The sequence below is a fragment of the Ambystoma mexicanum genome, chromosome 4p (genome assembly GCF_040938575.1).
Source record: "Ambystoma mexicanum isolate Mex_15411 chromosome 4p, UKY_AmexF1_1, whole genome shotgun sequence".
In the NCBI taxonomy this organism is placed as follows: Eukaryota; Metazoa; Chordata; class Amphibia; order Caudata; family Ambystomatidae; genus Ambystoma; species Ambystoma mexicanum.
This window is the reverse complement of record NC_090927.1, coordinates 821,621,961-821,766,139: the sequence shown is the minus strand read 5'-3', so window position 1 is coordinate 821,766,139 and position 144,179 is coordinate 821,621,961. Positions and strand designations below refer to the sequence as shown.

The following is a 144,179-nucleotide window of genomic DNA, read 5'->3' as shown; positions in this document are numbered from 1 at the left end:
TCCACGAGCTCATCAGCCCTGGGGAATGGGTGCGCGTCGGTTTTGGTGACGGCATTGACTCCTCGGTAGTCCACACAGAACCTCCAATCCTTGGTACCTGCCTGGGAACTTGCCTTGGGGACAAGGACCACGGGACTGGACCAGGGACTGGTTGAGGGTTCAATAACACCAGATCCAACATCTTGGCGACCTCAGCCTGGATGTGGTTCTTAACCGTATCTGACATTCGGTAGCTCCTGCTCTTGACAGGCAGCTGTCACCAGTGTCAATCTCGTGCTTACACCACGGTGTAAGGCCTGGCGTCAGCGAAAACAGAGAGGCATACAGCTGGAGCAAAGTCCTGCAGGCCCTCTGCTGCTCGGTTGTCAAATCTGGAGAGAGATGCACTCCCTCCACTGAGCCATCCTGAGGGTTGCTATGCAGCAAATCAGGAAGGGGCTCACTCTCATCCTCTTATTGCTCTGAAGCCAGCAAGAGACACGAGACTTCGGCTCGCCTGTGGAAAGGCTTGAGCCTATTAACATGGAATACCTGAGGGGCTACCCCTGGGATTCCCATGTCAACCAGATAATTGACCGTGCCCATCTTGGAGATTATCCTGAAGGGTCCAGTCCATTTATCTGCCAATGCCCGAGGCTTGGTAGGCTCCATCACGAGGACCTCCTGTCCCGGAGTCCAATCCACTTGCGATGCTCTAAGGTCATGCCAGTATTTGTTCAATTCCTGGCTGGCCTTGAGATTCGCTGTTGCTTGACCCATCATCTGTGTCATCCTCCGTCTGAGGCCTAATACATAGTCCCCCACTTGCTTGGCGGGACCGGGAGGGGTGGCTTCCAAACCTTCTCTGATCAAGGCAAGGGGCCCCCTCACGGGATGTCCAAAGAGTAACTCAAAGGGGCTGAAACCAACACCCTCTTGAGGTACCGCTCTGTAAGCAAACAGCAGGCATGGCAGGAGGAGATCCCATCCCCTCCTTAGGGGCTCTTCCAAAGCACCTAGCATGCCCTTAAGAGTTTTATTAAATCTCTCAACCAGACCATTGGTCTGGGGGTGGTAAGAGGTGGAGAACTTGTAGGTTACCCCGCACTCTTTCCACATGGTTTTCATGTAACTAGACATGAAGTTGGATCCTCTGTCAGAGACAACCTCCTTGGGGAATCCAACACGGGTGAAAATGCCCAGGAGAGCCCTGGCAACCACCTTGGCAGTAACAGTCCGAAGGGGTATAGCCTCAGGGTACCTAGTGGCATGATCTACCAAAACCAGGATGAACCGATGGCCACCTGACGTGGAAGGGTCAAGGGGACCGACAATGTCGATGCCCACCCTCTCAAATGGTGTGCCAACCACTGGCAATGGCTGCAGTGGGGCAATGACACTGCCTCCAGTCTTGCCAGACAACTGACATGTTGGCCAGGTCCTGCAGTGGGACTCCACTTCTACTTCCATCCGAGGCCAGTAGAAATGGGCAGAGAGCCTCTGCTTAGTCTTTTTGGTACCAAGATGACCAGCTAAGGGCACCTCATGCGCCAACTGCAGTAGGAAGGGCCTGTAAACCTGGGGTACCACCAACCTCTTGAGGGCACCAGGATCAGGCTTAGTGGGCTCACTAACAAGGAGCTCACCCTCCCAATAAATCCGGAATGTCCTAGGCACTTATCCTTGTGCCTAGGACAGGGCCTGCTTCCTCAGACCCTCGAGAGAGTGACACTCTCTCTGTCCTTTACAGAAGTCTGCCCGGGAGAGTCCCCCTTCAGCTAACAAGCATTGAAGGTCGGGATGATCCTCCGGGTTGAGAACCTCTCCCACAGGAGAGTCTTCTGGCTCTTCTCCCACAGGAGTTGAGACAGGGTTTACCACTGGACCCAGCCCGTCCGGAGCATGGATCCCAATGGGTGCTGTAGGAACAGCAGGAAGAGAAGGTGCTCCCTCCACAGAGGTGGCCTTCTTGCTCTTCCTTCGTCTTGCCTTCGGCTCGGGTACCTGACTCACAGCCAGACCCGGTGTCACCTGTGATCTAGTGACTGCAGCAGTAGTCAGGGGAAGACCATCCGCGATCAATCCCAACTCCACAAGATCATCACCTAACAGAATGTTAGCAGGGACATTGTCCTGAACCAGGACAGTGACTAGGGTTACAGGCGATAATTTGGGAGGCCCACCAACTAACCTGGTGGTTCTCAGAGGAGCACCTACATAGTCCTCTGGCTTGAGCAGGGTCCTGTCCACCACTGTCATGCTTGCCCCAGTGTCTCTCAAACCAGTAGAAGGCTGGCCGTTCAGGAGGACACTTCTCAAAAATCTACGGGTGTTCTGTGGGATAGTCGCCAGTACTTCTGCGTACTGGTCCCAGGCCCCAAGGGACACTAAGGAAATCTCTACAGGAACACCAAATGTGATTCCTGTAGAGGAGGGGAGGACAGTGGCCTCCACCTCAGACATGGGGTACAGGCTGTCAGCCTGACCTACCCTTACCCCAAGTGCCTTACTTTTACACTTGGAGTCACCCCTCTTGTGATCCAGAGCACCACAGTCCCAACAAGTGCCGGGGGTGCGGGGTACGGTACTGGAACAACCAGGAGCCTGCTTTGCAGCAGGTGTACCACTACTCTTATTCCCACCCACAGATGACTTATCCCCACTAGATTTTTGGGTCTTCGGAGAGGAGGGTTTAGGTTTACCTAACTGTGACTGCTTTTGGGACTCCTCAGCTTTCTGAGAGGCCCCCTTTTCTTTGTCCTTGTCCTTCCCACTGGAGTCCTTAGGGGACACCCGGTGGGAGACCCACTTGTCAGCCAGCCTAGCCAGCTTAAAGGGATCCAAAATGTTCTGGTCAGCCACATACTGACGCAGCTCCGGTGAACAGGCTTCAGAAAAATGCTCAAAAAACAACAGGTGGGACAATTCAACAAAAGTTTTCACCTTGTAACCATCAATCCACCCCATCATATTCATGTGCGCAGCACTCATCCTGTCAACCCAAGACACATTCTCTCTTTTCTTAAAATCCCTGAACCTTTTAAGGTATTGGGTAGGTGTCTTGCCAAACAAAGCAGATTTCATACACTCATACTGACCCCTTTCTTCCACACTCAGCTTCAGAATACAGTCATACCCAGTCTGAGGCACTCTGCTTAGCAAACACTTAGCTCAATCTCTTTTTGTCAACATCATGAATAGCACAAGCCATTTCAAACGCTTCAATCCATTGGAGGATATCTGAACCCTCCACAAACACACCAACCAAATCTTTCATGAATTTAGTTGCTGGGGACCTGACATTCTCACTGGGTTTCGCTGAAGTCTCCACTCTAGCTTTCTCTAGCTGGATTCTCTGACATTCAGTGTCCTTGTCTTTGAGTTCAAGATCCCTATTCTTGAGTTCAACTTGTTGAGCCAGCTCCTCCTTCTTAAGCTCAGCATCTATTTCCAACTTGCGATATTCAAAGTCTAATTTCATCCTTAATAACTCAAGCTCCAAGGAATTGCGGGGGCTCGGAATAGAGGCAGCAGGAATGGTGGCATTCCTAGAAAGATTCAGAAGAAACCCCAGGGGCAGAGTCCTCATTGGTTGCATTCCCCCCCCCCTCATCAAGAGTTTCACCATTGGTCTGGTAGTCCACCAGGGCAGCTATCAGCTCCGCCCTAGACTTAGCCACAAAGTCTAACTCCCTGGCTTCACAAGCACTCTGGAGAGCCTCTAAGCTCATCCGAGTCAATTTACCATTTGCAATAAACTCCATTGCTTGGAATGCAGTTATGTTGTACACAACCAAACCTTAATTTAATAAAGTGCAGATATTTTGTAAGTGGCACGGTTATACACTGATTCTTAAAACCATAAGCATCCCACCGCTGCCACCAGTGTAATGACTGGTAGGGGGTGTCTGTAATTCCGCTCTCTATATGGTAGAGGAGAGGCACAGATGACCTCAGCCAAGATTCTCTATTATTGGTAACGTAGTCGAGCAATCAAGGCCTAGCTTCTGAGGAGGTGATGCAGGCTGGTTCTTAAGTACAGTGTAGTCTCCGAACTCCCACAAAGGAATGTCCACACACTGTATTACTGAAAACACAGTCTTTATATAATTAATATTCAAAGGTATGTACACGGTCACAATAACGCACTTTGTACTCGGAAGTCAATAATGATAAACATGTACAATTCTAAAGTGGTACCACCAATGTTATCAAATCTCATTAAAGTGCATCAACTGTACGGTTAAAATGTCACACAGATCAATAACGAGGAAACCAGCAATAGAGATAGGCAGAAACGTAAGATGGTTGAAACAATAGGCAGAATACTGACCCCTACCAATAGGCACAGTTCTGTGTGGAGATCGCCCCACCTGGGTAACCTGTAAATAAAGATATATAGCACAAGCCCAGTCCATGTAATGTTCAATAGTCTTATTTCCTCCTACTAAGGTTTTACTCCCCGAATGTACCTGGTGGAGTAGAGTTCTCCGAAGATGCGTCGACCGATCCTTCTTGAGTGACTCCCTTTAAAGCAGGAGCCACGGATCGTCGAGAGGCGTCGTGGAACTCGGCGTTCGGTGTCAGGGAATCGACGGCCCTTCTTGAGTGCCCTCCCTTTAAAGCAGGAGTCAGGGGTCATCGAACGTTCAACGGTGAACAGGTGGAACTACGGCAGGGAAGTGGCAGCTTCGTTCCTAGCGGTGCTCATCGACGACAGAGCGTTGGTGTCCTGCAAGGAAGAGGCATGTGGGGCACCTCGGTGACGATAGTTCGGGACCGCAAAGAGATGATGAAGAACTGTGGCCCAGCAAGGGCGTCGAGTCGTCGGCGTCTGTGGTCCTTAGGTGGCGGGAAACCCACCGGCGGATGCTCCTCGGCACGTCGGCGGTCGGGCCTTCTCCAGCGGGATAAAGCGGGCGACGATGCAGACAAGAGCGTCCGATGATCAAATGAAGTTCTTAGGCAAACGGGAGCACGGCGGCTCCAGTCGGCGACGGCGGTCGTCGACAGTGGCGGACAACAGTCCGAGTGCTTCTCTTTGAGATTCCGCAGCAGTCCCCGTCTCGGGTCGGCAGCCTGTCGAAGGTCTGTCTACCAGGGAGCTTTGGCAAAGATCAGCTGTGCACGATGGTCCCCGTAGCTCGGGAAGAGGGCACCTTACCAGGTCCTCTCTGGGTCAGTCCTTGGAGACACAGCAGCTTTCAGATTGTGAAGGAGAGCAACAGCAATTTTTCTCGTCCAGCAGGGCTTCAAGGTCAAGCTTCAGTTACTCCAGTTACTCGTCGTAGTGGACGTCAGCTTCTGAACACGATTCCTAGCAGTGAGAGGTCCCCAGATATACTGTTGATCTCCCATTCATTCCGCTGGGTCACACTCAAGCATCCAATCACGACTAAGTGCATTCATGCAGGCAGGCAGCCAATCAGGCACACGAGGTATTCAGGCCATTCACTTCACTCCAGACACTCACAACAAGTTATGTGTATTGGGACAAGTACCGAGCCATTCAACACTCCAAGCTGCATTCATACCGGTTTCAGGCAGGGCTGTCTCAGTCATTGTGCCAAACACCAGATACTAGACATCCACAACACAGAATGCATATTCGTCACACACTCTATTCACCCAGGTCCCACCCACAGGAGGTACCCACAACATACATCACCGGGAAGGCTCCAGCTAGTCTGGCCGGGCCTTCACAACAACACCATATATGGCACTTCCATCCAACAGCCAGTCAGGGGGAAGAGACAGAGTCAGGGCTTCCCAGGACTTTGGGAAAACAAGGTAATGGGTAATAGAAAGCAAGAGGCCGCAGGGGCCATTTTGTTTTCCATCCGGAATCAACTGATCCCAATGGCAGGGCCGGGGTATCCCAAAATGGAGGATACTCCGCGCACCTGTCAAATTCAGCATGGAGCTGCCACCAGCCCATACCCTGCTCTGCGGGCCACCCACAGGTGCCCAACAACATACACTAGGGGCACAGGGTTGCACCCCCACCCATAGATGCCATAAGGGTATCCCATGGGTCCGTTCACCAAACCAAAAGAGAGAGAGCTGCACCGCCAGGAGTCCCACATGGACTCCTGCGCGGAAAACACGACAGAACACACGATAAAAAGCAGTAAAGGACAAGGATACGGAGGCCCTGTTCCTCTGATGCATTTCGAGCATCACACCCCCCTCCACTATCAACGGTAGTTCGCACCTGTGGATGTGCGCTGCCAATGGGGCTGGCAGGGATGGGAACTGCTGAGGAGTTGAACACCATGTACACTTCAAAGGTATCTTCTGCACAGTGGCCATTGTTCACATGGCCTCCCCAGACCCAGTGTCTCCAGGCTCCCCTGAAGCAGACCTCACCCCTGCAACCCACATAAGTGTGTCTCCCTTCAGCAATTTTCTGCACGCCTCTTGCCCATCCATCCCCCCTCCACTATCAACAGCAGTTCGCACCTGTGGATATGCGCTGCCAAGGGGGCTGGCAGGGATGGGAACGGACGAGGTGTTGAACACCATGTACACTTCAAAGGTATCTTCCGCACAGGGGCCATTGTTCGCATGGCCTACCCAGACCCACTGTCTCCAGGCTCCTCCAGAAACATGTCACACATTCACATACAGACCCACTTTTCTAATCCTTTATAAATCCCTTGATATTTATCCAGAGAACATCTCTGAGCACTGGAAGTCAACTCTTGATCGTGATACCTGTTCTCCTATTACTACCTCCCCTGCTTGCTGAATTTAATTGTTTGTTAGTCAAGGTAAGGGCAGATCACCTATTAACTTCACTATATTCATCTCTTTCTGATCTCAAAATGTCTATCTATTTCGACCGAATAGTAGTGTAATGTTCATTCATCTCAATGACTTTACCATTGTCTAATGTTTCAAGTGTTCTGATCCCGATATATAGCAAATTTCATCAGTGTCAATTGTAATAGAATCGCATCTTTCTCGGACCATGTCTATAAGCATGTTTCCTTTTGATGCATGAAAGTACATTCAACGGACGAGGAACACGTTATGATTTGCATCATACCAATCAATTCTGTATGTATGTCAGTTCTGTATGTATGTAGTATTTGACTACGCTACACAGTTTTTGCTTCTTTGACTAAAACAAACGTTGCATAGAAAGCAGTGATATAATTCCATCAATCTCATGCATTCAGTACAATTTTTTTGTAATTATTTATACTTTTTTATGCAGAACTTATCGATTTTTCAGGAATGCCTGCTTGTATGGTTTTGGGTTGCTGTTCTAGGAGCCATGTCAAAAGTCAGGGCACAATCCTGTCTACATTCCCGAAGGATATTGATTTAATAAGAAAATGGGTTCGACATTGTGGTTTTGCGGTGGACGAGATTGAAAGTAGAGTCCAGGCTGTCTTGGGAGACTCGAGGGCCAATCAATTCTGCATCTGCAGCCTGCACTTTACAGACGATATGTATGACTAATCAAAGAACACAAAAAAGGGTTGAGCCAGAATGTTTCGTAGATTGCTTCCAAATGCAATTCCAACTCTATTGATGCACACGCTGCCTCAGGTGAGTCCCGGATGATGAATTAGCTGTAGGCGGTGGGGTATTGAACAGGTGGATTGGTGCTTTCGTTGTAAATGTGTCTTACTAAAGTTTGCATATGTACCAGATTGTATTATATTTTAACTATACCATATTGTACTATACTTCTGTCCCTGGTTTACGGAGCCTCAAAGGAAGTAATTATGACCATGGAAAACAATGCCATAGTGCCCTTCACAAGAAGCATAATGTTTTCGTAATCGGTTGCTTGACATGTCCATTTTTTTAGGAAAGCATACTGACGGAAGCACCGACACGTCCAGTATACCAATGGTGAGCCCTACAGACTTGCAGAAGTTTATATTCTCGACAGTTGCATTTTCCAATATATGTAATGGAAATCTAATTTTCCCTTTTACCACTTCATGACAATTAACTGAAAATGAAGGAGCAAGAAACTTCAAGCGCCCATCATGTAATTTTATTTCACTTTTCAATTAGGAGAATGTATTATGCTTGCAATGTCAAATAATATGAAATAATTTATGTATCCTGTCGGTTGTTTACACTAGGTGTCATTTTTGGGTTTCTCTTTATAAGTACCGTTGTCTGCATCCCATTGTCTCTGTTGCGTTTCGCTGTTTTCATCCGTACTAAAACAGGTATTGTGTTACAGGGGGATGATGGTACTTCGACTACAATTACATCGTCCTTTGCAGCTGGTCAAGAGAATGAAGTATGTGTACTTGCAATTCCCTTGGATGAAATAACGTAAATCCTACACAGTATACTATTAGACAGTGACATTCATATAAACGTGAAGTGTTTCCAACTGTTCCGATTTCAGTTCTAACGTTACACTTCCTCCCTAATGCAGAATACATTGCAAAATGTTTGAGGGCAACATTACAAGCAGTATGTTTTGCACAGTGATCTCTGATCAAGTACACTTGCCATCAATCAGGTGAAATTCGAAATGTATATTTTGACTAAATGACGTATACTGTTTGCGAGGGTATGTGTGTAAGCGATGCGTGCGATTAAGGATTTTAATTTCCAATACAATTGACTTTCCTTTGTTTTAATGAATATTCTATTCAAGGAATGCACACAAGGTGTGGAATTAGAAGAGTAGGCACCTGGATCAGAGGTGGTGAATCAGCTTGCTGGTGAGGTCGTTACAGCGAAAACCACGGTTTCACAGAAAATCAAGAAAACAAGGGTAACTAACAAACAATTTCGTTTTCTAGAAGTGCTTTGGGCTGGTGTTTTCTTCATAACATGTTTTTGTACTTAAAGTGCTATCTACTGTATGTGTGCTATACATTAAACATGTTTTTACAGCCCATCTCCTAGAGGCCCAGAAGGAAAAGAAGTGTAAAGACACAGACAACAAATGAAACCAAAGGTGTTGCTTGCCAAACAGCTTTCACCACGGATCAACTACTATTTGAGGCGCAGCGTGGTCCAGTCAATAAGCAGACTTGTGATACTTATGCCCAATGGCCTGAAACTGAATGCAATGTGACCGGCGAAGCCAGAAAAGTGTTATTGGACCATTGCTACAATGTGATAAGTCGACAAGTTTGAAACTGAATGTATTGAAGACGCTTTGGAATTCGTTGCTGAACACTTGACACAATCTACACCCGCAAAAAAAGGTCCACCCAATAAACATTCGACGTTGATGGTTTCTCCAATTCGTGTGCGAATAAGACAAGCTGAACTAACAAAGACTGAAGCTTCAACGCAATTGACTGAGGAACTTGCCAAAGATCTCGACTACAGTTTGTCTAGTTTGTGCGATTTGTCCACCACAGTTGAGTCACAAACCACATGCATGCAGGAAGATTGGCTAATAAAGGAGCCTAAATACATTGTATTCGACAGCTGCCTGGTAGAGATTATACTGATGCTGAAATGTGTCTATCCAGTGAGGGGGAAATATGCAGGCAGCCATTGGTGAATGTGACTTGTGTATTACAAGGCACTAACCTGAAAATCCAAGCCACCAGTGTCCACCTCCATTTTTCCTTTTCATGGTCCGCTCAACCGATGCTGGCCAAAATGCCAGCTGGAAATCTACTGTGTTCAGCAGCTTTACTTTTCAGTGGCTCGACATTTAGTAAGTTGTCCAGTTTCTGTCAATTTGTGGGAGTTCAGTTCCTTGCTAAAACGCAGTACTACAAATATCAAAGATATTGAGATAAGATAATTCAAGCCTGGAAAATTGAACAAATGTCAATTGAAAGCACATTCTCTGGCAAACGGTTCAGGCTAGCTGGCGACGGACAGTGTGTCAGCCTCGGATTTTCAGCAAAGTACTGCACATATCACTTTCAAGACATGGAAACTAAACAAATTGTGAGTTCAGAAATCGTGCAGGTGCCCCAATGTAAAATCCTCTGTGGTCATGGAGAAACATGGTTTCATAAAATCCCTCGAACATCTGCAAATGAGGGGAATGCAAATAGACCTCATAGCCACTGTCAGGATCTGAGGTCCACGAGGATTAGTATACCTCCATCCCCAAGCACAAGTCAGAGAAATACAAATAACTCGCTGACCGGTTATTGAGGCCACAGGTGGCAGGAACAGAGAACACTGGATCCCGGGTGGCTGCAAGAAAAGCACTGGGTTAGGCAAGTAATATGCAGTGACTACTGACAATGTATGTTATGAAAGCCAAAGACACCTACCCGTGGTAAGACCGATGTTTGCTCTACACCTAGATGTTCCCCCTGTGTGTGTAAGGAGATGGGAATGCCTCTACCAGGGTCCACCTGAAGAGTACACTTCTTGGTTCGTGATTCTTGGATGCAGATGCAAAATAATAAAAGAAAACACAATCTGTAGAGTTGATCCTGAAGTTTGTAACAATCCAGGTACACAGTTCCAAGTTACCAAATCCGATGAGGGCAAAGCAATAGCAGTCCAAAGTACAAGGTCCAGAGGGTAATAGCCGTGTAAGTAAACAATCCTGGGTTACCAAATCCAACAAGGGCAGTCCAAAGCACTCCAACGTCAAAAAAGCAGGGTCCAGAATTCAAGAAAAGCAGGCAAGGTGCAAAAGTGGCCGTGTGCCGTTAAAACAGCTGAGAAGCGTTTGAATGAAACTGCAAGCTTCTTTTATGGCATACTTCCTGGTCACGTGACCTATCTTGGCTTGCCCCCGATTGCTGGGCTTAAGCCATGTGACAGGCTTGCATCACGTGACCAACGCGTGAACGCTGTTTGGACATACTACGTGCGTGGTCACGTGAGCGGCCGGGAGGAAGGGAGGTCCAACTGGACCACAAGCGCCATGGCGGCCCCCAACTGCAACAGCGCACGAACGCCGTAATGCCAGAGGGCCAGCACGGCGCTGAGCCGCCAAGGGCAACAGCGGCCTGCGGCCAGGCGCGGTGACCACTGAAGGCAGGTGCAACCCCCACCGATGTCGGGCCGGGACACCCATGCACCGCCGCAGCGAGGTGAGTGTGGAAGGGGCTGGAACGGTGTGCATGACAGCCACTGACAGACATGTTTCAATAGGCAAGGGAATGCAAGAGCAGTTTCCAAATATTCGTCATCAATTTGATGTATGGCACGTTGCCAAATCAGTCAATAAAACAAATTACAGCTGCTGGTAAAAAGAAGGGTTCAATAAATATTTTAATGGTCTCAGTCTTTCATCAACCATCTTTGGGGGAGCTCTAAAACTTGTCATGGGTCTGTGGAATTTCTACTTGAAAAATGGCGCTCATTGATGCACCACTGTTCCAACGGATCACTCATGGACAGAAAACCAACATTTTCACTGATGCGCACATGGACCTTTATCGGAGTAGCAGGAACACAAGAAAAATTGGTTGGTTCCATCTTCACCTCCACACAAAGCTCTTGAGAAGATTGTGTTTGATAAAACTCTTTCAAGAAACCTAAAGGGACTCACAAAATTCTGTCACACCAGAGATTTGGAGGTGTTCCACAATATGTGGTGAAAGTACAGGCCCAAGAGGTTGCATTTTGGCATAGACGGGATGCAAGCTCGAACATTACTAGCCATATAAGCGCATAACGAGAACCTTCATAGAGAACAATCGAGAACTGCAGGAAACTTTGGGATGCTTCGTTACACAATGACCTTTGCAAAACGAAGCAAAAAATGGGTGGCCAAGCCAATATACCAGGAAATGGAATTTGATTTTTTGAAAGATCTCACTTTGACGGTGTTGGCCATGCATACTCATGGAATCGATCCTGATTTTGTTCCTAGGACACATACATTGCCACAAAACATTGCAAACTAGCCCTGTCCACCAAAAGCAGATCTCATTGAACAGTTGACTTCCCGGTATAAATGATTTGCAGCAGTGTTCGTGTATGAAGAATGGAATGCAATTAAACTCGAATTTCAAAGCTATTAAAATTATGCACATTTAATCTGGTTTATGATTCATTAATTTATATCTCGAACTGTAACATGCATGTCTGTGGTTGCTTGGTGTCTGTAAAGCTGGAAATAGGTGGCCATAGTGTAACTCTGTGTTTTGCCCACTCCCGCTCTCGCCACGCTCTTGTGGGTCCTTGACTGATCAGGCCACGGGAGGGTCAGATGGATATCAGCATGAAAGGAACTCCAGGGTCTGAGCTGGTGTGCTCAGGCCTGGCGGAGTGTAGGTTGTTAGTGCATGGGAAGTTCAGTGGAGATGAATTGGCACTTGGATTTATGACTTGTCAGTGTCTCACGTTATCCGCAGAGCACATTCCTCTGCGAGAACAGGGTGTGCACAGACATGGCGAGAACATTGGTGGGCTGGCTGAGCTAGGCGCTGGGGATGGGAGAGTTGTATTTGTACAAAGAGAGATGGATTTTCGGGCCTTGTTGAAAGATGTAATTGGGCCTATTTGAAAATGGTTTCCTCGTCATCTGTTTTACTTACCCTAGCTGTAACTGTTTTCCAAAACTATTTTCCAAAACTATTGATGGCTAAAAACGTATTCACGATAGTGCAGCATTGGTGGATGCTAGCAAACTATTTGCTTATTTTTCAAACATATTTCAAATGCCACGTTGGTCGGTCTGCAGGCTAATCACTCCCATGGAGTGAAGGTCACTTTTTTTTTGATGTAGCTTGTGTGTAGTTCACACCAACGCATCTTGTACAGTATGTTTTTGATTTGTGGCTTTCCTTCACAAAAACAAAACTTACCATACGCGCTCTTTAGAAGGTTCAATTGTTGTTCGACCTTGGAAGAAAGGAAGGATTTGTTATGGATTGAAGGACAAAAGTTGTGGAACACCCGAAAAAATTATAAGGTTCACTATTTTAAAACTTGACATTGGAACATTTATTTTCATTCTATGAAAATCGTTGTTCTGAGCGGACACTCTGCGTTACACAGAGAGAATGGAAATACCAAATATCATGTAAGTTTGACTAAAGCCGGGTTTGTAGACAAACGAGTAAAGGTTTCATTTTCTGAACGGTATTGCTTGCTAACATTGTTATAGGTTGATGGTTGGGGCATATTGTGACGACACGCAAATACAACCTGTATGCAGGCTAGTGATAGCCAAACTACTTCGCCCCATGGCATATCAGTGTGTGGTATCAACATTATATCATTGGGTAGCAGGCGCCCCTCTCTAGAAAGAACAGGGCATGATAAACTGTTATTTTTTTTTTTACACTTTGAGTGTCCTCAGCCATCGCCTTTAGCCCAATGTACCTTTCACAGATGGGAAATACCCATTTGCATATTTATCTTTATCCTGAGCACATTGGGCAGTCCAGCACCGAAATGCTACGGCAATTCCCTTGTTACCCCTACAGCAACCCCATACACGTGCTTCAGCCTTGTTGTGCCTCATCAATGAGTTGGAGCTGTGCCTCTCTGAGCAAAGTGAGCATGGAGTCGAAGCCTGGGTTCCCCCAGGTTCCACCAACACCAAGTTTGTTGCTAATATTCAGTTATAATGCCATCTATGTGTTGTTCAACTTTTTCTGTCAGCTTCTGCATCCCATTGGGAGCAAAACATACTCCACAGCGCTAACCTCTCAAGCACATTGTAGACTTCAATTCCCCCCCAATGTTTTCTGTGTGTTTGCATTGTTTGTGGTTTGTGTTGGTTGTAAGGATTCACCTGGCGCAGAATTAAAGGGTAAATGGATAAATTTGAATAAAGAGCGGGTACTGAAATATATTTTTATTCTGTTTTCTACACAGCTACATTCTTCCTTTCTGCGAATGTCATCATTTCCAGATCCCGAGAGACGGTTTCTTCAACCAGCAGTGGCACATACGCCTAAATGGATGGATGTCCATTACGCTGATGTGGGACGATCGCCCGGGACCGATATGACCTTTGGCGGTACCAGTTACAAGGAGCAACCTGTCATTGTTTACAGTGGTCTAGCAAGAAGCTGAAGCCTTGCGAATCAAGGTGGGTTGAATGCGCATCTTTTCCCGAAATGAACACTGTGTGCCTCATGATAAAGTTTTGATGTTGTAACCCAAGGACATTCAAAAATTGCTGTTAAATGGAAATCTGCGTATGTTCTCGGAGCGTTGTTTGTGAAATAAAAGAACATTATAAATGGCAGAGTATTGCTGTTTCCTTTAAAAATAGTGTTTTCTATTCTGATTTGGGACGCGCTGTGCTGTGAGAGGATGTGATTGTTGAATTTCCGGTTCTGCGTCAACTGACGTTAGGAAGTAGGTGATGACTGGGTGCATTTGGCTACGCTGCCCAATAACGTCATTGAAGTAGGTGGAGAAGATCGCTAGAAATAGTGATGTCAGCTTCAGGGGCGGGTGATATGATTTAGTGCTGCAGGGGTACTCGAACTTAATCCAATCGATCAACTGATAAGATTATCACAAGATGACTGCGCCCGACTCCTTGATTTTGCATGTGTAAAAGTGCGGAAAACTAAGGTTAGATGCATAGGACATTTCTTTACACTTGATCAACGTATGCGTTTAACGACTTGCCCGAACGATCGGGACAATAACATTTTTGAGCGCACTATTCCTTTAATACCATCCAGTCAGGTACCACACGCTGCCAGGGAAGGGAGGGCGCTGGCTCCTTGCAAAACCACAAGGGGGGCACTTTGTGAAGTACATGCCAGTGAAATATGGCAAACTAGACTAATGAGGCTGGGTTTGTCGAAACTAGATGTAACACTGACTACGCAAGTGCAGACATAAGAGGCCATGATGAGAGCGGACAGAATGTGCACACTAGCCATTGCTTCAATTTTGAAAGAAGATATGATGGCTGGAAGGTTTTGAGTTAATCCTAACCTGAATGAAAGGGGGGGGAGCAGCAGACAGCTAATTCTCCTCACAGCAGTCCTTAAGTGTGTGGTGGGGAGAGTTAACTGCTTTTAACATTGAAGATTCACCAGAATAGTCTCATTAGAATGTTTTAAGAAGTTAGATGCCCACCACACAAGTACGTTTTCCCCTCCCCACAATCTCTGAAGTTATCCCCTCTCCTAACATTTGAAGGGTTAGCCTCCCGGGACATTTTAGTCGAGCTGCACCCCAGCTGAATGTAAACACAAACTAGTGATACCTTCCTCTGTGTGGGTGTCATGCCTTCGGGTCGTTCCTCCGGCCATGTCCTGTCACCCAGTCACATGACCACTCTCTCCCATTCACCTGTCTCCCGGGGCTCACGCAGGCAACCCAGTTTGGCTCGCGCACTGGCAAAACAATCGCCATATACCTTTCAGTCGCGCTTACGGCCGTTTCTCCATTGGCAGTTGCCATGGAGATTAGGCAGCCGCTCGAGCGGTAACACACGCGCTCGTACCGTTGTGGCCCGGTCACGTGACTTGTCTATACGGTCATGTGCCCCAGGTTCGCGGTCACGTGACTCCATTCAATGTCATATGACCAGGAAGTAAAACGGTATTTAAACTGTGCAGTGCCTGTACACCACGCTTCACAGCTGATTTCCTTGGAGACTCTGTCTGGCTGACTTACCCGTGTTACTTACCCGGCTTCCTTGAATCTCGCTCTTGTTTTTGGACTTCTTGTGGATCACGCTTGGCTACGGCGACATCGGCTCCTCTGTTCATCACGGCTTCTGACCCCGGACTGAATCACGGACTTCCTCTGGGTCTTGCTCTTTGTTCTTCCATTGATTCGGACGGCTCTTCCTGGCTTCAGACCTTTTTTTGCTCAACGGACCTCTCTTGGATCTCCCAGATCGCCTCACTGCACAGTTGGTCACACTTCCCAAGTGGTGGTTGTCATCTGACTAATTGGGACCCTTTCTCCAATACAACACTCTCCAGGTGGAGACTGGCGCCTTGCCTACGTGAGCCCCGGAACCATCCTCCCTTTCAGGTTCAACATCCTTTTCATCAAGTCCCCGGTAAGACTCTGATTGTTCTCTGTTTAAATACATGTAGTGCCCTGCCTGCTTGGTTTATAATCATTGCCTTCTTTCACAGCTGCCTTGGGGTTCCTAGTACTTCGGTTCCGGCTTCGGATCTTCTCCACCTGTGGCCTCAAGGGTTGCACAGGGAGTGATAAGTGATTCTCCCTGTGCGGCACTTGGGGACGGAGGTCTCCTATATCTTCACGACTCTCAACGCACAACAGACTGTGAAGCCTGTCGTGTAAGATATGGAGGGTGCCGCTGAAGACCCCCTGGCCGCTGTCATCCAAGCACTTACGGTACTACGGGCCGACATGGTGGCTGCTAATGCAGCGGTCCATCAGCGTCTCGACCTGTTACAGAGTGCCCAGCATCCCTTACCCGCAGATCCGGAGCTTGGTGACGCCACAGCATCTGTACCCCTTGCACACCCACTCCCGGCTCCCGTTCCAGTGGTCCTGCCCTCTCCCTTTCCTTTGGCTGCCCCAGAAAAGTTCCATGGGGACCCGAGGAAGTTTAGGACTTTCCTTAATCAGTGCAAGTTGCACTTTTTGTGTCGACCCCTTGCTTTTCCTGACCCCACCACCAAGGCGGCATTCACTCTCTCTCACCTAGCCGGCACGGCTGCTGCTTGGACAAACCCACTGTTAGAAACCGATCATCCTGCCCTCTATGATTTTGACCAGTTAGTATCAGAAATGTCCAGAGTGTTTGACACCAGATATAAAGCGCAATCCCATGATCTAGAATTGCTGGACCTGTCCCAGGGTAAGGGCTCCCTCATTGAGTACATTACACGATTCAATCAACTGGCAGCTGAGACCTCATGGCCCGAAAGCAAAAAATCGGTTGTTTTCTATAGAGGGCTAAGCAACCCTATGAAAGACGCTTTGGCCATGGTACCATCCCTACCTGTTCAGTTCCCGGCTCTGGTAGATTTGGCTCTCCAAGTGGACGCACGGCGCTCTGAACGCAGGGCTGAGGCCGGGTTTTCCCAGTCTGCCAGCTCTGCAGTCTCATCGTCTTACTCTGAGTCCACCAGCGAGCCTATGCAAATAGGGGGTGTTAGGAGTCCCATCACCTCAAGGGAGAGGGAGCGCAGAAGGGCTGAGAACGCCTGCTTTTACTGCGGCTTGGGGGGGCATTTAGTGAAGGAGTGTCCACGGAAACCCAAATCCAAGAAACCGGATTTTCGTCCAGCTCGATCCTAGATACGGGGGTAGGATCGAGTTCTCCATGCCCTTCCTCGAATCACACTCCATCGTTTGGTCGAATCAGGCCTATTCAAGTAGAAGCCACCATACAGCCTGCCCCTGGTATCATTCATCCCGTACAGATCACTATTGATTCCGGGGCCTCCGGGAACTATATTGACATCACTCTAGCCCAAACATTGAACCTACCTTTGATCAACAAACCCCGACCCGAACCGGTTCAAGCAGTCGACGGGACAGAGCTTGTTTCTGGCCCCATTAAGCAACAGACAGCTCCCCTCGTCCTGACCATCCAATCAGTCCATAAAGAAACCCTCCACTTTGATTTAATATCCATGCCCCAGTTTGGCATCATTGTAGGAATACCGTGGTTACGGGAACACAACCCGCATATCGATTGGGGAACGGGACACATTCATTTCGAATCCGAGCTCTGTCAGAACTTCTGCTTACCTGTGGACAGAGAGACAGACACCCCAGCATTAGCTCTTGGTGCGGTTGCCCAACTATCAATACTGGGCAACGACATTCCCCCTGCCTCACACATAGTGGGTTTAGTCACCAATCACATTCCTGTGGTTTATCGGGATTACAGCATGCTATTCGATCAGGGCTCCTCCGAAGTACTCCCTCCTCACCGCCCATATGATTGCCCGATTGACTTGGTTCCCGGGGCTGTGGTACCCTCGGGCCGCATCTATTCTTTGTCCCTGTCGGAGGATCTGACTCTTAAAGAGTACATCGATAAAGCGCTGCGCCTGGGTCACATACGACCGTCTAAATCATCTGCAGCTAGCCCCATATTCTTCGTGCCCAAAAAAGAGGGCGACCTTCGTCCCTGTGTTGATTATCGTCGGCTCAATGCCGTCACTGTTAAGAACCGTTACCCAATTCCACTCATCTCTCCTCTTCTAGACCGGTTAATCCATGCCTCCATATATACCAAGTTGGATTTGCGGGGGGCCTATAACCTCGTCCGCATCCGAAAGGGAGACGAGTGGAAGACCGCCTTCTGTACGCGGTATGGCCTTTATGAGTATACGGTCATGCCCTTCGGTCTATGCAACGCCCCGGCCACCTTTCAACATTTCATGAATTACATCTTCTCGGGCATCTTGGATATGTTTGTGGTGGTGTATCTTGATGATATACTCATTTTCTCTCACACTCTGAAAGAACATATTCAACATGTACGAGAAGTGTTGTCCCGGCTGCGAAACCACTCGTTGTTTGTGAAACCCGAAAAATGCTTGTTCCATGTATCTAACGTGGAGTTTTTAGGGTTTAACATTACACCTGGTGGTCTGGCCATGAATCACACCAAAGTACGGGCGGTCCTCGAATGGCCAACACCAAAAACCCTAAAAGCCTTGCAATCCTTCTTGGGTTTCGCTAATTTTTATCGGCGTTTTATCTCTGGGTTCTCTTCTCTTGTGTCTCCTCTCACATCCCTTACCAGTCCTCTTGTTCCGTTCAAGTGGAAGGAGATACACCAGCAGGCCTTCGACGCATTGAAGAACGCCTTCACCACTGCCCCTGTGCTCCAGCACCCCGACCCTGACCAGCCGTATGTTGTTGAGGCTGACGCCTCTTCCTTCGCATTGGGGGCAATCCTGTCACAAGCCTGTCCCACTACAGGACGGCTTCATCCTGTAGCCTTTCATTCACGCAAGTTCAACCCTGCAGAAACCCACTATACCGTAACCGAAAAAGAGCTACTGGCGGTAATGGACGCCTTTCGGACCTGGCGTCATCACCTGTTGGGGGCCAAACATAAGGTCACGGTATACACCGACCACAGAAACTTGCAAGACCTGGCAGCTCTGAAATGCGTAAACAGTAGACAGGTCAGATGGCACCTGTTCTTCGCCGCTTTTGACTTTCAGATTAAACATCGCTCTGGCTCTGAGCATAGCAAGGCCGACGCTTTGTCTCGCTCCCCTGGGGGGGTTTCGTTACCGGTGTTTCCTGACACACTCTTGCCCCGGGGGCATGTTGTTTGCACTTGTACACCTCCTCTAGCACTACTAGAGGAGATTCGTTCTTGGGTCAAAAAACACCCCGATCAATTGTCGGAATGGGATCCCACCTTTCACAACGGTCTGCCGTATGTACAGGACCGCCTAGTTCTCCCTACCACTGACACCAGAAACCTAGCCCTGGAGTGGTCCCATGACGCCCCGATCAATGGTCACCCAGGCCAGGCCCGTACCTTGGACCTCTTAAAACGCTGGTGTTGGTGGCCTTCCATGAGACGTGACGTGGGCTGTTACGTAGACTCATGCTCAGTTTGTGCTCAGGGCAAACATCGTAGGGGTCGTCCATTGGGACTTTTGCGCCCCTTACCCATGCCACCAAAGCCCTGGCACACCCTGAGCATGGACTTCGTGACCGATTTACCCAGGATCCAAGGTTATGACACCGTGTGGGTAGTGGTCGATGTCTTCACCAAGATGGCCCGTTTCGTCCCTTGTCATGGTATCCCTTCTGCCCCTGCCTTGGCCAAGCTTTTCTTTGATTCCATTTTTTGTCTATACGGCCTTCCATCTGTCCTGGTGTCCGATCGTGGCTCTCAGTTCACTTCCCGTTTCTCGCGTGCCTTGACCACTCTGCTAGGTATCGATGCACGGTTCTCCTCCGCTTACCACCCAGAAACCGATGGTCAGACGGAAAGAACAAATCAGTCCATGGAACAGTATCTGCGTTGTTTGATGCTGCAGCAGCAAACGACCTGGTTGCAGAACATCCGTTATGCTGAGTTTGCCTATAACAACGCTACACACTCTTCCACTGGTTTCTCTCCGTTCTATGCCATGTATGGTCAGCATCCCCGATTCCTCCCTGTCCCCGACATTTCACCCTCCGAGAACCCTGCCGCAGCAGCCTGCATTCGGGATATGACGACCCTCCATGCCCAGGTCCTCGTTCATCTGCAGGAGGCACAGGCTTCCATGAAGGCCTCCTCGGACGCTAGGCGTACCATGGCCCCTTTGTATCCCGTTGGTTCCCGGGTTTGGTTGTCCTCCCGCCATCTCCACTTGAAGGGCTGTCGCAAACTGTTGCCCCGTTTTGTGGGTCCTTATGTTGTTTCCCGGGTCATCAATCCGGTGGCCTATCGCCTGGTTCTCCCTTCCTCTTGGCGGGTTCATCCTGTGTTCCATACCTCCCTCCTCAAGCCCTGTCCCTCCTCGACACGTCTTCGCCCCTCTCCTGCCCCTGTTTCCCTGGAGGTACCTGATGTTTTCGAGGTCTCGGACGTTCTGGGGTCCCGTTTCCTTAGGGGTCGCCTGCAGTACCTGGTCGATTGGTTGGGTTATGGTCCGGAGGAGCGTTCCTGGGTCTCTGCCTCGGATGTCCAGGCCCCCCGGCTGGTTGCTCAGTTTCATCGAGAGCATCCTTCGTGCCCACGGGGTCGTGGGCCTTTGGGGGGGGGGCTCTGTCATGCCTTCGGGTCGTTCCTCCGGCCATGTCCCGTCACCCAGTCACGTGACCACTCTCTCCCATTCACCTGTCTCCCGGGGCTCACGCAGGCAACCCAGTTTGGCTCGCGCGCTGGCAAAACAATCGCCATACACCTTTCAGTCGCGCTTACGGCCGTTTCTCCATTGGCAGTTGCCATGGAGATTAGGCAGCCGCTCGAGCGGTAACACACGCACTCGTACCGTTGTGGCCCGGTCACGTGACTTGTCTATACGGTCATGTGCCCCAGGTTCGCGGTCACGTGACTCCATTCAATGTCATATGACCAGGAAGTAAAACGGTATTTAAACTGTGCAGTGCCTGTACACCACGCTTCACAGCTGATTTCCTTGGAGACTCTGTCTGGCTGACTTACCCGTGTTACTTACCCGGCTTCCTTGAATCTCGCTCTTGTTTTTGGACTTCTTGTGGATCACGCTTGGCTACGGCGACATCGGCTCCTCTGTTCATCACGGCTTCTGACCCCGGACTGAATCACGGACTTCCTCTGGGTCTTGCTCTTTGTTCTTCCATTGATTCGGACGGCTCTTCCTGGCTTCAGACCTTTTTTTGCTCAACGGACCTCTCTTGGATCTCCCAGATCGCCTCACTGCACAGTTGGTCACACTTCCCAAGTGGTGGTTGTCATCTGACTAATTGGGACCCTTTCTCCAATACAACACTCTCCAGGTGGAGACTGGCGCCTTGCCTACGTGAGTCCCGGAACCATCCTCCCTTTCAGGTTCAACATCCTTTTCATCAAGTCGCCGTTAAGACTCTGATTGTTCTCTGTTTAAATACATGTAGTGCCCTGCCTGCTTGGTTTATAATCATTGCCTTCTTTCACAGCTGTCTTGGGGTTCCTAGTACTTCGGTTCCGGCTTCGGATCTTCTCCACCTGTGGCCTCAAGGGTTGCACAGGGAGTGATAAGTGATTCTCCCTGTGCGGCACTTGGGGACGGAGGTCTCCTATATCTTCACGACTCTCAATGCACAACAGTGGGTAGCTTAGCTAGAGGCCATTAAATACTTGACAGAACAGTCACCTTCAGTGGCAAGGGCTGTTGACAAAAATGTGAAACGGATTAAGAGGCAGTGGTAAGGAAACGTCAAATGTACAACTTTTCCACTAGCTATGATGCCAAAAAGATGATACCGACTATAATTTGTTGTTGTGGAATACGAGAGGCTTTTTGCATCTGTTCAATAACTTTCCCTTCAACTTAGATGAAAACTTTGCAATTTGCCTACAAGAAACGTGGTTTAGGGAAGTTCCCATAAGAGATGGGTACACTATACTATTAAATCCTGCGCAGAAAAATAAAATGGGACGTCCGTTCTCGGGACTCTTAACAATGGTAAAAATCTCGAAAAACTGGTTAGTGACGAATACTTTCAATCCAAATTTATACAAGGTACGCTAATAGAATGGAGAACTTCCAAAAAAAACCATGCGCCGCAATTATTGCTGATAAACACCTACTGGAATTCAGCAATAATCAGTTCAAGAATGTACATAAACACTGTGACATCACTAATTGATGATTGTATGAGGGCCTCAAACAATCTGAAAATAATAATATGCAGAGATTTGAACTATTCGTGTTTCAAAAAAGAACAAAAGACTCAAACAAACATCCTTATTCCATTTATAAACCTGTCAAGTAAAGGTCAGAAATGGAAAGCTGCCCTGAAAAGTCGAAATTGTGAAATGGGCAATGGGAACGTCAAAGGTGATCCTCCTAAAGATACGTGGCATCAAAACCAGAGCCAAAATATTCTTGATTACATCTGGATTTCGCAAAATTTAAATGACAACATAGAAGAGTTGCGTGTGATGTTAACAACAATCAGTGACCACAATGCATTGAAAATGACATTGTCAACAAACAGTACTCTTTCGTTGCTAACCTATGACACACCATTGACTGTGAATCCAGGAGGAAGCAGATTAAGAATCAATGGGTTCCAGATAGACGATTTAAGAATAAAATTGCAAGTGGCATCTCTGGCTAAAGAAATAAATTATGCTCCGTTACTGAGGCAATTTATGGTCAAAATAAATTCTAAAGTTATAGTAGGCCATGCAAACAAACATATTTATAGTCATACTGTAAACCTTGAAAAAAGAGCCTTCACATAGAAATAAGAAAGTTAAAGAAAAATCAAGGCAGAGATACGGACGTAGCCATTAGGAAACGGCGACAACGATATCGAAACTGGGTAAAATCTTTTCAAATTATCTGTGATCAAGAACGTGTTGAAACAATCTTGGAACTGATAGCTAAACATAAAGCGCGAGAAATGTGGGCAATTTTAAACAATGGAACCACAAAGTGCAATCAAACTCAAATGAAGTACCAGCGGCTGTATGGGAAACATACTTTAATAACATGTTCAAAAGTACAACTGACCCAAAATCATCGAGCCATATTGACAACAAAAAACCTTGAAATGTGTGTGAGACACAGTTGGACATTGCAAACGCAACCTTACGCTTGAAGAACTCTAGAGTCGCCGGCTCAGACGGCATCACAAATGTGATGCTGAAAAAAAACAAAGAAAACTGGGCAAAGTTTATAGAGGCTCTATTTGTAAAGATTTCCATCTTAAAGATCATTCCTGTGTCTTGGCGGACTGCAGTGGTGGTTCCCATCCATAAAAAAGGGAATCGGGCTGATCCTTTTAATTACCGCCCGATTGCGTTATTAGACACAATTGGAAAGATCTTTGCCTCATTTCTGAAAAAATAATTAGCCGACTGGGCCCAAAAAGCTAACATTGGCAACTGTCGACAAACTGGTTTCACAAAAGGCGTAGGAACAGAGGTTAATCTAGTTCTTTTGAATCTCTTGAAGTTGGAAACCTTGAAGAAAAAAAGATGTTCCTTGCCTTTGTGGACATGTGACAAGCTTTTGATAGACCATTTCTGCAAAAGGAACTCACGGTTTAGGCTAACTGGCATTGTCCGTCAGAATTACTTAATCCTGTCAAAACGTTACATACTGAAACCACCCCTTTCGAGTCCGCCTAAATCAATCAAGTGAACTAACAAATGAGATTCTGACGTTAGAAGGAGTAAAACAAGGATGTCCTTTAGCAGCTCAACTGTTTAAGCTGTTTAAAATCTTTTCCCCCAAAAGTAAATGGACAGGCAATTAGCTGTGTTACATACCCCGACCATCAGGTTCTCAAAGATAGTAACCGCTGCAGCCCTATTTGAGTCCTAACTAAACTCCATCAATAACTATCGGAAAATGGACATGACATAAACACCACAAAAACGAAAATGATGAAAATAGGCATTCAAGAAGCAGAAAGAGACAGAAAATTTAAATGGACCTTAGGAGGCGAAAATATTGAAACAACAACAGCTATACTATATCTTGGAGTGTTGTTTAATATATCAATTCGAGAATGGCCGTGGCAACAAGACCTAATAAACAGAATGTCCACCTATGCCCTACAAGGTGCGAAATTTTCATTATGCCCGATATTGATGTTCAACACAAAAAAGGTAATTCCAGCAAACACTTTTGGAGCGGAAACAGCATAGAACTTAGATCACAAAATCTGGCAAATCCTTGAAGGCCAATTCTGGCGAAGGGTGCTTCACTTGCCGCAATATGTCTCAATGACAATCGTGCGCCATGAACTCGCACTAAACCCTTTATACAGCACAGTTTTATGGAAATCCTGCTCAGTTTTGAGGAAAATGCTGTTAAGTCCTTCTCCGCCAACCTATGACATTTTAGTGCTGAGAGTGGGTATTAAAAACAATGGCCTGTTGAAATGTTGGGTAAACAAACTAGATGAAATTTTGGGTTCAGCCGACATAAAAATAGAGTCTCTAGTAGCGCATCCACAATTGGTGAAAAAAAAGCTACAACACTGGTTCTGGATCAAAAACACAGAAAATCCAGCAAAATGACTTACTGCCTTAAAGCTTGGAACAGCTGAAAATGGTGTCGATGTACAACCAAAATATCTTCAACGATGCCCGTCTCGTCACCATAGAGACCAGTTCCTAAAACTATGACTTAACATTCGAAAAACAAAGGAGATCGGTGGTTAAGGCAAGACAAAGAAATAAAAGACAATCTATGTAGATACTGCAAATTAGAAATAGAAACATTAACACACTTGATAACGGAATGTGTGGCGATTTCAAACCAAAGAGCTTTTTTTCTTGGGTTCTCTGCCCCATTAAATGGAAACATGAAAGACTGGTGGACTCGGGTGTTGTCAGGATACAACACCAAACTAACATGTGCAGTCGTAGACTTTATGGATGCGATTCTAAGCAGGGAATAGTGGGAAGTGGACTTGAGTACATGTCTTATTTCGTCTTGTTGTTTGTGTGAGAAAGGTGTATGAAAAACATTTTTGTATTAGAAGTTTGTATAAACTAAATATTACAATTAAAAAAAATTGGAATTGAGCTGTCTTCTGGGATCTACACACTTCATAAGAACGTATAGATGCACTTGATTGGGCTCTCTCGTTATACAATCTCCAACTAGACAGGGTACAAAACTCTGTCAACTACCTCCCCCACAACCCTGAATTTTGACCTCATTCCGCCTGACCTCGCCTCTATCCGTTAGATATCAGCTGTCAAGCAAATTCAGGCGCACCATGCTTTTCATCAACAAGGCCCCCCTTTTCTCATCTGCTAATTGCAACTCTTGACAAGATCACTGTGTGCTTCCTCCTCCCTTATTCATGTCTTCTGGCTGTGCCTTCTGTGTTTTTGCAGCTCGTCTTTGGAACTTCCTACCTCAAGCCATTGGGACCCGTCTAGGGCAACCTGGACCTCTGCAGGGCTGCGAAGACTCCAGTTGGTCCCTTCACCTTATTATCTTAGCATCTGGAGACAACTGTGCTACTGTAAGATGCAATCTAAATATAAGAAAATAAATAACGCTCTTTCTGCAATGACCATCTGAGGTTTGCAGTCACCTATTGTGGTGTTAAATCAAGTGGAAATATATGCAGCTATCCTTTCTCAAGCCTGAATGCAAGTTAAGGGTTTCCCGTTTTTCCCATTTGACAATAGGTCATAGAACTGTATTTTATCACAAAAAATATGAAGTAAATCTAGTCAAAAAGCAGTTAGGCCGCCCCTCTGCAAGAAAGAACACAGCGTGATAACCTGTACTGCAGCCACATGTTTAAGCTCACTGTACCTTTCACAAAGCAGGAATAACCATTTGCATATTAGTCTTTGTCCCGCCCACTTGAGCATCCAGCACCGAAATGCTATGGCAATCCTCCTTTGAACAAGAGTACCAACAGCAACCTCAGACACGTGTTTTGGCCTAGTCAGGCCTCATCAGTGACCAACCCCAAGTTCCTTTTACATACAAAAAGAGTTCAGGGCGCCCCTCTGCAAGAAAGAACACGGCATGATAACCTGCTCTGTGGGAATGTGCACACTCAAAAGTCTGCAGCCACATGTTTTAGCTCACTGTACCTTTCACAAAGGAGGAATTCCATTTGCATATCAGTCTTTGTCCCGCCCACTTGAGGTTTCCAGCAGCAAAATGCTATTGCAATCCTCCTTTGAACAAGAGTACCATCAGCAACCCGAGACACGGGTTTCGGCCTAGTCGGGCCTCATCAGTGAGGTGGAGCTGTGCCTCTCTGAGCACAGTGAGCAAGGGGTCAACGTCTGGACATAGCTCTCAACTTACCCGCTTTTGGCGGGTGCACCCATCAAAAGCATCCAGACACCCTCCGACCCACTCATCTGTTTCACCCGCCTTGGAGCCACAGACTCTGGTGCATACCTCACACAGGCTCAGTCTTACTAATTGAGTCAGTGCAGCGGGCTGTGGGTACAGAAGAGAGCCAAACGGACATGTAGGGAACAGCCATGGAGACTCAAGTCTACCGAGTCAGCAGTGGTAAGTGTCCACTTTCTATGTTGTGTTTATTTAGCCTCATGTGAGACACTTATGTTTTAGTTTATAAATATAATACGAGATTAATTTGTAACAAAAACGTCACCCTCCTTACAATCAGCTGTCTCACTTGCCGAGGCCCCTATACGCCCATTCACTTCAATGGGCTCTCACCCCAACCCAAAAACAATCAGGTGTTTTCACCCACTTGGTGTCAAAAAAGGTTGAGAGCAATGTCTGGATAACCCTAGGTAACTTAGGGTGACCTACCCAGGTTCCTTTTACATACAAAAAGAGGTCAGGGCAGGTTATCATGCTGTGTTCTTTCTTGCAGAGGGGCGCCCTGACCTCTTTTTGTAAGTAAATTTATGGATCAGTGACCACAGTATGCCTTTAAAATCATAAATGGCTATTCAAAGTTAATTATGATTAGCACAACTCAATTACTCATCGGGTAGATACTTGAACTATTTGAAATCCTTGCAGCCTTTGTGTGTAAGCAGTGTAAATATGATATTAAGATTTCACTAGGTGAACTTGGCACATTGTCAAAGCCACAAAGGCCTTTCATTCCTCAACACCTTTACTGCGGATTTGCCTTCTCTTCCTTGAAGATTATTGCGTCTGATCATCCACGCAGCATGTTGCTGCGCAGGTTTAAAAGGCCTCAGACCGCACTGTTAAAGCCCATCAAACAAAGATCCACTTAGCCCAGTGTCTGATGTTCCACTCGGTGAATATTAAAAATGCGCAACTGTCAGTCTCATAGCATCACACGTTATCATAAGCGGCCACATATGCAGCCGCTTCATTTTTCCCATTATTCTCAGCTTTGAATGTCTGAAGCATTAGATCAGCCTGAGTGCTCTCCAAGCAGAGGCAGGGCGCTGCTAATTCGGGAATGTGGTCTCTCAATGCGATTTTGACACTGGGGAGTGAAGGGTGGTTCTCTCGCAGCTTGTACGGTGCTAGGACATTCCTCAGACGTGGCCTGACCAGGCGAGGTATTATGGCCCGGTATAAAAGCAACATCGGGTCGGAGGTTCAGAACTAAACACAGTTCACGGGAAACAAGAGGCTCAGGTTGAAGAGGGCAATAAACGAAATCTAGCCCGTCAGTATGAGCCGCAGCCCAGACAGAATGTCCTCCTACCGCCGGCACTTCGAGGACTTCAGCAGCTCGTCTGTGGTGCGGCTACGGGTCTGTAGTCCATCCCCGCCCCGCAGGCCGCGCTCAGCCAGCGCAGGCCGAAGCAGCAGAGTGCAGACTCTCATCTCCGCGCCCAGGGCGGGAAGGAGGAACACGGCGGCCAGTCGCAGGCCCTTCAGTACCAGGTAATGAGAGGCGCAGGAAAAACCATGGGTAAAAGGGGAGACTTTAAAAAAGGGCGCGCTAGAGAGAGTGAATCTACCACCCGCGCACTCTTCAGAGCTTAGAGGAAGATGATAGCAGAGATTTTTTCAGCCCGGGTTTCTGCTGGTCAGTCACTCACATTTCACACGTCCCACACGACATCACTTCGGAGACACTCCCTTGTCTCTGCACAAATAAATATGGCCCAGACCAACCAGAAAAAAATCGGCGCCTGACTGCTTGGCTGCTAGGAGCGTGTCTCACAGATGACTGAACGTCAATGCGCAGGTGCATTTCTGTTACTTGCTGGGGACCGTTTTAGGGCGGATGTGCCCTTTCTAAAGCGAAATGGCAGAAACGGCGCCATGGAGATTGAGCCATAAACCATGGGCCCTGTAAGGGAACTTTGCACCAGTGCCCGTGTAATGAGCTCTACGACTAAACTTGTCCTATTACCAAAAGCATAGGGTGGTATTACATAAATATTGCACTGGTTCAAGTATAATTAGCACTAGGGCAAAACATTCCCTAGTGCAAAAAAACTATATTCTTTCAATGTATTTGTACATTGAGACAACAGACTGGGGCAAGGGCCTACGCTGCCCTGATGCAAACATGCATTTATAGAATTGGCCTGATTCACAAAGCGGTTTTCAATGAGTGCATTCTAATGACAAACGCTTTGTGAATGTTTTTTTTTGCAGAAGGGAGAGTTCTACCCTAGTGCTATTGAACTTGCATCGGTGCAACATTTCTGGAATACTGCATATCTTTCTAGTCGCCTCAAAGTCAGAAATCCTTGCAAGCGCTGTTCTTGGCTCGTTGATCTGATTAAAATAATACAGCTCTCAACGAGGCGGTGCGTAGCATTACAGAAATATTGCAGCGGTGCAATCCAATTAAACTGTTCTTTCAATGCATTTGTGCACCAGGGAAATGTTTTCCCTAGTTCTAGTCCTTTGCTCTCTGGAAAACATGTTTCGAAAGGACATGTTTTTTGCACTACAACAATTCTTTTCCTAGTGCTAAATGCACTTACATCTGAGCAAATACTACCTCTAATCCGTTTACTAATGTCGGGCCCTAGTAATAGATTAATGTAGTGAGTAGAAGGATGGATGCTCACATTGTTAATTCACAGAAGCGTTTTTATAATAAAAGCCCACTGGAAAATAATCTGTGAATAAGGCCCTAGTGAACACTGAGAAATTCTTATATAGTTATATAATGAAATAGATCACATCTATTTACATGAGAATAATTAATGAGGGGCATTATCTAGTGGAATGCTGAAATAGCTTGGTTAATGTATTTTTGTGAAGTATGATTTCTATCAATTGACTAATCAAGTACTTTAGTTCTATTTTTGGTCGTATGAACTGCAGACACGATTATATATTTTCCTTTTTATAATTGGGGTTCTGATAAGGTAAATGTATGTCTGTTTTTTTTAAACTAAAAACGAGAAATAGAAAAATTGAATAAACCTTCGAAACATAATACTAACAATGCTGATGCTTTCTACATACGATTAAATGGTTTTCACATAAGGGTACCAATCTTCACAAATAAATGACAAGAGACCATTGAATAACATTTTATAAATATTTGGAGCCAGGACAATATTAAACAATTCTTTTTTTTCACTAATTTTGGCATTTATGACACAAAGGGCCTTATTCACAGAGTGTTTTCTAATGGGATTGTGCCATTATAAAATGCTTCTGTGAATCAAGCCCAAAAAGTGAAGTAAAAATCGTTCCTTTCTGTTTTTAAAGATGTAAATAATAGTACTGGAGCCTTTTCTACTGGTCTCATTTAGTAAGTGGCACACTTGGTAAAGAATAATTTTTCAATACTTGACCCAGAATAATGGGAGGGAATGTGGGAGGGTCGTAAACACATAGAATTCTCATTAAATGGATTTCTTGCCCTCCAATAAACTAAACAGTGTGGACAAGAGCCTGCAAAATAATGCACCGGATAAGACTGACCCAAACTGGTATTATATCTCAGGGAATTAAGTGCACACTTCAGAGGTGTATGTGCATCCTGTAGTCACATGGTCAAATCCTAGCAGAACTACTTAGGCCTTCCTCCATCCCAGGTCGATAAATTGAGTCCTGTTAAATTGGATCATAATAATGCCAATTATTAAAGTTCTTAGAAGTGGAATGAATCCAGCATAAAAAACTGTATAGAAATGTGTTATTGTGGACACAACCCTATGGCAATGATACATGTGAAATGAAGAAAAAACTACTTCAACCTAGTATTTAGCACATTAATATTTTTCGTTTATTTCTTTATTTAAAGATCGACTAAATGGTATGTGAAGACATACTTTGCTTGAACATTTTAATGCAAAAACAGAGTGACTAAAGCATTCAGACATTTGAATGCACTACTGGCGCATTACAAATCTCACATTACAAAACTCTTTGCATTCAGTACATCCAATAACCCTCCAGATAAGAAAGACAGTCCTTGAAGCATGGTGGAGAGTGTCCAGAAAAGCATTTCTGTAATGACAGACATCGCTGTATCATTTCATCAAAGAATTCGGTAAAAGGTTATGCCGGATATACATATATGCCAATATTTTCTAGCACCTGGGAGGGAGATTCTCTCAGAGATATCGAGAGAATTGTATTTCCCGATTCAATTGTATTAGGGTTAGAATTATTTTAGGTGGGAGTCAGTAAAAAATAGCAATGTTTTTATTAGCAAAGTCGTGAGTCTCCCGCCTGAATTGGGAGGGGCGACATGTATGGATATATCTTGACCATCATGGTAGATTATGTTATACCATCAGAACATTTACATCCTTGCATCATTTATGGATATCCCTTACAGAGTCTTCTAGGACTCACTTTTCTTGGTTACGCCAATCCTGTCTTCTACAATAGTGCTACATGCTGAATGGCTACGAACTATGGTGGAAAATGCAATAAGGAGCTTAAAACGACTGGCATTTACCCTTTGGTCTAACATGCCAGTGTTCCTCCTTTGTTTCTCTCTATTTTAATTCATACGTTCTAACATTAATGGTTTACATATTCTATTAGCATTAAGTCCCTCAGGGCCCATCCCCTGTGTACAGTGCCCGGTTGCTTATCAGCTAGGTGTGTGCTTTGTAAATCCCATAGACATACACAAGGCACTGCATTGGGGGCTTTGCTTGTCAGTATGTCCTTCAGTGGCAGAGCACGATAACATAGTAGACATTTAAGGCAAGATTTTCAGGTACGCCAACAATTTAAATGTTATGGTAAGTCAAAAGAATTATAATGTATGCTCCATTTTTTTCATGCAGTAAATAAGAAGAAACCTTGGTGAAACTAAACTCACCATCGCACACATAAGTCCATCAAGGGATTTTCTCTCAAAATTAATGCATGGGCAGAAGGGGAGATTATTCAGATTTAGGCTGATGACAAACAAGTACTTTCTTCACTATTGTACATGTCTCTGTGGATTCAGCGCCTGGGACAGATTTGAATGTAACCTGCTGGTCATAAATTTGAATCCTGGCAAAGCTGACCTAGCCCTTCATCCTTCTTGAGGATCATAATCCGAGGACCGCAGAGCTGGGCATTAAGTATTGTTAATATTTAAAGTGCCATGGGACATTTCATGTTATGATGTGCACTACGCAAAAGTCAATACGAGTTTATAATCCAAGACTGTACCACTTTAATCGTGCCAAAAATAGACACACATTAAACAAATGACATCTCGTTGGAGCTGGCACACACAGGGAGATGGGACCCTGGTTGTGTGATCCCCAGCAAGTTACTCAGTTTCCCTATGAGCCAGTTCCATTATCGAGCAGATGAATGTAATAAGTCTTATTTGGCATTCAGAGCCTGATTTACAAGATTTTTTTTCAATTATATTGTCCATTGTATAAAGCTTTTGTAAATCATCCCTCAATGTGCTAAATGTAAGAGCACTTTGAAGTGTAAGTGCCCTATACAACTTTCTGGATGTACCCCGAATCATGAGCCGATGATCATGGCTGAAACAGAACAATCAAGAATGTTTAGCAAGATGTGCTCTGCCGCTGGTCAGTGTACACATACACAATACACCATTAACACCTTCTTGTCTAGTTTCCTCACTCTGGACATTCCTATAATTATCTCCAAGCCTAGAATCTATTCCCGGTAACTTTATAGAAAGGTCGGTCTCGGTTTTATTCCTCGTCTGATTTCCAGTGCGGATTTTTTTCGTTAATCATACAAATGCTAAATAATAAATGGTTAAACCTTTATATACAGACAGTCGTACCATTATTGTTTTACAGTAAATGTTTAAAAACTACGATGGCACGATTTTCTTACCTTTCAATGCGTTCCTTTACATTAAATACCTCTCAACAAGCCATTTGTAAGAAACGTCGGTTTGACACAGTTGAAGGTCATTGTAAAGTGAATTTAAAAATCTGGAACAATACAACTGTTTTTGTGGTTATCAAAGACAACAGGCAAAGAGAAAATAATACAAGGATTCGACTATGAAATTGGTAACAGTTAAACTAATATCCCATTTCACTTAAAATGCATGATTTAAACAAAAAAATAAGACATTTACATCGCCCAAAAATTGTCATAAGTCGTGTAAATGACAAATAGGGCAAAGTCACTGCAGCAAAGACAATCTTCCGAGGAACGGGAAGTCGCAATCATTGCAGGCCGCTACCCCGGAAGCAAGCGCGTGCCTGTTTTAACTACACTAGAAAGGGATTTTAAACCTCATTAAGCAGATGCCACGGGCACATTTTAGCAGGCCAGTTTGTTTGTTTTCAGAATGTGAACGGGTGAAGGTGGTGCTTAGGGATGTAATTAATATATCTTGCCAAGGAGTTCACAGTTGGTTTGCTGCTCGGATTTATTTTCCAGAGGGGGGCACGGCCGTCACTCGCGGCTTTGTTTCTGGGAGGGAGCATTCTACTGCACACATTAGATTGGAGTGAGAGCAAAGGGCGCGCAGGGAAGTCGCGCCCAGGGGCATGGAGCAGCTCATGCCTAATGGAAAGAGTGCACGAGGCCCTGGGACTGGGTACCAACTAAAGTAGTGGGCGAAGGCCTAGCCCTTCTCCGGGCGAGAGGTGGTTGCAGGCTCATTGAACAGTTTTCTAAGGCGGAAAGCACGGAGTGATGAGCAAATTCCCATCAGTAATGCTTCACGGTGATTTAGTTAGTCTGCATTAATTCCATTGTTGCACCCACCCTTCAAAATAACCACTTGCCGACTAAAGTCACGTGTGTATAGATTGTGTGAACATGAGGGGATTCGTTTTTTTTGTTACTTTTTCGATGTATAGGAGCAGTTCCTGTTTGAAATATTTGTGTTATGGCCGCTCTATCCGGAAAATCTAATGCTTGCTTTGGTGCTTAATGCATTCGTTAGTTGACTCTTATGCATTAATGTTGGTTTACACTGATGGTTCAGCAATCAAACAAAACTCAATGTTGGTATTAACAGCATTACAAATCTGTGACACTGGCAGCGAGTGCTATGTAAAAGCAAATTATATAACCTTATAGATTGAGGGAGGGATCATTATCGCAGAATAATGACCCACCACCACCAAGTTATTGCCTGAGGGGAAGCTGAGGGTCATACATTGGAGATGGGTCACTATCCCAAGTGATTGTGATAATAACCCCTTCCTGCCCTCTTGCCACCTGCCCCCAGGGGTTTATTATTGTTAGTTATTATTAGTTGCTGGTTGTCTTAGGCATCTTACCAGGTAAACAAGTCTGAAAATAATGATGACTTTGGACTATTACTCGTTATAAACTTACATCACAATAAATGTCAAGTCATAGGCATGATCATTTGGGGTAAGGAGGGGCTTCGGGGAGCATGCGTTGCTACCCATGGATATCTTTTTTGGGGGGAGGGGAGGTTGCAGCAGGAGGGGTTGTGGTGATCTTGTGGAAGGGGCACCGACAAAGCAAGAATATTGGGGAATAGGGTCTTATCGGGTCAAGAAGTTGTTGGGTTTGGGTTGAACAGCAACAAAGTAATATGGTCTTTGTTGTATCTTTTGGGAGGTTTGTGTGTCTAAATTGGAATGTTGGGTGGGTGACAGTTAAGCGTGGCAAACACAGGTTAATAAAGAAGTTTATATTATTGGGGAACTGGGATTTCAAGGGATGCAAAGAATGTCATTTAACTGGGTAATGCTTACTAGGGCGAAGGGAAGGTGAATGGGTGGGTAAGAGCATTGTAGAGGAGTCTTAAAGGGAGGGTATAGTAGAGACAACGGAAGAGGTGGGCAGAAGACCACCCAGTGTTGCCATGAGGGTAGGAGAGGGGATGGGATAAAGGGGCTAGGTTGTGAAGGGGAGTTTTTGGTATGGTGGGGGAATTGGGATAAATATACAACAAAAAAAAAAGGAGCAAAAGGGTGTCCAACAGGGCAGCGTGTGGAAGAGGATATGCTAGCCCGTGGCAAAGAGGTGATAATGCAAGGAAGTGTTGTAAAGGGTATGATGGTGACACACAGGAAGGGGAAGGTAAGTTGGGGACACGTGGGGGTAGAGTCCCTCCCTACTCTATTTATAGGGTTGCCGGCGAAGGTTCAGGAACATTTGTCGGTTAACGCCATTCTGTGTTGCCTGCTCACCCACCCAGTTAACTTTGGCTTTAAGGTCGTCTTTATCTCGGCTGCTGTGCTAGGCACGGGCGGGGAGTAATAGGGAGAGACAGTGTTTTTTTGTGGCAGGTAAGGGCGACAAGGGGTACCGGGGTTTTGTACGGCAGTGTTTCTTTGTTGCTGATGTGGCAGGTCAGCCTGGCTTTCATTAAAGAGGGGAGTGGTGGTGAGTTGTGGGGTCTGAGGATATTGGGGAGAGTGAGGATATTGGAGTGATAGCCGGAGACAAGGTCGGTTAACTGATGGTTGGTTGAAGCTGAAAAATTATTATCGCGGTAAGGAGGGTGGTTAGTACTGTTTGGACGGACAGGCTAGCCCAGGGTTACACGAGAGGGCAAGAGGTAGGGAAGAAAGATAGGTAGTGGCTTGGGGATAGGACACGGATACGGTTTGGAAAGATGTTGGGGAGTTGAAGGGTGTCAGAATATTTGAAGGGAGGAAATGGGGCCGGAAGTGGGTTTACCTACATGTTTAATGTTTTGTTTAGTCTGTAAGGCCGAGGAGCCAGGGTAGCGTAGTTTGTAAGCCGTGGTCTGTCACATTAAAGCAACCTTTTCCACTAATTGCGAGTATGGGTATTTTGTGCAGTTTAGCCCAATGGCCTTGCTGATGTTCATTTTAAGCTTTTACTTAAATTTAAGAGTTCAGGCTTTTTATGATTTTAAACCTTTTACATCAAGCAATAATTGCCCTAAATTATATGATGGTTATACAAAATAAGAAAATGCACTCTCCTGTTTGAGTATAACTAAAAATCTGCCCATATATGGAAGAAAAGTCTCATAAATCATATGGTCAAAATGAGTACAAACCAATAAAGCACTAAGGTGTAGCGCGGAAGTAAGACACTGTACAGCAACACAGGCTCGAATCCTGGTCCCTCGCTTTTAGGGACTGGACTCCAGTATCAAGCGTATAACAAAAGATGAATTAATTGATTAATAGAATGAGTTATGCTACTCCGTTCTATGACAATTCAGTGCACAAATAGACAATTCTTAGTGGTAATAGTAAGGTTTGAGGAACCTGCATGCTTCCTTGTCATTTGTCATTGTTAATCCTTATATGCATTTAGTGGAATTGTGTTTTTCTGAGTTCTGTTTCCCCCAAATCATCAAGGAAAAATCATCAAACAGATTGCATTGCACACATTGTTTTGTCCAGGAGCATAGCTCAGTTACTTAAGCGCTTGCCCCTGTCTAAGAGGTCGATACATTGAGCGCCATTCATTTGGATAAAAACAACAATAAATACAACGCAGTGGAGGAACTTTGCTGAAACTGTTCAGGGGGCATGGTATCTAAATCAAATGGGCCAAATGAGGGGGACAAAATGGTGTGCCACAAACGTTGGGGGGACATACACCCCTGTCCCATTCTAAAATTACACCCATTATACACACCTAGAAGAGGGAGGAATCCGTTAGAAACTTGTATTTAAAACATGAATAGTATTAGTTTCTCTGCCAATTGGTAATATCATAAGAAATGAAAAAAACAAAATGATTAATTCCTTTTAAAAAAAAACATTTTGGTCTCTTAAGGCTGTACATTTTTCTAGCCTTCAGAACAAACAAGCTCACCCCAATTTTGGAAAAAAATGATTTACTATAGTATTCTGTCACACATTTAAAAAAATGGTTGCAGCTGCACAAAGGTGTGCATTGAAACGTTGAAGAGAAACGGGAAAGGGCTGTGACTACGAATGTTCCTGTTAAATATGTGTACTCTGGGATTAATACATTGTACGAGTACAAAGACCTCGGTTGCCTACACACTACTGCCCCAGAGTGAAAAAGGGGGATGCCAATGCTGCGTCTGGGCTTAGCTTTCAGCTACTGATTCCTCTGGGGTTTGGAAGGAGGGATGTATCAATGGCGAGGTGAGCTATCATGGGGTTAAGAGCATCATTTCAAGATAGCATTTCTTTCCAAACTGTTTCGCCCTATCTGTGTGACTGATAGATAGGCGACTGTGTAATCTTTAGAATACACCGACCCGCAATACACACAAAGAAAGCTCTGCCTGTCTGGCCCTCTCCACAGGCATCATACATTAAACACAAAAAAAGAAGGGCAATGTAACTAGGTAGAGAGGAGCATCCAGCCCCCAGAGCGTGTGCCAGCTTAATCAGAGGAAACAGACAAACAGTATTAGTTCAGATGCATTATACCCAAGGCAGGGCGAGGGGCTACATTTGTTCGTTATGAAGAGAAACTGTTGTTTCATCAAAGTAAATTACATCGTGGTAATTTACTTTACCGAAATTACCACGTGATGGTAAACAAATAGTATGTATATGTTTAGGGGTAGGTGACATGAGGGGATTGGAAGGGTGGAGGTGGGGTGGTTCGGGGATGGTTAAGGGAGGTGGTTAAAGAAAAAACAACAGCCAAACAATGCCACAGGGTAATTTCAGCTAATTAAATTACCACAATGTAATTTACTTCAATGAATCAACCTAGAACCGAGTAAGAGGGACACCGTGGTAATTGCTATCCATGTCAGACATGTTATTTCATTGAAATCATAAAAAATGTCATCCCGGGCAATATCACCCACACAATCCTGCTTCATAAGTATTTCGCCAATATTCTTCATTAGTAACTGTAAGGGATGTTAATGCTTAACACGAAAAAACATAGCACCTGATAAACAAAACATTTTTAAATGGGATTTTCTCAATGAAAAACGCTCTTGTGAATTAGGCTCATAAATGTGTCTAACTCACAAAAAATGACAGACCACACGTGTGATTTACACTACCGGTGGTGACTGTTTTCTGTAAGCTATCATGCAGACCTCACGTGTGATTTACAGTACCGGTGGTGACTGTTTTCTGTAAGCTATCATGCAGACCTCACGTGTGATTTACACTACCGGTGGTGCCTGTTTTCTGTAAGCTATCATGCAGACCTCACGTGTGATTTACACTACCGGTGGTGACTGTTTTCTGTAAGCTATCATGCAGACCTCACGTGTGATTTACAGTACCGGTGGTGACTGTTTTCTGTAAGCTATCATGCAGACCTCACGTGTGATTTACACTACCGGTGGTGACTGTTTTCTGTAAGCTATCATGCAATACATTTTGGTGTTTTTCGAAAGCACAGATGCACATCACCATGGCCATATAATTGTGTCCAGCTCAAGCCACATCTTTGATGATAAAAACATACAAAAGTGTCTCACCTTGGCTTAAAATGAGGCTTGGGCAAATCATGCCTTCAAGGACATGTTATTTACGATTACAGCATACAGAGAGCACACCAGCACCAATGACACGAGGAGCCTCCAAGACATTTGCATCTAAAATATGTGCACCCTCTTTACCCAACCTACCCAATGGTGGCTCTTTGCTATTATTGACATTATCTGCTGATGCAGCTCATACTGTTTATTTGGAAAGCAACACATTGTAGGAGTTTCCATTTCTACTATGGAATTGTCTAGATTGCAGAGGTCCTCCAATTGCATGTTCTTACCCTCAATCTATGCACCGAGCTTTATTAGAATGCTATATTGCACAGACTCCCGGGCGCAGTCAGACACTTGATGCCAAGCTTCACGACTGACAGCCTTGGAAAGACATTCACATTCAATTACATTCAACAAGATAAGAACTCACAGAACAAGGCCAATGATGAAAAACAGGCTTTCCCCGCGCATTAAATGAATGCATGACATTATGGTGAAGTAAATACAATGCAGCAGAACAGCCCAGAAGGGAGAACAGTGTCTGGGGAAAACTAGGAGTCTCAAGAGTGACAAAGGTGTGCTTCAATCACAATGACAAAATAACATAGCTGTAGATCATATAACCATAAATACACGTATGAAGCACTGTGTAGATTGGATTAATGTCACCAGAACTACCCTAATGAGAATTCCTTGTAAGATGCCAACGGTGGTCGGTCAAAAGACCGAAAAAAAAATCTCGAAATACAATAATCTCGAATCCAAAATCCCGAAAAAAAAAAAGTCGAATTTTTTATTTATTTAATTATATGCTTTTTTGGGGTCAGGTAAGTAAAAAAAATGGGTTAAAATAAAAAAAAAATAGAAAAAAGGGGGGTTGGGGGGGGAACCCCCCCATTTCGAACAAAAAACGTCATTAAAAAAAAATTCGACTTTTTTTTTTCGAGATTTTGGATTCGAGATTATTGTATTCGGGATTTTTGTTTTCGGTTTTATTACTATAAACCGATGCCAACACAGAGGACATTGGGAGTTAACACTGAAATTGTGGGAAGCACGGTTTTATTCTACCAACAGCTGCTTGGTGTATATTAGTAACATCCATACTGATGTGTGTTCTGCAACAGGTGAAATATGGAGAAAGAACAAAAGGATTCACGTATGGAAAGGTGAACGCCCCTTTAGCTAACAGTTCAAAACAAAGAGAACGTGTTATTCCAGTTTTAAACTTTGTATCTTGTGTTTATTATACGTGTTTAACCTACATATGGCTATGTTTCTAGCTAGCTAGAAATCTGTGAAAACTCGCTACTTGATATTATTTTTTACTAAAGACTACTAAAAGGACTTGCCAGTATTCAGCTTCTTTTTTTTGTCAATAAATACTTTAGAGTTTGAGAATAAACTTTTCATGCCACGCAAACCCATATGATAAAGGTAAATCAGTGTCAAGCTCTTGTGAATTCCAATTAATATTGCCATCATGCATACATATTGATGTGCGTGTGTGTATGGTGTGACAAAGTGTCCATGTTGTCTTCCTCAACTCGACCTGGTAATGAGATCCTCAGGGCCCCAAAGAAGCGGCAATATGGAGAAAAGAAAGCTGTATAGGCCAAGACTCCTGAATCCATTTGGAACATCCTTTGTATACGAACGAGAGCTTTCATCCAAAATGTCCCTCTTCGTCAGAGGGATAACCTGGGCCGGATCTGGGAGAGTCACTGGCAGATTAGGGAAGGGGAGAAATATGGAGAGAGACTGGTTGGGTCTTAGAGGGCAATAAGGACACTTAGGAACATGCAATTAGCCCAAACCCATCGGACAGAATAAACCAGTGGTCTTCAAACTGTGGGACCAAAGGGGTGCCCGAAGGACATCTGGGGCATAGGGCGGGATGTGAGGCTCCTTAAAAAGGGATTACAGCGACTGTATTTACTAGAAAATATAAACAGTTATAGCTTGTGGGGGGCAGAAACAATATTTGTATTCAATGGGCGTGGAGCTCAGTCTGAGGTACCAGTGAAAAAACAACACCCCCTACTATCCCCTTCTTTCACAGAAGGAAAACCTGGAATTGATCTGAGACAAGCAATTGCACATTCTGGCATATGATAACTATGGGGAGGAACTGGGCACCCACCAGAGGTATTTCTGGCCACCCAGAGCAACAGTCAAAGGAACAAGTGGGCACCCCCTACCTTCTGGTGCCTGAAGTGACAAAGAGAAGGATAGGTGCTCCTTCGACAGAAAACCAATGCCCAGAGCAGACATTTCTCCCTTCCCATACTAAAGGAGGACATGTGGCTTCTCCACAGCTGCAGCCACTGACGAGAGAGGGATTTCAAGCCCTACCCAATGTTGACATCAATGGGAAATACAAACAATAAATGCATTTCTAGAATATGCTTTTCAGCTTCCCCATCCACCAGAAAGATGGCTCAACAATTACCTTGAACTTCTGGATGTAGGGAGGAGCAAAAACGAACCCCACATTGGAGGGGCCCTCGAGCCGGAAACGGGGAGAAAAGCCAGGAACGACATCCTCACCAGTAGCCAACCAACACTGAGAAAAGATTTAAAATAATAGAACTTGGCCTTTTTGAAGACTTCCTCCCAAGTGCACTGACTACAAAGAATTCCTATCACTAAGCCTTCTCAGACATACCAGGAGACCCATCCAGCCAGTAAGAAAGAATCTATTCAGCGTCAACCCGATATAGTGGCAAGAATGTACAGCCAAGTCTGAAATAAACATTATTTTCAAAGGTTTCGTGAAATTCCATCAAGGGCTGGGAACCAGGTTAGAAGAAGGGGTCCCAAAATGTGCCTTTCCCAAGCAAACTGGGTTTTTCTAAGTTTTTTAAAAGATCACCCAATAGGTTCCAAAATCCTGTTATGTATATTTTGAAGTATCATACCTATTCATTGACCAACAGTGATGCTTTCGAGGCTTTGGTTTGCCATTTTAGAAATGAGAAACATGATTGTCTAGTCAAAAGACAACCATTTTGATTGGTATGGACCAGGGAAACCTTTCTAAATGCCCGCTATTGTGGGCCATGGATTTTCGCAATGAGTGCTTGGAACCTGCCAGTGACAATCTGCAAAAAAAGAAATATTTTGCAGCTTGCAGCGTTTTGCAAGTTTTTCTCCTTTCTAGGCAGGGTGAGAGCAGCTCAGAAGGGTAGACTATGGCTTGTGACGAATTGAGGGAATTCTTCCCTTCTCCCCAAAGGGGAGCCCCTTCCCGTGAGGCTAGGTTGGTGAGCCTGCTCCACAATGTCCTCTCTAGTGGTAGAGGCAAGTGGGACCTCACCGGGAGAGACACTGCCTTAGGGGACAAGGACTCTGGTTCCCCTGAGGAACTCCCTACAGTGGCACACACGATGGCATACATGAGATTTTCTCAAATTTTAGAAACCTCTTTACCTGCAAACCTCGGACGAAGAAACTCTACAGAGATGTCATCATTTTGTTGAAAAGGACTATGTCCCTTTAAATACAAATAACCAAGCCTCTGAGACAAGTACGTCTTATTACGTAACCTTGATAAATAGAGAGAGAGAGAGGAAAGCAAACATCGGCACGGGAAGGCCTTCAGTGAGGTGACACCTGCAGGAAATCAGGAACCAGAGAGCCTGCAAGTTTCAAACCCGCTTCAGCATATCGGGTAGAATGCCAACGCTGCGGTGTGGCAATGATGAGAGAATCCAGCAGGGTGCGATCCCACAAACAGATGGTGGCGGGACCACAGTGAAACATCCGTGGTGGACCGAAGGTCCCAACAACTCCACTGTGTCCATTGTGAAGAGAAGCCTGAAGGCACCCGGTCCCACATTCAAAGACTGGAGCACCGAATGGGGACGAGTAACCAAGAGTAGAGGGGAGACCACAAGAAACCATATGCCAAAGAAGGAAAAACACCGGCGGTCGACAGCAGACAAGAACGATTCCCAGAAACCCGACTCCAGAAGACGTTCTCCTTTGAAGAAGAAGGTAACGGGAGTACGGGAGCTGCTGGTGGCTTCGAAGAGGGGATCATTTTATTGTAGATCCAACTCGTCTCAGTACTAATTTGGAAACACAGTTAATCTAGAAGCAAGTCAAGAGAACGAGTGAGTGCCTAAGAGGGGAAACTATTGAGAAGATCAATACTGAGAGAGAATTAGAAGATCTTGTGATTGTAATACCCTGGTAAAAAGGGAAAGAATCTAAAGTGAATGCAAAGTGTGACCACTTGAAAGTGCAAGATATTAAAAAGCTGATGGAAGAGAGAGAAAAGTCACTGAACATACTACCTTGGGAAAAGGTGCAAACATTGCAACATAACAAGGTTGGACAGGCCAAACTGAACTGAACCATAATAAAGGAAGGGGATAACAACCCCAATGCAGTAATATAACCAAGAGTATATTGTGAGCTACAGTCAAGAAAGTGAAATGTGTAATAAACCCACTAATGACATCCCAAAAGGCAGAGGAAAGTTCCCAACCCCATTGGGAGAATTAAAGAGACTGATCAAACGAGAAGACTTTTAAGAATCCTATACTAATTAGCAGACTGATATTAAAAGTATCCACAGGAGAAGGGAGTCATTCTCCAAGCCTAAATTATTTACACAGTGTTAGGGTCAGTTAGGGTAGTTTTGGATAGCATACTTCTTTATTTGGACTTCCACGACTGACGAGCACATTAGTTAGTAAATTTGTTAGAGAATTCCTATAGTGATAGGGAAAGTTAGGCCTAAACACATTCTTACTTTCATCAATCATCTTGACAGTGTCACCTGAGAGTCTGTGTCTTCCTTCTGACCCGCCACATGCCCCAAAAATGAAAAAAGACAATTCTTGCTGCAAGGCCTGTGCAACTGGTCAGTGGGTCCTGAGACAGTCCGTACGGTCTGTGCTGCGACCACAAGCTTTTGCCAGCAGAGACCCCAAACTTGGGACCAGGTCTGCAGGTCTTCTGGTGGCCCACGGGCATGCCATGGCCTCTGGGTATGGCTGCAGGCCATATCCAGTGGCCATAGTGAGTGGCTTGGGAGTGCCTGGGCATGCCCAAAGTCCATGCTCTGGGCAAAGTGACCACAGCCCAGTGTGAGCTAGAGGCTCTCTGGGCACGACCGAAGGCCATGCCCCTGGCAAAATGGCCACTGTGGACACATCAGGTGGCTTGGTGTTGCTCGGAGCATTATTAGAAGATATGCATTGGCAAATTGGCAGTTGGCAGTGGCTACATCAGGTGGCTTGGGGATGCTCGCAGCATGGATAACACCCATGCCCTGAGCTATGTGGTCAATGCACAGAGCATGGAAAAAGGCCATGTCCAGTGGGCACAATGGATGATAGGAAAGGCATTCCCCCCTGACAGTGGGCATGGTACCAGTGGGTGTTGAGTGAGCACACAAAGGGTTCTTAGAGGAGCCTGGGACATAGGAGAGAGCTTTTCTTGGGCACAGTGTCTACTGTGATTGACTGCAGGCCATGTCCAGTGAATGCAATGGGTTACCCGGAGGCTCTAGGGGCTTAATTGTCTAAATATGTTAAACAGTCCACCTTGGAATATTTGTGACACTTTTGTGATTTTCCATGCAGGGAAGCAAATTTATAGTGGAGGTCCGAAGGAATTACATGACACTTCAAAACAAATAATATACAGCCCTCTAACATTTTGTTGGAGTGGTGGAAAATATATAGGAGGTTTGTTGGTCCCAGAAAAGTATAGTAATTCAATTCTGGAAGTGTTGAAGTCAAAATCAGACGAGGCGTCTGCAGGTAGGGTCAGTGCTTCTGGGGTATGGCTTTAGGCCATACCTCAGAACAGTGCTTGCAGGACATGGCCACAGACAATGTCCAGCCTTCCCTGTAGGTGGTGTGATTCTATCCGTGGTATGGCTGAAGGCCCTGCCCAGTAGAGTCTACAGTTAGGGGAACAGTGCCTGAGGAGCGCACTGAATGTCTACTCACTGGAATTATGATCCCGGAGTTAGTGGTGGGTTAATGATTGCATAGCTATATTAACTTATTGTTTAATCATAATGATTATTAGATAAGTGGATTAACTATTGCATAGCTAGATCTATTTCTGCAGTTATAGATTCATCACAGTCCAACTTTACTAGGTTGATTTCACCTTTAGATTACTTGTTTCATAGCTATATTCATTTGTTATTTGTTGCATAGCTTGATTAATAGTTCCATAAGTAGATTTATCGCTGCATAGCTAGATCTGCTGCTGCATTGCTGGATTAATTTCTATCCAACTGTATTTTGCACTTTGGTTGCCTAGACTAATTGTTTCACCCCTAGATTAACTGTTGCCTATCTAGATCAATTTCTGCATAGCTCGATCAGTGGTCCAAGTGTAGTTTGCTTCTTGATTGCCTGTTTCACCTCTAGATTACGTCTTTGTTATAATTAAAATGCTTTGTAGCAAAACTAATTAAGGCATCAGTAGATTTTGTTTTTGCATAGGTAGATTTACGATCACATAGGTAGATTCATTATTGCATATCTATATTAATTTGTTGCATAGTCAAATACATTTTGCATAAGCAGATTGTTTAGTCGATACACAGCTGCATTGCCAGAACACTGGCAACACTGCCCTTTGCTCCCTGATTGCCTAGATTATTGTTTGACATCTAGGCTATTTGTTGCATAGTGTAAGGGTGCCGAAGAAGGATTCTGACACAAAGGGGACATGATTTTGGTTATAGACTTTTATTTTTAACTGAAAAGGGATCTGTACTATCCCTAACTTCTAAGAGCGGTTTCCCTGCCTCAAAACGAATACTAAAAGCGTCTGTCAGAACATCTGCAAAGTAAATCCCACCATTGTGTGTCAAAACCTACTTCTGTCCCTCACTCTACAACTAAAAAGGTAACTAACAAAAAGTTCCTTCTTTAAGGAGAATGCACCCCTTTTCCTGTTTCTCGAATGGTGTTCAACAAAATATTCCTTCAAAACAAATATGCCAGGGGGATTGACTCCCTTTCGCTGGTATGGTTTGGTACAATTCCCAACAAGGTCAGCGGGAATGACTCCCTTCCCCTGGCTTCTTCACCTCAACTCTCATTTCAGGACCAAGAGAATGCCTTCCTTCTCTTGGTCTGCTTTGGCACAGTTCAGCACGAGGCCAGGGAGAATGACTCCCATCCCCGGGCGTCTCCAGTTCAATTCTTGATTCAGGACCAAGAGAATGCCTCCGTTTTCTTGGTGATGTGATACAAAACTGGTGTCTCGCGAGTAGCGTTTACAATTATTCTATTTCTACAATGAATTGGCTATCTACTGAGGCTTACCAAGGGAACAATTGTTTTGTCTAGGCGAGTGAATAGATTGCAATAATTGTATTGATAAAATCTAGATAAGACACAAAAAACACATTTCATAGTAAACATGCAAAAAGAGCCACTTATGGTCAATTGTGCAAAGTCGCATAGATCAAACAGTGTGCAAAATTCAAGCAAAAAATGTGTAAACTCGCATCATTGTCCAGGTAATTCCAAATGCTGTTAATATGCCTGGAACACAGAAGACTAAATATTCAACCTTGCATAGATCTGTGATATTGGGCCTCATTACACGGATGGCGGTAAGGATTTACCGGTACCGGTAAAATACCGGTACCGGTAAATCCTTACCGCCTTACTACGAGGTCCCTTTGCGGGTTGGGGGATTTAACGCCTGCTTTTTGCAGGCGTTAAAAACCAACCCGCAAAGGGACCCAGGGAGCTAATTAGCGCCTTCCCCATTCCCATTATGCCCTATGGGGCAAAAATGGGAATGGGGAAGGGCAATGGTGGAAGGGGTAATTACCGCCCCGCCAACCTTGGAATGGGGCGGTAATTCCCCTTTCCGCCAAGGCGGTGCCGGTATTTTACAGGCATGAACCATAGCGCTAAATAGCGCCATGGTTCTCCGCCATCGGTGTAATGAGGCCCATTGTCATAATCACCATGTGCAAGAATCAAAAATGCAAAAGTGTATTTAAACATCAGAATCCATCACAGTGAACAGTGTTTTCCCTTCTCTTGGTATATTTTGGCACAGTTCAACACAATACCAGAGGAAATGCCCCCTTCCCTTGGTGTTCCCTTGGTGTCTCTATCACAACTTCTGATTTGGTACCAAGAGAATGACTCCCTTCTCCTGGTATAGCATGATACAGTTCCTTCTTACTGCTTACTGCTTTCCGCTTGATATTCACTCTGCCTCTGTGACTTGTTTTTAACAATGTCCCAAATCTTGTTTGGATCCCAGAACCTTCTCTTGAAACTAATGGACCTATCTCTGCCACTGTAATGAGTAAGACTTCATCTATGCTTTATTTTACTTCTGTTGGGGTCCCAGACCCTTCTTCTATGACCAGTGGTCTTCCCTTTTCCACTGGTATGAAGGACAGGGCCCAGACCCTTCCCTGGCGGCCAGTGGACTTCTCTTCTCCACTGTTGTGTCCCAGACCCATCCCTGGTGGCCAGTGGGCTTCTCATTCCCACTTTGGTAGTCGACAGGATCCCAGACCCTTCCCTGATGACCAGTTGGCTTCTCTTCCCCACTTTGGTAGTTAACAGGGTCCCAGACCCTTTCCTGGTGGCCAGTGGCTTCTCTTCCCCACTGTTGTGGTGGACAGGGTCCCAGACCCCTCCCTTGTGGCCAGTTGGCTTCTGTTCCCTGCTGGTACCAGGAGGAGGAGATTAGATGCACTCTTGACCCTCCAGGAGTCTGTCAGTGATATGCCATGTACGAAGCCAAGTAGGGATCACTTGTGCATCCCCTCTGGGTCTCCCGTACCACCCTTTACCTGCTTTCAGGCTTTGGTACATCACCAGGGCTTCCAGGGATGGCAGTCAGGCTTCTCGGCTGGCTTGACTTTCCCCGTCTGCCTCTGCGGCTCTGCAGCACCTCCAGCTTCTGGCCCGCCCGACTCCTCTTGCCCTTAGCATTGTGCACGTGCCTGCTCCTGTGACTGCCAGTGTCCTCCGTCCTTCTCCTGGGGTCTGCAGCCAGATTTTGGATTTCCGCGCCAAACGCTCTCTGCATCTGTTGCTTCTCCCAGCATACGCTGCAACTGAGCTTCGCGTTGGGGTTGACGACTTTACTAGTCCATTGACAGTTTTTATACAATGTAGCCTGTTCTTAAGGGGCGGGCTGTCACAGTCCCTTGCTACTTTTGACAGGTTGATCTCTATGCCTCCTTGTGACCACCTTGACTTAGTACCTGAATTGGGAGTAATATTTGTGCTTTCTGTGTTCTTCCTTGTCTTGGTGATTTTGAGGCCATTTGTTTCTTTTGCATCAGAGTAGTATATGGTTCTGCTTTCAACAGGAAGGTTGGAGATGGAAGGATTGGCTAGAGAATTTGGAGATGTTTTATTATTCTCTGGGCTAACCCCAAGATGGTCGTCCTTTTCCCAAGGAGGGAGTGTCTCCCCATGAGGTCCTCCCGCACCAAACCACCCCTATGGGGACTATTGGTTAGCAGCCTCACCACCCTAGCCTCATGAGAAGGGACTCCCCCTTGGGGAGAAGTGATGACACTTGTGAATCGTCACATACCCTTCCCCTAATGCTACTGGCTTTCCCATCTCCCTCTAAGGGAAATCGGGACACAAAATCAACATTTCCCTGTTATTTGCCATTTCTATGTCATACACGACAGCAGAAAGGCTGGAGATCAAGGAACCAGCGCATAATCCTAGGGTTTGTTTCTTTCCACAGACTGAGCCAAGTGAGTGGTGAGTGATCGGTTACCAATGTGAATTTTCTCCCTGACAGATATTATTTTAAATAATTCACTGCCCATTTGATTGCTAAGACCTCAAGTTCGATGGTGGCATAATTCTTTTCCCTTGGGAAGAGCTTCCTACTGATATATAAAACTGTATGCTCTATACCATTATATTCTTGGGATACAACTGAGCCTATCCCTACTTTGGAAGCATCTGTCTGGAGGATCAACTCTTTATTGAAATTGGGAACTTTCAGGACAGGCTCACTGCACAAGATGTGTTTCAATGTATTAAAGCTAGCCTGATCTTCTTTCTCGTACCACAGTGTTTGTGGCTCAGCATTTTCCAGCTTATCTGTGAGGCAAGATTTTATGGCCTAATAGTTGGGAATAAACCTCTGGTAATATCCGGTGGGCCCCAAAAAGGCCCTTAGGTCTCTTTTGGTCTTCAGGGGAGGTGTTTCCCGTACAGCTTTGACTTTTTCCAATTGGGGTTGGACTAGCCCATTGTCCACGAAAAAGCCTAAATACTTTACAGCCGACTGGTGTAAATGGCACTTTTTGTGATTGGCGGTAAAACTGGCTTGGCTCAGAGCACGGGTGATCTCATACAAGTGAAACATTTATTCCTCCCAGGTTTTATTGTGGATCATGATATCGTCCAGATACGCTCCACAGAAGTGGGAAAAGGGTTGCAGTATCCGGTCCATCAGCTGTTGAAAGGTTGCTGGGGCCCCATGAAGTCCAAAGGGAAGGACTTTGAACTGAAATGGTCATCTGGAGGTAGAGAATGCCGTCTTTTCTTTATCTGAGGGGTTTACTAGCACAAGCCAATAGCCGTTGGTTAGATCAGTCGTGGAGATGTAGACAGCCGAACCCAGTCAATCGATGAGGTTGTCAATCCGAGGCATTGGATAGCTGTGGAACTGGGACAGGACATTCAACTTCCGGATGTCTATGCAAAACCTCCACAATTGATCAGGTTAGGCCAGTGGTCTTCAAACTTTTTTGGCCTGGGCACGCCCTGGGCAAAGTTTGGGCAGGCCGGGCCACCCCAAAAGTGCCAGATGGACAGTATGTAGAAATCGCTATGAACCTCTGTGTGCAGTAACCGCACCCTACTCCCAGTACAGACCCTGGGCTCTCCCCACCCTACTCCCACCACTATCCCAGTGCTGCCGCCCATCCTGCTCCCACCACAGTCCCATAACACAAGCATACACACATCCATACACATTTAAATAAAAAATAAATCGCCATAAACGTACCTCGCGTGGTTGCTAAAATGCCCCGCTCCAGGTTGCTCTGCCCGTATGTGCGAGGAGGCGCAGGAGCACCCCTTTGCACATACATACATGCAGTGCCCCAGCCAGCATTTCCAATGAGCTATGCAAGGCTGGCAAAGCAAAACACCCCCAGCGTTGCATGGCTCAGTGATCATGTGCAGCTGGGGAAATGGACTGTCAAAGGCAAACAGAGTTTCCCTTTGACAGTTCAGCCAGCCCAGGAGCACTCCCTCAGCTGGAAAAAGCAGCTGATGGACTGCTCAGTGTTTCACTGGGCTGGCTCCTCGGCTCCTCCATAATGGGTGAGGTGGCCAGTGGGTGGATGCCCCCTCACCCATTATGGATGAGCCGGCAGGCTTGAACTGGCCTATAGGGCAATAGGGCGATGACCGTACCAAGAATGCTAAATGCTGTCGTAGGCCAGTAAAAAAGGCCCACTTTTTTGGCCAATGTGGGCCAGTTTGAGGAGTTACTTCACTATGCAGCTAGTAGTTTTGACCATTGTTGCTGAATAAATATTCTTTAAATATCACCATTTGTTTACATTTGAACAAAAAACAACCCCTTGGGTACTATTCAAACAGTCTGTGACTAAACACTGAATATCCATTTGGAACTGCTGGCTATTTTTTCATTGGTGCCTAAGACCGTTTTATGGCCCAGTCTGGCCATGTGAGCTGGCCCTTCCCATTTCCTCCAAACTAAAAAAAAAATGTTTTTTTTTTATTTTATTTTTTTTACACATTTCATGCTGGGCTCTGGCACCCCCCCATGGGATGCGGCCACGCCCCCCTGGGGCGGCACGCCCCAGAGTTTGAAGACCTCTGGGTCAGGCCCAAGAACTATTGGAGATGACCACAGACTCTGGGATGGTTCAATTAGGTCGGCTTCCAACATCTTCACCTCCAGGAGGACTATTTCTGTTCTTGCCTCTGGAATTCGATAAGGCCTCAGATTTATTACTTTTCCTGGTAGTGTTTAACACCTTCACTCACCTGGGTTCATTACTGAAGACATCTGGGAACTGCTCCATTAAATCCTGGATGTCTTGCTGTTGTCGCTTGGGGAGATCAAAGGGAGCCAAACTATGCTCGGCCTTCTCACCAGATAAGAAGTTAGCCATTACGACAGAGGAAGATTCTACCGGGTCTTCTTTACACTTGTATATGAGGTTGATGTGGTATATCTTAGATGTAAGCCTTCTGCACCAAGATGATTCCAATAGTAGTAGAATTACTGGAGCTGGAGGACCTGCTTGCATTGCCTCAACATCAACAACAACAACAGCTGCCGCCACAGAGGAGATGCAGGAGGACAAGGAGGGTGAGACAGGCCCAGCATGCCCCACCAGTGCAGTCATCGTTACCACGCCGGCAGCCCCCAATCCCTCGCATCAGAGCCACTCCCTTCAACCTAACCCCTGAGCAGATCCACACCCTGTACCGTCTGGACCGGGACACCATCACCACCATAGTGGACCTGATACACAACGACATAGTGAGCCTCATTGAAATACGCACCGCCACCCCCCCCCCCTACCGAAGGTACTGTCTGTGCTCCACTTCCTTGCCACAGGCACCTACCAGCACACAGTGGGGCACATGCATGGCATATCACAACCCTTATTTTCCCGGATCCTGAACCAAGTGCTGGATGCCCTCCTCAAGCACACAAGAGACTACATATCCCTACCACGGACTCCCCAGGAGATATTTGATACAAAGGTTGCCTTCCATGCACTGGCAGACATGCCAAATTGTGTAGGTGCCCTCGACTGCACCCACGTGGAGTTGGTGGTCGCGCATGCCATGGAGGTGGTGTAACGCAACCGCAAGCAATATCACTCCATCAATGTGCAGATGGTATGCGACGCCAGCAAGATCATAACACATTGTTGTGCCCGATATCCCGGATCAACTCATGACTCTTCGGTCTTGCGGAACTCCACGCTACAACGCTTCATGGAGCGACATGCTGGACGACGTGCCTGGCTGCTTGGTAAGTAGCAGGACTGGCACATGGCATTGAAAAGGGGGGAAGAGATGCACACACCACCATGCTGCCAATGTTGATGAGACTGCACGATGTGCACATCACCAAACATTGTGCCCCAAACCATCACATACCGTACAAGACACACAAATCCCATATGAATGAAGTAAGGTCCACACCTATCACGACATGACTTAACAGGAAACCACCCCACATCCCACAACATGGGGACCACCCATCAGCGACCCTCACCCTCCGTAAAGCCATCCTGCACTATGCAGTGCATATGCACCATGTTGATTTCTCCAGCATATCACCACACAGGACAAGCATCCCTGGGAGTGCATCATACTGAACCTACTAGGGAATCCACTGTCTGGCAAAGGGACGGCACAATCACAGGAGTGCTGCATGTCACCATGGTAATGTCAATGCTGATTGCCCAATATTGCACAGACTACTGCCAAATCTCACAGGACACAACACCTCATTATTTTGACACTTACACAGCTGTATGCATACACCACGCATGTGCAACTAGACGTCAGTGCACACCATCATCTTGAAGATGAAACCCACACCAATAAACCATGGCACAGGACACATGGAGGGACAGTAAATGGCGGCAATGCATCCAGGGACATGTGCATATGGGCAACCATAACCTGCAGGCATATCTGGCTAGTACAGCTGTCCTTCATGATACCCCTGACATTTACCTTCATTTTTCTCTCATACTGGTGATAGTGGCCAACCCCTGAAGCCGTGGCTCCTCACCACTGTCCGAAACCCACAGAACAGGCACTAGGAGGTCTACAATCATTCCCATACCCGTACACGTGTGGTCATCGAGCACGTGTGGTCATCGAGCAGACCTTTGGCCTGTTGAAGGCACGATTTCGCTGCCTCAGCCGTTCGGGTGGGGCACTCCTCTACAGCCATTAGAAGTGGCCAAGATCACCATGGCATGTGTAATGCTGCACAGTATGTGCATCCGTCGGAACGTGCCCCTGCCCCCTGACATGGAACTGCTACCACCTGATGATGAAGGGGAGGAGGAAGATGTGGCAGGACATCATCACGGTGCCGATGCACAGCAGGGACGTGCTGTGCGGCAGTCAGAGATCGCACAATATTTCTGACACACATGTCAGCAGAGGGTGACATAATGTTTGGACATAGGGCACTGGGTGTGGGGGTACATGTACACTATGCACTGTGAATGATTAAATGACACATGCACAATGATGAATGCCCACTCAGGTCTTCTTATTAACACAACTGGTGTATTGAATGTAACAATATTAACGTACGTGACAAAACCCTCCACCACCCCCCCTCCGCCTCCCCCCACAACTCCCCCACACCCACTCACCCCTCCCCCCCTCCCCCCACAACTCCCCCACACACCCTTGCCCCCCTCCCCCAACTCCCCCACACAAGTCCCATTGAGTCCACAAAGCCTACATGAGGCTGCCATTACATTCACTCGGTACTCCCAGAGCCAGGGGGTGGCATGTCCCATCGGCGCAGTGCACGGACCGACCAGCGGAGCGGGCTGGTTTGGGTTGAACTGCTGGAGGATGGTGTGGCCTCCTGCTGAGGTTGTGGGGCAGGAAGAACTGCCTCCAAGGCATCAGCGATGCACCCTAGCACCTGCCGGAGGGCCGAGACCTCCTCGCAGATGCGGTTGGTGTTGTCCGTAAAGGACCGGCCCAGTGCTGACAACTCTATACACCACTCCTCCCTGGCCTGGTGGTTGTCCTGTACAAATTCTCGGATGAGTGCAGTGAGCATGTCAGCCCGCGGTGGTCCTGCGGCTGCACCTGTGGGTGTGCTGGGAATCTGGCTGGCATGCCCAGCCTGCTCATCCTCCCCAACACTGAATACTGGACTGATATGTCCCTGGGTGTGGTCATGGGCAAACTGCTCTGGGGTGTTGGTGTTCACGGTATCACTCGTAGATACCTGGGGGGATGGAATTTGGGTTGGGGTATGGACCACATCCATTGTATCATCCTCCATGGTGCCACAGATGTCCTCCTGGCTGTCTTCCACTGTGAGGGGTGCCGTGGCTGCCACCTTCCCAGCCACACTGGACTCCTCCGAATGGGGTGTCTCACAGGTGTCTCCAGGCAGAACAGTGGGGGGGTGGTGGTGCTGTGCCCTCCACGGGCCTTGGTGGTACAGGTGCAATGTGCACCTGCGGTGGCTTGGTTGCAGGGACACAGCGCCCCCTGGCTTGTCCCCTGGAGGTTGACGGATGGTTGCTGTTCTCCTGGGACATCTTACTGGGTGTGGCCTGTGCAGAGGTGGTGTCCTGCTCTTCGCTGTCATGCTCACTGCCTGTGGGGGTGGAAGAGAGGGACGGTATGAGTGATGTTTGGATAGGCATCATACATACATTGGGACAATTGCTCATCCACACAATTGTGGGTAATAGGCATTTTTGTTGGAAAGGGCACGTCATTGCATACATGGGTGGTAAATGCAGCCATATGTCGGCATCACTCATGTTGGCCAGGAACAGTGCTGTCTGACATGCTCAATATCTTGGTAATGCAAGCTGTGTGCCTCGTGGAATTTCCTAGTTTGTGTGGTATGTGTCATGTACGATACAGCCTTGCAGCAGGCATCAGCATGTGTCTCAGTTGCTTCGGCCTACTTTACAGGGAGTGTGTGTGTGGCCGACCATGGCGTGACTCTTTGGACAGACATTGGCATTGACTTTCATCCGATATGGCTTAGCAGTGTTTACTTTGGACACTCACCTCCATCAGCAGATGTCAAGGCGCCACACTCCATCTCACCTATGTCTTCAATCGATTCAGACACAATCCTGCTTGCACATGTATTCTTCCACGGGGTGAGCTTTATGGGTGAACTAGGTCCTCCTCCAGTTTCCATGGCCTGGGTGCGATTGACCGATAATATGTTGCGCACCCTTAGACGCAGATCATCCCACCGCTTACAGCAATCTTTCACCATGCAGGGTGTGTTGCCCACTGCACTAACCTTCTGGGCAACAAGTGCCCAGATCTCTTTTTTGCGCAGCACTGCCTCTCTCCTAATGTTGCTGCTGAAGACTGTGCCTGCATGCTCATGCAAAGTGTCCACAAGCATCTGGAGTTCGTCCTGATTAAATCTTTCCTTTCTGAGGCGGGCAGATCCCTTCTTCAGAGCTTTAGGCATTCTTGTCTTGTCGGAGGTACTTTTCAGTCGATCAGCAGTGTCCCAGGGGTCCTGTGTGCTGAGGATGGCAATGAATTGTGTTTTTAAAGATGGCCACCGTGCTCCTTCCCGTTCCTGTGCGATGACGCTATTTCTGGTTCCGCTATTTAGCGGTGGCCGTAAATAGCGGTGACCGCTAATTACTGTCACCGCTATTGGTGCATTGGACTTTGTCGGTAGTGTAATCTGCGCCTAGCTTGATGCTGGTTAGGGCTTTTTGGAAGCCTTTTGCGGCATGGCGCTAGGTACCTTACCGGCATGGCGCAAAGCTCGTGCCCGCGAAGTCGTAATAGTCCTTTATTAGCGGACTGATGCCAGCACGGACACGCTATTTGCGCCATGCCGTTAAGGGACGTTACTTACCTCCAAACTTGGAATGAGGCCCACTGCCTATCATAATGACTCTTTTGGCTTTCTTGGGCTTGTCCTAGATGTTTTTGGACCAGGTCCCGCATGATAGTAATGTAGTAATGTGCTCTTTAAGCCTCTGGGTGGTTTGGGACATAGGTAAGCTTGCCCCTTACCTTTCTTCCTAGGAGTCCCGGCGCATGTCTAAAACATCTCTGGGATTGCATCCGTAAAGGGTCTCAAACAGAGAAAAATCGGAAGAGGCCTGGGAGGCTTTTCTGACAGCAAAAAATGCGCACAGTATCACTTTGTCCCAGTTGCGTCAGCCTGCTTCCACTAGCTATTTCAAAATGTTTTTCAATGTTTGTCATGACCCCTGCCCCTGGCCCTGGCAGTCAGGCCACCTGGGCTGCACCATGGACTGCCATCATAGCCCCAAGGGCCCCATCATGTCCCCCAAGACTCTCTTGGAGTCAGTCCTGGCACCTTTGGCGCCAGGCTCATTTCGGAAATGGGAAAACTGGAACTCACAATGGCATTTTCACAACATGGATGCCCCCGCATGGCTCAGTTCCAGAACTGTCGGATCTTCCTCTGCATTCCGGACCCGATACCTGCAAGAACAAGAAAACAAGAACACTGTTAGTATTCGCTTACCTATTAGCGAGCCCTGCTTCTGTCATCTGCTCCAGAATCCCGAACATCCAGCATCTCGGCGAACGCTTGCTCTCTCTCTTGGAAGCCGCAACCTGGGGAGCCGCAACCTGGGGAGAAGAGAGAAGCAGCATTAGTAAGCGTTTATTCTTCACATTTAAAAAACAATCAAAAGGCGCATGCTTACCTGAATTGGACTTGCTTTTGGTCCACGTCCATTCCGGGCCTTGGCTGTTCAATATGTATAAGTGCTAGAAGGCAGTTCGAACAACACCTTACTTACCGCTCTCCATCTTCTCGGCAACATACAGTCCAGAACCTCATGGCGGCCTGCAAGAAAGGGACAACAAACAGGTTAGCACAAGAAAAGCACATAGCGCTGCGCTCCGCGCTTTCACGTACCATCTTGTGCACAGCCCCAGGCTGCATGGCATCACGAGAACCCCTTCCACACCTAAAAAAGAAGGAAAGACATTAATGGGGGCAATTACAAATAAAGGGCAAGCTGTCAAAACAGCAGACTTACCTGACAAACTGAGTCGCAGCAGGTCTTGACTCTTAGGGGCCCGCACCGGTGAAGCAATTAGGTTGCGACGTGCCCATCCACAACGCACCCCTGCACAGAACAGCAGAACGGAGAACGCACCATACCAAAAACCAAGGTGAGGAGAGCACTAAGGGGTTGTTGGGTCCACAAGGGAGGTGGGCTTCGGGCTAAAGAGACTATAAGCTAAAACCTAAACTCCTCTGTTTTCAGACTTGGTCCTCAGCCGAACAAGAGTCCAAGGGAGTGGGTCCAAGGTCGGAAGCAGTCCAGCCAGATTGGGTGGCGTCCCAGTGGATACCAGGTGAGCGTTACAGAACGCAAAGCCTCACAAACCACAATCCACCTGGGCATCATGGAAACCTCGGAAACCGACCAGTTAGCTCAGATGCTGGGGCAGTTACACGCTGAGGTGCATTCAACCAGGCAGGAGACCAACGCCTTGTGGAGAGAATTGATAGTGGCTAAGGAACGCACTGATGATTTAAGTAGACAACTCCTTCAATCACAGGCCGGACAAGCCCCATTGCCTGGGAACGTTCCATCGATGTCAGCACCGCCGATCAATCCGGTGCAGATCACCCTCCCAGGAGCAGTTCCTTTAGCCTCACCGGAGCGTTTCACGCGGGATCTTAGGAAGTACGCAACCTTCATGAACCGGTGTAGCCTCCATTTTCTTTGCAGACCTGGGGCCTTTCCTAATGATCAATCACGGGTGGCCTTTGTGTTGTCTTATTTGAGTGGCAGTGCTGCAGACTGGTCTGTACCTTTCGTAGTCAGGATGACCCACTGCTATGTGACTTCGGGGGCTTCCAGCAGGAGATGGAAAAGCTCTTTGCCCGTCGTACTCATGGACAGGCACTAGACAACAAACTCTTGTCCCTCCTTCAAGGAAACCAAGACTTAGCGACCTTCAACATGCTTTTGGTCGAAGCAAGGTGGCTGGGGAAAAAGAGAACCACGCTATTTCACCGGGGCCTACGGCGGGAGCTGAAGGATGTTCTTGCCCAAGTGGTGGATCCACCAAAAGACTGTGCAGAGTTCATCAACCTTGTGGTTCAACTTGATCACAGGTTCCAAGACCGAAAAGCAGATCGGAACAGACCAGACACTCGCCCTATGTTCGTGTGGTCTAAGGACCATGTTCCACGAGTGGCAGACAGTTCAGTGGAGCCAATGCAACTAGGAGGAGTAAGACCTCCTTTAACCAAAGCTGAAAGAGACAAGAGGAGGGAACAGCAGCTATGCCTATACTGCAGAAAAGCAGGTAATTTCCTCAAAGAGTGCCCAGTAAAGCCATCAAGGCGGACTGTAGGAGCCATGGATAGGGAAAACATGAATGAAGAGTCGGAAAACTACCAAGCTCGGCAAATGTAGGGGTCCATTTGTCGAGCGAAGAAAGTCAACTACAGACCTCCAATTTTGCGTTGCCTGTGATCCTAATCGACCACCAGCAGCCGTCTAGAATGCATACTGTAGAAGCATACATCGACAGTGGAGCCGTTGCGAGTTATATGGACTAGGATCTTGCAGCAAAGATGGGACTCTCTCTGTGCCCTAAGTCGACCGCCGAGACAGTGACCACCGTTGATGGTACAAAAATCGCTTCCGGTCCAGTATCCAAATGCACAACAGTTCTAAACCTTCTATATCAGGATGGCCACTGGTAATCTATAGCTTTCCATCTCATCAAGGCGCCTCAGTTCCGGTTGATCCTAGGGATGCTGTGGTTGGTCTCACAAAATCCGCATATCGATTGGCGTGCAAGGGAATTGGTCTTTTCCGAAGGCTGTACTTGAACTTGCTATTACAAAGGAAGGAAGTCAACGAATACAAGCCCATCTGTCCAGGGAACAGCGGCAATTGCCCTGGGTGTGATCGGTACCCTACAAAGTGAATAAGATGTGTTTCAAAAGGAACAAGCTAACACCTTGCCACCACACAGATCCTATGATTGCCATATTGATATGGTACCTGGTGCACAAATCCCTTGTGGTCGAATCTATGCGCTTACAGAACCAGAGAATCAACATTTGAAGTCCTACTTAGATCAATACCTGGCTAATGGTTTTATCCGCCCCTCGAAGTCACTAGCAGCATCTCCCCTATTCTTCGTGCCGAAGAAGGAAGGAGATTTGAGGACCTGCATCGACTATCGCGCACTGTACTAAATCACCGTTAAAAATCGTTGTCCCCTGCCGCTTATTCCGGAATTGTTAGACCAAGTCAAAGATGCCCAAATCTACACGAAATTGGACCTTAGGGGCATACCATCTTGTCCGAATTAAAAAGGGGGATGAATGGAAGACCGCGTTTCGTTCCAAATATGGCTTATATGAATATCAGGTAATGCCATTTGGCCTTTGCAACGCCCCCGCCGCATTTCAATATTTCATGAACGATGTCTTGAGAGAGCTGATTGACGCCTGTGCCCTGGTCTATATAGACGATATCCTAGTAAACTCGGCCTCGAAAAAGGACCACGTCAAGCATGTTCGTTCCGTCCTTACGAAGCTCCGCCAACATCACCTGTATGCCAAACTCGAAAAATGTTCATTTCACGTCACCGAGGTAGAGTTCCTTGGCTTCATCCTCACTCCAAAGGGAATCTGAATGGATTTGCACAAGGTTGACAACATTCTAAACTGGCCAGCCCCAAGTTCATTCAAAGGGGTCCAGAGCATGTTGGGCTTTGCAAACTTTTACCACCGATTTATTCTGGGATTTATTCCGGGATTTTCTCAAATAGTACATCCAATCACATCACTATTGAGGAAGTGCAACAAGAAGTTCCAGTGGATGGAAGAGGCAGAAAAGGCCTTTCAAGAACTCAAGGTGAGATTCATTTCTGCCCCGATCTTACGACCCCCTCTTCCAGATCTTCCGTATGTGGTGTAAACAGACGCCTCCAGCATGGCGATGGGTGCTGTTCTATTGCAAAGGGACCCACAAACCGGCCAGCTACATCCTGTAGCCTTCTAGTCGTGTAAGTTTTCACCACCTGAACTCAATTACGCTATCACAGACAAGGAGCTCCTAGCCATCAAATCAGCCTTCAAGGCATGGCGGCATTATCTGCTAGGTACCAGGCACACTATCACCGTGATAACTGACCATTGAAATCTACAATATCTAAAAACTGCGAAGGCTCAATCCTCATGACAGCTACACTGGGCCCTTTTCTTTGCGTAGCATGATTATGTGATCACATTTCGACCCAGGGTCAAAAACGGAAAAGCCGATGCCCTTTCCCGCATGGGTGCTGATGAACTGGTAAACACAACCTCCGATGCCGAGTGACAAACTCCTGGGCATTACAACCACGATGACTCAGGACGAATTACTGCAAGGGATCTGACACGTGATGACTCCCGAGTTGTTACAAGAATGGGATTCGCGGGGAGAACACTATGCCGCGAAGGACCAACTACCATATTTCAGGAACCGTCTATTCTTGCCCAAGAAAGAACTTCAGGAACAGGTCATCTCAGGGTATCGTTCTCCCTAATTGAGGGCCACCCTGGAATTGCTAAGACTCTAGCCACGGTAAAGCGAAGCTACTGGTGGCCCACGTGGCGTAAAGACGTCATTCAATTCATCATCTCTTGCGGCATATCTGCACAAAATAAGTAATCTAAGCAGAAACCAGCTGGACTCCTCAGACCACTGGAAATTCCGCCGGCACCCTGGCATACATTATCTCTTGACTTTATCACCGACCTACCATCCAGTCAAGGAAACAATACCATTCTAGTGGTCGTAGACTTGTTTTCTAAAATGGCCCACTTCTTGCAGTTTAAAGGTCTCCCAAATCCATCTAGCCTGGCAAAGATATTCCTTGAACACATTGTAAGACTTCATGGGTTCCCGTCAGTGCTGATCTCTGATCGAGGTACCCAATATGGATCCAATTTCTGGAGAAATTGCTGTTCAATGGCTCAAATCAACATCAGACTATCCACTAGCCACCCCCCCAAACGGATGGGCAAACAGAAAGAACCAACCAAACGCTCGAACAGTACCTGCGCTGTATGTTACATCAAGTGGAAGGTAATTGGAAAGATTTTCTGTGGATTGCCGAGTATGCTTATAATAATTCCCTGCACAGCAGTACAGGACAGACCCCATTTTACACAATATACGGCATACATCCACGCACGTCCGAACTGGACGTCGCCACAACTCTGGAAATGCCGGCCATCAAAACCTTACACACCAACATTTCTCAGGCCTTCACAAGAGACGTCGAACATTTACGTCAAGCCAAAGACCGCCAAAAGAAATACGCAGACCAGCGTTGTGAAAAGGCTCCCAACTACCAGTTTTGAGACGCAACCTGGGGAGAATAGAAAAGCAGCATTAGTAAGTGTTTATTCTTCACATTTAAAAAACAATCAAAAGGTGCACGCTACCTGAATTGGACTTGCTTTTGTTCCACGTCCATTCTGGGCCTTTCAACGACCTGCAAGAAGAAAGAAAAGGCTGTTCAACATGCATAAGTGCTAGAAGGCCGTTCGAACAACACCTTACTCACCGCTCTCCATTTTCTCGGCAGCATACAGTCCAGAACTTCACGACGGCCTGCAAGAAAGGGACAACAAACAGGTTAGCACAAGAAAAGCACATAGCGCCGCGCTCCGCTCTTTCACGTACCATCTTGTGCACAGCCCCAGCCAGCACGGTATCACAAGAACCCCTTCCACACCTAAAAAAGAAGGAAAGACATTAATGGGGGCAATTACAAATAAAGGACAAGCTGTCAAAACAGCGGACATACCTGCCAACAGCAGCAGCTCTGGACTCTTAGGGGCCCGCACCAGTGAAGCAACTAGGTTGCGACGCGCCCATCCACAGCGCACCCCTGCACAGAACAGCAGAACGGAGAATGCACCATACCAAAAACCAAGGTGAGGAGAGCAGTAAGGGGTTGTTGGGTCCACAAGGGAGGTGGGCTACGGGCTAAAGAGACTATAAGCTAAAACCTAAACTCCTCTGTTTTCAGACTTGGTCCTCAGCCGAACAAGAGTCCATGGGAGTGGGTCCAAGGTCGGAAGCAGTCCACCCACATTGGGTGGCGTCCCCGTGGATACCAGGTGTGCGTTACAGTGCTTTATTAAAATGTTCCACTAAGCTGTCTTTCTGAGGATGGTACACAGAGGTGTGTAGGGTTTTTATCTTTAAAATCTTCTTTACTTCCGCCATGAACTTAGACATAGAGGGTACTCCCTTGGTCGGTCAATATTTCTTTTGGGAAACCTATCCGTGACAGAAAAGGGGTTAGATGTTTAAGGGTCTGTTGTGAGGTGTTATTTCTCAACGTGAAGTCTTCCGGATACCGGGTTGCATAATCTAGAATTACTTGAATATACTTGGCCAATAGGCCCATGATTTCCATACCAATTCTAGAAAATTCTACCTCTATTATAGGGAGGAGTTGTAGTGGTGCGGTTGGAGGAGAGCGGGAAGCTGATTTCTGCCATAGGGGGCAAGTAGCTATGATGGATTTAACATCAGCGTAAACCCTGGGCCAGTAAAACCTGTTAATAATCTGACCCTGTGGTTTGGTCATCCCAAGGTGTCCTGAAGTCAGATGGGCATGAACCATTTTGAGGCCAATCCTTTTATGACTTCTAGGGACCATAATCTGGGTTCTGGTTACCCCTTTGTTGGTAAGGTCTCCGATATACAACAGGCCATCTTTTTGAGAAAAATATGGCCCGTCTTTAGACCGTCCTTCTTCTTCAGACACTACTTTTGAGAAGGCTTGTGACAGAAAAGTATAATTTCGCTGAGCGAAAGCTAGGTCAGGAATTATTTCTGTATCCTCCCCTGTAGTTCTTGGTGTTACAATAGAACGGGGTTCCTCATCAGCTTCTCCAAAACTCTTAGTGCACCTTTCTGTGAGTTCTTGTTCCTGAACCTCTACGGGTTTAGGAAAGAGGACCGCCTCTAAAATTCCTTGGGCAACTTTCTCTCCAGTTTTTACATGTTAAGTGCGATTCCCATTATTCTGCATTAAGAGCTTTGTCATGCCAGCAATCTGGTTCTATTACTACAGCCTTTACGCCCAGACCGTATTTCCAGCTTAACCCAGATTTGGACACTAGGCGGATATAAGTACACTTAGGAGGCAGTCAAATGAATCCTGTGAGGATCAACTGGCATTCACCCACCTTGATAGAGATATCCCGACTACTGTGTAATCAAAACCTATAGATTCACTAGTAGCTATAGTACGACCAGTGGCCTGACTGCTCAATTTGGAGTAATTCAGGGTTCCCCAATTTGTGTCAACTGGGTTAGAGCCCACCGCTGACACCATATGTAATGGTGTCAAAGAAGGATTCTGACACAAAGGTTGCATAATTGTGGTTACAGAATTTTATTTTGAATTGAAGGAGGGGTTTCCCTGCCTCAACACTAATACTAAAAGGGTCTGTAAGAACGTCCGCCAAAGGAAATTCTACTGTCTTGTGTCAAAACCTACTTAGGTCCATTACACTACAACTAAAAAGGTAACTAACAGAAAGTTCCTTCTTTAAGGCGAATAGCTCCCTTCTCCTGTTTCTTGGATGGAGTTCAACAATATGTTCCTTCAAAACAAATATGCCAGGGGGAATGACTCCCTTTCCCAGGCTTGCAGGTTTCAGACCGGCTTTACACAATGTTTTCTCCAGGAGAATGGCTCCCTTTCCCTGGTGTGACTCTGTACAACTTCCAAAGGACCCGGGGAAAAGACTCCCTTCCCGTGGTATGGTTTGGTACAATTTACAACAAGGCCAGGGATTATGACTCCCTTCCACTAGCTTCTTCACCTCTCAGTTCAGGACCATGAGAATGCCTCCCTTCTCTGGGTCTGATTTGGCACAGTCCAACACAAGGCCAGGGGGAATCACTCCCTTACCCTGGCATCTCCAGCACATCTCTCTATTCAAGACCAAGAATACGCCTCCCTTCCCTTGTTATATTTTGGCACAGTACAACACAACGCCTGGGGGAATTACTTGCTTCCCCTGGCATCTCTATCACAACTTCTGCTATGGTACCAGGAGAATGACTGCCTTCTCCTGGTATAGCTTGATACAATTCCTTCTTACTGCTTTCCTCTTGATATTCACTTTGCCTCTGTGACATGTTTTCAACAATGTCCCAAATCTTGTTTGGATCCCAGATCCTTCTCTTGTAACTAATGGATTAATTTCCGCCACTACAATAAGGAAGACTTCCTCAATGCTTTGGTTTACTTCTGTTGGGGTCCCAGACCCTTCATGTATGGCCAGTAGTCTCCTCCTGTCTTCTGTTATGATGGACAGGGTCCCAGACCCTTCCCTGGTGGCCAGTGGGCTTCTCTTCCCCACTGTCATGGTAGACAGGGTCCCAGACTCTTCACCAGGGCTTCCAGGGATGGCGGTCTGTCTTCATGGCTGGCAAGGCTTTCCCCATCTGCTTCTGTGGCTCTGCGGCGTCTCCATCTGCTGGGCCGCCCGACTCCTCTTGCCCTTAGCGTTGTGCACAGGTCCGTTCATGCAGAACCCTGTGAGGACTCGTGCGGCCGACCGCCGCTGTCCTCCGCTCTCTCCGTCTGTTGCTTCCCCCAGCATGCGCTGCAGCTGAGCTCTACACGGGGGTTGATGACTTTATCAGTCCCCTTTGTCCGTGTTTATACAATGTAGTCCGTTCTTGAGAGGCGGGCCGTCAAAGTCCCTTGTTACTTTTGACAGGTTGATATCTATGCCTCCTCGTGGCCACATCATCTTAGTACCTGTATTGGGAGCAGTAGTATATAGTTCTACTTTCAACAGGAAGGTTGGGAAGGGAAGGATGGGCTAGAGAATGTGGAGATTTTTTCTTATTTCCTGGGTTAATCCCAAAATGGTTTTCCTTGTCGCCAATGAGGGAGACCCTCACCATGAGGTTCTCCCACATTAAACCACCTGTATGGGGACTATCGGGTAGCAGCCTCACCTCATGAGAAGGGGCTCCCCTTGGGGAGAAGTGACGACACCTTGTGAATCGTCACAATAGCTACATTATTTTATTACACAGCTACAATAATGATTGCACACATTTGCTAATGTATGCATAGATTGATTAATCATTGTATAGGTAGATTGATTTTGGGTTGTTTTACCGTAAAGGAAAAAAACGCGTCAAAAAGACTGTATATGTTTTGGCCGAAAATACGGTTTGGCCGTTACTGTAAAACAACCCATATAAAAACCATTACCCACTACGACCCCCCCCCCCCCTTACTTACCTTGCAGCGACACACTTCTCTGTCTGTGTGTTACGACTCGCTGTGTTCCTGTAACACCTGTTCCCATTCACTTCCGTTATCAGGAACCGGCGCTGCAGGGTCATTTACTTTTTTTTTTGCTTTACGCAACGGCTGTGGGGGATACCCTTGCAACCCCTGCAGACATTATAGTTAACAAGGGTGCGGGGTACACCCCTGCAGCCCTCCCTGCCCTTGTTCACTATAATGCCACCGAATGGGGGATTTGATCAAACTTCGACCTAATCTCCCATTCAGTAATTTCTTTTCGGTCATTTTGGACTTTTCCGGTAGATTCATTATTGAATAGCTATATTAATTTGTTGCATGCCCTATTAATTGTTTCAGAGCTAGATTCATTGATGCATAGCTAGACCAGTGGTCCAACTGAACATTGCTCCTTGATGGCCTATATTAATGGTTCCATAGCCAGATTATTTGTTGCATAGCTATATTAATGTGATGAGTTACTAGATTAATTATTGAATAAACAGATTCATTGTGTCATAACTGTATTGTTTACAATACAGGTTGATTAACTGTTGCATTGCTAGTTCTATTTCTGTATTTCTAGTTTAATTGCAGTCTAACTGTAATTCACTCCCATGTTACCCCAATTATTTTGTTCACTCCAGGATTAAATATTGCATAGACAGAGCTATTGCTGCTTAGCTAGAGTAAACGCTGTCCAACTGTACCTTTAGCTAGAGTAAACGCTGTCCAACTGTACCTCGCCCCTTGGCCGCCTAAAGTAATTGTTTCGCTGTTAGATTAATTGTTGCACAGCTATATCAATTTGCAGCTTAGATACATTAATACATGTATAAAAAGATTTACCTGAACTATAATCTGTGTTGCATAACTATATTAACTTGTTGCATGGCCATATTCATTATTTGCATATGTTGATTTGTTTAATATTATGGCACTGCTAGAATAATCATTGCCCAACTGTACACCATTGGTTGGAATCAAATGAAGTTGTTGCACCTCCACATGAATGGTTGGACTGCCGGAATGGCTACTGTCCAATTAGCTTTATGACTACACAACATTACTCATTATGCAGCACACAATTGATTTGACCGCTGATCTTGGCACAGTGAAATTAGTTATTGCCAACTGTACCTTACTCCTTTAATGCATAATATTCTTTACACTACTACATTAACCTTGCACAGGTAGAGTAGTTATTGCCAAACTATATGTGGGTTCTCATTGCCCAGATCAATTATTGCAATTACCAAATGACTTGGTACTCTGCCAGACTGATTTTCTGTGCATTGCTAAAGTAATTGTTGCAATACTAGGTTAATCCAATACAGATAGATCATTTTATTATCAACTGCACTTCAATTGGTCACCCCTGTGAACATTAGGTTGTGACATTCCTAGTTAAACCCATCGTGGTTGCCCTAGATTAGCTCTCTTCCCCTGTTTTACTGTGACTCACAGCAAGCTCAAGCCTTATCAACCAGGCTTATAAAAGGTAAGTGCACATCCAATAGTCAGGGAACTTCACAAAAGTGTGTCTTATTGGACACCGGTATCCACACCTGCCCATCAAACAGCAGGACCACATCATGCCTGCGGTGTGGGGGACGGAAAGATAGCAGGAAGAGCAAAGAAAAACAAGGAATCCAAAACAACAAGAGACATTAGAAGTATACCTATCAACCCGCCCCAAAAGACCCCTGACAGCTTTCTTCCTACGTTACTTCATCAAAAAACTACCTGCACTGGCAACATACAACTAAGTTTCACCAGAAACCATCAACTCGGTACATAGATGACTACTGTAAAACAAAAGCACTCTCCAATTTTCAAAGAAGCTCACCCTCAACCACTGGACCTCCACCATCTGAGAGACTAATCATCTCACCCCAGGTGCTGATTACACTTCCATTATGAAACCACACTGTACCACCAATCATTGCTAGACTCGGGAAGACCAACCTGAACACACAAAGAACCTCTTGAGACTTTTCAACCATGAATGTAAAAACCCAGAGTCCTTGGAAGGCCACCACCAAGACACAAACAACCAAGATTTTTTCTTTGACACAAAGCAGCATGAAAAGAAAATGTTAGAATGTGATACCGCCTCATCAACTCTATCTATCACCAAACACGCCTGTAACAACTGCAATCTTCTCTTTACTTTCAAAATTGGTCTGTGGCAACAGTCTAAACATTGGAATCCTAAAATATCTAGTCTGCAGACTTCCAAGACTCCAAACCGCGGCAGCAAGACGTCTATGTAGACCAAAAAGCTACTAACACATTAGCCCTCCATACACTACACTGACTCCCAAACGGAGGATTCGCTTCAAAACTATGTGCATTGCCAACTGCACCTTTCACTGGATAGGCCCTGACTCCATCACCACCTGTTGCAAGATCTTCTATCCAGCACCATTGAATTAGTAACGATGACACGCTTCAACCAAACATGACACAGGAAATCCTCCTTTTCCTTCCTCTCAACCAAACTCTGGAACTCTCTGTCCAAACACATCCGCGCAGTAGATTACCACCTGATCTTCAGAAAATTGCTAAAAACCTGGCTATTCCACTAACACCAGGATGAGGTCAGCACCAAAACCTATTTACCTAAAATTAGCACAAGACCAGCAACTAGCTCAACCAACTATACACCTACTCACAGCAATTTGGACCTAATAATGGAAGGCATCCCCTAAAATTGCATGGACATATTAGGAACCACACTTCTCAACAAAAGACTATTGGAGGACAGACTCATTCGGTTTGAACTCCATGCAACTAAAATGGAATAAAACACATTCTGCCACAAACATATGACAGACTTCGGGCCTCATTACACGGATGGCGGTAAGGATTTACCGGTACCGGTATTTTACCGGTAAATCCTTACCACCTTACTACGAGGTCCCTTTGCGGGTTGGGGAATTTAACGCCTGCTTTTTGCAAGCGTTAAAAACCAACCCGCAAAGGGACCCGGGGAGCTAATTACGGTACCGCAAATTGCGGTACCGTAATTAGCGCCTTCCCCATTCCCATTATGCCCTATGGGGCAAAAATGGGAATGGGGAAGGGCAATGGTGGAAGGGGGAATTACCGCCCGCCAACCTTGGAATGGGGCGGTAATTCCCCTTTCTGCCAAGGCGGTGCCAGTATTTTACCAGCATGAACCATGGCGCTAATAGCGCCATGGTTCTCCGCCATCCGTGTAATGAGGCCCTTTGAGGGGGCACAGTAGGCCACTCAATAGACAATCGTAGGCTCTTTGAAACTACTTGGTGGTGATCTGCTGCATTATAAAAGCATAGAAACATAACATAACGGACCACTCTAACCATTTCCCCTGACAGTGCCAACTAACTCACTCTGGAAGGCGCTGAAAGGTTTTCACCCTACTACATGTACCGCTCATTTGTCTTCTCCTCTCATCTCAGTGACTACCCATCTTCACTTTAAAATCTCTAACCAGCTTGCACTACACAGATAAATCGCCCTAAATGGCCACTTCAGACCTATCAATTACCACAACAACATTAATTGAGCTATGATAAAAGTCACATCATTAGCTCTACCTCAACCCAGACATCAATGGTAAACCCATACCAGGAAAACTTTAATTTATCAGACCTTGGGCCTTCATCCCCAGATAAATATATTCTCAAGTCTCAACGCCAAACACATTGAAACAGAGGGGCACTTAGGACTTGGGTACCTCCCACCTGCACTCATCAAGACCTCAAGTTTTGCATCCGCCTCTTCCTCTATCCCACTAACAACTCCTCCTTTCTCGTTACTTATACAGTCGTATTCATTGAGTCGACCAAAGATGGCAGAAGGGCCTTAATGAAGACCACTTTACATAACATTACATTAAATGACATTACGTTTTCTCAACATGACCTTTGTGCTTAAGCATTTATTTATTCACAAAATACCCAGAATACATGGCAGAACCCAGCAGCAAGCTTTATTTCAAGGAACTGCCTTGCCGTAATCAGAGATGACTTTTCCATGTGAGCTACATAACTCTCCTTGGTGTTGTTTCTGGACAGATATATTGATGCTTTGCTTATCGACACCACCCAGTACCACACATGTAAAGTAATTGTCAAGTCTATAACCACCCTCTCTCATAGGTTTTGGTTAACACCTTCCAATTTGAAACAAAATAATCCAGGTGTAGCTTATCAGAGAACAGGGCCTACAAAGTGTTTTGCCTTGAATAAAGTAAAATGGGATTAGGTAAATGAAGAGATTGACTAGGGTATTACAATAAGAAGATTGATGCATGAGTAGGTATACTGTGAACAAGAGTGTTGCTATATATCGAGAGGTTTATTAGTGTACTTTATGGAAGAGAAAGGTGGGGCAATTTTGGCAATAGCAAAAAGGGCATATGTGGTCTGATGAGTCTTAAAAGAGGGTAGACCAAATCTGCAGTTATACTATCAGCATGGATCTCCAATGAAAACCTAAGTGCTATCCTGAAGAAACACAACATACTTCCCTCTCATTCAAGGTGCAGTGACACACAGAGACCAGTTTGGTGTGGCAGAACAGGAAGCTTCAACTGGTCCGGTCCTCTGGCTACCTTGCTGTCATCAGAGATGACTTTTCCATGTGAGCTACATAACTCTCCTACTACTAACTACTCAATGCCATGATCCGATTCCAATCACTGGCGAGTCACGCGCTGACTCTGACTAGGGGTTAGAACCACGGATTGACCCAGCTAGCCCTTGAATTGCCACCTCACTGACCTACACATAGATGCCCCCAAGATCACCACTTCGTCGACTGCTGCCAGCTGACTTAAAGTGCGGGAGCATCATGTATCAACCCCTGGCAGGGGCTAAAACCTGACTCGGCCTGGCTCAATTGCAAAGGGATCCTGGGACTGCCCCGACCTGCATCATTGAGAGCCCAAATTCGACTGCACAGATCGACCACATTCGCCCCTACTTAATGCCTGCTTGCTGCTTGGGCCCATATGATCCAACGTGCTCAGACTAACCTTGATCTGCTCGTATTAACGTTCAACACCGGGTTCAACACTGTCAACCCACCCAAGAACTGACACAGGTACTCTTGACTACGAATGATGCCCTCGGTCCACTGGGACCCTAAAGAATGGTTAGGTCAAATCAGGACCTTCTTTCACCAAAGACATATCCTTTGATGGTTGGCATTTGCCAGTATATTGTACTCCTCTACCCACGCTCTGAAGGCTACTTTTTCCAGTCTGTTGCTTCGTCTTTGTCTCTCACAGGGGTGGATTTATGTACCATGTTTCTATTTTCGTTCTGTTGCAAATGGTGTGTTTCATTAAAGTATGTATGTTTATATAACCTTGATTGGACATTCCCTTTATTTTGAACTGTGTTACTGTGTTGTTTGGGTCACTACTGGATCACATTCATACCCCTCTTAAGAGCATAGCCTTCCTTCATTCCATGTTACCAGAAAAGGGAAAGGCGGTATATCTCTGAACTGCCCCTGTTTTACGTTTATGATTGTGGTGGGTTTTGGTTTGTAGAAGTGTGATGGATGATTGGGCCATTATACCCTAGTCATCCTTGTATTCCTGCAGAGCAGAATCCATTTCATCACAGTCAGTGTGTGTGGTTCCTTTGGTATGACTTTGAACTGCGGCGTGTAAGGTAATGCTGCATACAGAGGAATTCCATGGAATCTCTTGTCTTGTGCATAGTCGAACTCAGCACTAGCAATATAACATGACATGATAACCTTTTTTCTAAACAACCTCTGAAAATTGAGATTTAAACTGGATATTGTGTTTTTATGAACAGAGGGTTCGGCTTTTGATCTCTGGAGTCTCCAGCATCTGTGCAAAGGATTACCTTGTTGTGTTGCAAATATCTGTAACTGACTGCCACTATAATGTTTTGTTAATGTTTGGAATATAATGTTTGGCTTCTAATTTACGTCTAAATGCAAATACAAATATTACATTTAGAACAAAGCACCATCTATTGGCTTTGCCGCACCGTGTTTTGAAGTGTACAAGAATGCTCGCCTCAGTTATTCAGTCTGTAAGGCAGGCATGCACGCTTAGAAGCATCTATGACTATTTTAGTTGAAGATGTTGCTACAACGTGGCTCCACATTGGACTTTGCTATGATGTTTGTGTGCAGAGACAGGGACGCATTTGAGGTTTTAGAAATCGGTCAGTCATGTTTGATGAACATAGCTCAGTTCACAGCATGAGAACATTAAAATGAATGTCAGGCTGTTGTCCCTGCCTAATTCCTCCATCTTTGCACCCGCCTGTGTTTGCGTTGTCCCAAATGAATGCTCTCTCTCTTTTCCTGCAGCATGGGGACCTTGTGCTTTGATTCTTCCTTGGGGGCTGCAGTGGATCTAGAGGCAGCCAGTGCAGCAAACCAGGAATTTCTGAGCACGCGGAGCAGTGAAAAGCGGGAGATGATCACACTTAATGACCGACTGGCCAAGTACATTGAAAAGGTAATATTGTAAAGACTTGCTGAAAAGATCGTCTGCATGAGCATGTCATACTTGCCAACATTACCCATTCCAATCCGTAGGTGCTTACCTAGTCCTGTTTTTTCTTTGCATTTTGGGACTTGTAGTCCAATTATTATAATGGGAAACGTGGAACTACACATCCCAGAATGCAAAGAAAAAAACAGGACTGGATGCACATACAGATTGGAATGGGTCATGTTGGTAAATATGGCATGTGTTTCATTGTGAATAGCAGAATAGGTAATGCTGTAGCATCCAGCAAAGCGATGAATAGTTCAGGCACTTGTGTTCTGACTATTCACACCCAAGGAAGACAGTTTAGCCAATCAGGTGGCTGGAACAGCGGATGAGAATACACAGGGCCTCATTACACGGTAGTCGGTAAACCATGGCGCTATTAGCGCCATGCTTCATGCCGGTAATTTACCGGTACCGCCTTGGTGGGAAGGGGAATTACCGCCCCATTCCAAGGTTGGCGGGGCGGTAATTCCCCCTTCCACCATTGCCCTTCCCCATTCCCATTTTTGCCCCATAGGGCATAATGGGAATGGGGAAGGCGCTAATTACGGTACCGCAAATTGCAGTACCGTAATTAGCTCCCTGGGTCCCTTTGCCGGTTGGTGAGGCCCACAGTCTCTGTTTTGCTGTTCCAGCCACCCGAGGCTCTTCCCCAGGTGGCAGCTCCTCCCTTCCCACTTACCTACTGGACCAGAGCTTTGTGCTCTGGTCCCAGCGCTCCTCCCATCTTCCGGCTGCCGCTAAGGAAATGGTTTCACTATGGCGTGGCCATCTTTTTTTTCCCTGAGGCATAGCTCTCAGCTCACACGCCTTTGTTTTGGCTTGTAAAGGGCTGACTCACCCGCCAAGCCTCCTGCACGGCCATTCATTCCAAAGGGCGTTTCACCGGCCTTTGCAACACAAATGGTTGAGAGCTATGCTGAGGAGATTGGCTGTCCAAACCGAGCAAATATCCTGAGGGAGAAAAAAAAACATTCGTAGCCCAGTCAGAGTGCGGGGTGGCCAAGCTGGTAATGGCCCTCAGCCCTCACCGAGGCCATTTTAGGCTCCGGCTCGCGGGCCGTTACCTGCCATGGCCGCTCCCCACTGCAGGGGTGAAAGCCATAATGAATTCACTTCATAAAATGGGAACCTGTATCATTTGTGATAGATACGATCGTCTCTTGTTCTACAGGTGCGTGATTTAGAGCAGCAGAACAAATCATTGGAGGCTGAGATTGAAGCTTTGCAAAACCGCTATCTGCGGCCTTCCGGTCTGCGGGCCCTGTACGAGGAGCAGCTGAGGGAGCTTCACAGAACTGCTGAACAGATGAAAGTTCAAAGGGTAAAACTGCAGACAACTCATGCTTCCTGTGCCACTTTGTGCTAGACACCTAAAGGCGAACACTATAGATGAGAGACACACGCAGTGTTGCCAGTGAATTACAGTATTTTTATGGGTTCCTGTTTTCAATGTTTTTCTTTTTAATTCTACTGCTGGTTTTCCAGTGCTTTTAACAAAAATCCCAGGCTGTGTTTATTTGTGTTTTCTCATTCTTCCCCAACAAAAATCGCTGACAGCAGTGTGTGTCTACCTTTTAGCTTTTTCTGCTGCATTTATGATACGTTGAAGCAGCAAAGTCACAGGATATAATCACATCAAATATTTTCGCTCAAGAAAAGTTTTACTTTTATTATAAGTATTACTTCTCATATGGCACAGAAATAAATACTAGAAGGTAACAGCTTGACTGGTTTCTTTATGAACACAGGCATACTTTCATGAGATTTGAGCAGTATGTGACATTTCTACACGTCAACCCCCATTTTATTTGCACGGTAGGGTATTTAATGCTTACCAAAGGCTATATATTTGGCACAGATTTTAATTCGAGACCGATGTCCTATGCAGTAGCCTCAGTTCTTAGCACTTGCCCTGTTATGTCTTATTACATTTAGACTGTCAGAATACACGGTTTGGAATTGGGCTAACACTGCATTGTAGTACAATAGTAATCATCGTATGATTTCTGTTTTATTCTTTCAAAGGAAGATTAATAAAGCCAAAGGAATAAAGTATTTTCCTGCTTTAGGATACCATCCGGTTCTGAAGTTATAAAAAATCTATAAAACGGTTGCGTTTTGCAGAAACGGTCTACAGGTGTTTCTCGGCCGCCCCCCTACTGATATGGTCAGAATTTAAGCCCTTCTTTTAAGGCCTAAAATGATCTTCTATGCGTTCCTGTACATATTACAATGAATACATAACACACTATTAAAACAAATATAGTAATTTAAAATGAAAAACAAAACAAAAAGTAAAATTAAAAGAGGAACAGCAAATAAAAAATGGAAGTTAAATTAATCTGATAACATGCAGTTCATACAATATAAACTAAATTATGGAAGCAATACCTTGGAACCATTAGGGTTGTAACTAATGTGCTAGTTGGATATGATGGTTTTGCCTAATTTTTGGGGGATATCTGTCCGCTTCTGCAAAAAAGTAGAACAGAGACCTTTTGGTTGTCCTGATGTTTTGGACTATAACTCCCATCAGCCCTAGCCAGCATAGCCAATGGTGAGGGATCAAAGGAGTTGTAGTCCATAAACTCAGGGGAACCGCAGGTTGCAGACCCCTGTCCTAGAGGATATTTGCACCCTGATTCATGGATTATTTGCGCCAAAGAAAACGGGATTTGTGCGCCATTCTGCCCGCATATCCCTGTTTAACAAATGGGGATTTGCGGGCAGAATGGCGCACAAATCCCGTTTTTTTCGGCGCAAATAATCCATGAATCAGGGTGTCTTGTTTTCTCAAAGTACTCATGTGCTCGTATATGCTCGTTTTCAGTTGTCTGAATGAATAATGAAAGAGACCTTCCGACCCCTAATAGGCAAAAGGATAAACAAATCCAAGATGAAACATTTTTTTTAACCAGTTACACTGAAAAGAACAATGTTGTATGCAATATGCGGAATAAACACTGGAGGATTTTGAGACACAAAGATCAAGTCAACTACTTGGACACGAAGCCAGCAATACTGTACAGCAAAGCAAATACACTGCAAAATATGATGTCACCTAGTTACCTTAAGTACTGCAAAGAAACAACTACACTTGGCTCAACACCCCAAGAACAGGTTTTTATAGATGTAGAAACTTACATTTATGCAAATTTAGCACTGAACGAAATGATCAGATTTGAACATTTGAGAGTAGATTCAGTTAAGAACAATTCATCCATTAACTTCGGGTGTATGTATGTGGTAAATTACATAATATACACATGTTGGAAACTGTGGAAGCACCAAAAGACAAATGAAAACTAGGCTATATAGTCACAATCAGAAAACAAGACATCAAATATCCTCTGGGACAACATTGGAAAATGGAAAACAATATGGGCACAACTAGCAACATCAGATGTGTGGGTATTACAACAATCAAGATGGCTGAATGAGGAGGGGACAGAGAATTGAAAATGTGTCAAGGAGAAGCAAATTACATTTATTCTTTGATAGCTGTTACTGAAGGACTTTATTGTGACAATGAATTAAGAATTAACTATTGCTCTCTCAGGAATTAAATTGAATACAAAAATTTTATTATAATTTACAAGAACCTACCTAATTGATATCTGAAGCAAGGCAATTGGACAGAATGTGGAATACATCATTATTGCCACACAATAAAGATTACTCAGTAAGGCAATATATACATTAGATAGAGTGTATCCATAAACTGGATGACAGAAACTACGGTAGTCAGGGCTATATCATCTTTATTCTGCTCTTAATAGAAACATGAACACATAATTAGGCCACTACCCAAGGCATAGGAAAAGGAACGGTTAAAAAGGAAGAAAACGCTCCCTTGACAAATTAGCACTTTTGAAAATGGTGGATGATTTTCCAAGAAGACCTTTTGTCCAATTCTATGGCATCTGCAAGTACATCATTGCATGCCTAAGGAATATGTAAGCATTTTTTAGGTTTTTCTTCCCAGTGAACGAAAGTTCAAAACAGATGGCAATATGACCCTCATCCAGATGGTAATCTGCCGCCAGGATCACGAGCGGCAATCACACCCTAAGCCATTAGCACTAAGCTAGTGAGTAAAATAACACATTAGCTAGACTTGCCATTATTTTGTAAATGATTTAGAAAATGCAATGGTTAATTATGACATGATCCAATAACTCAAATAACAATATATGATATGTAGAATGTTTGATTAACACATTAATGTGTGCAATAACTAAAGTAAAAATCTCCATATTGCCATGGGCACCTGATCAATAATAGGGCAAAAATCTCAAGCATAGATTTATGTGAAGATTGCTACAGTACAGAAACAAGATTCATGGAATGTTGGTGTACTATTAAACCAGAGACACAATCATTTATAAAGATACACATCTAATTTAGCAATTTACATGAAATGACTTATTCTCCTTAGAAAGAATATAGATATAAGAAATATCAAGAGAAATTGACATATTGTATGTGGGTGCTATACAGACATAGCAGGCACCCATTTTTCTCATATTGACACAAGGTATCTGGAATATAACCAAGATACCTTTTACATTTAATTGGAGTGAGACGCTGGACGCATGATACATCTTGGCCCTTAAGGACCAATGTCTGTTCAGTTTATAAAAGCGCACATATACCACCAACATACTGAACCAAGCTCATTGTATCTAACTAGAACAAGGGTGATTCCAGGGTATTACTTACATAATTTAGTTTGTATGGTGCCAACTGCATATTGTTTATCATTTTATTGTAAGTAACATTTTATTTGCTTTTCCTGTTTTAATTTATCTTTTTCTCTTTTTCTGTATTGGTTTTTAATTTTAAATGACTATATTGTATGTTCTTAATAGTGTATTATGCACTCATTGTAATAAGTAAAAGAACACTAGGGAGGTCAAAGATAACTATTTCAGGCCCTGAAGAAGTGCGTGAGCTCTGATCACACCAGTAGGCGTACAAGCGCGAAACCCCTGTAGGCCATTTCTGTAATATACAACAGTTTTGAACAGATATTTGTAACCTCTGGACAGGATGGTATCCTAAAACAGGTAGAGACATTTGTTTTTTGGCGTCATTAACTTTTCTAAAAGATTAAAAAAGAATTGATACAGTTATCAGTTGTGTACTATAAACGTTATTGTGTTTGTGAAATCCCGAGCCCATATATTCTGATAGTCGAAACCTACTGTAGTAAGCCATTCAGTACTTTTTCAGTGACTCTTTGCCCATTCATGCCATTCATTTATTCACTAATTAATTACTAAAAAAAGAACTTTCCACATTGGCACCAGAGACTGACAAGGCCATAATGCAATTATTTCACTCTGGCCACTGTTGCAGCTTTTTCATTCAATACCCAGGCACCTGAAAAGCTGATTCTCAAGCACAAACATTCCACATATGCATTGAACCGTGTGCATACAGCCTCCGAGTCATGAAAGGTTTGCACAAGGACTCTCCCATAACAATTACAGCAAATGCAAAGCACACAAAAAAGTTCAGACAGTAGACATGGAAATGCTGTTTTTCTAATTTCACAAACACATATAGGGGGTCATTACCAGTGTGGCGGTAAGGGGTTAATGGCGCCGGGAAAAGTGCCAGAGCTATCAACCCCTTACCGCTGCATTACGAGTCTGCTCGCGGAAACCCGCTAAGGATGCCTGCTTTTACCGCCATTAGCGGGTCCCGCAAGCAGACCAGGGTGCTAAAAACTGGCCTGTTATTAACAAGCCCGTTGTTAGCTCCCTCCCCATTCCCATTGAGCCCTATGGGGGCTCAAATGGGGATGGGTTCCTTGAATGAGGAATTACCAGGCCCTCCAAGGTCGGAATGGCCCGGTAATTCCTCATTCAAGGAACCCGGACCCGGTACCCGGTAAGGGGGTAACCATGCCGCTAGTAGTGGCATGGTTACCTCCTAACTCGTAATGACCCCCATCGTCTTTGTTTTAATTGGCGTGCCACTGATATATTATTTAAGGTAGCATGTAAATGTGTTTACATATTTAGGTAACCAGTTAGTTTGCAAAAGAACTCTTTAAATTTGTTTCTATTAATAACAAAGTACAGTGATATAAAAACAGAACTACCACCAGACCCTGTACTTGTAGCTGTAGTGAAGATGTGTCATGAAAAGTGATATGCCCATGAACCAACACGTGTGCTTTTTGCCCCATAGTCCAATAAGATAATACAAACTAGCGACATGAAGAAACTGTATTTGTTCAGTCTTTTAATTAGTGTATTATACTGCAAACATGGTGTATAGAAAGCCTAACATGTTTGGTCCTCATGTGGGTGTGGGACCTTCTTCAGGGGCAGCGGTGGGATAGGGGTCTGTAGAGAAAACAGACTGAATGACTGTGGGAAAGTGAGCCAGTGCAAATACTTGAGAGCACACAAAGAACTGATGGGGACTGTCTAAAGGGTAAATAACATTATCCCCTTGTATTTGAGGAATAGTGATAGTATTTGAGAAACAGTCTCCTACTAAGCCCAAGTGAATTGGAAGATGGGACTGGGGAGACAAAGGCTTCATGTTACCATTTACCTAATGTCTCAATACCAGTAAAAAAGCTCAATACCTGGTGGTAACTCCCCTCTAAGCGAGTGATGAGAAATGACGACAGATAGAAGAGCCATCTACATGTTTGTAGTGGAAATACATTGTTCTGTCAACTTTGACATTGAAAAAAGGAATATGTTATGCACTGTCTTAGTGAAGTTCTCTCGGAGGTCGACAAATGGACGAAAAATATAATAACCAGTACAATGAATCACTCACCAAGCTATGAAGGAGGCGCAGACATTGGGTGCCTGACAATACATGGGAAGCAGAAGGTGCAAAGGTCATGGGTTTAAAAAAAAAACTGAAAAAGAAAATGGGAAACTGAATTTATGAAAGAGAAGAAGCTGCTACAAAACAATTAAGCAATAGAGCAAACTGGTGTATTGATAGGGATGAGCACACTTCATAGATCTGATGATTGAAAAATAATCGGTGGAATAGTGAATGCAGAGGCCTGTGCTGCTTGGTGTCAGCTGCTAAAGCTTATGGAGACACGAGCAGGTGCTTTTCTGGGGCAGTGTCATTGGCCTTACCCCACGAGCCACTGAACCACCAATGAGCCAATTTTAACTGGGTTGCAGCCCATGCCTGGAGACCCATTTGAACAGAGTTGGCTCTCAGCCCTGCCTCATGTCCACTGATCCCCACTTTGGCCCCTTGTGAATGGCCTGTGGCCATTCCCAAGGTGCATGTTACCTTGGGCGTTGCTTTAAGCACTGGCCCAGAAATCTGAATGTGAGACCTACTGGCCACTAGTCCCCAAAGTTGGAAATGGCTTGTGGCCCACCGATTGTGGCCATTAGCCATTATCAAGGGCCCGCTTGCTCCACAGTGACCACTGTACTTGGCCTGTTTCTTTGACAAGTAACACCCCTGTGCCCCCTGGGGCGGGACAGGTTCTTTGTCATTCCCCGGACCTCACTCGCCTCAGAGTGTTAAATGGCCATGGCCAGTGGCCAGTGTGCATCCCATAATGGCCACTGGCCAGGGCTCTGAGCCTCCCTTGCCTCCCAGTGTGACCATGTAAGTGGCAATCAGTCCATGACCTGTGGGAAAGGGGCCCCAACATGACCGTTAGCCATGCCTTGGGCCCCCAGCTTTCCTAAGTGGCCACTATGGCCTGCTCCACCGACTCCACTGGACATTATGTCTCTGAAAGCCACTGTCTGACCTGCTGCCTTGGCAAGTTCTCCTGTGTGTCTGGGGCATGGCCCACTCCATAGCACATGGCAATTGGGCTCTGCTTGTAGCCTGGTTCAGTGGCCACATTGACCTAACCATCTTAAAAAAATGCTTGGAGCATATCGTACCCCTCCTATCGTTCAGACCTTGTTAGACTCGGGGCACCCCGAAGATTGGCACTATAAGCCCCCTTTCCAGAACGTTTGCATCCTGGGGTCAGGTTGGACCTGGCTAAGAGTCTGTGAGCCACAATGGCAGTCCCTCAAAAAATGCCCCCTCTCCACCAACCAAATGGACTCTCTAGGTACTATGATCAATGAATTCCTGTTTTGGCTGTGTTCACCATAACGCAGTCCAGTGACAATCAGGGATGAAAAGCAGTGAGTCAACTGGTTATTTGCTGCTGACAGTAGGGCTAAGGGAGGTTAGAAGATGATGATTTGGATGCCACTAACTAATAGGTTATAGGAAAAAACAGGATGCCAGAGATTTGGATTGAGAGCAGGCAATGTGTATTCAAAACAGAAATGCACATGTCTCCTCCTCATCCAGGTACCATCTGACCTTGGGATCTGGAACAGAGGCACGCACCTTGACCTTTCTATAATTCGAAATGCAATAGAGGAAATGCCATTACGCAAGCACCATAACACTACATTCTGCTTACACTGAATACAAGTATGCACATATAAATACTAACATAACTACACATAATACATTTACTCTACATTAGAAATGAAATCTAGCACTACATTCACTTTACACTGAATAAAATATGCAAGATTAAAATACCAAGATATACTAAAAACACCCACACAGGAACTAGGGTAATATGGTTGAGGTTGTAACTTTAACAGCGCTCATGCATATCCTGCTCTGCCTTTCACATTTCAGATGGGACCATATTTGGTCATAACTGTAACTCTTCATTACATTCACACTCTTCATGAGTTTGGTGTGTCTGGATGCCTGCCCAGTACGATTCTTGCCATAACTCTTGCTTTGAATTGTGGAACTTTGGTAGTTTTGCTGAAATCAAAATGGCCGTTTATATACCTTTATATTTCCACTCAGGCCTGTCAAACACTCTCTGTGTCAAGAGACGAGAACATGTTGACGTTGCACTGTTTAATCAGCTACCACTGTCTGCTTAGCATGATCTCAAATGGTGACACACTAGGGGTTGAATGTGGGGTGGACCTGTACATGTGCAACATTTCCCCCAAATAACCCAACACGTCAGCATTTTTATTTGTATTTGTATTTTTTGTATTTGTTTATTATTTGTATCGCGCACCTAACCCTGAGGTAACTGGGCGCTGGAAAAACGTTACATGTTGCAGGAAACATACTCACATAAATAGGCATACATAGGAAATCAGCAGGTAGGTCGACCAAGGTTACAGAGAGGTCTGGCATTCAGATAAATACAGTTAAGGGCATAACAATCAGAATAATGAAGATATGATACAGATACACTGGCCGCCAGAGGCTTCAGTTGTTAGACTTATCAGTAAGCCAGAGTTTTACTCTGGTTTTGAAGGCACTTTAGGAATGTTCCATTCTAATGGTGGGAGGTAGGGAGTACCAATGGTTGGCGGCTTGGACGCGGGAAGCTGGCTCCATATGCAGTTTTTAGGTTAAACCTGGGAACTGAGAGGAGGTATGTTTGGGAGGATCTGGTGGGTCGGGCTGGCTGGTATAAGAAGAACTTGTCTGAAAGATATTTAGGGGCAGAGTTGGTCATACATTTGTGGGTGATTGCCAGAGTGCGAAGTGAGATTCTATCGCGCACTGGGAGCCAGTTAGATTTCTGTCTAAGGTTGGTGATATGGCTGGATATGGGAATGTTTAGTGCTGCTCTTAAGGAGTTGTTTTGTAGGACTTGAAGTCTGTTGAGATTCTGTTCAGAGGATCCTAGGAAGAGCGTGTTGCAGTAATCTAATTTAGAGAGCGCTAGAGCTCTCGCTAACGTCATGCAACTAATGGGAGACAAGTACGATTTACAGGCATTGATTAGCTTGTTGGTGTAGGCTGTTGATGAGGCAATGGAGCTCACTTGTTTCTTTAAGGATAGTGTGGAGTCAAGATAAACACGTAGGGTTTTTATCTCTTTTGCAACTTTAATCGGTTGCCTATCAATGTTGAAGGACATGTACGATGGGTCAAGCTTGTTAAGGCGAGCCTGGGTCCGACAATCAGGAGCTCTGTTTTTTCGTCATTGAGGCAGAGGCTTTGTGCAGCCATCCATGCCTGTATTTCCAAATAGATATTGTTGATTAGCTTAGAGTCAACATCGTAGCATCCTGACAACATGATGAGAACCTGGGTGTCATGTGCATTGGAGCACGCGTTGAGCTATACACTTCGATAACATGTTAAATCGCTCCATTATGGCATTCCCTTGCAAATGATGAATGCCATTGTGTTGTGTTTAATACCCATACTTATCAAGATACTGCACCTTGTTGTGGAGGTCAGCTGGGCTGCACTGTCAGTTATTAAAGTTATAATGCAGCTTTCTCTGTGAATTAACTCTTTCATAAACATAGGGCCTGATCACAAGTTGGGCGGTAGCCCTTAAATTCGGCCGTAACAGAATTAGCGCCGCCAATACCACTCCGCCGGATCAGGAGTCAGCTCAAATACTGCTGGCCACAATATGACCCAGCGCTATTAGAGCTGACGCTATTACACCCGGCGCTATTAGCGCCGACAACATGAAGCGCAATTACAGCCGTATCCCAAGTACATGTACGGCGGTATTAGCGATAAAAACTGGCGCTAATACAGCTGAGATTTACCTCCAGCCTCCAGCTGGATGTAAGTCAACAAAGGTGCCAGGAATTAAGTCACAGGTGCACACAATGCACACCAGAGGGATTCATAAGGCACACTCCTACCCCTAACACAACAACATTACTTGCTTCAAGCTAGGACAGGCAGCTGCTCATGCTGCGCCTGGATCCTGAGATGCAGGCCAACCAAGCCAGGGCACAGAGAGCACAGTTGCTGGGGCAGGACAGGAGGAGGAGGAGGAGAACTGGCCAAGCAAGGCGAGCACCCATCCCCGGGATCAGGCCATCAACCTGGGCCCTCACCAACACCCAGTTGGTCACCCTGTACCGCCTTAACGGGCAGATCATAACTGAGCTGCTCAGTACAATATAGGATGACCTAGGTAGCAGGATAAACATCCGGATGGCTGTGTCCCTACTGCTGAAGCTGGTGTCTGTACTACAATTCTTAGGCACTGGCACCTTTCCAGCACTCTGTGGCCATGATGCACGGCATGACACAGCCCACATTCTGTGTAGTGTTGGCCCAGGTGCTGGATGCCCTCCTGCGGCATGTGCATCAGCATTATAGGAAAGGTTTTCCATATGTGTTGCCAGTCACCCACCGCCTTACACCCCCTCCAACACTGAACTGATGTTAGGGGGAACATCGTGTAGATCCTCTCTGACATGTAGTGCTATTGCAGAAGTACCTTGAGCCACTCTCCCTTAGTTGTATAGAGCACATTAGTTTGGGGATAGTTCCCTACAGGTATCACCACTGACTTCTTGGTATGGTTTCTCCTAATGTTTTCCCCAATTTCCTCATATATTTCCCTTGAACCCATTCTTCTTGATCATTCAAGTGTGTGTATATATTAGATACTATGCTTTTTGTTCCTGTGTTTGTGGTTATAAATTGTTCAAATGGCGTTAATTGTCTTGTGGTTGCCTCTTTAATTGTTGGGGAGGGGAGTCTGTGTTTCAATTGAGTATACTTAAATCTATCTTCCTTCGTCAAACCTATATTCTGTATGCATTCCTCAAACATTTTAAGTGACTGGCCAAGGAACATGTCCCTTATTTTCTGGTATCCTACTCTTTCCCAATTCTTAAATGCCTCTTTTTTCATTCCTGGTTCAAATTACGGGTTTCCAAACATAGGGCAAAATGGAGATGGTTTTACTGATAGTGCTCCCCTTTCCGTGACTCTGTCCCAGATCTCTACTCCTACCCCTAGTATCTCACTAATCCTAGTATTCGGGTTTCTCTTCTTTTTGTCGATCCACAGGATTCCCTGAAAGGGGGTTCCCGCAACTTCAACTCCACACTCTCTTTCTCTCCTCACATCTCTGACATCTTTAAGAAGTCACACCACCAGCTGCACCTCCTCAGAGGTATCCTTCCTTTCCTCTCCTTCCCCCAGAAGCTCACTGTCTCCAGATCTCTGGTTCTCTCTAGGCTGGACTATTGCAACAGCCTCTTTCTAAATCTGCCTGCTTCTACACTCTGCCCTCTGCAACTCATCCAATACAGGACTGCGAGACTTGTCCTTGGTCTCAAGCCCAGGGAACGTATCTCTCCAGGACTGAAATCTCTGCACTGGCTCCCTGTGGCTGCAAGGATTAAGTTCAAAACCCTCTGCATTGTTCACAAGGCCTTCTGGGGCCGCAATACCTTCAACTCTCTCTTCCTAAATATCTTCCTTCTCGAGCTCTTCGCTCATCCGCTTCCAACTCTCTCAGGGTCCGTCACTTCTCCAAGCAACGAGTTGGTGGTAGATCTCTTTCTTTGGCTGTGGCCTCCCTCTGGAACGGCCTCTCTGCCTCCCTGAAACTTGAGGAGAACCATCTCCGGTTCCGTAAGCACCTCAAAACCTTTCTCTTTGCTTCGGCATTTTCTCTGCCTCTCCCCTGCTGACTTCCTGGTTGAATATTAACCTGCACTGGTTACCTGGCCACTCTCTGATCTTGGGCCCAGGTCTCCTCCCCAGCCAGTTGCACATCTGCACTGCTTTCCTGGCAACTTAGGGAATGTTTCTGTATCCCTTCAGTCCCACTTCCAGCACTTGATACATGTTGTGTGCACTTACCCTTGCCACCTGCCTGCGCACTTCTGTTGTTATTTATTCTTTTCTCCCTTGTACTGCACTGTTCCCTCCCTCTTTCCCCCCTGCACTCTCCCCCTTCCCTTCCCCATGCACTTGCACGATCTGAATGACACCTGGCCTAGTAGGATCGTTGTCTGTCTTCCCCCTGTTCCGCCTACCTTGCCTCGTCGCACCTTGAAACACTTGTGGATAGGCGCGTTATAAATGCCATATCATATCATATCATAACCACCCTATCTTGTCTTGCCCAGATTTTATTTTGATCTCCCCTTAACCATTCCCTCATGACCTGTAATTGTGCCGCCTCATAGTATCTGGAGAAGTGCAGGAATGCCATGCCCCCATTATTCCTTGGTGCCGTGAGCGTGGCCATTGCAACCCTTGGAGGTTTTCTCTTCCATATATATGAAATAATGGCCCTATTCAAGGATCCAAAGAAGGTTTTCGGGACTCTACTGGGCAATGCCTGAAAGTAGTACATTAGTCTAGGAAGTGCACCATCTTTACTATCATCAATCTCCCCCACCATGTTATTGTAGCCGGGGGTCCAATTTATCAGATCTGTTCTAACTTTTTCTGGTAGCTGCGGATAATTCGTCCCATGCATTTGTTCTATCTTTTTTGTAAGCAGTATGCCCAAGTACGCTATGCCCTTTTCAGCTTGTTTCAGCTGTGTGTTTGATTCCAACCTATGTATTACCTTTGGGTCCTCTGATAGATTTAGCATCTCCGATTTTAGCCTATTGATTTTTAATCCTGCTATTGCTCCAAACTCTTCGAATTCTCTCCTTAATAATGGTAGCAAGCTTTCTGGGTTTGACAGGGCTACTAGCATATCATCTGCGAATGCTATCGTCTTGTGAGCTTCTCCCGCCATTGCTATTCCTGTTAGCTGGTCTAATTCTCGTATCTTAATTATTAAGGGTTCTAAATATATGTCGTAGAGCAGCGGGATAGTGGTTCCTCGTCTTAATTCTACTTTGCTCAACACAATGCCATTTAAGGTTATGCAAATCGATGGTGTCACATAATTAGCCTGCACCATGTTGAGAAACTTCATCCCAAACCCCATATGTTTCAGTGTATTAAATAACATTGAGCATTCAACACTGTCAAATGCTTTTTCTGCATCTAATGAAACCAAGATTGCTGGTTCTTGGGTTATTCCCTTTTTTCTATTAAATGATAAATTCTACGAGTTTTATCAAATGTATGTCTGGTCGGTATAAAGCCTGATTGATCCTGGCCAATCAATTTCAGAATCAATCTGTTAGCAGTATTTTCGTATACAGTTTAGCATCTACGTTTATTAGAGCTATTGGTTGGTATGACCCTGGTGTTGTTGGGTCTTTCCCTTGTTTGTGAAATACTACAAGCTTTGCTTCGTTCATAGATGGGGTTATATTTCCCTTAGTTTTAAATGTATTCAATAATTTCGTAAGAATTGAGGTCAGTATGTCACTATATTTCTTGTAATTCTTGTAAAAGCTGTCCGGGTATCCGGCCCGCGGCTTTATTGTTTGGTAGATCTCTTATAGCATTTTTGACGCTCTCTTCCCTTATGTCCTCATCTAATACTGCCTGTTCTTCTTCTGTTATTGCCGGATGGGGAGACCCTTTAGGTATTCCTCTTGTCGTACTTCCGAGGGATTATCTGAGACATACAACTTCTTATAGTACTCCCTAAAGATTTCCCCCATATCTTAATTTGCTGTTTTGTCCTGTTCCTGGCTATTCCAAAGTTTTATAATTGCCTGGGCCCCCTTTCTTCCCTTTAGTTGTCTGGCTAAGTGTCTGTCAGCTTTATTAGCCTTTACATGGTGCCACTGTTTTAGGTATAGTAATGCTTTCTCTGCCCTTTATGTTTTTAGTGTCTCTAATTATCCCTGGACGTGTCTCATAGCCTTCCTTAGTTTATTTTTTGGGGTTTTTGCCATTTCCTTTTGTATGTGCCTTACCTTCTCTTCCAGATCTTTTCCCCACTGTCTTCTCTGGTTCTCTTTGCCCGCTTTTAGTGCTCTGAGGTACCCCCTTGTTACCGCCTTAGATGCATTCCATATTATTTCCTGAGTGACTTCTTCTGAATCGTTTTCTCTGAAGTATTGCTCAATATTTTCTCTTATTGTTTCACACATCACTGGGTCGTGTAGGAGGTCTATGGGGAATTTCCAATTCCAAAGTCCCCCCTTCATTTTACCCCATTCCAAACTCATCCACTGTGGGGCATGATCCGATAGGGAGATTGTTCCCACATTTATTTCCCTTATTTTCCCCAGTAGCTCTGTTGATGTCCTGGTGTAGTCTATCCTTTAGTTGGAGGAGTGTACGTGGCATTAGTCTGTAAATCCCTGTTCCTGTCCTCTGACTACTCGCCATACATCATGGAGGGCCAGTACAGCCATCTTCCATTTTAACACTTTGGATGGGGCTTGTGTTTTCTGTGATATGTTCCGACTTCTGTCCTGTCCCGGGACCCACGCTATGTTGAAATTGCCCGTTAATATAATTCCCCGTTTCGCAAAGGTCTCTAGTTTTGACATGATTTCCCTTATGTACCCATCTTTCCCGTATTTGGCGCATATATTGACGCTTAAGTAATCATTTGGCCGCCCAGGACTGCATTCAGAAATATGTATCTTCCCTCTTTATCCGCTACTGACTCCTTAACTTGTGTTCCCGGCCTATTATATAATGTGCCCAGCACCCCTGCTTTCTTTTACGCCGCATTTGCTTGATACATTTGAGTGTTTCCCCTGATTTTGTATTTCTATTTGTCTGCTTTTTTATGTGAACATCAGTATATCTGAATTTACACCTCATAAGAGGTGTTATAACTTTTTCCTTTTGACTGAGAACTTTTTTTGCTGAATTTTCAATTGCCTTGAGCGATTTTCCAAGATTATATGTTAGGCGAGCTTGGCGGCCCAACATTTTGTCATTTTTTTGTGTATCTTCCTCTATGCTTTGTACCGCTTTTTCCAATGTGTCTGTCCTTTCTTCTAACTTGGCCACATCTATTTTGAGTTCTTGTAATGATTGTCTAATTTCGTCTTTTAGTGATTACAGTTTTGTTTGAAAGGATGACGTAAACTGAGTTTGGAATTCTTTGAACCACCCCTCAATATCTTCTTTACTTGCCATTGTGCCTTCTTCTCTTGTAGTTGGCATTATTTGTCTTTGGGCCGTTTCCCCTCTTCTGGGATTTGTTATGTTCCCTGGGCCCAACAGTTGTTTTATACTTGACTCTTGTCTTGATTGGGGGCTTTGTTGGGATGTTGATGCCACTTTCGCTCTTGTTTTAGACATGTCAATGCTGTGCCAGCCTCTTCCGAAGAGCCCCACCAATATCTGGCATGTTTATTTTCCTGCTCATGTGGATTGGGAAGATTCTGAGGTATCCCTTGCTTGTGCCTCTAGTCACACATTGCTTTTAGGCTCCAAGAGGAGGGGCCTTCTTGTTATAGTGGTCTGTTACCCCCATCTCTCTCTTTATCCCCAGCCTGCTGGTTTTCTTCTCGTATTGCTCCCTGTTTTTTGTGGGAGGTGATAAATGTGGGGGGGCCTCCGCTTTGTTTTTGCTTAGATACCCCTTCCTGGGGTCTCTTTTCCCTTTTGCTGCTGTCTCCCCGTTCCCTTGACTGTTTGGACCTTGTCCTCCTTTAGGTCCAATTTGCCTGCATGGGGTATAATCTTGTCTCTCCACTTTCTCTTGTTCTTTGGTGGTTGGGCCTTGTTTTGGCTTCTTAGCTCCTACTCCCCCTTCTTTTGACCCTTAATGTCTGGGACCCCCTGTCTCATTCCTTCACTTTTCCTCCCTTTGTTGCCAAGCTCCTCTCTCCCCCCCAGGTGTTCCTTATGGTTCCCTCTCTCATCGTTCACTTGCTCCCTTCCCTCTTGGGTGGGGGGGCGGTGGGGCAGAGACGGGCCCTCTGCTTTTCTTTGGATGCTTTACTTTCCCGGGGAAGGAACTGTGCTTATGGAAGGTGACCGTGTCTCAGGTCAGCTGGGCTCTTCCTCTCCCCTATGCGGTCACTGCGTATTATATCTTAGCCTCCAGTGTTTCCGCTCGGTGCTTATGCCACACCTTCTGCTCCCTCCGCTCCCCCGCTGATAATATCTTGGCCGTACCTCGGCTCTGGCGTCGCCTGCTTCCTTTCTACCGGCTCATATTGCTGCGTATCACTGTGTTCCCTTCGGTGGAGTTTTTCATTGCCCGCTGTGCGACTGCTAGTTTCCTTATCCCTCCTGCATGCTCACCCTTCACACCGTATACAGACCACCTGGATCCATCTCCACCTTCGAAGGTGATACCACAACACTCTTGACACATAATATGAAACCCCAATCCAAACTAATCATCATGGGCAATTTCAATTTAGGCCTGAATGACCCATCAGACATCCATGCAGACCTAGCCAAATCCATGGAAGCCCTTGGGTTCACACAAAGGATCCTGGCCCCTACCAATGAAAAAGGACGCACCCTGGATTGGTTAGCGGACTCCAGCTGTACCACCAACATACTATCCAATACTCCCACACCTTGGTCCGACCATAACACCATCATCTTCACGTCCACCATCCTCACTAAAAATCAGAACCTTCCCGCTCCTGCACCTATGGCCCCGTCTAGAAGCTTCAAAAATATGAATAAAGACAATATGCTACCTCTCTTAACTCCCTTTCTAGACTGAAGACACTCAGACAATGACCATCCACCTTGATATCTCAATACAACGAAATCATGCAAGAAGTTATCGATACACATTAACCCTTGGTTCACCCCTGAACTCAGAACAATACGTGCTTCTAAAAGGTCTACCGAAAATAATTGGTGCAAATCGCCAACTACAGCAAACAAAAGCCTCTTTCAGGCAGCTGCTAATAACTACAAAAAAGAAATTCTTCTAGCTAAAAGAAAAGTATATAATCAGAGAATAACTAATGCTCAATCCAATACTAGAGAACTATTCACAAACCTCCGTGAATGAGAATCCCCAGCAACTACCCCAGACCATACGGTCAAAGCACAATGGTGCCTTAACATTCAAAATGCCTTAGCAGACAAAATCTCCTCACTCCAACAGAAAATAGAACTAAAAAAAGATAAACTCTGCCTCACCCAGGTCCATTCAACATCACCTCCACGAGCTGAGACTAATAAATTCTCATTCCACCACTCTCCATCTCTGACACAATCAACATCTTCAATAGCCTAAAACCATGTAGATACAAAGGCGATATCTGCCTGGCAACACTAATAAAAGAATGTGCATCAGAATTTGCACCCTTTACCACCAGTCTCATTAATGGCTCTTTTGCCTCCAACGCAGTACCGAGCGACCTGAAAACAGCGTGGGTTCTACCATTACTCAAAAAACCAACACTAGACCCCAACATCCCGACTAACTTCTGCCCTATCACTACCGTACCGTTTCTACTAAAACTACTCGACCGTGCAGCCTATCTGCAGATGCAAAAACACTTGGAAGAGAACAACCTCCATAAGACAATCAGGCTTCAGGCCAGGTCACGGCACAGAGACCGCTCTATTATACCTGATAAACTCAAATGGATCAATATAAAGACAAAGGGGAACTGTGCATCCTCCTTCTCTTAGATTTATCTGCAGCCTTCGATCTGGTCAATCATGACATCCTCTGCCAGCACCTCCAGACCACATACCAATTCTCAGCAGACTCCATCAAGTGGATCAAGTCTTTCCTTTCCAATCAAATCATGAGGGTGTTCTCCGACAACGCGGTAGCCCCCCAGTCCCTGTGACTTGTGGCGTTCTGCAGGGCTCTTGTTTGTCACCCACACTCTACAATGCCTTCACTAAATTACTGTTTGATAAACTTGACAACATGGGTATTACGTACACAAACTATGCGGACGATACGCAAATACTTATACCCATTACCCGATGCCATGACACTGACTCCAAAAACCTAAACAAGATATATCTGGACATCCAGGCATGGATGGCGCTCAATGAATTGTGTCTCAATGATGACAAAACCGAGTTAATCCTCATTGGCAACAAAACTAAACTCAGCAACCTCCCCCAGATTTACAAATCTCTCAATATCGACGGTAACACTATTACAGTCGCCAAGGAAATAAAAACTCTGGGGGTATATATCGACTCCTCCCTTACCTTAAGCAGACAGGTCAACGCTGTTGTCTCTTCAGCAGCATACACCGCCAAATTAATGAGTCAGCCGACCGTTGCTCTCTGATGACAACACTATCACCCTAGCTAGAGCCTTGATATTATCCAAGATAGATTATTGCAACACACTATTTGCAGGTAATAGTTCAAGAAACATCAAAAAACTACAGGTTGTCCAAACAACACTGTCAGAGCTGCCCTTAACATTCCTAGACACAAACACATTTCCTCCATCAGGAGGAAGATTCACTGGCTCCCTGTCCAGGACAGAATTAATTTCAAAATCCTAATGCTCACTCACAAATGTATTACAAACAAAGCACCCCCATACCTTAGTAACCTCATCCGTAAAGTCCACTATAACAGGCCAACCTGGCCCAATACACCAATCTCCTCACCATTCCCAATTACAAAAGAAAGAAAGCTGGCGGAGCTAGCTTCCCTACGATAGCTCCCAAACTGTGACGTGCCCTCCCTACTCATCTCAGAAACAACACCTCCTTCTGGTCCTTCAGAAAGGACCTAAAGACATTATTCTTCAGAACAGACCTCCTGCGTTAGCTACCTACACACCAGTCGCTTACCTGTTCAACCTGTATATAACTGTATATAAATGTATATTGTACTTCATGTAAAAGGTTTACTGTGCAACCATGATGATATGTCCCAAACTACTGTAACCATCTTCTTAAGTATGTAACATCGGCTAGTTGCCTCCGGGCTTCGAGCGTGATACAAATGACAAAACAAATAATTAGTTTCCCTCGGCTCTGGAGGGGCCAACTCGCTAAACTTCTAGAGTACAATCCCATATCAGACCAACTTGCATAAACATTGTCCCACAGCTTATGGATCCCACTTGATGTGAGCTCTTCAGTGGGTCCCTTCAGTTCCTTGTGTTTATTTAGGGACGATGATCAGTACCTCGGGAAGCTAAGGCCACAATAACAAGCAAGGTGAGGTGGAGATGCTGGGTAGCCCTTGTGTACCCCCTCCTGGTCCAACGTTGTGAGTTGAAAATGTCTCCGGTACCCAGGGTCTCCCAATCCCCACCCCTTGCCCCTTATATGTGACATTGTCACACCATGAAAAGCGTTACAGAGCTAGCCCATGATATAATTTTATGCGGTGGGATGAACAGGATGTTGTCTGCTTTGATGTAGGCATCAATTTTTTGTAGGATCTTGCTGATCTTGATGGCAGTGGATTTTTCGATTGAGTGTAGTATGGGAGGGTGAGGGTGGGGGTTTGATACACTGTTTAACTGCCTTCAAGAGAGCCCTGCCTTTGTTGTTGGCTTCAACTATGATATTTGGCATTAGGAATCTTTTTCTGTGGTGATAATATGTCTGTTAACAGTTTCAGCATTCTTTAAGTAGGGGTAGGTCAGATATAGTTTTGGAATTTAGGTTTTTGCTAATGTTGTGTTGTTGTGTGTACCAAGAAGCAGATAGATTGGGTCAGATGGTCATTGTTTCTCTGTGGCATGTATATTTATGTTTTGTTCAGGATGTTGAATGCTGCTAGTACGGTTTACACTCTCTGTTGTTAGGTCCTGACTGGGTGACAGTGAGGTTCATAAGGTCTGTGAGGGGTTCCAAAAGGAAGTCTTTGAAGGGCCAGCATGTTTGCTTGATATGCTTGGGTTGGGAGCAATTGGTTGAGGTATAGTGGTGGATAGTGAACATTATGTTGAGGTATTCAGACCAATCGAGAAGTAGTCATGTGTTGTATTTGAGGAGCAGTAAGGCTGTTTTGATGAAGTCCAGGATGTTGCTTAGTTGTGAGGTTGGTTGTTCGCATGGTGAAGATCAGTGTGTCTGGTAGGTTAAATAGGGCCTTCTTCATGGTGTTGGCAGCAGTATTACCTAGGAGGTTGATGCCCGAGAGGAAAATGTTGATGCGTGTGAGGGCCATGGCTCATGGTGGTGACCTGGTCAGTGAAGTCATTGATGAACGTTGTGATGGTATTCGTTGGTTTGTAAATGAGGTGGAACGAGACAGCATCAGTGAGAGAGAGAAGGAGCAGGAAATTGCAGTAGTATCTATTAAAGGAGCTGATGGTGGCTGCTTCCTGTCTGATACAATGAAAAACAAAAATTCCCAAAAGCTGTAAACTGAATTAGAAATAAATCCTCATTCTTATTCTAAACTGGTATCATAAGATATCCTAATTAGAATGCCCTTTTGAACGAAACTTAATTATAAGAGAAAGCAAATAACAAACAAAAAAACTGATGTAAACAAAATCTTGCTATATTTCAATACTAATTGACAAAAATTCATGTAAACAAAAACAATGTGTATGATGTTGTTTGTATTATAACAATTAAACAAATTTGTTTTAACAACTAAGGAAACTTCACAACAAGAAACATATAAAATGTACAATTGTAAGTGAATCGTGAGTTCATGAATGTGTCGTAAATCCATTTACAAGTCTGGAACAGTGAAAGAAAATATACATTGCCATAGAAATAATAATAAAAAAATATATATATGTCTCCATACATGAGAGAAAGTTTTCTAAAAAAAACACAACAAAGTGGACAATGAATGTCAAAATAAACAAGTCTAACAATACATAAATATTGAGAGAACAAACAGTAAATGTTGAATAACAGGTCTGCCTACGTAAAATTCTATAGTAACAAGGATCCAAACCAAGTTGGATAGGGTTCAAGATGAGTTAAATTCAGGGAACCTAGAGAAAGAGTTCCACCTATCAAGGACCCAGTTTACGTTTCGGCTGGGCCACCTGTCGGCCTTCAAAATCTGAAAATACCTTCCTCGGGGCAGAATGGAAAGAAGTAGCCCCTAGGGGAAGCAGACAAAAAAGACATCAACAGGCCGATTCATGGAATCAATGTGCGCCGAAAAAACGGCGCACGCGTGCAAAAACGTGCGATTCACAGTGAAATAGCGAAAATCGCAGTGCAAGTGCGATTATCGCACAGAAAACATTGCACATCAATTCATGGAAGTCCGTGCACGCGCAAAATATGGGATGTGCGCTAAAAAAGTGCGCGGCGCACGCTGGCGCACGCTGGCGCACAGGTCATCGAACGCCGTGCGATAAGGCCACAGCGAATTCGCACATAGCGCGGCGCACATAACAAAAGTAGGCGTAACACAGGGCGTCACACGCAGAATGGGGAACAACTCGTGAAAATGTGGGCGTCACGGGGGAAGTACAGGAGGCAAGTGCGCAGAACGCCCACACGCTCGCCTGCAACACGTATTCATGGAATCGAATAGGGAAAAACAGCGCACGGCCAAAGACGCGCACAGGCCCAGACATGTCCGCCACACGAAAGCAGGCGGTAGCGTCCCTGCGCAGGAAAAAAATGTGCACCAGAGAAGGCCCACACGCGATCGGCCCTGGGGGAGCGTGTGCGTGTATCTCAGAGGTGCGCGAGAAGTTTCACACGCGATCAGGCCTGGGGGAGCGTGTGCATGTATTTCAGAGGTGCGCGAGAAGTTTCACACGCGATCCGGCCTGGGGGAGTGTGTGCGTGTATTCCAGAGGTGCGCGAGAAGTTTCACACGCGATCGGGCCTGGGGGAGCGTGTGCGTGTATTTCAGAGGTGCGCGAGAAGTTTCACACGCGATCGGGCCTGGGGGAGCGTGTGCGTGTATTTCAGAGGTGCACGAGAAGTTTCACACGCGATCGGGCCTGGGGCAGCGTGTGCGTGTATTTCAGAGGTGTGCGAGAAGTTTCACACGCGATCGGGCCTGGGCTAGCGTGTGCGTGTATTTCAGAGGTGCGCAAGAAGTTTCTCACACGCGATTGGCCTGGGCGCATGTATTTCAGGGGTGCGCGAGAAGTTCCACACGCGATTGGCCTGGGCGCGTGTATTTCAGGGGTGCGCGAGAAGTTCCACACGCGATTGGCCTGGGTGCGTGTATTTCAGGGGTGCGCGAGAAGTTCCACACGTGATTGGCCTGTGCGCGTGTATTTCAGAGGTGCGCGAGAAGTTCCACACGCGATTGGCCTGGGCGCGTGTATTTCAGAGGTGCGCGAGAAGTTCCACACGCGATTGGCCTGGGCGCGTGTATTTCAGAGGTGCGCAAGAAGTTCCACACGCGATTGGCCTGGGCGCGTGTATTTCAGAGGTGCGCGAGAAGTTCCACACGCGATTGGCCTGGGCGCGTGTATTTCAGAGGTGCGCGAGAAGTTCCACACGCGATTGGCCTGGGCGCTTGTATTTCAGGGGTGCGCAAGAAGTTTCACACGCGATTGGCCTGGGCGCGTGTATTTCAGGGGTGCGCGAGAAGTTCCACACGCGATTGGCCTGGGCGCGTGTATTTCAGATGTGCGCGAGAAGTTTCACACGCGATTGGCCTGGGCGCGTGTATTTCAGGGGCTCGCGGGTGTTTTCCCACGTGATCGGGCCTGGGGGAGCGGGGTATGTGTATTTCAGGGGCTCACGGGTGTTTTTACACGCGATCGGGCCTGGGGGAGCGGGGTGCGTGTATTTCAGGGGCTCGTGGGTGTTTTTACATGCGATGGGGCCTGGGGGAGCGGGGTACGTGTATTTCAGGTGCTCGCAGGTGTTTTTAAACGCGATCGGGCCTGGGGGAGCGGGGTACGTGTATTTCAGGGGCTTGCGGGTGTTTTTACACGCGATCGGGTCTGGTGGAGCGGGGTACGTGCATTTCAGGGGCTCGCGGGTGGTTTTACACGCAATCGGGCCTGGGGGAGCAGGGTACCACTCACCGTCTGCCTTGCGTGTAGAAGAACGCGTAGCCAACACCCACCCGCTGTGAAGTAATAGCGTGTGAACCCCAACGCCTGCAAAACACACGCACCGCACCCCACGAAAAGCAACGCCCGTGCGCGATACGTCACAGACACGCATACGCGCTAAGGGCCTTTGGTCCAATGGAATCGCGTATCCGTGCTGACGCGCTTACGCGCTAAGGGCCTTTCCTCGATTCACACGCTGACGTGCAGAATTTTCATGTGCCAAATCACTCCGTATCAAGCTGGCCACACGTAAGCACACGGAAGACCACGCTCCTGCCCAAAAGGCCGAATTACTGCCCCCCAGGTCCCCGAGCAGCCTCCCACGAGCTATCTGCTGCTGCTGCCTGCCTGCTGCCATTGTGCCCTGCCATTTGGTGCCTGCACATCAGCCATCTGCAGGGGTCCAGTTGCTGTGTCCACCCCTGCTGGAACAGAACACTCCCGACTGGGATACCATCGCTCCACAGCCCAGCCCCAGGACCCAGTTGCCCACCCACGCCTGCCTCGGGGGTCGCCATGTCGGGGCAAACACCATCCGAGACCACTGGCGACCCCCAGCCAGAGGGGCAGAGGGCCACCAGCTTCAGTCAGAAGGAAGTTGGTGTCCTGGTGGAGCTTGTCCTGGGGCATTATGATGCCCTCTTCGGATCACCACGCGCCGACAAGGAAGGATGGGACAGGATCTGGGACGACTTTGTGGTTGCCATCAACGCGGAGGGGGTGGCAACCCGCAACATCAAGCAAGTCAAGAAGCGCTGGGAGGACTTCAGGTCCAGGACCCTCATGAAGGTCCGGCGCCTCGTGGAGGGGGGCCGAGGCAGCATGAGTACCATCCAGCTGAGGGTCCTGGAACGCGTACACCCAGCGCTCCATGCCCAGATCCTTGATAGGCAGACCCGTCTGGAGTCGAGCGGTAAGTGGCCAAGCATTGCTGTGTGAGACAGGGCATGTTGCAGCGTTCTGGTTGTCTGTGAAGCACACGGTTGGTGTATGTGTTTAAATGTAACATGGGGAGCCCTATGCGGAATGGACACATGAGAGCATACCAGTCTCTGTTCCTGGACATGGGTGCTGATGCCATGTACATGTATGGTGTCCATGTCTGTGTTTCTGACCTGCGTGTCTGTGACTTGTGGATGCCATGGATGCATGACACATGTCTGTGACAATGTTCAGATTCACTGATGCAGCCTAGTTATCCTTGCATCCACTGTGTCTGGGGAGTACGAGTCCAGATGGATGAAAGTACGTTGAAGTGTGTGCATGTGATAGGCATGACCCATGATGCATGTGAGTCCAAAAACAACATTGTATGCTTCAAGAGTCCCTTGGACATGTTTGCTTATGTCCATAGCATGCGCCATGCCTGTTACTGCATGTGTTTTGCCTGTACTGACCCATGTGTTGTGGAGGGACATGATGGAAGTGATCTTTGACAGTGCCACTCATCTGCTATTGCTTCCTGTCTAGGGGACCATTGTACAGTACCCTGATGCTTGTGTTCTATGTTTCCCTCTACACAGCGCAAAGTGAAGAAGAGGGCGGAGACGGCGCTGTGGAGTTAAGCGGCGGGGATGCCCCCACGGCTGCAGCGGAAGGGGTGGGTGAGCCCCCACAGGGGCTTGCAACGGCGGAAGACGGTGTGGAGCCATCCAGGTTGGTGGTTTCCACAGAGGAGGAGGAGGCCGCTACTGAGCCGCACATGGAGCCTGGTCGGGGCATCCCTGCTAGTGCAAGTGGTGTAGTCCAGGGGCAGGGGCAGGAGGCAGCACAGGTCGCCGTGGAGGTGCCTGTGCATGTCACTGTCCCTGACACTGTGACTGCACCACCATGCACCAGCAGGGATGCCCTATCCCAGTCCCGTCCGCAGGTAGGGGGGATGTCATCTGACTCCCCTTCACCTGCGGACGAGGGGACCCCTGGCCATATGGAGAAGGTCCTGATTGGTGTCGCGTTGCGCACGGCTGTCATTCGTGATGAGGTGCGTCACGAAGAGCACCGTGCCAACGTGGCCCAGTTGGGAGCGGTCATGGTCGGGGGTCTCGTACATGTGTCGGGCACTCTGGCGACCCTCTCCTCCTCTGTGGAGGCTATGCGCCAGTCGTACTCCATGCCGTCTTCCGGCCCAGATGCCACCAGGGCCCCCTGTGGACCTGCCCCGACCATTGCAGCCACCTCGGTGGGGATCCCATCCCTGCCACAGTCGGGAGTCGGAGGTCCAGCAGGGGTGGACACACCAGCAACTGGACCCCAGCAGATGGAGGATGTGACGGCATCATCGGGCAGGGCACGTGCACGACGGCGTCGGTGGTTTCCATCAGCCTGGATGCCGTCCTGCTGGCACAGGCAGTTGCGTCGGAGGCAGTGGCAGGCTCGACGTGGGAGGCATCATGGCTCGGGGCCATCAACATCAGGGGTGCAGGCATCGGCCGGAGGGCAGGAGAACCCTGGAATGGGAGTGGCTTCCGTGTGGGAGCGGTTGGGCCAGCAGATAGGTGCGGAGCGGCAGCGTGCAGAGGAGGAACGGCTCACTATGGTCAGGGCGGAGAACTCCATGCGGAGGGCGCTGAGGCAGGCTGAGTGCCTCGAGGGTCTTCGCAGGGAGTTGGAGCTGGGCACTGCATTATCCCTGCGGGACCTCGCGGCGAGGGAACATGCCCGCCTCCAAGCCACTGAACAGGAGTTCGATGATGCCCTGGCCCATGACAACAACCAGTGAGCCGTCGGACTAGCCCGCTGCCCTTGTAAATAGTTATGTAGTTAGTGTTAGGTTTCCTTTGCTTTTTTATTTATTTTGGACCTTTTGGACAATGGGCCACATTTTTGTATATAGTTTTATTTTATTAGGTAGTATTTTTATGTAGGTTTCATTTCTTCAGTTGGGATCATGGACCCTGGTTTGTTTACCTGTATATAGTTGACTGTTGGATTTTATTCTTTTTTTTTTTTATTTACCCATGGAGCAATGGTTTTCGGTTTTGTTTTTACCTTGGATTTACTTTCTTGAACTGTAACTTTGGACACCTTTCCTTTGGATTATGATTTGTCGTTTTTCATTATTTTACGGACATGCTGCTTTTGGTTTTTGATTCCCATTGTCATTTGTTTATTTTTAATTCCATTTATGCTGTTTTTAATAAAAAAATTTCATCAAACTTTAATGTGTAGTATCATCTCATTGGTATCATGCATATCATGATGGGTTTTGAGATACACTGACACCAATTGGGTGTATGTGAGAGCCATGTGTTCATTTCCAAACTTGCTATTGGGGTTCTATCATGTCATTGCCATTTCTAAGTGGGTGGATGCAATACTCGAGTGGGTGTTTTGCATTTGGAGGCTGACCATAAAGGCCAGGGAGCTAGATTGTGATGACATGTTGGCTGGGGGACATGTGTGGGGGCCTGCTGGCAGGTGCCCCGCAATGCTGGGGGGTGGGGGTGCAGGGGGACATGAGTGGGGGCCTGCTGGCAGGTGCCCCGCAATGCTGGGGGGTGGGGGTGCAGGGCGACATGAGTGGGACATGAGTGGGGGCCTGCTGGCAGGTGCCCCGCAATGCTGGGGGTGGGGGTGCAAGAGGACATGAGTTGGTGATCAGTAGTGCAAGAAGACATGTGCCTTTGCTGGGGGGCATGCCCATGTTGGGTGGGCTGCCTGCGGGACATGACCAGGGATGCAGGGTAGTCCTCTGTGGTGTGGGCTGCCTGCAGGGGCCGTGGAGGGTGTACAGGGGACACCTGGGGGGACCCACACTGCCAAATCACATGTAGGACTCCCCGGCACCCCTGAAATACACGTACCCTGCTGATATCGCGTGTGAAAATTCTCGCGCACCCCTGAAATACACGTACCCTGCTGAAATCGCATGTGAAAATTCTCGCGCACCCCTGAAATACACGTACCCTGCTGAAATTGCGTGTGAAAATTCTCGCGCACCCCTGAAATACACGTACCCTGCTGAAACTGCGTGTGAAAATTCTCGCGCACCCCTGAAATACACGTACCCTGCTGAAATCGCATGTGAAAATTCTCGCTCACCCCTGAAATACACGTACCCTGCTGAAATCGCGTGTGAAAATTCTCGCGCACCCCTGAAATACATGTACCCTGCTGAAATCGCGTGTGGAACTTCTCACGCACCCCTGAAATACACACACACGCTCCCCCAGGCCCGATCGCGTGTGAAAATTCTCACGCACCCCTGAAATACACATACCCTGCTGAAATCGCGTGTGGAACTTCTCGCGCACCCCTGAAATACACGCACACGCTCCCCCAGGCCCGATCGCGTGTGGAACTTCTCACGCACCTCTGAAATACACGCACCCAGGCCAATCGCGTGTGGAACTTCTCGCGCACCTCTGAAATACACGCAGACGCTCCCCCAGGCCCGATCGCGTGTGGAACTTCTCGCGCACCCCTGAAATACAGGCGCACAGGCCAATCGCGTGTGAGACTTCTCGCGCACCTCTGGAATACACGTGCCCAGGCCAATCGCGTATGGAACTTCTCGCGCACCTCTGAAATACACGCGCCCAGGCCAATCGCGTGTGGAACTTCTCGCGCACCTCGGAAATACACGCGCCCAGGCCAATCGCGTGTGGAACTTCTCGCGCACCCCTGAAATACATGCACACGCTCCCCCAGGCCCGATCGCGTGTGGTACTTCTCGCGCACATCTGAAATACACGCGCCCAGGCCAATCGCGTGTGGAACTTCTCGCGCACCTCTGAAATATACGCGCCCAGGCCAATCGCGTGTGGAACTTCTCGCGCACCTCTGAAATACACGCACCCAGGCCAATCGCGTTTGGAACTTCTCGCGCACCCCTGAAATACACGCACACGCTCCCCCAGGCCCGATCGCGTGTGGAACTTCTCGCGCACCTCTGGAATACACGCGCCCAGGCCAATCGCGTGTGGAACTTCTCGTGCACCCCTGAAATACACGCACACGCTCCCCAGGCCCGATCGCGTGTGGAACTTCTTGCGCACCTCTGGAATACACGCGCCCATGCCAATCGCGTGTGGAACTTCTCGTGCACCCCTGAAATACACGCACCCAGCCCGTTCGCGTGTGAAACTTCTTGCGCACCTCTGAAATACACGCACACGCTCCCCCAGGCCAGATCGCGTGTGAGACTTCCCGAAACCCATAATACACGTTCCCCGCTTTGCGTTTGCTGTTTGCCAGTCCGGTAAACTGGTACAGGGTTGGCGCAGCCCTTTGCGATGGTTTTGCGATCTTGATGGCTTTTCCTTGCGCGAGGGCGTTCTTGGGGGCGTAACTGGCGCTGCTGCAGGGTCGCTGCGCCACTCTGCGCCACGTCTGCTTTTGGAGGCGAGAATCCATGAATACGCTGTGTGCGGAAATTGATTTTATCGCACGCGGCTGGCGCAGACATTCGCACGGGCATGCTGTGCGCCAGCCGCGTGCGACACTTTTGTGAGGAATTCCATGAATCGGCCTGCAAGTGTTTTTATAAAAAAAACATAAAAGTGAAAATTTGGTTTTGTTTTTACAAAAAATATGTTTTCATCTGCATCTCTTAGTATGTTAAGTTAGGGCCTAAGGGCAACAAATTAATAACTAAATTTGACATTAAAAAGACTCCTAATTAGAAATACATGTGCGGAAAAAGCCTTACCCAATGCTACTGGGGGAATTCCCGGACAGAAATTATTCGACACAGGTCAACACCGTGGCGGGCAAGCGTGTCACATCAGATTCTGGATGTCTAGGACAGCAAACAGCAACTTCTGTGCACTGTATGGATAGATGAGTGGTGCCAATTACATAATGATCGCTTAAGTTTTCATGATGAAAAAGTGGACACTTTGATACAAATGGAAAATGACCTACATTAAAACTAAATGTGTAATAGTCACAGGGAGCCTGGTGGGGTATTGTAGTGAAACAGCTCCGAGCTTGGATTGAAATATATAACCTTCGTTGATCTAGTGTAAACAAAAAGATTTTGTCTGCTAGTTAATTATATTCGAGTGCAGTCGAAGTAGTTGCTACATCTGCAACCAAAATCATGTATTTTATAAATCTGATACAAGACCTGGATGACCTGCAGAGGATAGCAAGTCCTCCTTTGAACCTGTGATGCCTGGTTCTGAGTTGAATGTTGTAGCTTTTGTAGGAGAAGATGTCCGGGATGCGAGTAGAGGTGGGTGTTAGCCATGTTTTATGGATGAAAAGTGTTTCCATGTTGTGGTTAGTGATGTTGCATGCAATTCTGTCTGCGGGGTGAGCTTGCTCAACAGTCATTGATGAGCTTCAACTTCCAGGTTCTTTTTGGGTTTGCTGTGTGGTTAGTCTGAGGGTGATGTGGACAAGTTATTATGGTGTGTGGCATGTTATCATCTGTGGAGTGCAGTGCTTGCACTGTCCATTGATGTGATTGTGGGCTTGCCATGAGTGGGCGGAGACACATGGTCTAAGGCTTACCTGGGGTGCAGGGAGTAAGGGTCACAACCCTTTCCGGGGCCTAACGGATTGGAACATGAATTGCCATTGTCTTAGTCTTCCCTTTCCATATGCATGCCTGGGCAAAAGAGACCCTGTGAGCTAGGACTTAACAAGGGAAGGGGGAGGGCAAGGCTGGCAAAAAGAGCAAGGAAAGAAAGGTGAAACAAAGGAAAGCAGGGATTTTCTGGTGAGCAGGTGTAAGGGTGTCTAAGAAGGAAGCTGACACAATGGTGGCATGGTGGTTGGCAAATACTTCTATTTGTACGCAAAGAAACCCTCACTATCCCTATCTTCTAAGAGGGGTTTCCCTGCTTCAAACTAATGCTAGAAATGGGCTGTCAGAATGTCCTTTGAAATCAAACTCCACCATCCTGTGTCACAACCTACTTCTATCCCTTACATCACAAATAAAGAATAGGCCAACAGAAATGTTCCTACTCCAGGAGAATGACTGCCTTCTCCTGGTAGGTGGGTGGGACTCTCGAAAACTTCTTTGGCAAAAACGATGCCAGGTGGAATGACTCCCTTTCCCTGTCTTGTGGTTCCAACAAACCCTTACAACAGTCAACTTTCGGAAACAGGAGAATGACTCCCTTCTTCTGGTATTGGTTCATTCGCTCCAATATAGTTCACGCAAGATCCAGTTGTAATGACTCCCTCCCCCTGGTGTCTCTTGATCAAAAGGATTTTCATTTTCCTTCAACTTTCAGAAACAACAGAATGACTCCTGGTATTGCCAAAATCCCAAGTACTTCTCAGGGCCTCACTGGACTCTTCCCTGCCACTGCGACGAGAATGCTTTCCTTGGATACTTAACATACTTCTGTTGGGGTACCAGACCCTTCTCTGGTGGGCAGTGGGTTTGTTGCCGCCACTGTGATGAGGAAGTACTCCTCTGATGCTAATTATACTTGGTTTAGGGTTTCAAGCCCTTCTCTGGTAGTCAGTGGGCTTTTGCTGCCACTGTGATGAGGAAGTTCTCCTCTTATGCTCAATATGCTTGCATTCGGGTCCCAGGCGCTTCTCTGGTGGTCAGTGGGCTTGTGGCCACTGCGGTGAGTAAGTTCTCCTCTGATGCTTGATGCACCTTCCCAGTAGTTTGACAGTTACTACTGGGTCAGCTGTGAGCCTTGCGAGCCTGCCTCTTTTCCACCCTGTTTACCCTCAGGATCTCTCATACTCCTGTTACCTTGGTTGGGACTTCAGTTCGCCACCCGGCTTCCTGGGACTGTTGAGCATCTCTCCAGGTCTTCGGTCCTCTTACCTTTGCCTCTGCAGCAGTGCAGTGCGGCAGCTTCACGCTCCCCTGAACTGCTCGACTAACTCTTTCTGCGTTGCTCCACTGGACCCACAGAGAACTCCTGCAGCACTTTGCCGGCGTCCTCCGATAGTGATTGACTCTGGTTAACCGTCAGGATTCGAAACTCGCGCTCACACCTGCTGCCTCTCCCGGCTAGGCTTGACAAAGTCTTTAGTCCTTCTTCTCTTCTTATACAATGTTGCCAGTCTTGCCCTGGCGGATTGTCAAATTCCTTTGTTGTTCTTGATGGATTGATCTTCATGCATCCACGGGGCCACTTCGTGGCAGTACTAGCACATCAAGTAATCTTCATGTCTCCTGTGCTCTTCTTCGTCCTGGCACTTTCTGTTGTGGTTGTTTCGCCTACACTACAGAAATACATGGATCTACTTCCAACAAAGTCGTTTGGCATGAAGGGTGGGAGGTGGTTAGGGAAGGTTGGGGTGTGACACTGGCCAATGGGTTATACACTAGGTGATCGTCCTTATTCCCAGAGGGAGAGTCCCTCCCCATGAGGTCTTCCCGCATTGTACCACCCACAGGGGGAATATTGGGCATGGGACGCACCTCCCTAGCCTCATGGGAAAGGGCTTCCCTTGCGAATCGTCACATACCCTTAACCTAATGATACTGGCTGCCCCATCTCCCTCTAAGGCAGTGGAATTCAAACCTTTTCATACTGAGTCCCCCCACCCGCTTGAGTAAAAATATTGTTTTGAATCAATTGTGTCTTCCCACGTATCTTTAGATAGATATCCTCTCCAGCTTAGTTGCTTCAGATAAGGTTTTCAGTAGAGGGCGCTGTGCGTCGATGTGGTCGACTTGATGTCCTTCATTTTGTGATCGACGTCATTACTGGTACATATAGCACAGTTCGGTTTTTCCGCGATAGCGGACGCTTCAATAAATGACGGCACGCTTCCGTTCCAGTGAAAACTGCTAAATTTTTGAATAACGATGGCCTCATCTTCAACACCATCGACTTTGAAGACCGCATTAAAAAAATGCCATGATTGCAGCGCTAAAATGTCACTCACAGATCCTCATCGAGTGTGTCTGTGGTGCCTGGGCATTCAGCATCGGACGGCAGATTGTGGGTCCTGTCAGTCTATGGTAAGGCTTTGAAAGAGCGAAAAGGAAAATTAGCTGTGGGTAGGCCTCTTACTAAATACCCCTCGACGACTATTTTGAAAAAAGCGACTCTCCTCGAAGGAAACACTCCACAAAGTACTTTTGATCTAGGAGTGAATCTCACCAGAAAAGGCGACAAAGATCACTTTCCACCTCTTCATACAATTAATCGCCTGAGAGGAGTATTACATGCCCAAACAAATCGTCAACTCCTGCTTGGTCGGAGTAATTCAGACAAGAAATGTTGAAAATCTTCAAGAAGACGGCCTAACCCCCTCTAAAGAGCATGTTAAAAGCCATGCTCCTCTCACGCCTGTTAAAGCCGACAAGGAAAGGGCTAAGGAAAACTCCTGTGTGCCCTGGAGCCCGGGGCATAAGTCAGAAACCCCACGAGAACCATTGAGTTTTCAACTCGATGAAAAGTCGTCGAAGACTCCATCGAGTCGGGGTTAAAGCCCCTCCAGGGCTCTGTCGACACCAAACTCGTCGAGGACAACACCTTTTGCATCAAAACCACCAATGCCATTGGTGTCGAAACCATCAACGCCACTGTTGCCAAAACCTTCAACATCATCAACATCGAAGCCATCAACGTCTTTTCTCATGAATTACCCATGAATTACCCTCCAAGGAGGTTGAAAAATCGTACAAACCTTTTTCTAGAAACGATTTTTTCAAATCTTTGGGCCTCATTACGACTTTGGAGGTAGCCATGGCGCAATTAGCGCCATGGCTGCCTCCAAAATCGTGTCTGGGTCCGACCTGGTGGAGTGGGGACTTACCGGGACATTCTGCCCTTGGCGGACCTGGTAAGTCCCCATTCCAAATGCCCATAGGGCTCAATGGGAATGGGCAAGGCGCTAATTACGGGCCTGCTAATGGCAGGCCCGTAATTAGTGCCCTGGTCCCCCTAACGGGACCAGTAAGGGACGTGGGTCCAACCACACGTCCCTTGCGGTTCCCGCTAAGGGACCTCGGAATTGGCGGTAAGGGATTACCGGCACCGGTCTCCTTACCAGTGCCCGGTATCCCTTACCGTCCACCTCTTAATGTCTTCTATTTAAGAAGCCAACAAACAAATGAGGGACTCCAAGCGAAAAAATACACACGGTCGTGCTTGGGAGAAACAATTATATATATAAAGCAACTAGGAGACCGAGGTATAGGATCTTGTTTAGGTGAACAGGCAAGATTAGACCAAAAATAGCACAGGTGGTCAAAAAAACAACAAATGGATCGGTACAGACCAGATCACAAAATCGGAGATGAAAAAATTCAATTCACATCCTAAATTTAATAAAACATTTGCTTTTATTTAATAAAGAATCGCATAAGAATTGGAAAAACTACTAATGTTTCTTGTAACATTGAAGTAATAAAAATGCAATCCTTGAAAGAAATTAGTTCATGAATGTCCAAAGAATTACTCAGAACAATGTGCAACACAACCAGACACATACGATTCACCAATCACTCCATTCATACTAAAACTCATACACATCTAAAATTCATACCTCAAATACAATGGTGAAACACACAAATACATTAACACAAATGGACTAGTTACACAAGATATTGTAGCACCATGTTCAAATTCCAGTCAGTATCAAGCACTAAATTACTAGAAGGAATGTCCTGGAATTAGAAACGTTCAAGAGTCATATTAATTGACAATTTGGGCCACGCCAAGAGTGGGCCACTTAGAAAACTGACATGTTTCTTTCCATTTTCATAGTTATATTAATTATGTGGAAATTCATCAGGGTGACAGAAGTCATCAATGATCGATAGTACTGGGGTGTTGCAGACCTCCATAAGCCAGTCTTGTCCTGGCACTCTGCCATTGGCCAGAACACGGCATGCGCATCAATAATTGGATCAGACAAATGAAACTAGGCACAGTGTGACCAAGCGACAATCCTGGGAAAATATCCCTCGGATGCGTCAGTGCCAGCTGAAATTAGATTAGCAGCTAAGCTGTGGCATACGCCATCAGGTTACTGGAGCCACGTTCGCAAATGCAGAGACGGTCACAGTAGTGGTGGTCTGGTGGTAACATCTGCTTCTAAATCGGCGGCTTATGCAACCATTCTGCCAGGCAGGGATGATAAGCGCTTTGATGCTTGGGCTAGGAAAGTGTTTTCTGCTGGGAGCATGCTTAAGTCTGAAAATGCCACTTGCACCTTAGCCAAATTTGCGTTCACCCTGTGGGACTGTATAGCCATGGCGGCTGAGCATATTCCCAAAGGGGAAGAAAGAGCCAACTTCCTGAATATTGTAAGAGATGGAAAGGAGGCTATGTGTGAGTCTCTTCAATCAGGACTGGACTCTGCTGACAGCATCAGTAGAGCCATGCCGACCAGAACTGTGATCTGTTGGTTTGCGTGGTTGAGGAAGTCTGGATTTGCACCGGACAAGCATTCTAGGCTCCTCAACATGCCCTTTGACGGTACTCAGCTGTTTGGCAGCAAGGTTGACGAAAGCCAAGAGAAGCTGCAGACCTCAAAGGTGGCAGCAAAATCCCTTGGTGCCGTTATCAGACAGCCACTGCCATTTCACCCCAGTGGAACATCTTGGAGGGGTCACACTTTCTCAGATCCTTCAGGCCCTCCAGCACCAGGATTGGATGGTGTCATTGGACCTTCAGGATGCTTACTTCCTTGTGCCTTTCCATCACAAGCACAGAGAGTACCTAAGGTTCGCCATTAGTGGTTCTCACTATCAGTTTTGAGTTCTGCCATTCGTGCTGACACTCCTCCTGAGGGTTTTCACAAAGTTAATGGTGGTGGTGGCAGCAAGTCTTAGGAGAGGGGGGATTCATATTTACCTCTACCTGGACGATTGGCTGATCAGGGCTCGTTCTTCCGAACAGGCCCTGGAACATCTCAGCATAATCTGTCACTCTTTCCACAGACTGGATTTCTCCCTCAATTACAAGAAGTCCCACATGATACCATTTTAAAGGCTCCAATTCATCGGAGCAATCCTGGAGAGATCCTTGGGAAAAACCTCGCCACCCGAGGTGAGGGCTCAACACATACTGCAGATGGGCTCCAAATTCTAGAGTGCCCAGCGTGCTCTGGCCTCCGATTTTATGAGGTTGCTCGGCCTCATGGCATCCTGCATTTTCCTGTTGCCAGAGAATGTGATCCCTACAATGGGCCCTCAGGACACAGTGGTCCCAGTTCTCAGGCAAGATGTCAGATCTGATCCAAGTGCCAAGCATAGTCGCACAGGATCTGCAATGGTGGACCTGCGAGAACCACATACTGAAAGGGGATCCTTTTTGGCAACCCTGGGCTGAGATAATAGTAGTTAGATGCCTTACTCATGGGGTGAGGATCCCATGCCAACGATCTGACGGTAAACTGTCGTTAGTCCCCATCGGAGTCCAAATTACACATCGACCTCTTGGAGTTGAGGGCAATCCGACTTGCGCTGAAGGCCTTTCTGCCCTCTGTACGGGGAAAGAATGTCCTGATAATGACAGACAACACAGTGGCCATGTACTACCTCATCAAAAGAGGAAGTGTAGGATCTCTACCACTGTGCACAGAGGCAATGCAGCTCTGGTTCTGGGCAATTCAAGAAGGAATCTCCCTATGAGCAGTTCACCTAACCAGACAGGAGAACACAGAGGAGGACGCCCTGAGCAGGCAGAGCACAGTCCACCACCAGTGGGAACTAGCTCAGGAAGTCCTTCAAGAGATCTTCACACATTGGGGAACCAGTCAAGTAGATCTATTCATGACCAGTGTCAACCGGAAGTGCGAACTGTTCTGCTCCAGGGAATTTCCGCCAAGAGGAGCTCTGGAAGACACATCCGGTTTGGACTGGGAGTTTCCACTCCTATACGCGTTGCCTCCAGACCCCGCCATTCCTCACGTGATCAGGAGGTTGACAAAGTTCGGGAAATCCATGATCCTAATTGCTCCAGATTGGGCCATGAGAACGTGTACCCGGACCTTCTGGACATGTCCATCGGCCCTCCAATGCGTCTTCCACAAAGAGAGCACCTTCTCTCACGAGAGCAGGGTCAAGTTCCCCACCCAGAGGTCAAAACACTCGGCCTTCACTCATGGTTTCTTCTGAGAGGTTGAGATATACGGATTAGGACCTCCTGAATGACCTAATGGAGATTTTGCTTTCGGCCAGAAGGCCAGCAACTAAATCATTGTACTGCTGCCGTTGGAACAAATTCTGTAGCTGGTGCAGGGAAAATGATGTGGACCCTTTTCAATGTACTACACCTATTGTATTATCTTTTTTGTTACATTTGGCAAATCTGGGGCTCCAGATTGGGACCTTTAAATGATACTTGGTGGCGTTTTCAATCTTCAAGCACACGTCGGAGGAGGTTTCTTACTTCAAGATGCCATTAATCATTCAATTCCTAAAGGGACTGACTAACGTGGTCCCTCCATCTCCATTTCATGTTCCGATTTGGGACCTCTCATCCAAAAATTCCTTATGTGCACTCCTTTCGAGCCACTTCATTCATGTCCTTTAAGGCTATTGACCTTTAAAACCATCCTATTAGTTATATTACCATCAGCCCGCAATGTGAGCGAACTACAGGATTTATCTTGTAAGCGTACATATACTATTTTCTTTAAGGACAAGGTAGTTCTTAAAGTCAAACTAGCTTTTCTACCAAAAGTTGTATTAGACTTTCATTTATCCCAGAAAATGTTATTACCATCTGTTTATCTGCCTCCACATTCTAGAAAGTATGAGGAGAGATTGCATAGGCTTCCTCCAAGACAAGCACTTAGCTTTTACATTTCCAGGATGGCTAAGTTACGTCAGGATGACCAGCTTTTTGTTGGATACATAGGTCGCAAGTTGGGACTATCTGTTACGAAACAATCTTTGTCTACATGGGTGATATTTTGCATTACGGAATGCTACAGATTGACTGAGAAAAAGGTCCCCCAGAAGGCCTCAGTGCCCATTCTACAAGGGGCATGGCAACATCTTCTGCTTTACAGAGAGGGGTGCCGATACATGATATTTGTGTGGCGGCCACATATTACTGTCTGGACTCGTCTTCAGGTCAGGAAGGAGGGTTTGGTACGACAGTTGTACAAGCTGTTCATACCAATTCTTAAATGTTCATCTAAAATTCTTATTCCCTCCTCCAAAACTAACAATGCTTTGGGAGTCTATCTAAAGATGAGGAATTTGTGGAGGACACAATCCATTCGGAGAATGAGTTACTTACCCATGGTAACGTTCTTTCTATTGGATGTTCCTCCCACATATTCCTCATCGCTCCCTGAACCTAGCCCGCAGTAGAATTTCGGTGCATTACACTCTGCGCTCTTATACTGTCTTGGACACACTAATGCTGTTAATTGTGCATGAGGGCGTAAAAACAGAACTGAAGCTAACGGGCGCTGCGTGTGCTATATGTACCAGTGATGACGTCGACCTCGAGGCAGAGGCCCTCGAGGGATATCGAGTCGACTTCATCGACACACAGCGCCCTCTACTGAAATGTTTTTCCAAAGCAGCTAAGCTGGAGAGAGTATCCATCTAAAGATGAGGAATACGTGGGAGGAACATCCAATCGAAAGAACGCTACCAGGGGTAAGTAACCTGTTCTTCTGGGTTCCCCACCTAGGGGTTTGCCCATCTGGGAGGGCCAAAGGATGTCCGGGGGGACAGGCTCTTTAAAATATAAGCAGTATTTCTATTCCTTATATATTCTATTAAAAGCAGTCACCTTAATCCTTTTTTTTATATTACAAATAGTCTTTGTAATCCTTGTTTAAAGAATCTTGTCCCCCCTACCACCTGCACATCCTTTGGACCCCACTATGGGTGCCAGACCCTAGTCTGAAGTCCACTGCTGTAAGAGAAATCGGGAAAGGAAATCGACATTTCCCTGTTCTTTGCCTTTTCTGTGTTCTACACCAAAACAGAAAGGCTGTATGGAGATCAAGCATCCAGCGCATTATTCGTGCGTTCGTGTCTTTCCTTAAACTAAGCCAGGTGAGTGGATATTGGTTGGTTACGAACTTAAATCTTCTCCCTATTAGATAGTATTTCACACACTGCCCATTTGATTGCCAGGGTTTCAAGCTCAATGGTTGCATAATTGGTTTCCCTTGGGAAGAGCTTACGACTGATGTATTAAACTGGATGCTCTATCCTGTCATTCTTGGGACAAAACGGCTCCTATTCCCACCTTGGAAGCATCCGTCTGAAGGATAAATTCCTTATTAAAATTGGGAACCTTCAGGATGGGCCCGCTGCACAGGATCTGTTGCAGGGTATTAAAGCTGGCTTGATCTTCCCTTTGCCAAAAGAGTTTTTGTGGCTCAGCATTTTTCAATTTGTCAGTGAGGCAAGATGTCATGGCCGAATAATTAGGAATGAACTTCTGGTAATACCTGGTAAGCCGCAAAAAGGTCCTCAGGTCTCGTGTGGTCTTTGCGGGAGGTGTTTCCTAACCTTTTTCAAATGGGGTTGGACTAATCCATTTCCCACAAAAGAATCCCAGATATTTGACCCTGATTGTGCTAGGTGACACTTTTTGGGATTAGCAGTAAGGCCTGCTTGCCTTACAGTGCGGGTGATTCCATATAAGTGAAACAGGTGCTCCTCCCAGGTTTTGCTGTGGATCACAATGTCGTCCAGCTATGCGCCACTGAAGTGACAAAAGGGACACAGTATCTGGTCAATCAGCCGCTGAAAGGTTGATGGGACCCCATGAAGTCTGAAGGGAAGAACTTTGAAGTGAAATACTCATCTGGGGGTGGAGAAAAACATCTTCATTTTATCAGAAGGTTTCATTGGCACCTGCCAATAGCCCTTCATTTGATCATTTGTGGAGATATAGACAGCTTATTCCAGTCTGTCGATTAGGTTGTCAATGCGAGGCATCGGATAGTTGCCAAACTGGGATACAGCACTCAACTTCCGGAAGTCTATTCAAAACCTCTATCTCTATATGGACCAGGTTTGGCCACCAGTACTATTGGCGATGGCAACAGACTCTGTGAGGGTTCAATTCTATCTGTGGCTAGCATTTTCCCCATGTGCTGGAGTACCACCTCCTTCCTTGTCTCCGGAATTCGGTAAGGCCTCAGGTTAATCACCTTACCTGGGTGTTTGTGAATATAGTGTTTAATCCCTTTCACTTGCCCTGGTTCGATTATTGAAGACATCCAGGAATTGATCTATTGGGTCTTGGATGTCCTGTTGTTGTTGCTCGGAAGTTCAGAAGGAACCAGACAATGTTCTGATTTCTTCTCTGCTAATTAGGTGGCCATTAAGATAGAAGAGCACTCTGCTGGGTCTTCCTTCCCCTCCTCTAGAAGGTTAATATGATATGTCTGGGTTTTCATTCTTCTGTTAGGCTGTGTAACCTTATAATTATAGGGGAAAATGTGGGGTTAAACCAGGCAAGTTGCAGCGCTTTGGAAACTATTTTTCAGCAAAAAAGTTCAAATTCATGGGTAGCTGCAATTTCTGCTCTAGTCAGGCCAACCCCCCACCTGATAATAATTCCACAGTTAAAAAGGGGATTTAGACCAGAGAGATTATGCTTATCCAGTTTGATAGAATAAGAGGACATTTTAATCCAACAGTTAAACCGTCAAAGCCCTCACAGTGAACACAAAATATAAAAACAACTTTAAAATTACATCAGACACGTCCTGAATTCAGTTTCCTTATTGTCCCAGCAGACACGTATTTCGTCCCAATCGGTCTTTGTCAAGGCAAACAATGGGCTTGAAATTCCTACAATTATCTAAATGAACACATTACAAAATACATCCAAATGAGAACATAGGCATCCAAAACAAGTTCCATCACCAGAATATATCATATAAAAAGGGTATAGACGGACATCAAAAACATAAACAAGAAAACAGAAAACAGATAAAGAATATATACGTCAATTTAAATGTGTGTATCTGTTTAACACATAGGTTCCCAATACAAGTTGTCATGCTGATGTGTCATGAAGGTGTACCCTATGTATTAGCATATTAATAATCTCATAATGTGTGTCCCCACAGTCTTAAATGAAAGCACTTTGATGTAATCATATCCAATATCTCAACTGTGTGCAGCTACATGCCCACAACCCCCAATGTTCCAAATAGCCCGTTAAATCCAGTGTTAAAATGTGAAGTGAAACCAAGCAATCAAAAAATCTAGAAATGGTATCCCCTCCCCTGGCTTGCGGTTCACACAAACCTTAACAGCAGTAAACTTTGGGAACCAGTAGAATCGCTCCCTTCTCCTGGTATTGGTCCACACGCTCCAATATAGTTCACACAAAAGCCAGGGAGAATGACTCCCTTCCCCTGGCGTCTCTTGATCAAAACGACTTTCAATTTCTTCACCTTTCAGAAACAGGTGAGTGGCACCCTTCTAATGGTATTGGCAAAGTCCCAAGTCCTTCTCGGGGCCTCAGTGGGCTCTTGCCTGCCACTGCAGGGAGAATGCTTTCCTTGGATACTTAATATACTTCTATCAGGGTCCCAGACCCTTCTCTGGTCGTCAGTGGGCTTGTTGCTGCCACTGAACGAGGAAGTTCTCTGATGCTCAAAACACTTGGATTAGTGTTGTAGACCCTTCTTTGGTGGTCAGTGGGCTTGTTGCTGCCACTTTGATGGGGAAGTTCTCCTCTGATGCTCAAAATACTTGGATGAGTGTCCTAGACCCTTCTCTGGTGGTCATTGGGCTTGTTGCTGCCACTGTGTTGAGGAAGTTCTTCTCTGATGCTTAATATTCTTGCATTTGTGTACCAGACCCTTCTCTGGTGGTCATTGGGCTAGTTGTGGCTATTGTGATGAGGAAGTTCTCCTCTCATGCTCGATGTGCCTTTCCCAGTAGTTTGACTGTTACTACTGAGCCAGCGGAGAGCCTCTCAAGCCTGCCACTCTTCCATCACTGTGTCCCCTCCCGGTCTCTTGTACCTCCCGTTACCTTAGTTGGGACTTTGGTACGCCACTGGGGCTTCCTGGGACTGGGGCATGTCTCTCCAGCTCCTGAGGCTTCTTCTCTTTGCCTCTACAGCAGCGCAGTGGCTCCATACTCTCCTAGACGGCTCAGCTTCCTCTTCCTGCATTGTGTTCGGGTCTGCTCCAGCTGGGCCCACAGAGAACTCACTCAGCACCACGCCAGCGTGCTCTGCTAGTGGTTCACTTCGGCTCACACCTGCTGCCTCTCCCACTGGGCTTGACAAAGGTCCTCATTACACGGTAGGCGGTAACGGTTTACCGGTACCTGTATTTTACCGGTACCGGTAAACCCTTTCCGCCTTAGTACGAGGTCCCTTTGTGGGTTGGGGATTTTAACGCCTGCTTTTTGCAGGCGTTAAAAACCAACCCGCAAAGGGACCCAGGGAGCTAATTACGGCACCGCAATTTGCGGTGCCGTAATTAGCGCCTTCCCCATTCCCATTATGCCCTATGGGGCAAAAATGGGAATGGGGAAGGGCAATGGTGGAAGGGGGAATTACCGCCCCTCCAACCTTGGAATGGGGCGGTAATTCCCCTTTCCACCAAGGCGGTGCCGGTATTTTACCGGCATGAACCATGGCGCTAATTGCCCCATGGTTCACCACCTACCGTGTAATGAGGCCCAAAGTCTTCAGTTCTTCTTTTCTTATTTCTACAATGTTGCCAGTCCCACCCTGGCAGATTGTCAAAGTCCTTTGTAGTTCTTGAGGGATTTATCTTCATGCATCCCCTGGGCCACCTCATACCAGTACTAGCACAGCAAGTAATCTTCATGTCTCCTGTGCTCTTCTTCGTCCTGGTACTTTCTGTTTTGGTTGTTTCTCCTACACTATAGAAATACATGCATCTACTTTCAAGAAGGTTTTTTGGCATGCAGGGGTTAAGGAAGTTTGGGGTGTGACATTGCCCAATGGGCTATACGCTAGGTGATCGTCCTTATCCCCACAGGGGAAGTGTCCCCCCATGAGGTCCTTCCACATTATACCACGCATAGGGGGACTGTTGGGGAGCACCTCCCTAGCCTCATTGGAAAGGGCTTTCCCTTGGAGAGACATGACTATACAAAGTGAATTGCCACACAGGGCAGAAGTCATGAACACTCTCTGTCTCTGTATCTCTCTCACTGGCTTTCGCTCACTGTTTCCTCTCACTCTCCCTCCTTCTGTCTCTCTCTTTAAACCATGGAGTAATTGGGGCTCATTATAGGTTTGGTGATATCCCGCCGATAAATCCCGAAGGATACCACCAAACAGTATACTGTTACCGGTGCCTGATCTGTCGGTTTGATCGGCAGATTACAGGTGCCTGCAATGTTATGTTAATCCCCATTCCATGGTGTCCATAGGACTTCATGGGGGGATCGCTGGTATTACTGGAAGTTGTTTTGCCGGTGGAGTGCCTGACTTACCTCCAGCTCTTGGCTGGAGGCAAATGAGGGCACCGCATCAGCAAGCTTGTAGTTTGCCGGTGCAGGAAGAGTGGCGGTAACAGACTTTTTTCCCACACCATCAAACTTGTAAGGAGCCCACTGAATCCAAAATAGTGTTTTTAGAATCACTCAATTGCAGAACAGGATGGAATGAAGGACTTGCAGGGAGCTACGCACCCACTGGCATATCTAATACCTGCCCCATTCGCATGTGCATTTAAACAGGTGTACAATCCCAGTCAATGAACTACGTCTGACAGGGCAGGTTGGATATATGGAACGTGCTGAGATGTTACAACAAACTCTTATAGTTCATCAACGGTTAAACATGGAGAGGTGTACGGTGAGCCTATCTCTGAAAGGTCAGTGCACATTTCTCCTTCATAAACACATCCCAGTGTCTGAGCTTGTAATGCTTCCTGCTAGTAGCATAAGCCAACAGCCGCCAGATCCTTTCGTGCTTCACTGATGCCTATTACTCCTGAAACCGTCTTGTGTCAGGCCTGGGTTTGTCTAAGGGCTTTGGGCCTTATTATGAGTCTGGCGGTAGCCGTGCCGGTAAAAACGGCACGGCTGCCGCCGGAGTAATTTTTTTTCCATCACCCAGCAATGGGTACTTATCAGGGCATTACAGCCCCGTGGTCTTGGTAATTTCTCATAGGCAGGCACCGGAAAATATTACTCCCTATTCCCATTCGAGTCCCATTGGATTCAATGGGAATGGCGAGGATGGATGCACCGGCACCATTAATCAATGGTGCCGGTGCATCCGTCAAGGTCTGCGAGCGGGTGCCGGTCCACCCGCCACGTCAGACCTGATAGGCTGAACTCGTAGTTTGCCGGTCAAGTTACCGGTACCATTGTTTCCGGACAGGCAAACTTGCAATGAGGCCCGTGTCTTTATACAATGCATTTGCTCGTAACACCACGATAAATGCAGAGAGTCTGTTTATGCAGCTTTTGTTTCTATGCACTGGTTTGCTTTACTTAATCGTTTTTTGATGTGCGTGTAGCAGTTGCAAGTGACAAATAATAAACTGTTTCAATACCAACTCTTGCATCTTTCTCTGTCCTAGGATGTGTCATTGGCGGCTAAAGCTGGAGTGGCAGACCAGTTGGAATCCATTAAGAAGCGCTACGAAGAATCGGTGGAGGAGAGGAAGAAAGCTGAAAAAAACATTGAAGCTTTCCGCCCTGTAGGAATCCTTTTATTTTTTTTCCTGGGAGAAGCTTTTTTTCCCTCTTGCAGTGGGTTTCCATTTGGATATAAACATTGTACTTGAAATGCCCCCTTTTAGCACTAGAGCGTTGCCCACCAATATCAGGTTCCTGTAAAAGATGTGAAAAAGACCATACACTATATATATATTTTTTTTTATTGCCATTTGGTTATTTTCAAACCTTTAACAAACACTACACAATCAACTACTATAGTCACTACACCATACACCATACAGTATAGTCACTTAAACCAGAACACATTGGGAGCCATTATAAGGTTTGCGGTAGCCGTGCCGGGTGTACCGGGGCATTCCGGCCCTGGCGGACCCGGTAATTCCCCTTCGCCAGGTGCCAGTAAAAATTGCTCCCCATTCCCATTGAGTCCTATAGCACTCAATGGGAATGGAGAGGCCGGTAGTGCCGGCACCGTTAATAACAGTGCCAGTGCTACCGTGTAGGTCTGCTTGCGGTTGCTGTTCCGCCCGGTAAGCTCACCGGTACCATTGTTACCGGACCGGCAACCTTGTAATGAGGCCCATTTAATTCTTGATAACTCTTTTCTCAAGAAGTAAAGAGGCAAGGTTGTGTCCCATTACATGCACCCCTGTTGTACAAAGGCCAACCTTTAAGGACAACATACTTTGTATCTCAAAACGATTTGATGTGGCACTCAGAACACATGGCAAGGAACACCTACTTTCCCAAAGCGGTTGTGTACAAAATATGTCATCATATGGACCTAGAGGAAGTAGCTTTCTAGTGCATGTATATATTAACACCACTGATGTGATCACTATGTGAGCTGCACAATTGATGTTTAGCATCCTAGTATGTTTTGGCAATATCACCCAGAGCAACTATTACATTTTCTAAATTGCCTGTTGCTCATGAAATAAGCAACTCTACCATGCTCGAAGCAATACTTGATATAAATGACCGGTAATACATGATATCGGTTGGCATCATATGTTTGCTGCTCTATTACAAATCCTTTTAATACTAGTGACGCCTGGTTTCCAATTAGCAACCAGTAATATGTGTTAGTAGTGAGACTATAGGGAAATTAAATATCCGCCTTTTGACCACCGGGCATGTTGGTGTGGCCTGTATTCTCAATTCATTGGCTACTAGCCCAGGTCTACACTCATCTAGACAAACATCCATGCCCATTGCCATCATAGGTTCCTATACTATATAGCCCGGCCCTTTCCCAATCGTTCACCTATTTCTTATCCAGCAGTGTTAAAATACATTCAGCATTTCATTATCAGTAATGCAGATTCTGACCCCACAGCCTCCCCCTTGAATATTTGGATTTGTCTAGCAAAGGTCTGTTATGGTATGATATCCTCTTAGATTTCAGAAGGGAGCGACCTTCAGGAGGAAGGTAACCAGGCCACTGGTCGGAAGTAAGAAATTAAGCGGGTCTTGTGGACCAGCATGCCAGCAGGCGTCCATGAGGATGTACGCAACATGAGCTATTCCTTTTGTACTAGTGCTGTAGAATGGGTGGATGACCTTCGGTCCTTCATCCCAAATGACATTACATTCGTGTAGGAGCATTCAGCCCGTAAATTAGTTTCTTTATGGTTTCTACACCACATAAACATGTACGGTACTTTTCATTCTCCATTGTCATCGGTTGAAAAGAAAAAAATAACAAGACTGTATGAGTACATTGGAATGAATCTCCAAGCGGAAATGGAAGCATAACATTTTGACCCCTTATTTGATTTCCTTGGAGTATAATCTTTAGAGGCCGCTGCCGTTGACACATTTACCCTGCCAAACACCTTTCACAGCTCCTGCTGCCTGATTTTTGCTCTCATTCATCTCTTGTTGATTTCTAACCAGGCCCAGTTTTCTCTCGATTCTTTGGTCAATTCTTCTTCTATTTTTTTTTTAAAGTATGTTTTTTTAATGAAATGGCGGCAGGTCCTGTTCTGAGCATACCCAGGTATTTGGACATCTTTTTCTCATATGAAGATCCTAAGTATGGAAGGGTTTGCTACTGCGCACAGCAGTTGGATCAAATGGGTGTGTAGCTCATCTTTTGAAATGGCGAGAGATCCTTTGTATTGGAACATTGAAACTTATATTCTTTATTGAATTTTCTTATATTGATTATTGGATATTATTTGAATAGCTTCAAACCATAACATGCATCAAGCACTAAACTGTCCCATTATTACTTTTCCTAAATTTTATCGACACGTGTTTCGGCCTTGTTGGGCCTCCTCAGTAGATGGAGCTGAGCCTCACCGCATGTCGATGCAATAGAAAATATAAGTTTGAATATTCCAATAAAAGGGATAGCTCGTCATTTCAAAATACTAATTGCCTGCCGCAGTAGCAAACCCCTCAATATTTAGGATCTTTACATATGTATATTGGGCAGACACAATACTTTGGTTGGCATCTTTAGCGATGTCTCTCCTATTTGCTATAGAGATTTTTTTCTCGCATTGATTGACATATGTCTGCAGACAACTGACTATCTGTTGCTCTTGTCGGCTGTTTGTGGTGTAGCTATGCTTTGTATATTTCAAAATAGGGCAACACGTTGTCCCTAGAATTCAGTGTTGATCACTGATCTCTTGCTTAATATTTTTCTTACATTTTGGGGTGGTGGTTACTCCTTGGGATAGCCAGACATTACTTGTGCACTGGCTACAACAATACAATGGCTTTGTGTTAAATAAATGCTATTCATTTGGAATCTAGGGATACTACATAGCAGTTTTGTTACAGGTCACTGTCTAGTATTCTCTTACAGTCTGCTGGGTGAGGGGGCCTATGAAAACCTGGGGTTCTCGGAATCATTATAGGAGTTGCACTATATAAGACCCCTAAACATTACACTAGATGTGTGTAGTAATGCTCTCCTTATATGAAACGAAGCTGCTAGCCAGAGCAAAACAAATTGCCTTTTGGCATTAGTAGGAATTCAATAATGCTATTTTTTAAAGGCTTTTATAACCTCGTTATCTGCCTTCCATAGAGGAACTTTAGGGCCATATCACAGAAACTGCGTAGCCGAAAGTGCAGTTTTGCACGGCACTTGCATGGAGCAGCACTCTCTCTCAAGCGTGTAGATGTATGGAGTACGTACATCGGTAAAAACTTCAGCATCCAGCTGACAACATGCTCTGGACTAAAATGCAAGGACTGCCTCATTGTGGCGGCCATGGCAGCACGCCACGGAGTTGGGCCGCTGCGCGGCCATCGAGGTGTTGCGTTAAAAAATGCTGTGCATGCCCGCAGAGAGGCAGTCTGCATGGCCGGTGACAGGAGCCATGTCTGCCTCCTGTGCTTGTAAAAGCCATGACAAATGAAAATCTGCCGTGTTGTCACATTAGCAAGCTTGCCGTCCCTCGGGGAATCCTGCTTCAGTGGCCTGTCACTAGACCGTCTGTAGAGAGATTTCCCAGCTCTCGGCTACTTGCAGCTGCAAAATGTGCTACTAAGAAGACACCGGAAACAAAGCCATTGCTCAGTCACCTTTAGACTAGTAAAATACATGCCTCAGCGTATCCTCCATGAAAACCTAAGCAAACAGGTTACATATAATACAGTTCATGAGATATTACGTGCATAATAGGGCCTCATTCCGAGTTTCCAGAGTGATTACAAAATGGTGCTAATTCTGATACCGCCACCTTTTATTGGGCAGTAACAGAACTACCGCCATTTGTACCATGCCGGCAAATCCAGAGTTTGGCATTGAAGTGGAGGGTTTACCTCCAGCAACACACTTGCAGTAATTCCTCCAAAATCCCCATGGAGTCCTATGAACTCCAGAAACGGGGACTAACACCACCTTACCACCACTTGTACTCCCGTGGTAAACCCACATGACCAAGTGGCGGTAACTGTAACTGATTTTGGAGGTAATTCTGTGGAATTGAGGCCCATATTGTTTTAGTTCATACTAAAAATAGGACTACATGTTCCTATTTGTTGGGTTGACAAACACACACATCCACTTAACTGATATTTTGTTTACCCATCATTTGGCATTAGTACCCTGGGCATAACTTTAGAATCCTGGACGCCAATTAGTATTCAGGGTTCTGGACAATAAGCGCTGGTGTAACCGTGGATCCCGATGGCTCTTAGGATTCCATGTGCTACCAGCATGCTCCCAATGTCCCGCCTTCCCCTCCCCGCTCAATCCTCTCCTCCCTTTCCTCTGCTCCTCCTTATCTGTGCCTGTGCCTCAATGCTTCTCTCCTTGGTCTGTTCTATTTCACCTCCTCATCGTCCTCTGCCGCTCCACATGATGTCTTCCTCCCTCCTCATTTCCCACCCCTCCTTGGTGAAACTAACAAGGGATTAACACCTGCGGACGACCAAGTGCCTAATTCTTGATGGGTCGTATTTTTATATATATATATATATATATATATATATAGTCTTTGAATTTTTGTTTAATTGAAGTCCCCTATTTTTATAGAACCGTAGTTGGACAGTCTTTAATTTTGGTATCACTGAATTGTTTGGACTGGCTCTGTGCTAGCTCACAACCCTCCTGAAGAGTGTAGCCTGCGCTCTGTCCATGCTACCATAACAGGCGAAGGAGGTATACCTGTCTGGTTATGCCTGTTTCACCTTTATGTCTTCCTAAACAGCAGAGAGTTTCCCTGATGAAATAACATTTACCTATAGGATGATTTTGAACATACATCTTTTTGAACTGTATATAATAACACACCAATCACTCAGCACACTTGTCATACTTATCACAAATCTCTCTAAAATGCCACGGCTCCCGAAAATTACATTCAAACTTTGGGAAAAGAAAACCGGTCTAATCAAAGAACTTATGTTAAGGAGGTTGAACACGTTTCTGAAATATAGCTTTTTATTTAGGACTGGTGCAATATATGTCTCATTAGCACCCAGTTTGAGTGCTGTTCCCAATCACAGTGCAGAAACACAGGCATTATCTGCCCAAATCTGGGTTCCTCACATTTCACCGCGGCCACGTTCCCCCTCATGTCCCTTTACCATTGAGACACGTGCATTGCCCCTCGCTCCGCCTTTTCTGACTGTCCCACCAGGTCCCCCTCCCTGGCTTTCAGGTTTCCTGCTCCCTTCACCAACCTTCCTACTATCCAACCCATTCTCACCCACGCCAAATCAGTGGTACCGACAACAAGCTTAATTTGTTGCTGTCACGCTGCTCGCACGCACCCATATGCGCACCACCTTTTCCTTTTTAGTCCCAATTTTCCCTGCTACTGCTCAGTTTGCCAGCTCAGAGAGTGTTCATTTTTTTAATGGAATGGACGCAGCAGTGACCATACAGGCCTTATAATTAACAGCTGTCATCTGTAATCGCCTCACTTTAGCTTGTCCCCATACTTCCAGAAGTCTCATAAGTGGTTACAAATCTCAGAATCCTGATGGACAACGAGCTAACATTGGAACCTCAAATTAACACAATAGAAAATAAATGCTTTGTCCGCCTATGATCTATCAGATGGATAATACCCTTTCTAACTTTCCCACACAGAACACTCTCCATTATCTCACGTGTCATATCAAGAATAGACCATGCTTACACAATCTAGGTTGGCATGCCTGTCTACCTCACCAAATGACTACAACAAATCCAGAACGTAGCAGTATGTCATGACCACTGTGAGGGGGCACAAGTTGTGCCACAAGCAGGCTCCCACCAGAACCCCGAGGGCCTTAAAACCACTGCAAAAGGGCTCCTGGAGCCAGTCGTGGCGCCTTTGGCACCAGGCTCATATATAGGAAGGAAGGGCTGTTCAAACTAGGTCCCATTTATGTACATGGGCCTTTAAATCCAACATGGAAGCACCCACACAGTCTAGTTCTAAGAACCAAGCATGCGGTCTAGTGTTTTGGGTGTGGCAGACCTGGAACTACTTTCCCTAGTACTACTTTTCCTGGTCCATATAAACCACACCCTAACTGCAGAACACGCTTCGTGTTATTCTGCAACCAGCAGCGTGACGCTCACCGTGTCCAGCTCCTGGTCTTCAGCATCTTCCTGTAATCCTGCAAGAACAAGATTATTCTGTTTTACCTGAGAACACACCGTCCAGCACTCAGCATCTCAACTGGGCTGCAATCTGTTGAAACCGAGAGAAGAAGAAACATGACTCACCTGTGCGTACTAGCTTATGGATTTCCGGCAAACCACTACCACAGCTGCTGTTCGAACATTGCGACCTGCAATAACGAGAAAGGGAAAAACAATATAAGAACGCGCACTTCCAAAACATCGAATTCCATCAGTCTTACCTGAATTCCATCGCGCTACGCCACGCTTCCATCCGGAGCACCACAGCAACATCTACAAAGGAAAAGAGACATATTCAGGTTCGCTTTCAATATTAAACAACCGCACAGCGCTGTACTTACCTTAACGCATTCCGGGGGCCTGTTTTTCATCACGCTCTCATCCACTCGCAGCACCACAGTGGCCTGTGAGGAGAGGAAGAAGAAAACACAGGTTAGCTTTAAAAGACAATAAAGGTGCTGCGCTTCGCGCTTTCTCTTACCTAGAAATGTGCCTCTCCATCCGGCACGCCAGCATCAAGACCTTCGCACCCAGATGGAGATAAAGACATTAACAAATTCCCACCATAAACAGAACAAAGACTTACAATTAACAAACCTACCTGCCTACCAGCAGATTTGGGGTCAAAGCAGGCCTGGGCCCAAGGAAGGCGTACTGCACCAGTGAAGCAACTAGGGCAGCTTGCCAACAAACGTCAAGCTCCCCTGCACAAGAAACGCAGGACGGATAGCTCACACTACAAATAACTAAGGTGAGAAAAGAACCCAGTGGGAAGGGAATCGGTCAGAGGGAGGTGGGAGATTCACCCATTGGAGACAGTTATCACAAATCCTCCCTTCTGTAATTGCAGATTCATTATTCAGCACTGGGCAAGTACGCATCCAGGGTTCCAGATCTCAGAGCCTTCGAGACGCCCCTGGGGATATCAGGTGAAACTGATCAGTTAGCCCAGCTTTTGGGACAATTACGCGCCGAGGTACACGCAGCATGGCAGGAAACCAATGCCTTAAGACGATAGTTAATAGTCACAAAAGAACGTACTGATGAACTTAGCAAACAGCTACTACAAACACAGGCGGGGCAGGCTCCATTGCCCGGATTCGCCCCATCCGTCGCTACACCATCATCAGTCAATCCAGTACAGATAACGTTGCCGGGAGCAGTACCCCTGGCACCACCAGAACGGTTTAATGAAGATCCCAGAAGGTACGCAACATTCATGAACCAGTGCTGCCTCCATTTTCTTTGTAGGCCTGGGGCTTTCCCAAACGACCAGGCGAGGGAGGCCTTCGTGTTAACATATTTGAGTGGAAGTGCCGCAGACTGGTCGGTACCTTTAGTGAGCCGGGATGACCCATTACTGCAGAACATCAGGGGTTTTCAACACGAGATGGAAAAGTTATTTGCTCGACACTTGCACGGACAAGCTCTTGATAACGAACTCCTGTCCCTCCGCCAAGGGAATCAAGATTTTCTGACTTATATTGCCACCTTTAATGAACTGGTTGTAGAAGCGGGGTGGCCAGAAGATAAAAGAACCACGTTGTTTCATCGGGGCCTACGAGGAGACCTGAAGGATGCCCTTGCTCAAGTGGTATACCCACCTAAAGACCGCGCAGAGTTTATCAGCCTGGAAGTTCAGTTGGACCACAGATTACAGGATCGAAGAACAAACCGAAGTAGACTTGAAAATCGTGCCATGTACGTATGTTCAAAAGATAATGTTCAACGTCCATCAGAAAATACCACAGAACCCATGCAGATTGGAGGAGTACGACCCCCTTTAACCAAGGTTGAAAGAGACAAGAGGTTACAGTTACGCCTATACTGCAGTAAATCGGGTCAATACCTCAAAGAATGCCCACTGAAACCTCCAAGGAAGGTGGTAGGCGCTACAGAAAAAGAAGATGATGGAAAGGAATCGGAAAACTACCAGGCCCGGCAAGCGTAGAGGTCCACTTGTCGAGCGAGAAGGATGAGTCACACAGCTCACATTTCGCCCTACAAGTAACCTTTATCAATCACCAACAACCGTCACAGATACATGCCATAGAGGCATATATAGACAGCAGAGCAGTTGGCAATTACATAGATCTTGATCGGGCAACAGAAATGGGACTTCCCTTATACACAAAACCAACAACTGAAAAGGTAACTACTGTTGACGGTACAGAAGTTGCTTTGGGACCAGTAACCCAATGCACAACAGAATTAACCCTTCTGTGTCAGGATGGACATCAAGAAGCAATCACGTTTGACCTCATCAAAGCTCCTCAGTTCCGGTTGATCTTAGGGATGCCACGGTTAGTAACTCACAATCCCTACATAGACTGGCGTGCAAAGAGACTGACCTTTTCCGACTAATGTGCCCACGCTTGCCACCCGAAATCTATACCACAGCCAAACCTGAAATCTGTTCAAGGACTAGCATCGGGGATCGCAGAACCAATGGACACCTTACCAAAAACATATCAGGATTATCAAGATGTTTTTCTGAAGGAACAGGCTAACACATTACCACCACATAGGCCCTATGACTGTCAGATCGACCTGATACCTGGCGCACAGGTTCCTTGTGTTCGAATTTATGCACTTACGGAAACTGAAAATCTCTGCTTGAAGACCTATCTGGATGAATACCTGGCTAATGGGTTTATCCGCCCGTCAAAGTCACTGGCACCTCTGCCTTATTCTTCGTACCCAAGAAGGATGGAGATTTGAGGACTTGCATCGATTACCGTGCACTTAATCAAATCACAGTAAAAAACTGCTACCCTTTGCCCCTTATCCCGGAACTGTTGGACCAAGTCAAGGATGCCCGAATCTACACCAAACTAGACCTCAGAGGAGCATACCACCTTGTACGTGTTAAGAAAGGGGATGGATGGAAAAGCGCGTTTCGCACCAAGTATGGCCTGTACGAATATCAGGTTATGCCTTACGGGCTGTACAACGCTCCTGCAGCGTTCCAATACTTCATGAATGAGGTATTACGGGAATTAATCAATGTCTGTGCCCTAGACTATATTGACGACATCCTGGTGTATTCCCCCTCTGAAAGAGATCATGTGGAACATGTTCGCTCAGTCCTTGCAAAACTTTGCCAGCACAAACTGTATGCTAAACTCGAGAAATGCTCCTTCCATGTCACCGAAGTTGAGTTCCTCAGTTTTGTTCTCTCGCCAAAGGGACTCAAGATGGATTTACACAAAGTATATGCCATCCTTAATTGGCCGTCACCTTCTTCACTTAAAGGAACCCAAAGCATGCTCGGCTTTGCAAATTTTTATCGCCGATTTATTCCAGATTTCTCACGGATAGTCCACCGAATCACATTGTTACTGAGAAAAAACAACAAAAATTCCAATGGACTGAAGAGGCGGAACAGGCCTTTCAAGAACTCAAGAAAAGATTCACCTCCGCGCCAATTTTACGACATCCTCACCCTGATCTCCCCTATGTACTGGAAACTGATGCTTCCAGCGTAGCTATGGGAGCAGTTCTCTCTCAAAGAGATCCAGAGACAGGCCAATTACACCCTGTGGCCTTTTGGTCACGTAAATTCTCACCACCAGAACTTAACTATGCAATTACAGACAAAGAATTGTTGGCAATAAAATCAGCCTTCAAAGCCTGGCGGCAGTATCTATTAGGTGCCAGCCATACCATCACAGTAATCACAGATCACCGAAACCATCAATACCTAAAGTCAGCAAAAGCCCAATCGTCACGACAGTTGCGGTGGTCTCTATTCTTCGCAGAATACGATTACGTAATAACATACCGACCGGGAGTTCGGAATGGGAAGGCCGATGCCTTGTCTCATATGGGTGTTGAAGAGAAAATGAACAGTACCCTGGACCCTGTTGCCATCATCCCAAGTGATAAACTACTGGGACTCACCACCACATTGACTTTGAGTGAACTTCAAGATAAGATTCAAACATTAATGAACCCCGAGATCTTGCAGAAATGGAATTCCCAAAATGAACATCACACGGTTCTGGGTGGATTACCCTACTTCAGGGAACGACTATATCTACCAAGTAAAGATCTGCAAGAATTGGTCATGTGTGGTTATCACGATTCCCTGATCAAAGGCCATCCCCGAATTGCTGAGACTCTAGCCAAGGTTAAACTGAATTATTGGTGGCCAACCTGGTGTAAGGACATTGCTCGATTAGTTCTATCCTGTGGGATATGTGCACAGAATAAATCACAAAAACAGAAACCAGCTGGCCTCCTATTCCACCGGCTCCCTGGCATACTCTTTCTCTTGATTTTATTACGGACTTACCTCCCTGTCAAGGTTTTAATACCATTCTTGTGGTTGTAGACCTGTTCTCTAAAATGGCACATTTCATTCCATTCAAAGGAATTCCTAACGCTACTGGTCTGGCAAAAGCGTTTCTTGAACAGATTATAAAACTGCATGGTTTCCCCTCAGTCCTAATCTCAGATCGTGGAAGCCAATTTGTATCTAACTTCTGGAGGAAATGTTGTATCATGGCACAAATCGATGTTCGATTATCCACTAGCCATCACCCCCAAACGGATGGACAAACAGAAAGAACAAACCAGACATTAGAACAGTATCTACGTTGCATGCTGAATCAAGTGGAAGAGAATTGGAAAGACTTGTTATGGATCGCGGAATACGTATACAATAACTCTATACACACCAGCACGGGACAAAGCCTGTTCTACACAATATACGGAAGACATCCATGTACCTCTGAACTAGACTCCCCCACGACCTTGGAAATGCCAGCGGTAAAGACTCTACACACAAGTATAACCCAAGCCTTCAAAAGGGCAAATGAACATTTACTGCAAGCCAAAGACAGACAAAAAAAAAGTTCTCGGACCGGCATCGAAAGAATGCTCCCGATTACCAAGTTGGAGACGAACTCTGGTTGGCATCAAAACATGTGCCCATAAAAGGTACCCGGACCTTTTGTCCAAGATATCTAGGACCCTACACCATCGAATCAGTGATAAATCCGGTGGCTGTCAAGTTACCCTTACCACCAAGCATTCAAATTCATCCGGTGTTCCATGTGTCACTTGTAAAACCTGTACAACCAGGAACCCGAGTCTTAACACCACCAAAACCTGTGCTAGTTGATGGAGTGCCTGAATTTGAATTTAAAAACATCCTGGATTCGAAACGTACCAGATCTAAGCTATACTATTTAGTGGACTGGAAAGGGTACAGGCCTCAAGACAGAACTTGGGAACCAAGTGAACATATTCACCCACCACGTCTGATTAAGAGGTTTCACCTGGATAACCCCACCAAACCCTGACCGGACAGGAAGGATACCATGAGAGGGGCCTTGGGGGGGAGTGCTGTCATGACCACTGTGAGGGGGCACAAGTTGGGCCACAAGCAGGCTCCCACCAGAACCCTGCTACTGGAGCCAGTCCTGGAGCCTTTGGCACCAGGCTCATATGTAGGAAGGAAGGGCTGTTCAAACTAGGTCCCATTTATGTACATGGGCCTTTAAATCCAACATGGAAGCACCCAAACAGTCTAGTTCTAAGAACCAAGCGATGCGGTCTAGTGTTTTGGGTGTGGCAGGCCTGGAACTACTTTCTCTGGTACTACTTTACCTGGGCTATATAACCCACACCCTGACTGCAGAACACGCTTTGTGTTATTCTGCAACCAGCAGTGTGACGCTCACCGTGTCCAGCTCCTGGTCTTCAGCATCTTCCTGTAATCCTGCAAGAACAAGAACAAGATTATTCTGTTTTACCTGAGAAAACACCATCCAGCACTCAGCATCTCAACTGGGCTGCAATCTGTGGAAACCAAGAGAAGAAGAAACATCACTCACCTGTGAGTACTAGCTTAAGGACATCCGGCGAACCACTACCACAGCTGCTGTTCGAACATTGCGACCTGCCTTAACAAGAAAGGGAAAAACAATATTGGAACGCGCGCTTCCAAAACATCGAATTCCATCAGTCTTACCTGAATTCCATCGCGCTATGCCACGCTTCCATCCGGAGCACCACAGCAACATCTACAAAGGAATAGAGACATATTCAGGTTCACTTTCAATATTAAACAACCGCACAGTGCTGTACTTACCTTAACGGATTCCGGGGGCCTGTTTTTCATCACGCTCTCATCCACTCGCAGCACCACAGTGGCCTGTGAGGAGAGGAAGAAGAAAACACAGGTTAGCTTTAAACGACAATAAAGGCGCTGCGCTTCGCGCTTTCTCTTACCTAGAAACGTGCCTCTCCATCCGGCACACCAGCATCAAGACCTTCGCACCTGAAAAGAAGGAGATAAAGACATTAATGAATTCCCACCATAAACAGAACAAAGACTTACAATTAACAAACCTACCTGCCTACCAGCAGATTCGGGGTCACAGCAGGCCTGGGCCCAAGGAAGGCATACTGCAACAGTGAAGCAACTCGGGCAGCTCTCCAACAAACGTCAAGCGCCCCTGCACAAGAAACGCAGGACGGATAGCTCACCCTACAAATAACTAAGGTGAGAAAAGAACCAGTGGGAAGGGAATCGGTCAGAGGGAGGTGGGAGATTCACCCATTAGAGACAAGTTATCACAAATCCTCCCTTCTGTAATTGCAGATTCATTATTCAGCACTGGGCAAGTACGCATCCAGGGTTCCAGATTTCAGAGCCTTCCAGACACCCCCGGGGATATCGGGTGAGCGTAACACAGTATGGTTCCTTCCAAAACTCAACAAGAGAGAAGACATCATGCCAGCACTAAGATCTCTACATTGGCTACCAGTCAAGGAATGGATCTATTTCAAAACACCATGCATTGTTAACATTGCATTTCACGGTCAATGAGCAGAATTCCTGCAAGAAAAAAAATCCATCTACAGAACATGTATGGATGAAAAGCAGATTGATGAAGAATTTCTTTTGAAGGAGGTCCCCTTTCTACTCTGCCTTATCAGTTATAAATAGTTTTGCTAATTGCTCTGTGGTTCAGGAGAGGAGAACCCAAACCCTACAAATGGTACCTAACCAGAAAGGGTGATACCCTTCAAGAAGGAAGTCAAGACAGGCATGGCTGGGTGGTAGAAGGCATTAGTGTAGTGAGAGATAGTATTTTTTTGTGGGTGTGTCTTGTTAAAGTCTTGTGGTTGCTCGGTAGACGGGACACCAGCCAGGAGCTCTGTGGGTCAGAAGGTCAAATGCTGGGATGGCCGATTCAGCCTTTTATATTTCCTAGGTCGATACAATGTAAGCGATTCAGTTAGGTTGTAATAAGATCTATTACTTCAGTTCTAACTGGAACCTTTGCGTTGATCACTATATAGCCAATCTTTAAGGCAGTTTTACCTTATGTGTTTTCTGACCCACGCAACCTTTTGTTAATGGGTTTTGGCAAGCTCTGCCGCATTTGTGTAAGTAAACAGACACGTTGGTTGCAGGGGACGAGCCCGGTTTCAGAAGGAACCAGCAACAGTTTTCTCAAACAGGTGTATGAAATGTCCTGGTATAGAAGTGCTCATAGTATATTCTGTGAGACAACACTAGTTTATTCAAAAAAAGGTAGCTGGCGCCTCTCTCTAGAAAGGACATGGCATGATAACCTGTTACAGTTTTTATGTAGAATGTCGAGCTAGAGAGAGGCTCGTTCTCAGTTCTCTTACGGAAATACCGTCTTGACCAATTTAGAAAGAGACAGAAAACCATTTTGTTCTGACTTTGATAGGCTGCTGTTCTTGAGTGTTTAGAAACTCCTGGGCTGTGGCTCAGTTTACATAGATTAAATACTATGTGACAAAACTCGTTTATTCAAATTCCGGTTGCATTTAGTGCGCACTGGCTCATTACAGGGTGCAGGAGAGTGCAGTACAAAGAGGCGTAGGCCTTACTTGAGCGTTGGGATTTTATTTGTAGCAGTGATGCGAGAACTCATTTTGGTGGCAAGAAAAGCCTTAGGGCCTGATTCGTGGAACCGGTAGCGCTGAGAATCAGGGTGTTGGTTGGCAGCACCGTGCTGAAAGTTCCATGAATCAGGCCCTCCCAGTTCTGGTCAACTGAATGTTTGCTTTCTGGTTGTGTTCCTGCAGGATGTGGATGCCGCCACTGCTGGACGCATCACCCTGGAAAAGCAGCTGGAGAGCCTGGAAGCAGAGGTTGTGTTCTTGCAGAGAGTTCACAGTGAGGTAGGACAGTATTCTTCAAATAAAAAATAAAAAAAACACATATGCTTGTTGTATGTCGAAGGGCGCCATTCGAGTCCCCAGATTGCATTCACCCTGGGCCCTTTCCTTGCGGTGCATGCAGGAGATCGAAGACTTGATGCAGCAGATCTACAGCGCCACAGCGAGCGTCGACATCTCTTTCTCCATCCCAGACCTGGCTGCGGCACTCAGGGGGATCCAGACGGAGTACGAAGGCATTGCTGCCAAGAACCTGCAGGTGACAGCATGGCGCCTGCTATGTTATTATGCTGCACGCCGCCGCCATTTGCATGGTCTACGGGCGCAGTGTGTTAGGTTAATGGAGGGTGATGGTAATGCATAGCTTTGCTTTTGCGCGGGTGGGACGTAAACTGGGTTGTCCCTGCAGGACCATTTCTAGGTGTTCTTGTGAAGAGCATAGAGGCATTTCTGTCTGCAGGAGAGCCCCATGTCCCGTGGCGCTAGCATGCAGCGGCCCAGGCTGTGATGGTGCTAGCATGAAGCGGCTCAGGCTGTGATGGTGCTAGCATGCAGCGGCCCAGGCTGTGATGGTGCTAGCATGCAGCGGCCCAGGCTATGGTGGTGCAAGCATGCAGCAGCCCAGGCAGTGATGGTGCTAGATGCAGCGACCCAGGCTGGGATAGTGCTAGCATGCAGCGGCCCAGGCTGTGGTGGCGCTAGCATGCAGCGGCCCAGGCTGTGGTGGCACTATCATGCAGCGGCCCAGGCAGTGGTATGTACGTTGCTTGTAGAGGTGTAGAGTTCTCTTGTTTGATGTCTGTTGGGAGTTGGAATGGGCTGTCCCCGATCTGAGCACATTATTATTATTGTATTTTGGACTAGTATGCAACAGTCCAGATACACAGCGAGTGCTTTACAGAGGTATGCACCAGTACAGATGTATAACTCGGAGCTCTTGACATCCTTGCATAACCATTTTCCAGCTATCCCTCCCTCTGCCAGTGGATTATCTCTGAGATGGAGCTGCTTAATAGGGCATGGGAATCCTTGATCGTTGTGCTTGGCGCTTGCCTGCATGCCTTGTTAATGTGACAGGGCCGTGTTCCGCTTACGGTTCCTCTGCCTTACTTGCCATCCTGAGTGTGCGCGTGCTTTCTTTCCCCTGCAGGAGGTCGATGAGTGGTACAAGACCAGATTTGTGGACTTCAATCAGGCCTCCACGAAGCACGCGGAGAACGTGAGGCGTTTCAGGGAAGACATGGGAGACTGCAAAAGAAGTGTAAGTTGATTTGAAAAGCCCTTGCAGCTCATGGCGTGTCAGTTCCAGTAGAAGACTCGCTGACGCTGCTGCAAGGGCGGGACGCCTGACAGCCTGCCCGAGCTCCTGTCTAGCAGTGCTGGTTAACTCTTGCTCTCTCATGCGCCCCGGCTGCTCAGGCGGGAGGGTGGGGGGGCGAAATATGGGCGCAGATTTATGCTGCACTGGGCCCACGTTTGCTTTGCATGTGGAATGCATCCTGAAACCCATCTGCTGTGAATAGGGACACCCTTCTGACACGCAGTCAAGCATGGCGTGGCAGATAGGATTTTAGTCGAGTTTTGATTTTTCAAACATTACAATCCTGTTTAATTCCTTCCAGTTTCAAACAATTCCCTCTTGTACAACAGGTTTCTAATATTCAGCACAGCATTGATTTTATAGAATATTAAAGTGTTTGAAACAGATTTCTCCACACCTTTCATCATCATTTCTTAACATGAAACATAATGACAAAAGAAAAGCCTTCTTCTTCCTCCAGACCCTAGGAACATAATCCCAGGTATCTCCAGATCCGCTGTGTTCATCTGGGGTAAGGTAGCAGGAGCACATCAGAGTTGTTCACATGCATCTCATTTGCTACAGTGCACATCATTTAGAAGCAGGCTCATAGTGTGGGCAGGGGTTGCACACATCTCTCAACTCCCAGAAATACTACATCAGATCACTATACAGAGCTTCGATCCATCCAAAAGGTAAAAGGGGATGTTTGCAAGCACTTCTGCATATGTGTACAAAACCACAGAAGCACAGCCTTGGCAGTAGTTGCGGAAACCCCTGAAAAAACAGACATCCAAAGTAAACCCTATTGGCCCGATTGGGCTTGGAGGTTATTTTCGCCGTTCAGAATGAAGAAGCATCTGCATATCTGGTTCAGGTTCATGGCCGAAGCGTACAGTTCGACTGAAGGAACGTTCACGCTATGGTATTTGTATTTGTTTATTACTTATATCGCGCTCCGAACCCTGGGGTAACCGGGCGCTTGAGAATATAGGTTACAGATATAAAGCAGGTATACAGGTTATTAAATAACAGTAAATAGGACCCTGGTTACAGCTGGGTCGGAATGTGAGGTGCACAGGTGGAGATGCAGTAGTGGAACCTGGTTCCAATAGGGTCAGGCATGGGAGGCAGCTGGCCTCTTACTGAGAGGGGTTGTTGCTTAACCATGTTTTTATGCCAGCTTTGAAGGTGAGGAAGGAAGATTTCTGTTTGAGGGTGGTGGGGATGGCATTCCAGCGTTTGGCGGCTTGAACTGGGAAGCTAGCGTGGAACACACCAAGGACCAAGGTACGGTTTTGGCTTCAAATTTGTGGTCAATAATTGAAAAGGATGTATTAATGACTTCAAAAAATCACCTAGAACTAGAAAGACACACTATCATTTTGTGCAAACCATACAGACCTGTACATTACATAAAAAGGAATTTGCAAAAGACATATTTTGAAAAAAATCTTTTTTCTAGAACAATCTTATGAAAGCTTTGAAAACATGGAAATGCGTTTCATTAATACACGCAGACATCAGAATTTGGCATGCAAAATACACAATACAGAAATAACAATTACCTAAGTACATTTCCAATGTATTTATTTTAATTGTAATGGATTAGCATATACATAGCTTTACACGTATATAAACAGAATAAGAAAAGAGAAAAAAGAAAAGAAAATTGGAATTCACTACTAATTTAAACTGTCAGTAATTAAAATATGCATTCATTAATTCCTTTTAAATAACATTGTAATACAAAGCCATCAGATAAAAACAAAACCTATAAACACATTAAAAACCATCACAAAAAATTCCCTTCTGTATTCTCCTTGTTAACAGTGGCTCAATCTGCTTCCAAATGTAATACAGGGAAATATGCAATGACCTCTTCTCGCTATTTAAACAATATAACCAGAAATTATTATTCTTGATACTTTCATAGTTATCAACAAACCCACCTAGCTGTGTCATAGAAAGAGGTTGATTTTCCTTGCATTCTGTAAAGACTTGCTTAACCAATCTTTCTTACTTTACAGATTCAACATGTTCTTTCAAAAGCAGTGATTCCTACTTCCAGACCTGTGACCATTAACACAGGGAGTCTGTTTGTAGGGTGACATAATATAAATCTACTAATATTGGGATCCGGGCAAAGAAGCAAATACCACTGGGTTTGTTAAAACTTATTACATACACCATCTATTGCTTTGTAAAGCTTCAGCATAGCCATGTGATCATAATTACTGGCCCAATTCCATTTTCCAAATTCTATGTAAATTGGCTCTGTAACTCTGAGTACTCCCACCAGTCTATCTGTTTGAGGGTCGCACACAGCATTAATATGTAGTCCCAATAAAGATCTGTTTCATACGTCTGGTCCGATAATTTGAGTAAGGGACATTTAGGGGAGGTTCTGGATCTAATAAAGAAGAGGCCTCTTCGTTGAAGTGCCAGTGCCATTGCTGGTAAGGACATTAATCCTAACTCTAAACGCAATAACTCAACTGGCACACTGGGGGGCCATGCCAAGCATCCAACGCCAGAATTTACCCTCAATGACTTTAAGCCACGTAAGGTCCTGCATCGTCCGTGAGTCTAGGACATATAACATTAACAGCACAGAAGCACTGTTTGTACAACATTAGGATACCCAGAGGTTTCCGACACAAATTTGAAAATAAGAGATGTTAAAATCAATGCTTTACTCCTTTTGGTGGATATTATTTCCATGTAATCACCTTTCATAGTAATTACAAGCTCCAAATATTTATATCGAGTCGCATACTTTAATTACCATTTTATAACAGTATTCAATTGATAAACAACAACCAAAACAAGAAATCACATGTTATGCAGTAGCATTAAAAAATGTAGGAAAAATAATTTGGTCTGAACTAATCCGATGTGTCACATTCAGCAACCAGGAAAAGAAAAAACAGCAATGACATTCAAAACTTTATAATAATTGGGAAGAAAGTATCATCTAATCAAATCTTCCTTCGGTCTTGTCTGATTAAATCGTGTTCCGTCTATTGGGCAGGGATTATATTGGCCATCGATGTACTACAAACCACGCACCAAATTGTTGCTTGTTGCTTGCAGTGTTTTTAAGACTGGTAGCCAATAGAACGGTTCCCGTTTTAATGAACCTTGTGTTTGACAAAGTTCTCTGCTGAACCCACATAAGCATCGATCTTAAGTCCTCCCGGTAATGCAGTTCACGAAGGCCCCACCCAAGCACAAAGACTACTGCTCTGCACGAAGCTACTATGGAAGAAGAAAGACTGTCAACCCATATCAAGTGTTCTCTATTCTTCAAACTAACAGCAGTCTCTCACTCGCATGTGTTTATTGCAGATTAAATGCAAGGAAATGGAACTCGAAGCACTAAAAAATAAAAATGCAGCCTTGGAAGCCCAGATTAGAGAAGCGCAGGAGAAGCAGAAGGTGGAAAATGAAGACCTTCAGGTATGTCTTTGCAGTACTCTGCACATCTGCATGGTAGTTTGTTGGCACTCAGAAAGGTAAATGTAGCAATGAATGTAATTCTGCAGTCGGGAGGAGCTTGCGGACCATGGCTAGTCCTGCTGTTAAATGGCCACTTTAATAACCAGCCAATCCTGCACCGATTTAGGGAGACGAGGTTGGGAATAGAGGGGAGCGTTGCAAGGGGGGGCTGAGGGAGCTCTTGCCCCAGGTCTTTTGGTTGTTGCCCCGGATAGAAGCTCAGGGGCTACAACCAAAAGGCTAGTTAGCCCCGAGTCCTGACAGTCCCGACACTAGCGTAGCCCCAGATCTTTTCCAGACCTCGCAACACCCCTGATTGTTGCCCGTGATCCAAATTTCAGTGTCACTTCAATGTGTAGATCCTCTGCACCCTGCCACTGCACCGCTGGATGGCTCATTAACCACCTTCTTCCCAGCCTCGTTCTGGCCTGTTAGGTAATGCCTGATGCAGGCCCAACACGCTAGTGTGGATCAGTATTTTTGGTCATAATGGGTCAGTATTTTGGCTGAAGTGGGCCACAATGATGAATTACTTCACAGAGCAGCTAGTAGTTTTGCCCACTTTTAGTGAACAAATATTCTTTAAAGTGCACAATTTGCAACACATTTTACCAAAAACTCTCCTATGGATATTGCTCAGTCTGTTAAAAAAGCAACACATGGCCCTTTGTAACTGTGGGGCGCTTTTTCCTGGGTGCTCGAGCCCGCCTCTTCCCTTCCCCCTGTGCAGCTATTTAATGGAGGAGAGACGAAGACACAGAATCTGCCACATCAAAATGCCCCGCCCCCTTCCCAATCTCTTACTAGTTGTCTGGACAAGAGGCAGCGCAGCTGGACATCTGGGTCCCTTGTTGCATACAAGATAACGGCAGGCTGTAGTTTAAAACTCAGTCCAGAATACCGCTCTGCAAGGTGGTGATCTCTGAATTATTAAAATAATGCAGCAATGCTTGCAGTGTGGAATTATATAGCCTGTGGTAAGGACTGCAGAATGTGATAACCACTGGTGATTAAATAAAAGACCTCAGGTGAAACACGATTGCTTTTCCAACAACAAAATGAATACCACTGGGAACAAATATGCCCTGCTGGTGGTTAAACAAAATCAGTAGCCTACTTAAATTTCAGGGGCAGGCATAGGGCCCGTGCCCCACAAAATACTCTGCCATCATTTCCTAAGTGTCCAAAGTTCACATATGGCGCATTCTTCTCACTGCAGCAACTGGGTATGGGTTTAAGTTTCTAACACCAACTCAGAACTCGCCTTATTTAGGATGGCCATTTAAACCACTTCAGGGTGATATGGTTTTGTAGTATGCGGATAGCCCGTCGTAGTGCAATTAGCGCTGGTGGTAATAGTAACCCAGCAAAGTGGACTTTACTGTATTTTTCCACTCTGCAGTGAGAGGTATTTTAAGAAGAGCGCTAACTGCCAGCTACCACCAGCAGTATTCATCACGTCGTGTATGCGGTGAGGGCCTTTGTGTTTAAAACAAGTTTAAAGACCAAATACAACAAGTTGTTTCACAGCATCTTAGGTGGAAATTCGGGCTGGAAATTGGGAACATGGGAAAAAGCTAGAGCTGTTAACAGTGATTGGTAGCGTAGAAAGTACAACAGCTTCATGAAATCTACAACAGCGTGATTAGCTCAGGTAATGACTAGGGACAGGTTCTCGGTCAAGTGCATGCAGGTCAGCCATGGAATGTATTAGCTGAGGCCTGCTTGCTGTCTACTTCTTGTTTGCTAGTAAAGTGCTAATGACGTGTTGTAGGTGTCTTTACGAGGTCGGTTATGACATTGTTAGACAGGTGACGTTGTTGTTGCAAGGTCCAGCTTGGAAGTAAAGCGTCGTGTGGAAGGCTTTTTTTAACATATGCATCAAACCAGTTTAAGCGAGAAAGATACTTGAAATTCTTGAATGAATTAGTGAGTTCCATATCCCTGGCTAAATTGGGCATTTAATGGGTAGGATTAGCAACAAGAACAACGATAAAATATCAGTATGAACATTTGGATGGTTGAGTTACTCACTTCTGAAATGTTCAAAAGAAAACCTGTCTGAAGGAACATGGCATGTGGGGCAATGCATCTTACATCCCTGAAGCATTGAGTGCCTTAGAGTAGTAAGCCTTGAGCTTTAGTATCCAGTACAGTTCCAGCTGATCAGAAACTGCTAAAAACACAGCTATGGCAAAGATAACAGTCTCAGAAATGGCTACATGCACCATTGTTTAAAACATATTATAACAGCTAACCTAGACCCCTTACTGCATTTTCTGAGCAGTCCATTCCTCAAACATGGTGGCTGATCACATGGCCGTTTCCGTAACCTTGCATTCCTATGGAGAGGGGCAGTGTTTGTGCTTGTTAAGCGAGAGAGTGGTGAGGGGGCATGAATATGCTATGTGTTTACAATCATTCTTGGATGGTGGTCAGAAGTTGTAGAGAATTCTTAGCGGTGGCATACGCTGTATGTAAAAGGAAGCAGTGTTGGCATCCTGCTATCATAGGCGTGGTGCGATATTTAACATGAATTATTAAATAAAGTCTGTACTTTTAGGACAAAATAATGAAACTTCAGGAGGATTTGAAAACAATGAAAGAGAAAATTGCCTTGCACCTCCGAGAATACCAGAGTCTGCTGAACGTCAAAATGGCGCTGGATATTGAGATCGCCACCTACAGGTGACAGTACTTATGACCAGCTTTGCATTTACAAGCCTGAAACCCTCCTCTGTCAGTTTTTGTTTTACCGTGATTTTTTCCTGCATGATAATTCCCACCTGAGCGTTCTCACCCCGGCTGTTGGGAAAGGTGGGCACGCACACATAACTCTTCCTTTTCTTGCAGGACTCTGATCGAAGGGGAGGATAGCCGGCTCTCCACCTCTGTAAGCGGGGTTCATCTCACAAGCAGAGCGACAGGATGCCATGGGCAGGTCAGCGCCATTCAGAGCATCGCCAAAGAGCAGGCTGTAGAGGTGACCGAAAGGAAAACCATCCTCATTAGGTAAGGAGACACTTTAAGGAGAACTGGTCAGAGTCCAACCAATACAGAACATACATATCTAATTGGGTTACCTTAGAGCAGTACCTGACCTGGGAGGCATATTTTCTGTTAAATGTGTTATCAATTTTATTACAGATCCCTTGACATAGTCTCAGTTTTCCAGCAGAATAGTTACATTTGATGGTATTGGTTAAAAATATCGGGCAAAAAATGTAGAATGCGCGTTTACTGCGCATTCGGCATTGATGAGAAATGCTGAAAACCCATTATACCGAGCAAGGCGAGCGGGGGTGTCCCCCGCTCCCCACGAATGTTACAATGGCCTCAGGGATGGCAGGGAGGTCTCCTGCTTCCATTACATGGAAGGCGGGTGACAATAAAGATAAAACGGAAGGAAAAAAAGGACCCTGCAACGGCTAGTAAAGGGGGAGCGCAAGATAATGGATAATGGGAGTGACTGTCCCAACAGTGAGCATCAGAAAACGGCTGCTATCCTGAGATTCGCTCTCGTCATTGCCAAGAATGGGTGTCTGCATTGGAACATCTTCATCTCTTGAACATATTATTGTCATGTGTAAGTCATTCCGGCCCGGAGTTTCTTATTGTAATGTCTTTGCACATGTATATCACCTGATTATAACGATGTACTGACTCCCCAACGTGATGGATAACCCAGACCCTGGGCATACAGCAATATGATGTCAGCGTACTTCTGTGTCTTACAATAAGGCAATGCAAGGTTCCGTTTTTGCTTGTACACACGATGTTGCCAATGAAAAGCCCCCTCTCGCGATGCAAAACCTCTTTAGCCAGTTGATCGAATCTCCTGTGACTCTTTCTTTCCATGTTGATCTCTTGTTTTGGTGAATTAGTTGCTTGGCTACCTTGCCTCCCCACTGTCTTTTGACTAAGGTACAGCCCTTCATCATATCCACACATACTTTTGACTGGAAATGGCCCTTTGTCCTACCACCCATAATATAATATGTTGCAACAACGTGTGTCCTTCTTAATTTCCTCTGTTTGTTAGCACCTGCCTATGAGTTTGGTATCTTTTGTGCATGCATGGGCGGGTAACTCTACCTGCTCCTTTGAGAAATCATTTGATGTCTTCACTGATATGCCACAGATCTTTAACTTTCTCTCCCTTTGTGTTGGCTAATTTCATACCCATTAACCACAATTCTGCCTTTTTCTTTAATAACAAATCTAAAATTTGCTGGACATTAGGCAAGATATAAATGGTTGAGTTGACACAAATGTATGATTTGGGGGCTGCAAAGCTAACCACAAAGCTTCTGCATCTCACGCCGTAGTCGTGTCATTGGCATTGGGGCCTAAAAATCATACATTTGTGCCGGGTCAACCTTTATACTATTTGTAATGTCGAAAAGGTTTGTCTAGTTCATGGATGATACAGCTACCCATCACCATCTTACTGCACCATCTAATGATATTGTCTGCCTATTGCTCTTGACATCAGGACAGCCCCATCCGTCATGCCCTTATGCCCGGCTCTCCAGACTCGCCACTTCTTATGCCACATGTTTCTCGCTCCTGCTCCCTACTGTCCTCTCCCAGCAAGTTACTGCAAGATTGCTGCAGCATATTTATTTTGCATGGGACTCCTGTAGCACTCCCTGGAGGGCCTCTGCAAGCATGGGGTCTGTTAGTTAAAGCACAATGCAGATATCCTACATGGGACACAAGGAGAACAGTTCTACTCTTCACTCTGATGGAGTCTTGTCGGTGCCAAGAGGCGATTACATTTGCAATGCATGCTTAACAACTTAAGCAACACAAGCCTAAACAATAAATAGAGTCAGAAATAGCCTTTCCTGTGCTTGCAATGCTGGCCTCTTCTCTGACCTGTCGCTGTTTCCTTGTGACTACACCTCTCACCATCATGTTTAAAGTATCTGATCAATGGGTCCCTGTATCTGCTTTGCAACTGCGTAACCTCATCCATCGCTACTCACATGCTTCTTTTCTATAGATCCTTCTTTCGTACAGATTTCCCCACTTCTGTTGAGAATCTTCTGTGGAATTTTCTTGAAAGAAGTTTTCTTGATATGTGTCACTGGCATTCTATATATTCGGCTTCTACTTTCATTTGAATCCTCCTTGCAATTAGGATAACCTAAGTGCTTGCATTCACCCGTGTCTGATAAAATGAACTCTCCTACATAGACTCTTCAAAGCAAGCTGGCCCCCCAAACCTGCTTTCTGTTGCCTCATTGGCCTGTATCATATCCCCTCTTTAGCACTGGCCACACCTCACTTCTGCTTAAGGGGAACCGTTACCCCCCATCAGCCATCTCCTACTCCCTATTTTCCACCTTTCTGATTTCCTTCTCACATTAAGGGCCATTTTTTCCTTGTGTGTATTTCAGTGCTTTGGTTCTTTTCTGACCTGCAGCCTATGTTTTCGATTGTAAACTAGATGGGCATCTCCATATAGGCATCATGTACTAATCTGTTTCATTTGCAGATAGCGCCGCCGCAAACCAAGAGATAATCATAAGACCCACAACAGGACTACAGAACACGCAAATATATATTTAATAAGAGAGGGCCATAGTTTTGGAAATGTGCATCATTTCAAATGACAATACTGCCATATGACAAAGAATTCCAACTTGCAGTAAAGGGATATTATAGAATAAAGCTCTAATGTTTCTTAGTCTCTGGCCTTACAATTGTCTGGCTCCTGGAGATCCCATTCCCTTGCACGAGCTCCAGTTTGGACACAAGGTATGCAGGCTGTCCCAAATTGATGGATGTGTGGCTGAGCAGCTTTACTTGAATAAAGATCTGGAACGTCTCAATAAGCATTGCTTGATCAAACACGCGGAGTCCACAACCAGAAAATGCAGATCAGGTCAGGAACTCAAGATGGGGGTGTTCAAGGATGCCTTCCAACCATGCTCCCCTTTAACTTTTGGGAGCCCTCCTCTTATTCCAATTGGGCTTGGATCCCACAATTCTCAATCACTGTTCTGCTGTTCCTGAGCTCCTTGATCTGTGTGACCGACATAATTAGGTGGTTCATATGTACGTTTGCAAAACCTGAGTGTTGTGAATTGGCCATGAGGTGACATGTTAGTATTTCGTAAAACATGTGAATAAAGAAATAAAAAATGTAGGGCAGCAGGATAACGAATGCCTGGCCATCTGTTGCAAATTTGCTGGAAGAATGCTCCTGATCTTCCCAATCAGTTATAACTGGGAAGAACAACAGAACCACAGAGCAGGAATCTGCAACCTGCTTCTCTCCAGATATTTTATACTACGACTTCAATGACCTCTTACCATTGGCTATGCTGGATGGGGCTGATGGGAGGAGTTGTAGTCCAAAACGTCTGGAGAGCCAAAGGTTTCTGATCCCTGTCAGAGCTTGCATATTTAATGTGCCATCAATACTCAATCCTAAGGAATGGACCATTTGACCCCTTCTTGTTCTTAAGGTAAATGCTGCCCATGTGTTTTCCAGCTGCTGAAGTCTGACCAAGTTGCCTTCCCATGACCTCAGCCCAGCCATGTTGTCCATTTGTGGTACAAGTGGATTCACAATAGGACAACCTACATTTCGCTCAACCTCTTTTACTGGCAAATGCCCTGAATCATAGCTGGAAGCAATAAGGCATGTTTTTATCCTTTCTTCTTTTCACCAAACTTACATCTCCTTTCAGACAGTAGGATAGAGCTGGGTGATGTTTAAATTATACTTTAAGTCCTTGGAAGAGAGGTAAAACAGTATGGGTGATGCGAGTCTGCTAAAGTGTCATCCAGGCCCATGTCTACAATAGTTCCAGGGGACAACATGTTCAATGTATATCACTTATGGCATTCTGTGTTATGCACCTGCATAATTGTCTTTCTCTCTCTAGTTACCCATGTTTTCTTTCTCTTTACACAGTTAAAACAGACAAATGTAAAGCCCAAGAGGACAGAGATGAAAGATGCATCAGCCTCTGGTGCAGATGGAGATGGAATACACCACGTGTGCTTCAGCCTGGCCTTAGTTACCTCGCTTATTCTTTTACTCAGTAGCATATGCAGGGTGAGGACATTTCTGAGGCCTGCAGTTTATCTTCATCTTGTTAACGCTTGTGTGTCACTTCTAATGTATTAAACAATTATCTGAGCATGAATACCTTACCAAGTGTCTGATGTTGTTTTTCTGTGACGAAATAACTGCATCGTTTCATAATTCAAAGAAGATGTGTTTGCCTGGAAACTTTACATTTTATTTGGAAAATGTCACTCATGCGGCATGTGTATATTCCTTACAGGGTAGACTTTTTTGTGTTCACTGATATAACTATGACAAGACCATTAATGTATCAACTTATGTCTTCTGACCAGACGAATGTTCCTCACCCTCCAGTTACTGCTCTTATTAACTCTAATCTTAGTGGTCGTCGAAACTGAAACGTCCTTGATGTGTGGGTGCACCCCGAGGTCCTGGCCGTTTAAAGGGTTTTCCTGACAATCCAGAGATTATTGCCAAAGCATCTTTTCTGATCAAAATACATTAGCAGGGGATGTCAGACCTACCATTCAGATCTTTAGTAATTGGGGTTGGTTCATTGACTGAATATCTTTGGGTTGCATTGGTAAATCATTTTAACACCATTTGTTACCAATATGATTCATCCACTTGTGACATGTGCATGTATTAAACAATATGTATGACCTGGCATGGAAACGGACATAACCACTGCTACTTTTAATGTGGTTACCCTTTATACATGCAGTTTGCAATTTCTTAAACACAACACCCACATGCTTCCGCGTACAAAATAAAACGATTGTGGTAATGTTAAGCTTCACACCAAAGAATAATGTTTTTATGTATAACTATCAGACTGAAACGGCCACTGGGGGCTAAACATGTGCCCTATTTTGCCAACTTGTTCATGGGTAAATCTGAATAAGAATGTATCAGACAGCAAATACCAGAAGGACAAACCCAGCCTATCAACCTATGGTCAAGATATATCAACAATAGGCTTCGCATATGGGATGGACAGTAGAAGAACTAACGAAAGGCTCGTCAATAACACACTTAACATGAATTTAAAGCCACACATCTATCATTTTTCTGGATATTGAAATTTTACATAAGAGATGGAACATATATGACCAAATTCTTTTAGAAGTACACCGCTGTGGCAACATTGAAAACTATAAATAAAATGATATGCAAATACCACCTGGTGAATTCTATTGCATACGTCGCAACTCTAGCAATTTGGCAATTTACGAACACAAAGCCCCCAAAGCCTTGATATGATTGCATCTTAAGGGCTATGAGACCACCACCTTCAGTGCTGCACCACACAAGGCCCTCGGCACCTCTCAAAAGAAACTACTACTGCCCAAAACAGACAAATTAATGGCAATATGTTGATATTTCTCGCCCAATAAAATGTGAATACTCAAATAATCGTAAGAACATTAAACAAATATTTACATCTATTATAAATGAATTCAGATACGAATTACAATATTGGTGGATATGTCAACATTATATATAACAAAGGTTAAACCTGGAGGAAAAAACCTTTGTATAATTTGATTACCCTTAAAATACAAATGGGGGAATGTCTGCTGACCAAATCAAAGAGGTTTTTAAGTGTGAAAATTACTCGAGGTCGTGGCCTTGACAGGCTTGGAGGAAGATGGCGGTTGGGGGAACCGGGCATTGAGATGAAAGGTGGCATTAGCTTGAAAAGTGGGAGGACAAGTTGTGCACCAAATGGCCTCAAAATTGGGGCAGCATGGGGTGCAGAGACCACTGGCTTGTGCAGAAAAACAAATGAGTAAACTTCGAGGTGGAGAGGCAAAGATGGCGGTGACAGCACTGGTGCAGCGCCATGAACTGCAAAGTGAGGGACAAAGCCAGAGATCGGGGACTGATGGCAGTGTATTATGCAAGCTGTGAGGTGAGGCTAAAGAACCTCTGAAGAACCAGGGCCTCAGCGCAATGCCTCCGGAGAAGAGAAAGAAAAGGCATCGAGAGTGAAGCCAGCCGGTGGGCAGACCCAGTGGTGTGGCTGCTCTGAGGTGCGCGGTGTGCCAGGTTTGGTGGTGTGCCTGGCAGAGACTGAGACATGCTGCCGTTGGCTGGCTGATAGCCATAACAAGGCATATCTCAGAGGTCACACCCCCAGGATGAGGACGGTTGTCAGTGGTTGAATAGTGCAGAGAAAGAGTGGCTGCTGCTGGAGCCCTCGTCTGCTGTAACAGACACCCGGACTGTGTCTCGACAGGAGAAGGAGAGAATGCACAGCCCAGGTAAGTGGGATGCCGTGGCAGATCAGTGGAGCTGGGCCTCTTGCCGGAACCTGCTAGGGTATGACTGCCATGGACGAGGTGGCTGAGTTGAAAAGCCTGGGCGGTGTGGCATGACCCCCAAAGCAGTGGAGTTGCCAGAGGTGTAGCCAGATCTAGGGTCCCCTTTGCCTGGCAGAAATTGGTGGGCACAGCCTGAAGCAAGAATGCAGAATCTTGCGTACCTAGATGACCCAGCTTATCCTTAACAGGCATTAGACATGGCAAAGTAGTCCAAGCACTCGAAAGCCGCAATTAGCACCCAAATGCTGCAGCTGCAGGACAAAACCAAAAAAACAAGAAGTGGTGGCTCAAGTGCACAGCGTGATGGCCCCAAAAGAAGAACATATGCACACAGCCTCTTTCATCAAATCCTGAACCCCCCCAATGACTCTGAGCTGGATCTGGATCGAACCCACCCACTGCGATACATGTTTACGTTATGTTATACGAATTTGTGAAGTGCTGCGTTCACCCGAAGGCATCTTGGTCCCTGACCAGAAAGGTAGAATGGAAAAAGAAACAGACTAGTAACGGAAGGAATTTGGATGGTCAGGGAGGTTTGGGAGCAAAGTGGTCTATATGGACTATAGGGGGGAAATTCAGCCTGGAGATATTCAGCCACCTGTTTATAGAAGGCTTTATGTACACAGAGACTTGAACAACACCCTCTTCTCAACTGGAAGCCAGTGCAGTTGGCTAAGAATAGGGGACATGTGAGCACCATAAAGTTGGTGGGTAACTGCTCTCGCAACCATGTTCTGTAGTAGCTGAAGTCAATGTATTAAATAGGCAGGTTGTGCTAAATAGAGCGCATTGCAGTAATCAATACCACTCATTACCAAATAGGAAACTACAGGAGCATGAACATGTGATGAGATATAGGGAAGAACCTTGTGAAGGACCATCCACTTAAAATGGCCAGATTAGCAATGGCTGATACCTGATCAGACACTGAAAGAGTGTTAGAGGTTTTAACACCGAAATCCTTCACCATAGCGACAGGAGAAGGAAAAGGGGCCAAGCTAGAGGGCCAGAACTCAAAAGTCCAGTACAGTAGAGGATCAGCTGTACCCACAACCAGCACCTCTGTTTTATCAGCGTTTAACTTAAGTCAGTTCCTGCACATCCATTTACCCACAGCCTCCAAGCAACCCCTAAGCCAAACGGCACTTAAGTCAAACCCAATGACTGCGATACATCAACACAGATGTACTTTTTCGGATTACCTTTTACACAACAAACGAAAGAATCCTGAGGATAGTAAGAACCAAGTCTGAGATAGATTTCAAAGGCACATCCATCCAACTTTACCAAGATCTGAAGCCATCCACTGTTCCCTACCGGTGGGGCTTCCATAACACCCTGCTTTTCA

At 45.9% G+C, this 144,179-nt stretch overlaps 1 protein-coding gene across 1 annotated transcript; it reads left to right on the top strand.

Annotated features, from left to right (window-relative positions):
- The first annotated feature begins 27,524 nt into the window (after positions 1–27,524).
- On the top strand, positions 27,525–140,626 carry LOC138453489 (desmin-like). The gene is made up of 11 exons (XM_069606394.1): positions 27,525–27,812; positions 70,104–70,254; positions 71,468–71,617; positions 114,281–114,400; positions 128,560–128,655; positions 128,777–128,911; positions 129,803–129,913; positions 133,304–133,414; positions 136,017–136,141; positions 136,307–136,465; positions 140,385–140,626. Exons 1-11 carry the CDS (start codon positions 27,598–27,600, stop codon positions 140,386–140,388), a joined length of 1,377 nt encoding a protein of 458 aa, XP_069462495.1. The 5' UTR covers positions 27,525–27,597; the 3' UTR covers positions 140,389–140,626.
- Positions 140,627–144,179: the final 3,553 nt, after the last annotated feature.

Excerpts from the sequence above, each read along its gene's own strand:
- LOC138453489 (XM_069606394.1), top strand. The coding sequence starts at position 27,598 with ATGAGCCGCAGCCCAGACAGAATGTCCTCCTACCGCCGGCACTTCGAG. Across the intron at positions 70,255-71,467 it reads TGGCCAAGTACATTGAAAAG|GTGCGTGATTTAGAGCAGCA; the intron begins GTAATATTGTAA and ends CTTGTTCTACAG. Across the intron at positions 114,401-128,559 it reads ACATTGAAGCTTTCCGCCCT|GATGTGGATGCCGCCACTGC; the intron begins GTAGGAATCCTT and ends GTGTTCCTGCAG.